Genomic DNA, 125,156 nt, shown 5'->3' on the forward strand with positions numbered 1-125,156 from the left:
AGAGAGAGGAGGAAGCAGGCTCCCTGCTGAGCAAAGAGCCTGATGCAGGGCTCGATCCCAGAACCCTGGGATCATGACCCGAGCCGAAGGCAGAGGATTAACCCACCGAGCCACCCAGGTGCCCCAAGGAAGTAAAATTTCTTAATAGGAGAATAGATATTGAAGTTGGTACAGTCATGATGGAATACTACATAGCAATCAATAAAAATAGAGTAGATCTTTACGTCCTGACTTGGAAAGACAGTTTGGATATATTACTAATTTTAAAAAACGAATGTAAGAACAAAACATACAGTGTGAAGACTTGTTGTATTAAGCATGCTTTCCTTGGAGGTTTGAAATGATCTCAAATCCTTTACACGTGTCTGTCTTTTTTTTTTTTTTCACTTCATTACAATTTAGTAATTTTTTTAACATTCTAAAGCCAAAAGAGTAAGTTTGGTCTTCACAATGGAGAACTCTTGGCCCTCGGTTTTGGGGGAAGGGGGTAGAAGCCGGCTGTGGTCAAAGTTAACACCAGATGGGGCCCCTCACCAGTGTCCTTTTGAAAAACACACACTGAGGTCTGATAAAATAGCAACTGTACACAATGGCTAAAATAGATCTTAGAATCCTATAGTATGTGTCTCGGTTCATCTGCAAAATCAGACAGATCTTTGAGACGAATGGAACTGAATTGAAACAGTTTTTAATCAAAGCTGGCTTTCTAGGAAGAGCACAATGTATGCACCACTGTTTTAAACCAATCGGTGTGAGTGTGTGTCTCTGTGTTTGTATGATTAAACCCATCATCAAAAATCTAAATTCATGAGGGCTGACGTACCCAGGCAGAGGAGCTAAATAGTATGTAAATGTGATCTCCGTTGTAAATAGAAAAATCTAATTCCATAAACTCTGTATTACCCCTCAAAAAAAAGAAAAGAAGAAAAAAGGGAAGTGAGGAAAGAGGAGAATAAGAGACATCAAGAACCCCAAGATAGCAAAGGACATTATCTTATCAAAGGAGCAACAGGTCTCAAAACGTCTGTTTCAGCTGTGGTGCCCTGCAGGGGGTGTGGGTGGGGCAGCCCGGGGCCCCAGGCGCTGTCCAGAGGAGATAGGAGATCTGCTCCCCCAAACCCAGCTGACTCGGAGAAACCACAGATATCTGGCCTGTGCATTCTTTGCAGGAGAGTCTTGAGCAGGAATTGTAAATTGTACAATGGAGCCTCATGGGAATGGCGGTGTCAAAGGCAGAAAACGCCTGCTTGATCAGCTGCAGGGTGAGAGGAGAACCCCAGTTCCCCATTTACATTCATTCATTCAATCACTCATTCCGTCATTCATTCATTCAACATACATCCATTGACAGTTGACAGGCAGACACCGGAGTATTTGGATAATAATCTGGCCACTCCCAAGTTGTGTGATCACACACAGGTTAGCCAAACCCTTTAATCCTTCTTATGGGACACCTTCACAGCGGTGACAGTGGTGGTGACGGCCGTGGCACGCGAGTATTTCCGATGAATGCCTGCAAATAACCTTAGGCATGTGCAGGTCTTCTAATCACCATATTTAAGAGGTTCTTTTTTTTTTTTTTTTAATAGTCCTATGAGGCAAGGAAATAAAACGAAGCAAAATGAGAAAGTGCATTTGATTTGTGTCCTAAAATAAGCCAGTCATGGAGGCAGACAGATACAGAGAGACTCACCCAAAATAGCTCAATTTTAAGATCACAGACTCTTTGCCAGGAACTTGTATGATATCATTATTTCATTTTCGCAACATCCCAGCCATAGGTACCCTACCTCCTGCAGAAGACGTGAGGGTTACGGATGTTCCACGAGATGAAGGAACTTGCTCTGGATGAAACCGCTTCTAAGGAGCCTTTTAACCAGGATGTAAACGCTCACAGCCTGCTTCATTAAAATGTACAAATATACTAAGTATGGAAAATATAGGAAAGAGACAAAGACCGCTTGACTTCTGGAAATTGACTCTTAGAGCTCAGCCCTGGTGTTGTTGGGACCGCCTCGCTACCCGCAGCTCAGCCAGGGTGTCGTGCTGTGGGACACAGCCTCTCGGAAAACCAGCAGCAGACACACCACACCAGCTGTGGTGAGCAGTGAGTAATGTCCAGGTTTGCCCAATTTCTACATTGTACACCAAAACGAATATGATACTGCAGGTCAACTACACTTCCATAATGAGAAAAAGAAAGAAAGGTGGCGGGGGGAAGACAAGAGGTCACTGGGTGCTCTTGTCTAAGTACTTGTCTAAGTAAGATCAAAACAAAAGAACACTCAGCTAAGCACAAAATACCAGACCCGCCCCCCCATCCTGCCTACTGTGAGTGACTGGGGCTTTTTTAACAATTAAAACGTGAGCCTTGCTTTCTTGCTTCCACTTCGTAGATAGGATTTGTTAAGATACCCACTCATATAGAGAACAGACTGGCGGTTGCCGGAGACAGAGGTTTGGGGATGGACAACACAGGTGGAAGGGGTCAAAAGGGACAAATGTCCAGTCATAAATAAATGAGTCCTGGGGATCTAAGGTCCGACACAGTGAGTGTAGTTAATAATACCATCGTGCATATTTGAAGGTTAGTAAAAGAGTAGATCTTCTAAGTTCTCATCACAAGAAAAAAAAATTTGTAATTATGTGTGGTGACTGATGATAACTAAATTTACGGTGATCATTTTGTAATATATACAAATATTAAGTCTTTATGTCCTATACCTGAAGCTAATATAACATTGTATAGCAATTTTACTTCAATTTTTTTTAATGAGAGCAGGTTTTTTTTTTTTAAGATTTTATTTATTTGTCAGAGAGAGAGACAGAGCACAAGCAAGGGGAGTGGCAGACAGAGGGAGAAGCAGGCTCCCTGCTGATCAGGGATCCTGATGTGAGGCTCGAAACTAGGACTCTGGGATCAAGACCTGAGCTCAAGGCAAATGCTTAACCAACTGAGCCACCCAGATGCCCCTATTTCAATTTTTTTTTTTAAGACCCAGTCATGGAATTGATCCCTTTGGGATAATGCTGGCAACATTCCACCCACGACAAAACCCCATTTCCATGAATCTTCCCCCGAATCACCTAACGCAAACCCAAAGTCTATCCTAAACCAAAGTCCATCTGATGAACAGACCCTTGGGGCACGGTTCCCCAGGGCCTGCAGTCTCCCATCTGCACGGTGCGTGAAGCCCCACTTGTTCAGCCACAGGCTTGACCCCAGTGGTCTCTGGCCGGGGATCAAGGACAGAAGGGCATGTCCAGCCAGGTTCACTGGAAGCCCTCACTGCCTCTGACCAGAATCTGGGACCCACTGATCCCTCGGCAATCACATGCTGTTGAAGGTGTCACCTTGTCCAAGAATTAAGGTCCTTTGGTACTGAGCCCTGGTGTTACAATGAAGCCCTTCAGCATTGGATATATTTTATTCTTCCCTGGGAAGAAGATGTCTGGGATCTTCGGTCATGTGACCAGCTCTGTACTGTTTCCTGGCGATGTCGTACAATGTGACCTCTACCTTCAAGGCATTTTAAATCTAACCAGGTTGATCTATGCTCTACATTTTTGGCATTTCCATTGCGAGTTGTAAGTTAAAATAAGAATAAATCTGCTTGGGGCACCTGGGTGGCTCAGTCTTTAAGCATCTGCCTTCAGCTCAGGTCATGAACACAGGGCCCTGGGATCGAGCCCCACATCGGGCTCCTGCTCGGTGGGAAGCCTGCTTCTCCCTCTCCCACTCCCCCTGCTTGTGTTTCCTCTCTCGATGTGTCTCTTTCTGTCAAATAAATCAATAAAATCTTAAAGAAGAAGAAGAAGAAGAAATCTGCTTGGCCGGACGCCTGGGTAGCTCAGTCTGTCAAGCACTTGCCTTTGGCTCAGATCATGATCACAGCAACCCATGATCAAGTCGGCATCTGGCTCCTTGCTCCTGCTTCTCCCTCTGCCTGCTGCTCCACCTGCTTGTGCTCTCTCCCTCTCTCCGACAAATAAATAAATAAAAGCTTTAAAGGGGGGAATAATTCTACTTGAATTCTTACCTCTTAAAGTGGGGTTTTAAGATCTAGTATTCTCCCCCTGTGCTGAGACCCACAGGGGCGATCTCCTATCACCCCAACAACAATGTCAAGAGGCAAGAATTCTAATTTTCTCCCATTTGACAGATGGAAAAACTGAAGCCTGGAGAACTTTTTTTATTCACAGACGCTATTCTTCCTGAAGTCAAGCAGCTCATGGGATAACGGCAGGCCAGTTTGGAAGCCAGAATGCTCAAACTTGAAGTTCTACTCCACAATATATGTTAATTCATGTGATAGAATCTCTCGGTAAAGCACTTTTCTGTAATGTAGCTTTGGTGGTACAATGAGCCAAAATCATCTCTCCCCACTTAGGAAGCACCGTGCAGGGAAAGTTTAAACCACAGAAAGCAAGAGCTATAAAGCAAGCATCAAACCTCGCTCTTTCCAAAGTGTCCTATTAGTGTTTTTCTGAATACCTCTGAACATCAGATTATAGCCACAAACTCACGGTAGTCTGCACGATTTGCTTTAGGTTCCAGCTTTCTGAAGCAGATAGGAGCCCTGGTGATTATCAGGCCCACCGCAAGCTGGTATCAATGGGGCCACTCTGAGAATTCGTTCCCTTCTCTCCCCGCTCCCTCCCTGGAGAAAATGCAGGCAAAATACCCACCCCCAGCCCTTGGTTGTAAATCCCATGCCAATTTCTTCTTGCATCTCCAAGCCTGAAAGAATCAATGTGGCACGCCAAATGTTTGTGCTCTATATTGGTGCTCGATGTTAGGATCCCGGGGTGAAAATACGAGGTGACAATGTCCGCCCTCTGCCCAGGAGGAGATCATGGCTCTGCTTCTGGGCACAGAATACATCCCTTTCCGGTTGCCTTCCTGAATCAGGACACCAGGCATGTGAGTCTGTCATCCACAGGAATGGGGCCACGAGACACACTAACTTAGAAAAGGAAGAAAGTGGCCCAAAAAGAGAAACCAGAAAGGAAGTAACTAAGTGAATGTAATCCAGAACTGGAAAAAGTGAAAATGACTTCTGAGCGTAAAAGGAACAGGTATGATATTCACTTCCCGACTCACGCAACATTCTATTTACCAGTCGTCCTCACCCGCTCTGCTCTTCCAGATTCCCTGGGGATCTATGTGCTTCTCGTCTGCGGCAGAAGATAAGGCTGGGGGCCAGGTGAGAGAAGGAGCTTCTGGGACAGGCTGGCTTTGCCCTTCCCCCCAGAACAGAGAGAAGCAGGAAAGCTGACCAGGAGTTTGGAGGTGGACAGGAGGCTGCTTGGGAGGCTTCTGCTACAGCACGGATGCGAGGTGATCAAGCTGAACCGGAGAGACAGGGACAAGATTTGAGAAGCAGGGACTGACATCGAGTCCTTGATGAAAACAGTAATGGGGCTCAATGACCAGACATAGGATGGGAGTAAAGGCAGCATTACACGCGGCAGCAAGGTTGGAGCAGAAATGCACCGAGGAACATTGATCTTAGAAGTGAGAGAAACTCCCTGGGAATTTGGAGGGGTGTGTGCAGACTGCTCGAGGACGTGTCCACTGGGCTCAGCCACAGCTGGTGGAGCTCAGATGCTGGCAGGACAGGAGGGGAGAGATGGCAGAGGCCCCCAACACTGGGCAACAAGGCAGCACCGGGTGTGTGCAGTGGGGAAGGCGCCTGGAAAAAGCCGCCCTGCCCCTCCACCACGGTGAAGAGTCTAGCGCCTGATCTCCCCAATCTGCAGCCCCCTCCCCACAAAAGCTTTGGGGCCCACTGCTTAAAGAATGAAGTCTAAGCTTTCAGCCTGGCTTGTCCTTCCCCCCTTTCTCCACCCACTGAACTACGCCAAGGCCAATTTCAAATGCCCAGTCGTCCATGAAGCCTTTCCTCTTCACCTTCACACACATTGATTGTAGCATTATTTAATGCCAATTCGCGTGTAATGATATTTCATTGACAACATTGGAGTTACAGAGAGGGGAGGAGGCAGGATAAGAACAGGAAAATCGTGAATGCCAGGTTAACATGTAAGATAACAAAATCACTTGACATTTAACTCTGCTCTCCTGTCTCCTAGGACTCCTCCAACAACCCCACAAGGAAGGGAACACAGGCCTTCATCACTGGAAAAAAAAAAAAGAGAGAGAGAGAGAAAACAAAAAACCCTGAAGCTCTATGAAGTTAACGGATTTGTCCAAATCCTAGAGCTGGTAACACCAGAAGTTGAGCCCAGTCATTCATTCATGTGTTTAGTCATTCACTCATTCAGCATTTATTGGTGTCAGGTCCTGCAACAATGTTCCAAGCACGGGAGAGGGGCTGAAGAACAGCTGTGGGTCATCTATAGCTTTACTCTAGTGGGAGACACAGGAAATAAATGAGTAAATGTATGATTTAATGTTACAAAGTGGCAATGCTATGAAGAAGACAGAGGAGACAGGGCTCCCCACTAGATGGAGTCCTCAGGCATCCTGTACTCTGAGCCCTGAGCCCAGGCCTCTGTTCCAGCCTGCAGACTCATTGTGGAGGGACGCTCATGGTGGTGAAGTGTGTAGCACTCTTCTTTGGCAGGTGCTGCCCAGGGCTTGGGATGTGTACATCTGAGGACCAAAACCCATTCAGCGCAAGATCCTCCACACCCCACCCCCCAGGCTATGAGTCGGTCTCCTTAAACTCCCACAAAGCTGGACTGTCTTACTTAACTTCCAGGGTAGACTGTAATCTCCCTGGAGGCCAGAACCACTGGCACATTTTCCAGTCAGTGCCCGCGGTTATCAGTCGATGGGCTGATCAGATTAAAAACAATTGGAAGCACCAAGGACTGGTGCTCTTAAAGTCTATAGGACTTCTCCAAAATAAGCCTCGCCTCTCCACCATTCCCTCCATCCCAGGAGCTCCCCTCCTGCCCAAACCCCACTGGGCAGCCCTGCATCGCACGAGGCCCCCTAGGAAACCAGGTAAGTCCAGGCTATGGTAAGTAGTCCGGTGCGTCAATCTGGGACATTTTTTGCTAAAACGGGCCCTGTGACATTGCAGGTGGTGGAGAGTGGCAGAGGGATACGGAGAAGACAGCAGCAAAACACAGATGGAGACTTAGTCCCATATTAGCATAAAACTGATCTGAAGGGTTCCTGAGTGATAACCGGACTAGAGTAAGCAGCAATGACAAAGTGAGTTCAACTACTTTGAGTTGTCGTCTGACTTCCAGAAACATCTCAGTCAGGCGTAGTGTGTGTGGTTCTTTTTTAATTTCTCTTACAGCACCATTGAACATCTTTCACTGTTACAGGTGGGCATGTTCATACATTACTGGGGGATTTCACATGAATGCGCAATGAGTTATTTAAACCTTGTATCTTCAAGTTTGAATAGTTCCCACAAAGGCGACAATGACACTTCGGCAAAATCGCCTGTGAGGACAACAGGAAGACTTGAAGCAACAAAACTCCATAATACTGTAACATTAACTTCGGACCTGCTGGAAGGGGTCACCCTTCTCCAAATATCATCGTCCTTCCTGGAAGATTCCCACTAGAATTCACAGCGGGTTCGTTGTCTCTGGCCAGGCTTTGTACCAAGAACAGACAGGTGATCCATGCAGCAATATTCAAGAAAGTTCCATGTAAACGAAAAGGTCCAGAATAAAACACCTGAAAAGAGAAGCTCCAAACATGACAATCCACATTTGCTTATCTCCAAGGTCATGAGGGCATTTAGATCACGGTGAGGATTAGGGTCTGATGCAATTTCCACTGGAGCAGCCACTTTCCTGATTCAACACTTTCATTCCTACTTGCGGCGGCGACTCATGTGCAAATACACTCAGAAGTACAAATGGGTAAAAACTTAACAGGTGAAGGGCAAAGCTAGGCAATAGGCATGGAGCCATCATTCAGTCTAAATTCAAAACCCAAATCAGGATGCATTTTCCCCTAACACAGTCCTTTTTTGCAGTCTTTAATTGCAAGAGTGTAAAGATATATTTAAAAGCAGGAAATGTATCTGGCCCTCCAGGGAAAAATGTGATATGTGTTGGCAAAGGATTAAGCAAACCACAGACAATACAGAATTTTTTTTAGGATCTAAACTTGTCCTTGGCACCAAGATGAGCTGCTTGTCTGGAACCAATAGAAGAAACCTCATCAAGCTTAAAACCAGTGATGAATTAAACAACTTAGACACCCACAAGCAATCGTACTGGTATTTTCTGGTCTCATTTTATAAGGAGTTCATCAAACTGAGGACATTCATGAGTTGAAGGGGTCATGACAGAACAGTGAGAACAAATGCTTTTTTCTTCATTTCATTCACTGTTACATCAACTGATCTGCCTAATTGGATTTGTAAGGCACCCCCCCCCCCAATTACATCTTTCCTTTAAATGTCCAAAGTTCCTAGGTACAGATGACTGTCATTTCGGTGAACTGTTTGATCTCTCCTGGAAAAACATTTTTTAAAGAGTGAATTCTGCAGAACTGATCCCATTAAAATGATTACAGGGCTCTGGAGGGACTTTTATCAACAATAATTCTCAACTATCGTTAGGTTAACTCGGTGGGCTCAGGACTAGAGACCAATTTGCCCAGAGAGTGGTGATGTCCTGAGATATTTTTTATTGTCACTATTCGTGGGTGTGGATCTGAGAGGGCAGGAGCCCGACATGCTGCGCGACATCGTACAATGCAGAGGACTGCCCCACACAGCAAGGAATTATCCAGTTGAAAATGTCCCTAATGCTAAGACAGCATAGCAGAAGTTCTTACTTACAGGGCAGCTACCTTTATTATAATCCCAAATCCACTCCCGTGATTTCTTTCATCTTGAAAGCACGCTTTCCTACAGAACTTGGCATTCCTGATTTATCCCCCACTAGAGTTTGACCAGCTAGTGGCAAAAAGAGAAAAAAAAGTAACCAATATAAAGAATATTTTTCATTCTTCCTCAAACAATGTCTCCCTATTTTATTGATGCTTTATCAGTCATTAGAGGGATCATACTTTTTTTTTTTTTCTTGGCTGTCCACAGTGGAGCCTGAGAGCTCTCGTGGATATTCATAATGGCCAGGGGTCATGAAGACAATTGACCTCTCTCTTCCAAGCCAAAGTTGAAATTGGGACGATAAAAGCAAACACAGGACCTCCCACAGCCAATGCTGCAATAGAGAGGAATGGACTCTTTCTATGGAGACAGAAGGACAGACGGCAGAAGAAGCAAGCACCATCCCTTGAGTCATCTAGGTTAGTGTGCAGGATGGCTGTCCCTGACCAGGCACGCAGAGGATGCCCTAGACTTTTCAAAAATTATTTTCATCTCCTTAAAAAAAGAGAAAGATCTCTGGAACTGCCCTACGCACTCAGGGATGCTAACATAACGATCGCATTTTTCTAATCTCAGAAAAAAAATTTTTCTGAGATTAGAAATGCCACTGTTCATCAGTGGCGTTTCATCAGTAACACCCCTGTTCATCAGACCTGCTGCCACCAGGCAAGGCTGCCTCAAAGAGGAACAGAAAAATCCCGCCTTTCCCTGAGAGAGCAAAACCCAAGTAAAGAGACCAGACAGACTGCAGGCATCACAGTGCTGGAGAAGACGAAGAAAAGCACCGAACCCCACACAAAAATATTGCACTGAATTATCTTGCTCAAACACTTTAAATGTACTTGAACTGCCTTAAAAGGGATTATTTCACATTAACCCTTTGTAAGTGTCCATAAAGCTACTTTTCTGAGGTAAATTTAGTTCTATTCGAATTAAGTGACTTTACCTTAAAGAACATTATCTGGGTATAAACCAGTAGGCATTTCTTTAGCCAGCTGCAAAGAAACTGTAAAATTATAATCTTTTGATAAAAGCAGAAGGAGGTAAAATCACATTAGACCTTCAAATTTGGAAATGAGGGACACAGTTCTTCTTTGGTTCTAGTCAAGACATCTCAACCAACACTCGTCTAGAATTTCATCCACTCATCACCGTGGTGAGCATCAAAGAGAATCCCCTGGTTTTGGTTTTTGTTTTTGTTTTTGTTTGTGAGTACGTGCTGGACCTTTAGTATCAAAAATAAAAACACTGTCCTTTTTTTTTTTTAACCCTTCTTTTGGCTATACAGACTAGTCCAATAAACAGCTAGGGATAAAAATGCATTTACTTAATTCATGGCCAATTTAAACTCAGATCATAAATTTTCAAGGGAAGAGAAAAGATTCCTATCCTCCTGATCACAGCTGCTTATTTATTTCAGCCTTAGAATGAACACGAAGGCCCTTTTTAAAGACGGTATTAGTGCTGAAAAATGCGGGCGCCTTTTCTGTGACCAAGCCAGCATTTCTGTTGACTACTGTGCAGATATGAAACAGGACTCAGTGCCTGGAGCCTAAGAGACAATCATTGCCAGTCAATTTTGCAACCCATCGGGTAAGACTCTAGTTTTCTATGAGGGTATCTTCCACCTTCTCAGACCTATCTTGAAACTCCTCTGATTAAAATACTGCTGCCTCAACAATGTGTTCAATACAGGACAGACGCTTCTCCAATGCTAATGTAAGTCGATTATAGATCCAAATTAGAGTCTAATAAATTTATTTGAAATTGGTAATATGGATCAGAGTCAGAAAAGGAAAGAAGGGAAACTCTAAGCTCCCCAAGACACATTTAAAGGCAGCAATGTTTCCCTACACACATGCTTTTCCATCAAGTCACTTGTTGGCAACTGTAATAAATACTTCAAAATATGCCTAGTGAAAGAAAAGTCAATCTAGCTTGTTTTTTTTTTTGTTTTTTGTTTTTTGTTTTTTTTGGCAGGAATGAATACTCAGTGTCATATAGTCTTCTATCTCAGGAATACCCATGTTCTCCTGGTAAATGCTATACTAAAAGTGTGATCCTATTAAAAAAAAAAAAAAGACCCAAAGGAAAAGTGAGCCATTATGCAATAAATGAGAACAGTCCCAGTGGACTGATTCTGCAAGACAAGATACATGTATTGTGTTGTACCTTAGAAAGTGGAAATATTCCCACACTTCCAAGTGGAAAAAAAGGTATTTTATGCATTAAACATCTCAAGCACCCTGCAGCTATAATTCATTTCACAGCGGAAAGTAAACATTAGTTCTCCCTCCATCTCACAAAATGAAGAGGTAGTCAATGGATTTTCTTTCTGTCTTCCCCTAATAAACTCCACTTCCTCTAATATTCTGAGAATATTTTTTAGTCTAATAGACATTCACTTCTCATTTATTCAAAAATGAGTCAAAGAAAAAAATTTCTGCAGTGATAGGACTATCCAACTTTCCTCTTTTTGTGATCTTCTAGTGGAATGAAAAAAAAAATAGCTATCACGATTCTTAAGCTTTTTCGGTGTACTTGGCTATGAGCTCACCTGAGAGTCAGCTACAAGTTACATGTATTGTGTTGTACCTTAGAAAGTGGAAATAAACCAGGAACTGCTTTGAATCCCGCGTCCACAGCCATAGAGTCCCAGCCTTCAACGTCCCTGACACAGATACGAGCATAGCTTGCTTCTTAAAATAAATGTTCACACTAAAACAGTGAGTTTGTTGAAGAGCAGCCTGAGACACCGGGGACAACGTAAAGTTCTCAGTCACATAGAAATTAACAGATACATGCAATTAACATCCCAAACAACCAGCCCCTCGTTGAACACAGAGCGAGGACACCGCAGATTTGATACAGCCCACACGGGTCTTTCCACCAGCCAGAATACCTCGTTTGCACAGTCTGTTTATGTGGGGACCAGATTAAAAATGTGTGCTGTTGACATCATGTTGGTCCTCCTGAGTTTTGCTAAAAGCTTGTCCATGGTCACTCAGACAGTTGTCCGAAGATACTTCAATAACCACTTCTGTTGTTTCTTGCCTAGCGAAGCTATCATTCAGAGTTGTGTCAAGAGGGGGACAGCCATTGTGTTCTGTGCAGCCGTTGACGTGGGCCAGGGGTAGGGCCCCTGGAGGGCAGCACAGCTGCTTCTCACAGCCTTTAGAGATGCAGGGGGAGCTGCAGAGCAACAGCAGGTCCTTCTGTTCCACGGGGTCCTTCAAGTCCACCTGCTCAAACTGGATGGTCACATTGTGGATTCCCGCACTGTGAAAGATCTCTCGAATTTTCCTACTGGCGTCCTGATAGCCCCTGTCCTTCTGATACTTGATGTGCAGTGTGGCAATGATCTTTCCACTTATAAGTTCCCAGATGTGCACTTCATGTATGCTGCTAATCCCCGGCACAGCTGAGAGCTGGCTCACTACAAGAAGGAAGAGGAGACAGTTAGCGGGGGCTACTGGAAACAAGATACCTCTACGGAAGGGACACGGTCCCTGAAGGCATTCTCACCAAAATGATGTATTTATAACAATGGGAAGAAAAAGAGCTGTATCTATATGGGTACTTTTTTTTTTAAAGATTTTATTTATTTATTTGAGATAGAGAGATCACAAGTAGGCAGAGGCAGGCAGAGAGAGAGGGGGAAGCAGGCTCCCTGCCGAGCAGAGAGCATGATGTGGGGCTCGATCCCAGGACCCTGAGATCATGACCTGAGCCAAAGGCAGAGGCTTTAACCCACTGAGCCACCCAGGCGCCCCAATATATGGGTACATTTTCCCATAATCTTCTCCATCCTCTCTGAGTCCCTATACATCTATCATGAACCCATAAAAGGCAATTCAAGAAAGGAAATTTAACAACATACCAAAAAATTCCCAGGGTTGGTGAGTTTACAAGGGAATGGACACCCTGACGGGCTGTACCTGGAGTATGAAATAGGGTGTCTTTTTGAAAGAGGAGAACTTGGCAATATGAATGGAAAACTTTTACCAGCATATCTAGTACTCAGAATTTAACCTATAGGGAAACACCCAAACATTCATTTATAAAAATGGTTTGGGCAGTGTTTTTTGTTTTAATGAAAAAACAGAAATAAGGAAATAGTTAAATCAATTATATATAAAAGAATATGATTACAGCCATTAATAAGTAAGTTGCATATTTAAGGATATGAGAAGTATATAAGATATCTATAAGTGAAAAAATCAAGTAGTTTTACTATATATACAGCACAATCTTTTTTTTTTAAGCGAACATCAGTGTATATACACACACAAAAATTTTGTGCAGCTAAAAGCTTGTTTCATTGAATGATTCAAAAATATTAAAAGAGGGGGTGCCTGGGTGGCTCAGTGGGTTAAGGCCTCTGCCTTCAGCTCAGGTCATGATCTCAGGGTCCTGGGATGGAGCCCCGAGTCGGGCTCTCTGCTCAGCAGGGGGCCTGCTTCCCCCTCTCTCTCTGCCTTCGTCTCTGCCTACTTGTGATCTATGTCTGTCAAAATGAATAAATAAAATCTTTTAAAAAAATATTAAAAGAGGTAATTTGTGGGTGGCAAGATTACAAGACTTCTGTTTTTTTATTTAAGTCTTCTATATTTTCCATACTTTCCCGAACAAACATGTCTTTAGAGAGATGATGTGGAATAGTGATTAGGAGCAAAGACCCTGTAAGATAGCCAGAGTCTGAATCCCAGTTTAGACACGGCCTTGGGTAATTTAGCTAGCCCCCAGGGCCTCAGTCTCCGTATCTGTAAGTCGGGAATAATAATGATAGTACCCCACAGGTTTACTTGCAGAATTAAAACGAGTGAATATAAGTAAAGCACTTAGAACATTGCCAGCATATAGTATAATAGTCCCATAGAAGGGTTGCTCCTGTTCTTACCATCTATTTTTTAAACGTTTTTAAATATAGATAACTTGGTTAAAAGGCAATATAAGCCATTATCTATCACAAATTGCTTTGATATGCTTATCTTGTTTCTTCAACTGGAAAACAAGTTCCTGGAAGGGAGAGACAATGCTGCGTGTCTGCTCCTAGGTATCTCCTTCCCCACCGTCCTCCTCCTCTGCCTGCCGGACTGGGTGGATAGCAGGTTGCAGGAAATGAAGGCTGGTTGTTGGGACTCGGCACGGTAAAGCAGCTGGAGAGCTGACCACCTCAGTGGCCCTGAGACTATAAAGCAGTGCTGCCCAAGAGGAGGCTCCAAAAGGCAAAAAGAACATCCAGGGGGAAAGACTAGGAGAAGCACGGGCTGTTGGCAGTGGCCCGAGAAGGGTCCCAATGCATGCCCCTAAACAGGGGGCTGGCGGGGCTCAAACCAACAGTGACCATCATAAATCACGCCCTCCCAGGGGAAGGCCTAGCCATGGCCATACAACGAATTAAGACCCATTCAAACCTCCTGTCGGGGATCTGTCATGAAGTTAAGGTCTTCCAACTTTAAGCCCCACAGTGGGCCCGGCTCTACCTCATGGTAGAAACACTAGAAATAAAGAAGCACATTCAGCTTCTCACCAGCATTGGGATCGTCCCCAGTTAGCAGCTCAGCCAAGTCTCTACCCTACGTATGCTCAGAGGCACATAACTAAGGTGGGAGATTGACCTTCTCTTTGAGCCCAGCAAAGAGGTTTCATTACCGAAGAAGGCCATGAATGATCTGAATTTAAAACACGGTCCTGTTTTAATTTCATGTTTAAATTTAAACAGGGTGTCACAAGAGACACGGTGACTTACATGCCCATATAAAACCAGCTCACTAGAAAGCAGGATCCCAAATGCAAATGAATGATTCCTGTTTTCAGAATAAGGAGAATAAAAATCAAGTTCTTGGCAGGGTAACTTACCGGACTTAAAATCAATCTCTGACGTGAAGGTAGGACCCAAGGAGCAGGTTCTGCCCAACACTCTAGTCTCAAAAATCTGTGGCCGAGTCAGAGAGTCATGGGTTGCAAAGGACCTTTGGTTCTTGGAGCTGTGAGTCATCTTACTAGGCTACCAAACATATGATAGATGTCTCTGTGGCCAGGTGATTTACAGTATTTCAAGATACATAAACACTGCTGTGAAATAACACCAGCCCTTTGAACCCGGGGAGCATTAGACATGCATGTTTCTAGATAAGGACCACGTGACTCACTCAGCTCTTCCATGTTCAGGCCTTTGGGGACCATCTGCAGCAGAATGGCAGCAGTCTCCTTGATGAGTGGGAAGGCAGATGACAAAATGATAATGACCATGAAGATAGTCAGGCTGGGGTCGATGTAGCACTGCCAGTTACACGGGTCCTCAGGGGGCAGGGGACGCACATAGAATATGATGGCCGCGACCACCACGACCACTGACCCCAGGGCATCGCCCATCACGTGCAAAAGCACACCTGTTGGGAAGGAAGAAAGACCTCTCAAGCACAGATCCACATTTGGGAGCCATGGGGCGCTCCGTGACCTGGGTTGCCAAGTCTAAGAAGACCAGTTGCTATTTGTTTTCTTTTTGGTTAGAAGAACAGGATGGATTCAAATGGGGGAAAAAAAAAAAAGTCCGCTACTTTGCAGAAAACAAATCCCTAGGCCAGCGTCCCAGGACCCAGAGAATGCATAATAGCCTAGGAAGATTCGGAGCTGCGGACCCCCTTGGGGAAAGCCACTGTCTGTTCACGGTACCTCACCACGTCTGCCTGCCACTCGTCAGAAGGCACCGAACTGCTAAACAGAGGTTGTGCAAATGGCTTCTTATTCTTTCAGACACGTATCTGTGATTTAAATGGTTTTAAGCATTTTGAAGAGGAGAAGGAACTAAGACTTATCAAGAGAGAGGTTCTTGGGGCATCCGGATGGCTCAGTCCATTAAGCGTTTGACTTTGGCTCAGGTCATGATCCCAGAGTCCTGGGATCGAGCCCCACATCGGGCTCCCTGCTCAGCAGGGAGCCTGCTTCTCCCCCTCTCTCTGTCTGCTGTTCCCCCTGCTTGTGCTCACTCTCTCTCTGTCAAATAAATAAACACAATCTTAAAAAAAAAAAAATGAGAGAGAGAGTGGTTCTTGTTATTTCTTGTCTTCCCTCTTCCTTGATCCATTTCCCCCTTTCCTAGGTGCCTTTGCCTTTTCCTCACTTAGCCCCAGTCATTTAAACTGAATCTCGTTTGAAAGGTCCTTAAGAAGGGTCTCCAGGGGTGCCCGGGTGGCTCAGTCAGTTAAGCATCTGCCTTCAGCTCAGGTCCTGATCCTAGCATCCTTAGATCAAGCCCCACATCGGGCTCCCTGCTCAGCGGAGAGTCTGCTTCTCCCTCTCCCTCTGCCTGCTGCTCTGCTTACTTGTGCTCTCTGTCAAATAAATAAATAAATAAAAGTCTTAAAAAAAAAAAAAAAAAGAAGGGTCTCCAGCAACACTGCCGCTGAATTAAGAGCCATTTGTCAAAATAAAATTAAATTAAAATTTAAGAGATAATAACATCACAATTATTTAGCTGAGGGAACCAACCTTCAATGTTTTGATTATGATACAAAAAATACGCCATCTAACACAGAAGATCTGGGTGTCCAGTTGTATGCGACACACAGACCAAACTGGGATTTAGGTGAAAACTTTGTCAGAAGAATTCTTAAAAATATAAATACTAGGTTTTTTTTGGTTGGTTGGTTTGGTTTGGTTTTTTTGTGGTTTTTTTTGTTTTTTTTTTTGGTTTTTTTTTCTGCAGAAGACATCAGACCCCTGCTAGTCAGTCTGGTGCGTGGACTGGCAGCATCAGCAACCTCAGAAGCTGGTGAGAGATGCAGAATCTCAGGCCCCATGTCTGAGGCTATGGAATCCGAGTCTACACTTTTAACAAGACCACAGGGGCCCGAAACTCACATGAAAGTTCCAGAACACTGCTCTAGAAGAAAACGTATAGATTAAGAAAGGCTTGTTTTGTCTCTCCAGGGATCCCACAGATGGACTGGGTTGAATCCTAAATCCTCGTAACTCACTTGTGGCTACAACCAAACAGTCTCACTTGGAAGATGGTTTAATTGGACGAATGCTTCTTTTTGGCAATACTTTTAGGATTCTGCGTAGCTGAGTAGCATCAGAGGTGAAAAGGCATTCTGTAAACATACTAAATGCAATTTGTGGCAAACTTCCTCCCATCCCCAAATAATACAGAAATACAAAGTATCTTTCCTTTCCCTTCTGGCAGAGTGTTTAGTTGTTAGAACAGGATCCTGATTCAATAAATAGATTAAACAATTCCATTTTCTAATTCTGTGCCCCCTTTCCCACACCCCACCTCTGGAAAAGCTTTTTACTCCCCAGTCCTTGTTCTGAGCCACAAAGAGAAATTCCCAAGAGCTGGTCTATATTCCTTGTTCCTCCAGGGAAACCTGAAGATCAAAGCTTGGACCCTCTCCAGGGAAGTACCCGGTAGTACTATAAAAATACAAAAACCAAGTATTCCCTATTTGCACTTGACATCAGTTTTACCACCTGAGACCACTTTCATCCTCTGTTTCCTGCATGACAGCCTGGTTTCCTCCATTAGTCGCTAAGTGACGTGAAGACAAGGGCCATGTTCTGCATTTCTTGTGTTTATATTTTAGCACCAGAAGCACACAATGCAGGCACTCAACGAAACAGTATTTTCTGGTTGGTCAGCCATAACTCCCATGACATAGAGTGACTTCTGTTTTTTACTTAATAATAATAATTGTGTTGCCAGTTAACAAACATGCATCAGACGTTGCTGTAAGTGTGTCCCATGTCCTTACATATTAAGACTCTCTGAAGCGGTTACCCTCTCCATTTTACAAATGAGGGAACCGAGGCATGGAGTAGCTGAGTAACTTATCCAAGATCACAGAACCAGAAAGGGTTCGAGTGGGGATACAAGTCTGCGTAGAAAACCACTGTGCACCCTGCCTCATAGACACCCTAGATTCCCATTTCATGTTTTCCTCCTAAGAAAGCTCCCTGCTAGCCCCTCATAATTACATAAAATAGCTTTCAAACTTCTTTTTCCCATAATCCACAGTAAGAATCACATTTTGCCTCCTAGCACACCCAGAGACACGCCCTGAAACAAACATGAAAAAACAAAGCCTATCCTAACACATGACTTATTACTATTTTCTATTCTTTTTCATTCAATTCTGGTTAATTTTTTAAATGCTCATCATATTCTACTAAATTGGTTTTATGAGTCAACCTATCATGACCTTCAGTTTGAAAATCCTCTTAAAGCCTGATTCCTTCAAATTCCAGAGACTGGATATTATAGTGTGTTTTCTGGCCTCCCGTGCAAAGACGAAGAAGGCCTGGTCATCATCCTCCAGAGACCAGAGTCCACTGGCAGGATTCTCAGAAAAGGGCACCAGGAACCTCAGGATGGGTGGGGGGGGTGATTCCCTGTGACAGACAATCTCAGGGACGGCATCTCGAGAGATGAGGCAATTGGGCAGGACTCTGAAGCAGGGACGGACCTCAACAGGCAGCGGGGTTCCAAGCAGACAGAGCTCAGAAAGAAAGTATTCCAGGCAGGAAGGTCAAGGGAGGCTGCAGGTGAGGATGTGCGCATCAGGCAGCATGCGAGACAAGTACACTCAGTGTGACGTCATAGACCCTGAGAGTCTCTGTGCACCATGGACCTTGAGGAAGTCAACCTCTCTGAACACCAGCACCGTCCTCTGTACCATGGGGATGAGAATAGCGTCTGTCTCACCTCTCTCGGAGGCTAGTTCTGAAGAGGCTGTTGTAACAATGTCTGAAAGCCTACTGAAACGTAAGTGCATAGAAATGATTGCGCCGATGATAATTTGCATGATTTGTGGACTGTGTCCTCTGCGCTCTTCTAACCCTTCATGCAACGCTTGCAACCCCACAGCGATGTTGTGGTGATCTCTACTACGTCGGTAGGGAGACTGAAGCTCAAAAGGGTCAAGTTACTTGCCCAAGATCACGTAGCTGGTAAAAGGCAGAGGCTGGCCTTGAACCAGATCTGCCTGGCTGAGCTCTTCTTCGCCTCACTGTGAGTGTGCATTAGATGGGGATGGGGACAGGAGAGATGGCTCGGGTCTAGGAGAGGAGGTGGGACAGCGAAGGGGTGAAGAACAGGGCAGAAACGTCTAGAAAGGAGTGCTGACATGGGAACAGCAAGCCCTTGACTGCCGGCAGTGTTAGGACCTTATTCCGGAAGTGGCAAAGATTTCTGAGCAGGTTCTGATGGGATCACATCTGTGATTCAGAAAGGTAAGTGAGGCAGCATTATCTGAGAGACGAAGATCAGCCCTTGGTAGACAGCTCAGTGATCTGATTAGTCATCATTCTCACAAGGTAGAATTGCAATGACAGGACACCTCAACAGTTGGACCTCACTTCCTGTCTTGAGATGTTTTTCAAAAAACTCAGAAAAACTGGCAATTTGACATCAGCTGAAATTTGATGGGTCCCAGCCCTTGGAAAAGCCATCGGTGTTACTGAATTTGCTGATAACCAGGAATACAGTACACCAGCCCTGGGCATTAACAAGTGGTTAGGGAAGGATGAAAGAGCTTTCTTACTGGAAAAAAAAAAAAAAAAAAAAAAAAAGATTAGAAAGAAACATCTCATCAAAGGAGACTTATTTTCAAATGATGTCCGGATTGTGGTTTATCTATTTCCATGTATCCTGAAATACAAAACGTTAATTATCTTTCTGACCCTCTGTCGCAACATTTTTTGATGTATCGCATTTGATCTTATTAAATAAAATCAATCACCACAACTGGCGAGAATTTTAAAGGATTGTGCTTTCACTGCGCTTTGCAGAAGATGGACTGTGTTTCTCAGAAGGCATTTATTTGTTTTATTCCACTGAAATGAGAAACACCAATGTATATCCAGAAATGATTTTTATTCACAAGAATCCCCGCCAGTCATTTGCTCCCCTGCAGATCTGGGGGAATAGTCCTGAGTCCTGCTTCTCAAACAGTGACTTAAAGGTCAAAAGTGTAACCACTCAGTGGACTGTCTACACTGGAGAAGCAAGCCATTCTGCATGGGGTGTACAGGCAGTGTGCAAGACTGGAAAGAGGTGGAGGAGGAGCCCAGCTCTGCTTGTGCAGTTGCCTGGGTGACTTGGGAAGTCACCAGACTCTCAGGACCCTGCTTCCTTATCTGCAAAATGAGGGGACGTGGAGTTTATTCCCACTAAGTCCTTTTCTGCTGTAACATTCTGTGCACCTTCTCTGAATCATGCGTCCAAGATGAGGACACAAGACCTAAGGGCAGGTCAGCCTCCCATTTGGCCTGAAAGATGGAGAGGCTGGGGGGGGGGGGGGGCAGCAGGGCCCGGAGCACTCAACTTCATTTACACAGTGGGGCTGAGCCCAGCGATTCTGCTCACTACCTGAGAGAAAATAGCTCCCACCTGGTGAGATTCTTACAAGTGCAAGTGACTTGTGCCCACAGGGTGCCTGGCACAAAAGCACATTTTCCCTCTGCATTGCCCAAGAACTTGACATGCTTTATCTAACAGCGACCCCCTCAAGGAGATACTATTTAAAAGATGGGGGAATGGGAGGCTTAGAGGAGTCCAAAAACTTGCCCAAAGTCAGAGTCTTAAATGGTAGAGCCAAAACCTCAAACCCAGGCATCTTGAGCACAAATCCCAAACTTTTAGCTGCTGCATTATTCACCTCTGTCGGAAGCTACAGAGCACACTGGTCAGCGGAGCTCAGGGCTGAGCCAGGTACAGCAAGGCTTTACCCCGACATTGTTCCACCGAGGAGCTCCAACTTTAGAGCAAAGATCGGCCAGATCGTACAAGTTTCATGATCATGCTGCAGGTTCATATATCATGCTTCCCAAACAAGGTCACAATATCTACTGGTCCCACTATTTAGTCCTCTTAGCAAATTTTCGCTTACCTGTTCTCCTTCTGTGCAGCATGAGAATGAATAATTAACAAAATGTGCCTTGAAAAATTAAAGTGCTGTGGAAAAGTCTGTGATATATATACTCTATAGTATGTATTTGATAACAAAATGTGTATAGTATATATTATATATACACTTTTTTAACTGAACCCAAAGAAAAACAAAGGATAATGGTTTTTCAATACAGATTCTCTCTTTTCAAAAAGATTCGCCAGCTAGCACTTTAGAAATTCTCCTATTGCAGTTCAATATTTAAAAAGTGACTCACATAGAAATTTTTAGGAGCTCATGCATGATTGTTGTCATTGTTGTTTTTTTCTTTCTGACTTTCCCTGTAGATGCATAGCAGGTATCACTTTGTAAAACAGATGGGAGATTCTTAAAAATGAAAATGTCTCCCAGATGATTACTTCTTCTTTATATTATTTCCATTTAAGCCCTATCACAGGCTTCCCCCAAATCATCTGAAAGTAAAGGGTTAAATAATCTTTGTTGAAATCCTCCAAGTTGAGATGGGGGGACTGACCCTTCTGGAATCACTCAGAAGCCAAGTCTCTGCCCAAGAAGTTGGAAGAGAGAAGTGCTGTATACAATGTTGGTATCTGGTGAGAAATGCACCTCTGAACAACCTGGACTAACCTTTGCCCCGTGCTTGTGACCTTGAGCACATGGCAGGGAGAATGCTAGTAACGTGCCTTCCACGTGCCTCACCAGAACCCTCTGCTTTGGGCCCGGAAGTAGAGATTCAAGAGAGCCAAGAGACCCAGCTGAGCTGCAGGGTCCTGGCAGAAATAAGTGAGGCGTGAGGGTCAATCAGCAGTGCCACGATGGACAGAAGCCAGCAACTAACTCTCTTCTCTCCTTCATCAGAATTACATTCAATTAAAATAGACCTCATTTGCATTAGCCATACCCACGAATGGGGAAAATCGAGTAAAGTAATAACACGTTACTCCTGATCTGCGAGTGTCTAGAGCAGGCAGCGTGAGCCCGGCTCTAAGCGGAGCAAGGATAAATCATTAGCAGCTCGTGTGTCACTCCGAATCAATGCAGCCATTAGGCAAGAGACTAGGGTCATAGTCTATTGGTGCAACTGGCCTACTTTCTAACACACCTTATTAAAAGGCAAACAGAAACGCAGAGTACAGCACAGCCCATATGCATTACAGACAAGGGTTTCAAATCCACCCGAAGTCAATCCTACCTCTGATATTCAGGGCTTCAGATTTTTTCTCCTTTTTCACAGTCTCCTCTGGTTCATTCTGGGTGTTCAGAGAATCACCTGCATTCAAAGAAGAAACCTTGTGTTGTGTATAAGTTCTACAAACAAAAAGAACCAATGGACTCAAAAAAAGGTTTTGTTATCTTAAACTCCTCCTGGCTCATCAGAACCCCTCTACCTCTCCACACACACAACCCAGAATAGTACATTGAGGCCTAGACATAAGCCTTGTGACCCACCTCTGGATTTCATTCACACTTCCATTGACGTTTAAAAAACAAAAAACAGAGGCAAGTGGAATCCCACCCCCATCTCCAAACCCATACCTCCCAGGAGGATAGAAGGGTGGGCGAGGCGGGAAGGAGAAAACAAAGTTCAGACCGTACCTCATGAAGGGGCCCGGGGTAGGGGGTGCTATCTGTTGCCCAATAATAACTATACTTAAGAAAATCAAGGCTGTGAAGCAGACAGAATAAGGGGGAGGGAAGAGGTGGAGAGGCCTGAAGCTCCAGGAGAAAAGCAGAGACACTGTGGGGAATACAATAAATTAGGAGCAGAGAATTAAAGCCGAGCTACAGAGGACGTGGTTTTTTTTTTTTTTTTTTCCTTTTCTTTTCTTTTCTTTTTTTTTTTTTTTTTTTTTTTTTAACAAAATAGAAGCAGCCACAGCAGCCACAGCCCGGAAGAAAGAGGGCGTGGATGAGGAGGAAAGGACGGGCGGGAGGAGGGAAAGGCAGAGCGAGGTCCGGAGGATGCAACCGAAAGGCACCTGCTACGTTGGAGAACACCGTCGCCCCCTGCTCGTCCTGCCTTGCAGCGGCCGCCACGCCGCGGGCGGCGGCCGAGGGCCGGCGGGGGCCCCCGAGGGCGCTCGGGGCGCGGCCCCGGGCCGGCGGCTGGGGCTGCTCGCGCGGCGGCGGCGGCGGCGGCGGCGGCGGGCGGCGGCGGGGGCCCCAGCAGGCGAGCCAGGCGGCGCAGTCCTGGAAGATGAGCAGCCCCAGCACGTTGACGGCCAGCCCCAGCGCGCCCACGACGAGCACCAGCCCGGGGTCGTCGATGCGCTCGGGCCGCGCCAGGCGCAGCACGGCCTCCACGGCGATGGTGAAGCAGAGCGCGGTGAGGAAGACGGCGTTGCTCAGCGCGCCCAGCACCTCGGCGCGCGCGTAGCCGTAGGTGGCCCCCAGGCCCCCGCGGGGTCGCCGCGCCACGTAGCCGGCGCCCAGCCCCACGCACAGCGAGATCAGGTCGGACAGCATGTTGAAGGAGTCGGACAGCAGCGCGATGGAGTTGCCCACGTAGCCCGAGACCAGCTCGGCCACGAAGAAGGCGGCGGTGAGCACCAGCATGAAGAGCAGCCGGCACGTCTTGCCCGAGTAGCGGCCCATGTCGCCGAGCCGCCGCGGGTGGGGGCGCCCCTGCGCGGCCCGAGCCCCTGCCCGCCTCCGGCCTCGCCGCGGGCCCCGCGCCGGGCTTCTTATAAGGCGGAGGCAGAGCGCCCCCGGTCCCCGCACGGCCAGAGTCTAAGGGAGTGGCCGCGGCGGCAGGCTCTGAGGGCCCTCGGGCCGCCGCCGAGGCCCTTTCCCCCGGTCCCGGCTCCCGGCCCCACTTGGCAGGTGGCCACGGGCCAATGTCTGGCCTTCTAGGACAGCGCCGGGCAGCGGGGGGAGCCTGCTGGGGACAGGGGGCGTGTCCGGAGCGCCCTCCTCCCCGACACCCTGAGCCTTGGGCGGGGGGGGGGGGGGGATTCACCGGCCCACCCCGACCCGCTTCCCCAGCCTCTCCCCTCCCCGCGCCCTGTGGACTCCTGGCGATCAGGACCTTGACTGCCGCGGGGCGTGTTCGCCGCGGTGGACGCGGACGCCTTCACGGGAGTGCCGGGACGCCGCGGGCATTATAGACTCCGCATTCACCCCGGGAGGCCCCGGCCCACCCTGCCCAGCCTTCAGGGTGCTTCCTGCAACGCGTTTCGTGAAGTTGGAGCTGAGCCCTCGGCCTTCCCCCTCCACGAGGGCCCGTGGTCTCGCTGTTTTATCCGCTCTCCTTGCGCGTAGCCTTTGCGCGACGAGCGCATTGTCGTTTCGGTCACCCCCGTCAAGGCACAATGTGTCCCCCATTCTCTTCTCCCAGCGTCTTCACGCACAAGGCCTCCCTCCCCAGGCGAGCTGCAGACAGCCCCGGAGGGGAGCACAGACCATACGCACTTTTCGGAAGCGTGGCCCTCCCACGCAAAACTCAGAAATCAGTTTCCCCGGAGTGGACACAAGTCCCTGGACCACCAAAGACCTCGGGACAGGCCTCCTCTCTGTCCTTGTCTCATTTTTCCATGGCCGAGAATATTCTCTTCGACCCCCTGTGTCCCTCACAGCATGACCTGATACTCAAAGTTCAATCGACTGACCTCCATGAAGGTTTATTCCAAACAGAGCCTTTCCTGTTGACAACAGGCTCTGTTCCAAGTAAAAGTTATCCAGAAGAGAACTGTCCCCAGGACTCTGGGAGAGGCCGAGCCCTGGAATCCTTGAAAAAGGAATGGTGTTTGCTGTTGTGTGCTCAGGGAAGGGGGTTGGGGGAAGCCCTTGCAATTTTCTTTCTTGGTTTGTGTTTGTTCTATATTCTTTCCTTATTCTCAAAAAGGCTCTGTGAAGTCTGGTCATCTCTATTCCCCACCTCCTGTCTCTAACCCCTGAACTTTAACCATTCCTGAAACACATGTGGTTTGGGCTTAGAAATAACTGCACCGATCAGTAGCATGCTGATTCTCCCCCATTCATTGTCTTAGCCTTATAAATCATGATCTTGTCTTCTAGCACTAAGGGACCCTAACAAGCATGCTAAAATGTCCTTGACCTGATGGTCCCACCTTCCACAGGATGAGTATCCAAACTTGAGAAGCCCATTAAACATTCCCTCCCCGCCTCCAGGAAAATATCCCAACACCGAGAATTTCAGAAAACTGATCATTTCAAGAATCTCTAAACACGAGTATTAAAATGGTCAATAACTTAAAAGAAATGAAGAGATATTGATAAGTGGATGAAAGCTTTGAGCTTTTTTGGTTTTAGACGAGTTCTTTAGTGGTCTGGTCTGGATTTCATTCCTCTATAAAGGGAATAGTAATAGTGTCTCCTCATATGTTTGTGAGGATTAAGGGGTTTTAAAAAAAAAAAACAGGAAGAAAAAGTAGGCATGGGATGAGGAGGAAGAGAGTGGGCGGGAGGAGGAGGGGAGGTAAAGTGGGGGGGGCACCCACTATCATTGGCATGCTTCTATTAACATTAGCATGACGGCACATGTGTCCCAGAGTTACTCTTGAACCACAGATGTCACACTCAGTTGCAGAGAAAGCTACCCCAGTTCCTGGCTTATCCTGTCTTCAAACTATAAAGGCTCTGCGACACGTAACATAGGACAGCAGGCCAAGTAGTCAAGACGAGACAGGGGCTGGTGGAAATCACTTGACAGAGCTCAGTCCCTGCTGACTGCATTTCTGTGTCATTCACAACTGAAAGAAAAACTCCAGGTCAGCAGAAATCTATCAGGTGTGCCTGTTACCCAGTCATCCTCCTGACGGAAGGCAGCGAACAAGAATTATGTCACTGCCCCGGGAAGGTAGTTGATGGAACTGGAAAGCTGGCCCGCTGCTGGGGAGGCAGAGGAGGGAGCTGTGTGTGAGGGGCCCTGCCCAGGGCCTGGTTTCTGACTTCAAGATAGGCAGAGGGTGTCAACACAATGTGCTCAAGAGAAATGCGTTAACTAGCTAACTATGATTAGAGGGAGAGAGAGCTGTATATAGTTTATATATATAGAGAGAGGATCTTTATAATCTAAGATCATTGACAAAAATTCAGACTGCCTCCTACACGTTCCTGTAGATGATGAGGGTTCAATAGCTTCTGTTTATTGGGCTTTGATGACCCAGCCCTGTGCTGAGTACTCTATAGGCAGCATCTCATTTCATCCCCACAACTGACTCATAAAGGTGAAGACCTGGACCCCAGAGACTATAAGGAACTCACCCAAGATCACACAATACATAAGTGATACAATGAAGATGCGATCCAGGCATCACACTCCAGAGAGGACCTTCTCCGCCCCCACATTACACTAAGTCAATCACTCCTAATACACCTTTTGTTCTAAACTAATGAAAGGTTATTTTAAGTTCACCTTTTATTGGCATAGAACTTGATGTGCTACAGTTTATAAAGTAGAGATTATAGCACTAAAAGTTCTTCCTACACTGGTATTGACCCAGAAACTAACCAACTTTTTTTTTTTAATTGAAAAAGTAGCTGGTTTTCTTTTAATTTGTTTTGTTGACCAGAGATGGCGTTCCCTTCAAGGAAGAGAGTGGACATCTCATGGAAGGCACCAAGCTATTATTGCAAAGAGGCTGTACCTCTTTTTCCCCATAGCTCCCTCCTCCAGATTTTAAAGATTTTATTTATTTATTTATTTATTTATTTGAGAGAGAGGGAGAGAGACAGCATGAGAGGGGAGAGGGGAGAGGCCAGAGGGAGAAGCAGACTCCCTGCCAAGCAGGGAGCCCGATGTGGGACTCAATCCTAGGACTCCAGGATCATGACCTGAGCCGAAGGCAGTCAGTCGCTTAACCAACTGAGCCACCCAGGCGCCCCTTCCTCCAGATTTTAAATACATCATCAGAAGCTGGATACTTCTCACCATTAGCCCAGCTCCAAGCCCGCAGAGCATGGTAATAAGTGAGGACTTTCCAAAAGGAAAGTGCTTCTCCAGAGGATGCTCCCTTACAGGTCTGCTCCTTGTTGGGGAATTTATATAATGTGTATATTTGTAACACTTTGTAACACAGATCCTTTCTGTACCCCAAAAGTATGCACCTTGTCCTTGAAAGTTTTTAGAATACATTAAATTCAAGAGATCCTTTACAGGAGGTGACCACACTTTTTTTTTAATGATAGAGGCAGGAGGTGTAAAGAAGATAAGAAGTAGGTCTGGTCAACGCCACTTTGAATGGGCTGTTCAGGGAGAAATGCTCAGCAATGATGTGAGTTGCAGCCCACTCAAAGGAGGCGGGTCCCACATGAATTTAGAGCTCCGCCCTCTCATCCTGCCAAGTGGCCCCTCCATGGTTTCTTCAAAATGCCTCTTTATTATATAAAAGTGGTATATCTGGTACTAGCACTAGGCAGTGGTCAAATGGAAACCTCATCACACCATCAATGAATACAACTTTCTTTTTGAAAAAAAAAAATAGACTCTAGATAATTTTAATTTTGCACTCACTTAAGAAAACTTAAAAGGTTGAGGAGGGTAACAGTTAATAATTTGACCTTTGGGGTCAGACAGACTTAGAACCAAATCCCAGCTCTGCTACTTACTTGCATGACCTTGGGCAAGTTCCTTAAAACCTTCTTTTTATTGGTGTGTGTGAACTAAGGATCATAACAGTATCTATCTCATGGGTTGTTGCGAGGCTTAAGTGAGAAAATGCATGTAAATCGCTTAGTGGAATGCCCGGCTTCTAAGAAGGGTTCAGTGAGTATTAACTGATTTCTATTTTTTTCTTAACTACCCAGGTCGTGGTATTTTGTTAGAGCTTAAATGGACTATGACAAAGTATCAGAAAGCAAGTTATCAACTGCTGAGTGCCCAGTATGAACAAATGGCCGTGATTTGTATATCCCACCGGGGATGATGAGATTGGGCTATCTGATATATTTGGCAATAACAATGCCATTTTATTTGGGGCCAGCTTTCTCTCTGGGCACGGCACCTCTGGTCTGTGTGCTTCTCACCGTCTGCAGACCTGAAGGGCCTGCCAAGATACTCACGGGAAAGCGCTCTGCATGACATTTGGAGAGGGAGGGAAGGGTAAGTGAGCAAGCAAGTGGATAGGGACATGGCTATTGGGAGGAAAGGGGAAAGGATCAGGGGCAGAACTGGGAATTCGAGAAAAACATCATCCAAAACTTGTCCTTTACTGACAACATTTGGGTGTGACTCCTCCTGCTTGGTGAATAGAAGGGGAAAAAAATCAGCTTTTGGACCATTTCCAATTCAAATGGAAGCAAAAAAACAAACCCAAAACAGTCAGAGGTGCAAGAAACAGGGGAGAAACGCCCCCCTCTCCGATACTGATTCTAAATCCAGTAATAGTTTGAGCTATTTAGCTATAAATTAAGTCTCGTGTCACTTAATAATTTACAGAAAGCTTTTACAGGTGTTATTGAATGCCATCGGAAACATTCCCATGGAAACAGCAGATGTCTTCACCGCTAGATTCACCTCAATATTCAGACTGTGTTAGTTCCCTCTAGCCTTCTTCTACAGTTGCCCTTTCTGAAGTTTTAGTCCCCGCAGTCAGATGTGATCCGGAAGGTGAGGCTTCTCATGTAACCGCAGAAGGTCAGTAGGAGCCCAGCATGACGTCACGATGCCTACGTCATCCACAAGCCCCATCTATCTTATCATCTCGCATCATCACAAGAAGGGAAGTACCTACAGTGAGATATCTTGAGAGCGACCACGTTCATATAATTTTTATTACAGTTCATTTTTATAATTATTCTATTTTATTATTGGTTATCTCTTACCGTGTCCAATTCATAAATTAGACTTTATCACAGATATGTATGTATAGGAAAAAAACATGGTATATATAGGGTTTGGTACTCTATGTGGTTTCAGACATTCATTGGAGGTCTTGGAATGTTCCCCATGCGACTACTGTATATGAAAATGAGAGAGTCCTTTTGCCCAAAAAATTGTGGGAATAATTGTGCATGGGTTAAAATAAAACCTATAAATATATACCTTTACCTTTATCTGCCAAATGCACTAATTGAACAGTCCAGGTGATGTAGTGGAGAGACATACACTTTCGAGCCACTCAAATATAGGATACGATCTTGGCTCTATCCGTTATTAACAACTGGACAAATCCCTTAACTTCTCTGAGGTCTGTGTTTTCATTTATGATCTGGAGATAGAGATGTCATCTTCTCACACAGTGGTTGTGAGAGTCAAAGCCTAGTGGAGAGCCTACATCATACTCTCATAATAAACAGCTGACAAAGGGTGGCTCCTTTCTTGACCTTCTGGCTGTCACCATTCCCAAAAGCACTGTTGACTTCTGATAAGTAATAATGGGGCATTCACTTCTTTAGATTATCCTATTTTTTATAAGATCACCTATTTCCCCTTGGTTCAAATAATCTATTTGGCTTAGAACTACTTAGCTGTTGATTAATACAATGAATTATGAATCAAATATTGGTTAATGAGATATTTTGAGGTATAAAAACACTTAAAATAACTATTTTACAAATCTAAAACTCTGAACTTCTCAGCCATCATTACTATACTTCCTTGTCCATCATGAGTCTCTCTTCTGTGTCAGAAGAGCAGAGAGTATCAGGTGACTGGACGGAGAAACCTAATTTTATTGCTTTCACAAAATAAGAAGCTGTGTTAAGTATGAAAATGAGATCTGGAAAACGAAGATTCTTGACCTCTGGTGCTAAATTACTCACAACTTAGACCAGTCACTTAATTTCTGAGCCTTAGTTTCCTCATCTGTAGAATGCAAATACTACTACATACTACTTAGTGCACGTCGCTGTTTTCAACATCAAATAAGACAATGAAGGTACAAATACACAAAAGGCATTGCTGTTGTTTCCATGAGAAGCCGCAATTAACATGAACTATAGAAAGCAAGCAGGGTTATTGGTAACCACGCTAATGTAAACGGTTCAGCCAAGGTTTTCGGCTGCCTGTAACCCTTCCCTGCCTCCTTCTGGTAAGACGTCTTGTCCCATTGGACACGACAGGGGCGTATAGCCAAGATTGAGCCAAACATAGTTTCTCAGCCCCTGGCCACAATGCTTGAGTCAAAGGATGGCCACCTGACCCAACATGGGCCAGAGTCCTTCTCTGGAAGTTTCCAAAATATATCACAGAGAGAGAAAAGTTCCCTTTCTTGTTTGGTCACTAAAGTAGTGAGGAGGTGACCCAGAGCCCCTAATCATTACATCTCCCCTTGCTTTGTTCCCCAAACCTTTCACTCTGCAGTAGGGAAGGAAGCAGAAAGAGAAGAGAGACAGTGAAAAAGAACGTCTGATGGAGTTTCAGTCTCTGGTTCCAAGTTAATTATGTGAACCAATGAAAGTTCCCTTTTTGCTGAAGTAAGCGTAAGGAGGGTTTCCATCACTTGCAGCCAGACGCTCCTGGTCCGGAGATGACCAAGAAACCACACCTACTATCAGTTGCTCAGAGTGGTTTTCTCCTCTTCTCCACATCCATGACTCAGGAGAAATATAAATTTAATAATTAGAAAAATAAAATGGCTGACAAAATAGGACCTTTCCTTACTTCGATTCCTCGCCAATGCGGGAGAACTTATTCCTTCTCCATTTTTGTGCTCCCTCTGAAAGAAAAACTCCAGAAAACACTGTCTCACACAGCCTTTACTTCCTCAGATTCCAGTCTCTCTGTCACCCACCCAGTACCACCTCTATTTCCACGACACCATGGACAAGGTTTGGGGAAAGTTACTCATGACCTCCTCATGCCGGGATCTCCCACTTTTCTACGCTCTTCTTGGCATTCTCAGCAACATTTGTTCCTGAAAACCTGCTTTTCCTTTTTTGAAGACTCTCTCCACTTGACCCGCGAATAAGGTAGCCTCCTGGTTTTCCATGTGTCATGGATAGTTCCTCCCCCTCCTCTTCATTTCTAAATGTCGGTGAGCCCCAGGACTCAGTCTTAGCCCACTACTCCTCTCTAGCCAAGCTCATCCCTCTGCTTCTCTCTCAGCCTCCCATTCTCCAGGACGTGGCTTATGCTCTTCTCACCTCCTGGAACCTTCTCTACCCCCACTCAACTCCTCCTCCCCATGCCTTCGGTCTCAAAAAAGACAGTTCTTCAGGGAGACTTCCTTGACACTCCCCCCCTGTGCAGCCTGCAGGATGACAGGAGATAAAAGAAGGAACAGACAAAAAATAAAAGAAAGCGGGTGGGAGGAAGAGACAGAGGAGGGATGGAGGGAACGAACGCACGTGGCTCACACTGGAGCTCACAGCTTTTTGTTTGTGTTCAGGAGCCTCTCCATTCCCCAAGCTTTGCATTTCCCCAGGGACACCTGGGGTGGGCACGGGGGATGGGGGGACAACAACACTCTTCACCTCTTTCTCTGCTTCCGTTTTCGCAGCTTTTCTCAGAAGCAGGGTAACTACCTCAGTTGTTAGGTGTGGGGGAAGGCGTGGCGCATGCGCAGCTGACCTCTTCTCACCTTTCCTTTCCAGATGTGCCAGATGAATTCTTTTTCTTTCTTTCTTTTTTATTTTTATTTTTTATTTTTTATAAACATATATTTTTATTCCCAGGGGTACAGGTCTGTGAATCACCAGGTTTACACACTTCACAGCACTCACCAAAGCACATACCCTCCCCAATGTCCATAACCCCATCCCCATCTCCCAAACCCCTCCCCCCAGCAACCCTCAGTTTGCTTTGTGAGATTAAGAGTCACTTATGGTTTGTCTTCCTCCCATTCCCATCTTGTTTCATTGATTCTTCTCCTACCCACTTAAGCCCCCATGTTGCATCACCACTTCCTCCTATCAGGGAGATCATATGATAGTTGTCTTTCTCCGCTTGACTTATTTCGCTAAGCATGATACGCTCTAGTTCCATCCATGTTGTCGCAAATGGCAAGATTTCATTTCTTTTGATGGCTGCATAGTATTCCACTGTGTATATATACCACATCTTCTTGATCCATTCATCTGTTGATGGACATCTAGGTTCTTTCCATAGTTTGGCTATTGTGGACATTGCTGCTATAAACATTCGGGTGCACGTGCCCCTTCAGTGCCAGATGAATTCTTAACAAGCTCTCTGCAGCTCCACATCTCAGTCCTATCCCGGGCTGTGTCATATCTACAGTAAAGTTGGCATTATGTTCAAACGCCATCTGTATCTTATCTAGCAGTTGTTTCCAAGCCTAGGAGAGTAAGAAAGGAGTAGGATTTACTAGTCCCTAAGCCCTACCATCCTGGTGAGTTGCCAGGAGCCTGGAGAAGGAGTAGGCTAAGACTCTGCAGGCCAAAGTAGCACGTGGGGGCTGAGGCTCCTGGCGGGACCAGAGTGGGTGCTGTGAGGCGTGAAGGCTCCTGCGTGAACCTGGCCATATTAGGAGCTCGACGTGTCACAGCAGCTTCCTGCCTCACAGAAAAAAGTGGCTCTTGTCACCGAGGCAGGGCTGTTTCAGTAGGCGCTCATGAGCATGAGTATTTGTTTTTTTCTAAAACATATTTAGCTTTAAAAAAAAATGTTTTAATTTATTTATTTGACAGACAGAGATCACAAGTAGGCAGAGAGGCAGGCAGAGAGAGAGAGAGAGAGGAGGAAGCAGGTCCTGTGCCAGAAGAGAGCCCAATGCAGGGCTCAATCCCAGGACCCAGAGATCATGACCTGAGCCGAAGGCAGAGGCTTAACCCACTGAACTACCCAGGCGCCCCTTGTGAGCAAGAGTTTTAAAACTGGTTTCACTCCGTGCTCCAGTCTTACTGTGTAGAAAGGGAAAGGGAGAGAAATTTGCTCTCAGAAAGCAGAAGATTGCATCAGACGAAGGGTGTTTTCCTGAAGCGAGACAGACAAAAAAAGAAAAGGGAATGCACCCATCTCTAAATGTTCTTAAGGAGGGGGTTAGATCAGATCAGACTAGGGACTGGGAACCAAAGACGTCCTTCAGGTCAGAGGCAGAAAGTCGAGATTTCAGGGAGCAGACTGGGCTCTGGAATGCTTCCACCATCGCCAGAGAGAATCAGGTCCAGGGAACTACTAAAAGTCATCCTTCTAAAGCTGCCGGTATTGTCTGAAGTAAAAGCAACTGCGGGACACGGCAGCTCTGTGAAGTCCGTCCTACAAACTGCTCCCCACCACACACACAATTGTATGCTGGGTGTGCAGAGAGCAGGGCATTTGTGTCTCTAGTTCACAGATCTTCAGACGGGGGGGAAGACACTCGAGGAACTGCCCCTGAGGAACCTCATTCGGCCTGGCCCTGACCGAGATGACCAAGAGCCTGGGCCGGAAGACAGTGGCCCATGGGAGGAGACTTCAGGAGTCCTGGGAAGTGGATTTTGTATGTGGAAGGGATGTGCACTGTTAGCCTGAGGGTGGGCTGTGCAGGTTTCTTCTTCCAAATATGGGCACAACATATCTTTTATTCTATGTGTTTTTCCACAGGGTGACTTTAATGTTCCTTCCATCAGAAGCGGGTCCATAGGGGTGCCTGGGTGGCTCAGTCAGTTAGGCCTCTGCCTTCAGCTCAGTCAGGCCTCTGCCTTCAGCTCAGTCAGGATCTCAGGGTCCTGGGATGGAGTCCCACATCGGGCTCCCTGCTCTGTGGGAGTCTGCTTCTTCCTCTCCCTCTGTCTCTCCCCTCACTTAGATGTGCTTGCTCTCTAACTCTCTCTCTCTCTTTCTCTCATTCTCAAATAAATAAATAATTAATAAAATCTTAAAAAAAAAAAAAAGTGGGTTCATGGGCTTGACACTCCTGTGATGTCACTTGTTTGTAATCTGCAGAATCTGAAGTTGGACCCAAAGAGCAATTGAGGCATCTATCTTGTCTGATGGAGCACTCACATTTGAGACCCCAAGACACCATGTACGATGTCCCAAGGCCACTCCAGGGTGAGGAAGCCACGCTACACTGAGACATCCTTGCTCACGGTCCAGTCAGCAGTCCTAGATGTCGAGCCCTTCCAGCCCAGGAACCAGATGGACGATGATGCTTCCACCTGCCATCAAGTCACCGTCGCATCCGCGGAGCCTTCCCAGCTGAGGCCCCACCCCTCATGGGACAGATGGGCTGTTCCTGCTGGTTCCTTTCCAAATTCCAGACCACAGAATCCCAAGTATCATGAAATGCTTGTTGTTTTATGCCATTAAATCTGTGGTGGTTCATTACACAGCAACCAGAACAAGGAACCACTGTGGAAAGATTGGCACGTCTATACAAACCAAGCTTCCACAAAATCCAGAGCTATTTGAGAGGAGAAGCCTAGGAAGATTAGCATAGAATATTTAAAGCACTGTTAGATGGGCTTCAAATCAAAACAGTTACTGCGCATGTAGGGTTTGCCTGTGTCCTATGGGCACAGGTCCAGAAACGGACACTTAGGACTCCAGGACTGGCTCAGGGAGAATGGAACACACTGAAGGGAACGGAGGCCAGAATAGGATAGCTTGAGTCCAGGCCTGCATTAAACTGTTTTATTTAAGTGGAAAATGCTTTTCACATGAGGTGATCCAACTCTAAGAGGTGAGAGTTGACAAGACTTGTTTGGACAACAGTTGCTTTTGGCAGACCCTGAAAACACTGACTTCACTTTTCTCACGGTGATAAGAATTAAAAAAAAAAAAAAAAAATCCATGTGGGAAAAACAAATGTCTGACCCAAAAAACAATGACAAAGTGGAAAGAAAAAAGTCCAACAAAAATGCCAGCCTCGTGCATGGATGGTAGAGAAGGAAAGGGAACAATTTTAATAACTTGATTAAACCATTAAATCATCAACAACAACACTGAGTGTTTCTGAGAAAAGAACACGAAGCAAAACACTAGAAGCACCTCCCAAACTTCAGAACGAGAGATTCAGCAGGTTGATATACACCCCTCCACCCCAAGGCCTGAAACATGCCGAAGCTGTGGAAAGCTGGGTGTCTGCGGGAGCATAAAGGAGGAGCGGGAGTCCCCACACACGGTCAGAATGGCTTCAGCTCGGACATTGCTAAGCACGACACTCAGCCTGAATCAAATGTGGAGTTCGGGAGATGCGTCTGCGGGAAGCGGGGTTCCCAGACCTAAGTGGTTCTGAAGCTAAAAGCAGGGTCAGCTGTCCCTGAGGTATAAATAAAGCCCATCCACAGGAGAGTGACTGTCAACAGAGCCGGGAACAGGAGCTCAAGATGGAAATGGACATTAGAATGTTCCTTCCAGGCCTCCTGGGGGGCTGCTTTTGGCTCGGGTCATGATCTCAGGGTTCCTGGGATCGATCCCTGCATTGGCTCTTTGCTCAGCAGGGAGCCTGCTTCCTCCTCTCTCTCTGCCAGCCTCTCTGCCTGCTTGTGATCTCTGTCTGTCAAATAAATAAATAAACTCTTTAAAAATAAATAAATAAAACATTCTTCCTTCCTCCCTCCTCCCTTTCGCCCCCTCCTCTCTTTCTCTCTCTCGTACACACACACACTCACACACATGCACGCGCGCACACACACTGATTGGGAAAGAAAAATGCCTCAAATAAAATATGGAGCCAAGGATGTTGTTGCTGCAAATTTCTAAACTCTGTGAGCAGGCAGCAATATTTTACATGTCACCCTTTGGGAAAGGATGTGGTGTGTTTACCAGATGTGGAAAACTTGGTACATAATTAACCTCTTGTTACCACTGGAGCTAAGGGTGCAGGTCCAGGCCCTGGCCAGTCTGGGTCCATCTCGCTGGCATTGCAGAGGCAGAAAACCAGAGGACGCCCTCTGTCTGCAGACCTGTCCCCTGACAGCGTTGCCTCTGCTAGTCCTGGCAAGTGGTGCTGAGGGCCTGGCTTATTCTAAGTGCTGAGCGTTTTGTTTTTGGTTTTGTTTTTTTGGTTTGTTCTTTTGGATTTTATTTTTATTTTAAGGAGAGAGAGAGAGTGTGTGTGCATGCGTAGGGGAGCGGCAGAGGGAGAGAGACAATCTAAGACTCCCTGCTGTATGTGGAGCCCAATGCGACCCTCAGATCACGACCTGAGCTGAAATCCAGTCAGACACTTAACCATGACTGAGCCGCCCAGGCTGTCCTAGGTGCTGAGCTCTGAGAACCTAAGACTATCTATATTAAGGGCTCTAGCTCTGGGATAACATTATATGGTTCTGTCGTAGTTTTTGAACTCTTCAAAAAGTGTGACAGGAAATTAAGAACACACTCAGGGACCAAAAATGAAGTGAAAGTCAAAAGCCAACAAGATGAGTTGAAGCCAGGATCTGACTGAAGGCTATCTTTCCAATAAAGACAAATGTTCCAGTCTTTGACTTTAATAGCCATGTAGACACGGATGGCATAAGGGACAAAACTTAGATCCATACAAAGGGGAGCACTAGATCAGAGATCCCCTCAAAGAGAAATCCCTTGGTGAATGTTTGAAATGAAACGAAGCCATCAAACAAACACTCACTGCCGCAAAGGAGACAGCAAAGAAAGTGCAACGTTTCAGCCTTGGTTATGGGTGAAGAGGAAAAACTCTCTCACAGGAAGCTGAAACTATACTATGGCCTTCATGTGGGAACACTGTCTAAATGTACGTTACTTATGTTGTAATGATAATAGGAACAACAACAACAGCTTTCAAGCAAAGAATTTTTTAGGTGCTCACAAGCTGGTCAAACCCTTAGGGACCTGATAGAAATAAAATGCATATCTTGTGTGGAAGAACGTGCTTAAATATTTCTCAAAGAATTCCCTCAGAGAGAGTTCCATTGAACATGAGTGAGTTCTAGGTAAAAAATTATGAAACACATTAAACAAGACAAAGGAAGCCACCTTGAGAGAAGCAGCAAAAATAATTAAACAGCAGGGCACCTGGGTGGCTCAGTGAGTTGAGCGTCCAAATCCTCACTTCAGTTCAGGTCATGATCGCAAGGTCGTGAGACTGAGCCCCTTGTCAGGCTCTGTGCTCAGGCAGGAGTTTGCTTGAGGTTCTCTCTCCCCCTCTCCCTTTGCCCCTCTCCCACTCTGCTCTCTCTCTCCCTCTAAAATAAATAAATCTTTTTAAAAAAAATTTTAAAAGATAATAAACAGCAAGATCAGACATGTAAAAGTTGCTGATGTTGAAACCACAACGATAGCACATAAACTAAGTGTATTTAATATACAGGAATAAAGGAAAAGTATGGACAGTGTGACTGAAGATCAAAGCAACATAACTGAAAAGTAGCTAATATTAAGAACTCAGTAGAAGGTGCCCCTGCTCCTCCTAGTCAGAGTGTTATCCGTGAAAGCCCAAGGGGGAGCCTGACCTCTCATGCCTGCTGGGTGCCAACAGAGGCCAAGTGGGAATGTGAACTTCTAATCCCATCTTATAATGACAAGCAGCACCCCTTCCCCCAGCACAGTGTCAGAGAAGACCTGCTCAAACAGAAAATGTAAATAAGATCCACAGTCTCCTATAACCCCACATGTCCAGGACTCAACCGAAAATATTTTGTCATGCCAAAAAACAGGGAAACCTCTGCTTGAATGAAAAATAATGCCAATGCTTGGGTGACACAGATGTTAAGAGGCGCTGACAGGATTTTAAAGTAGTTGTCATAAAAATACTCCAACAAGCAATTACAAATATACTTGAAATAAATGAAAAAATAGAGAGTCTCAACAAACAGAGAAGAACTAAATGGAAATTTTAAAACTGAAAAATACAATAAACAAACAAACAATAAAACCACCAAAAAATCCTCAGTTGATGGGCTTGACAGCAGAGTGGAAAAGACAAAGGAAAAATCCACAAACCTGAAGACAGGATAATAGAAAGTATCCTGTCTGAACAACAGAGAGAAAGGAGGGGGACGTTGAACAAGAGCTTCTGGGTTGGACTGGGAAAATGGTGCGCCCAGGGAGGGCATGGAAGCTTGTCATGCATTCCTCCTACCTTGCCCGGGTATTTCTTCTATTTGACTGTCCCTAAGTTGTATCCTTTATAATGAATGGGTCATTGACCAAGAAAACAAAAGACAAAGCACAACGACTCCAGTCCCTGTGCATCTACTGAAAAGTATGGTCGCTGGCTGGTTGAAAACGTGAGATCAAAGTTTGATGACACTGGTGTGAGGGCCAACGGCTCACAGAGGTAACGCCGGGCTCTAACAGCTCAGATGAGGGGCTCCCTGTGAACAGCCGCTGCACCACGGAGATGTGAGAAGTACTAAGAAAAAGAAACACTTCAAAAAGAAGAAGCTGAAAGCCACTCAGAAAACTAAAAAAGCAAAGAAACTGAATGTTTCCAAAGCAAGTTAAGGATTAACATTCTACTGGCTCCTAAAAAAGGGATGAGCAGGATCTTAGGGACGAGTGTGACTGTAACAACTCTAAATGGGGGAAGATACGGGAGCCTGGGTAGCTCAGTTGGTTAAGCTCAGGTGATGATCTCGGGGTTGTGAGATCGAGCCCTGTGTTGGGTTCTGTGCTGGGAGTGGAGCCTGTTTAAAATTCTCTCTTTCCCTTTCCTTCTGTCTCTCCTCCCTCCTCTAAAAATAATAATAATAATAAGTAAATGGGGGAAAGATAATGGGGCATAAAGGGAGGTAAGGCTTCTTCACTTCAAACTGGAAAATACTGACACCAGTACTGACACACTCGGGTAGATTCGTATGTGAAATGTAATGATTAGAGCAACCACACACAGAGACATGCCAAGATATACTCAAAAACTCAAAAAATATGGGACCATCAAAACTGAATCCTAAAAGATATTCAAGGAAGACAGGAAAAGGAAAAGAGAGAAATAAAAACAGAAAGAACAAACAGGAAATAAAAATGAAATGGTTAAGCCCGAACTCCAGTAATTGCATTGAATGTAGATGATATAAATAGAACAATTAAAATAGAACAAAAAATTGTTCTATTAAAAAATAGAACAATTGGCAGAATGGCTTTAAAAAATCCGACTATATCCAAGCCTTGGAATATTTCTCAGCAATATGAGGAAACCAACTACTGACACACACAACAACTTGGCTGATCTTAAGGGCATTATACCAAAAGATAAAAGTCAATTTTAAAGGTTATATATGTATGATTCTATTTTTACATAACTTTTTTGAAATTATAATAACAATGGAAACAGATGAGTGGCTTCAAGGTCATAGAGAATAGGGAGTGAGGGGCGGGATGGTGGGTATAATTATAAAAACATGGCAGGAGGGATAGCTTTGTGGTGAGGTAATAGCTCTGTATCTTGATTTTGGTGGGGATTACACAAATGTACACATGTGGCAAAATGGCAGAGGACTACCCACGCCCATTGCAGCAGAATCAGTTTCTGAAAAAGGGAAGGCAAATCTGAAGATCTCCCCACACTACCTAGAGCGCAACACAGAACAACATAAAGTGGAAAAGATGAAAAACGGTGTACAAAATACGGAGGACAGAATGAGAAGATCTGATATTATCTAACTGGTGTGATGGGAGGGGAAACTAGAAGGAACAGGGGAGAGGCAAAGCTAGAAGAAACGGTATCTGAAAATCTTCTGGAATTTATAAAAGATACAAATGCTTAGATTTCGGAAGCACAATGATTCCCAGGTGGGATAAATAAAAAGAAATTCATGTCAGGAAATACTGTAGCAAAACTGAAGAGAACCAAAGATAAAGAGATTTTTTTTTTTAAGATTTATTTATTTATTTTAGAGAAAGAGTATGTGTGGTGATGGGGAAGGGGCAGAGGAGAAGCAGACTCCACGCTCAGCAGGGAGCCGGACACCCAACTGACTGAGCCACCCAAGCCCCCCTCCAAAGACAAAGAGATCTTTGAAAGGTGGAGCACATCCAAGTCTTGGTGTCCAACTTATCCAACTTGGATGTCCTGAAGAATGACATCCATCCCAGTGGAAAACAATTCAGGCTAAAGCTACTGGCTCCATCAGGCAGAGACGACACTCCAACTGAGATGGGGCTCCAAGTGAACGAGACTGGGGGCTCTGTGGTTTCATTGTGCTGCGCCTTTGGGCTGTCCTTCAAATCAATAATGAGAGGCTTTGATTTCTCTGGACGGGAACTCATCAGGTCAAACATATCTACTTTGGATTTTGATTTTTCTCTCCTAATTTGATATGGTGAAGGGATTCACATTTAAATTGGGGGCATTTTGGGGAGCCTGGGTGGCTCAGTGGGTTAAACCACTGCCTTCAGCTCAGGTCATGATCTCAGGGTCCTGGGATCGAGTCCCGCATGGGGCTCTCTGCTCAGCGGGGAGCCTGCTTCCCTCTCTCTCTCTGCCTGCCTCTCTGTCTACTTGTGATCTCTCTCTGTCAAACAAATAAATTTTTAAAAATCTTAAAAATAAATAAATAAATTGGGCGCATTTTATACTGCTGACATTGAATTATTAAAATGTCTTGATGCTATCATTTCATGTCAGCACGTAATTTCTAGTGAGCAGTACTGACCACCCTTGGGTCCTCGGGGTCGATGTCACTGATACACTTACTGTTCTCCTCCATGTCAGTCGCTAGGGGTTTTTAAATGGCCGAGCACTGGTCCCAAGAAGAATGCGGAAAGGAAACAGTGGTTGGCACTGGGAGCCCAAGCCTTCAGAAAGTGGGCACCCCTGTCCTGATAACTTCTCTCAGCCCTTCAAGGAGAGCTAGGAGTGAATACTTGAAGCAGCACAGGGTAGGGGAGAGATCTCCATTCCTCTTGTCTCGTGGGTCCATGAGAGGCCCTTCAGGGTGGCCGATGTCTGACCGCCTTCATTCCCACTCCAACTTTCAGGTAAGAAGTCACTCCTGGAGTGGAAAGGTCTTCTCTCACTGGTGGGTTTAGGTGAAGGAATGGAAGAAGCCCAGCTCAGCGCCTCCTGAGCTTTACCCTTCCAACGGCCTGCCCTCAGACAACACACACTGTCTCTGTTTTGGGGTCCACCTCTGCTTCCCCAGTTGTTGAGCTCTGCTTGTCAGAGGAAGGGTAAGTTTACTGCTGGGCCTCTGGTGACATTCAAGGTACATTCTCCAGTCGAGCTTTTATCAAGATCTAGACTTCTGTTTCTATTGCTGTCTATCTTTGATCCCTTAGTTCTCACTTAGCTCTAGACTCAAGGTGGAAGTTATTTATTGGTCCCATAATGTCCCGACAATGTCCTCAGTTGACTTTAGGCATCAGCTATCACGCTGGTTGTTGGTTCCATTCCATCTGGTCCTACAAAATCTCCAGGCAGTTTCTTCATGTAAAGAATTCTCCAGAAAACAGGCGGCTCATCCCGACAGTGTCTCCTTCAACCTGACTTCTCTGCGGCTCTCCTCTAAGGAACCAACCTTGAGTTTTCATTGGCCTGAGTTAAGGATCATCTTTTTCCTATGGCCTATTGGGATGAAGTATTTTTAGTGTTGTCCCAGCAAATAAAGAACAAGAACACAGGGACACTGAGGTGGCTCAGTCGGTTCAGCCTCTGCCTTTTTTCAGGGTCCTGGGATCTAGCCCCGTATCAGGCTCCTTGCTCAGCAGAAGCCTGCTTCTCCCTCTGCCTGCTGCTCCCCCTGCTTGTGCTCTCTCTCTCTCTCTCTGACAAATAAATAAATAAATAAATAAAATCTTAAAAAAAAAAAAAAAAAAAAAACGAAGAACAAGAGCACGGATATACTTTATTAAAAATTACTTCCTTCAAAATCCTCTCAACACCTTAGACGTCGATAATAAATATCAGGACATGGACTTTGGAAGATGATTTCTAAGAAAATGGAATCACCGGATTTATTGCCGCTTATAAAAAACTCTATAGTCATCAGAAACAGTGATACATAATGTTTTATAAAAACCATGTTAACTACTGTCTCTTTCAGAAGACTGAGGCAGAGGAGAAAAGTAATAAGTATACTTTTTACATTCTGTAAGCATCTGACCAAAAGAAAACCAAAATAATAAGCTTACTTTCAGCCCACCTTCTCGGAAAATGAAGGCTTTTGATAAAGAAAATGGGAATGTCACTATTCGCAAGACAGAACAGTAGGGAAACGTTTAAAAGGCAAATCGCCTTATGGTAGGATAGACATATGAAAATGCAAAGTCCTGGTTCTAAGCATCAACTTTGGGTTAACCTCAAAACCTTTGGTGCCTTGGTTTCTTCATTTGCAACTTGGAAATACAAGCTACATTTGCATTATTTTCTTGAGTGTCCTATTCTGATGTTAATGCCACTACAACGGTTTAAAATATATAATTTTTAACAGTTGAAAAATATAAGCAGTGGCCTTCTACAAAGTGTTATCTTGAGCACTGAAAGCAAGGAAGGTAACATAAGAACCCTTTGAAAAATCATGCATTGTGAAAGTATTCGTATTTATCAAAAGAAAAGCGTATCGATTCTTGAAAACTGGTATCATGATACATGAGATGAGGCTCAAAGTGGTTAAGTATCTTCTCCATTGTCAGACCCAGAGCAGGAGGGGAGAAGTTCCAGAGCCTGTATTTTCCAGAACCTGCCAGTTGACCCCACTAAGGATGCCACCCATCATCGACAATACACGTGTATTGTGTGGTTTTCCAGGACTAGCGATGGACCTGTATTACCAAATGTATAAGTAACAGCAAACAATGATGAGTGCTGACCAGGGACAGGGCGGGCTGCCAGCCGTGGTTGTGGAGCAGAACAAGGGACTTGTCCGCAAAGGGGTGTTCCTAATATTTCATTCATTCCTTGTCCCTTCAGCCTTTGGACAATCACTACGAACCACCACCACCAGGTGCTACGGTGAGTAGTTCACACACCATGTAATATCATCCTCGCAACACCCTTAGGAGCTAGATACTACCTACCCATTTTACAGATCGAGAGACTGGGGTTTAGAAAGTTTGAGTGACTTTCTGGAGATCACTCAGCTACTGGAATTGGGATTCACTTTACAGTGTATTCATTGCCACTTTTTGACCTGCTATTTTATGAATATTGCCAAGCGATTTTTCACTGTTTTTCTTTTCTTGGTGAAGCAGAATAAGACCTTTAATTAAGGGCCTAGAATGAATTTTGTAATTTCTTTGTCACTCTTCCATGAACTCGACCTGTTTCCTTGTCTGCAAATGAAAAGAGCAAATATTGTCTCATAATACACACAATTCTCGAATTCAGTGCAATACATTCTAATTTTTTCATAAAACATACAGTTCTCCAAATGTATGCCATACGGTGCTGGGACTATTATTTGTATGCTTTCCAAGTGCCTGACATCCCACAGACGTCAATAAGCACTTGGTTTTCATTAAAATTTAACCCAGATATCAGTCAGAGCAGCCTCTGTATGTTAGAAGAAAATGGCTTAGAAAAAGGAGCTGCTTTATCCTCTTTTTTCTTCAGTTGAATTTGACTTTGCAAATGTGAAATAGTTCCTATGTTTCAATCTTCAGTTAATCTTTCTTATTCACTCCCTAGAACTGACCCAGAGCCCTGTCACTGGGCAACCAGAGAAGGGAGGGGCTCCCCACGGCGCCGTGAGCGGACGGAAAGAGGTGTATGGGAGTATATGAAGCGTCTACAGTGGGACAATATGTGAGCTGTGACAGGAGTGTGTGTACTTATCACTGAACCCTCATGTGGAACTTCATTGTTCAGAAGCCGACAAGGTGCTTGGAAAACAATGGTGTCAGATACGGACAAATGGCGAAGTACCAGCTTCTGGGAATTAAGCATGATTCTTACAATTACATAATCATTATTGCAAATTCCAAATCATTCCAATCCTGCCTCTGAACGAGATGGGGAACTCATCCCTAGAAAACCTTCCCCCTTCTCGTGTGAAAAGCTGTGCTCGGATGTGTGCTGCCCTCTTAGGGACTGCGCAGTATTGGCTACTAGGAGAGTGGAAGCAGGTGCCCTCTGGCTCCTCCTGAAACTCGCAGAGCCTTGCTTCCTTTGCTTGTCTCTGGGTAGAATTTGCTCTACAAGGAAAGGAAAGCAGATCTGCTTTCAGAGTCTACAGGACTGTCTAAGGCTTCAGAGTCTACAGGACTGCCTAAGGACTGTGAAAGGCTTCCATCAGGCTGGAGTCCCGAGTCCTAACTAGGACTGACTAGTAAAGACGAGGAGCGGATGAGGGCAGCCAGTCAGCTGTGTGCTAAAACCTTCTGCAACCAGGAATTTTGGGGACTACTTTGCTGTCACTGCCTCTAGTGATTTGGTTGGAGAAACATAGAGTCAGGGAGGTGGTGAGAAAGAGAGGGAGGGGGGCGGGCAGAGTAGAAGGAGAGAGGGGGAGACAAAAGGAGAGAGAGAAAATCAACACAGTTCGGACTCAAAAACACTTCAAGTAAATTTAAAGGAAAGGCATTTGGTAAAATTAGTTAAATAAATAAATAAATAAATAAAAGCTATTTCCAATATAAATTTGCCACGTATATATTATATAAATGGCAAACCTAATCTAGCCCAAACAGAGCTGCACAAAATTGCTTCTGGTTTAAAATAAAGGCCAGTGTACAGGGGCACCTGGGTGGCTCAGTCTGTTGAGCGTCTGCCATCGGCTGAGGTCGTGATCCCAGGACCCTGGGATGCATGGAGCCCCACATCCGGCTCCCTGCTCAGCAGCAAGTCTACTGCTCCTTCCCTCCACCCTGCTTGTGCCTCTTTCTCTCTCTCTCAAATAAGTAAATAAAATCTTTAAAAAAAAAACAAACAGTATACATAAAGGTATTTATCTGTTCAAGTGTCAGGTAAGGGTATAGAGAGTTGTATTCATTTTATTCTAAAGAAAACTCAATGCTGAGAAATAATCAAAAATAAAATCTAGACCTAAAAGACAAAGTGAAAATCAAGTAAACAAAGAGTAGGGAGCAATGTAAACAAAGCAGAGTTAGTCCGGAAGTCTAGAGAAAGAAAATCCTTGGTGTCCTCCCTCTCCAGGGTTCCGAATCCACATGTCCTTTTAACCCCCGACCGCTTCTGCAAATACACACGAAGCCATCCACATTTCAATCCTTCCCTCTTGTTTGTTTTTTCTTTCATGCTTGAGATTTTTACTTTTTTCATTTGGCCTTTTACTTTAGCCAAAACCCCCTGCCTCCCCGATCACTTTTCACGTCAAGGACGGACTCACGCCGGCCAAGGACTGACCCAGAGCTTCGAGGTTCCTTCATCTCAGCCAAATCGTCTACACGTTCCTTTTCTCCCAGAGCTTTTTTGGTTTTCTCCTGTTTGTCTGTTTGTTTGTTTGTTTAATTTCTGGCTCCATCTGTCTCATCCTCCAACTTCTCTCACTCCATGAATCCCAGGGATGTTTTAAGTCTTAGCTGTACAGACTATCTAGTCTGTTCATATTTAATTAAAAGTGAGTAGTCTTATTTTTTACTTTCCTATGATGTCAAACAACAATTCCCACCTCAGACAGATCAAGCAGAACGAGTTAGAGATCCACAGAACCGGGAGACACTGAAGGCTTGCTAACTAAGTAAACACTCTGGCCACAGATCCCACAGAAACCATCATGGATTATCTTGGTTTTGGTCACTAACCCAGGAAGTACCACAGAGCTACAAGTCAGGGCTCTAGACATACAGAAATTCTTTATCTTAGTAAATTAGGATATAATAATTATCTGTTAGGTCAAATCTTCTAAAGTCTAGAGTCATTTTCTTTCATATTGTACACCTCCTGGTATAAATTAATAGTATGGACTAATCACATTTCTTCTTGAAATGAAAGATAATTAAGATTGGGTTAGTGTCAGTGTATGAGATTCATCCAAAAGTTTGCTTTAAACTTATTAAGGTGATGGGAAAGATATCAAAATGTATGTTTTAGTAAAAGTGCTAAATACCTAACTCAAGATATAATGTCAAGAAGTGAAATAGCTATGCTAAAATCACTTGGAGGGCTTAAACAGTCTGAAACTAATAATAGAATAATGCAATACGAAAAGCTACCAAAATAAAGTGAACATAGAACATGATTCTTTTTTTTTTTTTAAGATTTTTATTTATTTATTTGACAGACAGAGATCACAAGCACACAGAGAGGGCAGGCAGAGAGAGAAGGAGGGGAAACAGGTTCTCCGCTGAGTAGAGAGCCCAGTGTGGGGCTCGATCCCAGGACCCTGAGATCAAGACCTGAGCTGAAGACCTGAGCCACCCAGGCGCCCCTAGAACATGATTCTTAAAACATTAGCTGTAGGTGTGCCTGGGTGGGTCAGTCAGTTAAGCGTCCGCCTTCAGCTCAGGTCATGATCCCAGGGTCCTGGGATTGAGCCCCACATTGGGCTCCCTGCTCAGCGAGGAGCCTGCTTCTCCCTCTCCCTCTCCCTCTGCCAGCTGTTCTGCCTACCTGTGCTCTCTCTGTGTCAAATAAATTTAAAAACATTTAAAAAATTAGCTGTATGTGTATATCTAACACTATAGTTGAGTAAAGTAGCAAACTATATAGCATTTGACTCTTTAAGAGAAGATGGAGATTCTGGAATTCAGGCAATAGAAACTGATAGAGTCAGGGTGAAATATTTGTCTTAAGCCTCTTTTTGTCATTTTAGCATGGTCATAGACATTGGAAAGCACCACTTTCCAAACAACAGCTGAACTAAGACCTGATAATAATTCAACTTATAAAAATAAAATTACAGTTGTCTATCAATTTTCACACTGGTCAAAGAGTCACACCCTTTGCCTAAACTGCCTTTGCTATATGCAGGTCTATATCACATCTGAAACAATATGGCAAGTTCAGTAATGGCAACAGCTCCACGGCCAATACGAATCATTTGCTTGAAATCTCCTTCCTTGCCTTAAAATCATACCTAGCACTAAGAAATAAATATTAATATGTGAATTTTATAATCTGGAATCTCAAGTAATAATTTCTATGTAATGATAGATGGAAACAAAGTTTAGGGTCCCAAGTTAACCATTATTGTCTTTTTTTTTTTTAAGATTTTATTTATTTATTTGACAGAGAGAGAGAGATCACAATAGGCAGAGAGGCAGGCAGAGAGAGGAAGGGAAGCAGTCTCCCTGCTGAGCAGAGAGTCCGATGCAGGGCTCGATCCCAGGACCCCAGAATCATGACCTGAGCCGAAGGCAGAGGCTTAACCCACTGAGCCACCCAGGTACCCCTCTCATTATTGTCTTTTTAAAAGATGAGGCTTTAGTTGATTCATTAAATTGAATACAGATATAGGTTCTAGTTTCTTTGTTCCCTTTTATAGTTAATACATACTATAGGCGAGCTCATAACATACATTCTACCGGTAGGAAAATGTAGATGGAGATCGGATCAAGGACTGGACCCAGCTGACACAATTTACACTGGTAGCAAGGACAGGAGGAACACTCTGAAAAACGCAAACTTAGAACTAAGGCTCCCCAGGCTTCATAGTAGAACACCCCGACAAATGAGATGAAACAGATTCGCATCAAATAAGAAATACACTGAAATTTCTTAGAATCCAGATGAGCAATTAGAATTCAATGCTACTGGATTATTACATCATTCAAAGTCCTGCATTTTGGTGTTTTAAAAAACAAGAGTTACTCTTTACCAAGCACCTGTTCAAGGGCTGAACGCGTAGGATCTCCCTTAGTCCTTCCTACGTCTGCATTACCTGTGGGCAGCCAGGCTAGGCGGGCTAACACTAATGCTACCCCCTGGTAGAGAACCATGATTTGAACCTGGTCTGTTCATGCGATGGGGCTGGAAATTCCTCTCTTCTGCAAGAAGATTGTTATGTATATGTAATTCCTATTGTGGCAATAAAGAAACATGTTTCCATCTCCTACTTGATTATGAATGTATTGCTTTAGATGTCTTGTTCTCTTCCAAGATTCAACTCCCTCTCTTGACAGATAACCCAGAACATTTGATACCCACCATAAGTCCCATCTAAAGGTTCACGTGTCAATAGTTTTCCTTTTTCTCAAATAGGTTGGATGCATATAATCAATAAATATAAATATTTCCATCTAAAAAAAAAGTAAGGACTAGATCATCTCCTTTATTTTTCCTCTGTTTTACATAAATTCTTCCAATATCCATTCCTAAGAATTTATCAGCCTAGCCAGTTGATTTCTAGCTGCTTGTTTGACACTTTGCTTGATATCTGCTGGTTAGGTAGTCTAGTGTTTTTTGAACAAATCTTACGGGAACACTAAAATATTATTTTTAAATTCAAACACAGCTACGTTGCATCTGGCCCCTGATTAAATGAGGCTGTTCTCAGCGCCGCATCGGCTTCCTTCCAAACGGCTCCCTCTGTGCCCTGCTCGGTCCCTTTCCAACCTCTCCACTTCTCTGAACACCTTCCACTCCTAGTGACTAAAAATTAAAGAAGGACCCCCCCCCCCCCATACACTCACCCCCTCCACGGCTCACAAGGAACCTGGGACTGCAGGCAATTCCCTTGAGGAAGAGCTTCTGGAAAGTCAGGGACACGAGCAGACCCACTCTGCTAGGACAGCTGAGGACGGCTTACCTGTCTCGGGGTCCCCCGGGGGCCCGTGGGCCGAGCAGTAGCAGCAGTCCAAGATGACATAGTTGAGGACGTTGAAGAACAGCCCGACGATGCCAGCGCTGAGAACCAGCAGCGGCTCCTCCGTCTTCTGGGGATGAATAAACCTTTTGACAGCTTCCAGCAGGATGCTGAGCATCAGGGCCACGGCGAAGATGGAGTTGCCAAACGCTCCCACCACGTCGGCCCGCAGGAGGCCGAACGTGCCCTTCCTGTGCCGCTGTACGCTGCTGGCCCGCACGCCGAACACAGCGATGACCATGGACACCAAGTGGGAGAGGACGGCGAAGGCATCGGAGGCCAAGGACAGGGAGTTGCCGATGTGCGCGATCACGAGCTCCGCCACGAAGAGCAGGACGCTCACCGCGCACATGAAGATTAATCGGAAGCTCCGGCCCGAGTATCGCCCCATCGCGCGGGGCTCCTCCGGGGCTCCTCGCCCTCTCCCCGCGGAAGGCTGAGCTACAGGTTTAGCTGTTAGGACTCCTGGAGAAGTCTCCCCTTCAGCCTTTCAGCACCTGTCATATTTGGAAATCACCTTTTATAGGCTGCTATAAAGCTATAAAACAGTTTAAAGGGCAATTAACCAAGAGATGTCACGTGAGCTGGCACTCAGGGAGATTGAAGACACCGGCTCCGGCCGCAGACTTGAGGGGGTTTTGTTTGTCCGTTGGTTTGTTGTGTGCTTCGTTACAAAAGCCAAGGGTCTCTGCGTCTTGGAACCATGCAGAAGTCCATCCTTGGGGTCGGGCTTTCCCGCCTTGGTGTGTGCGGTAACGACTCAGGTGAGACAAGCCATTGGAAGTGACCGTCATGTCTTGTCCAGGTAAATATTTTGAATTCGGTTAAGTGCACGGAACAGGGAACATGTCTAGGAGTCACTAATCCACAGGTCAGAGCGATGATAAGTAAAAGCTAAAGATGAAGCTCGGGTGATTTTTCTACCACCTTGTCTGTTCTTTGGAATCAACGAACACCTGACATCCAAACATTCTCCATAAAGAAGGCGAGGAAAACATTCCTCATGTTCAGAAAAGATGAAGTGCCTTTAAGCTGAAGGCGCTACTGACAGAACCCCATTGGTTTCAGGAAGAAAGCCGAATTATAGTAAGTGGATTCAGCTGATGCAAGGAAATTTTTTTGGTTTTAATCTTATCACCTGTCACTTATAAACCATAAAGATTGACCAGGTCTGGAATATGTAAAACAGCAGCGGCCTCTATTGTTTTGAGCAGACTGCCTACCGTCAACCAACCCTTCACAGAAATGTAGACTGAAACAACTACACCCAATCTCTTCTGAATTTAAAGTGTGTGATGGTTAATTTTATGTGTCAAGTTGACTGGGCCGCCAGGTGCTCAAGACATTTGGTCAGATATCATTCTGAGTGCTGCTGTGAAGGTGTCTTTTTGGAAGAGACTGGTGTTCGAGTCTGTAGACCAGGTAGAGCGGGCTGCCCTCCCCGATGTGGTTGAGCCTCACCTTTCCGCCGAAGGCCTGAACAGAACAAAATGGCTGACCCTCCTGTGAGGAGGAGAGAATCCCTCCTGCTGACTGACGGCCTGAATTCAAGTCAGGGCGCTGGCTTTCTCCTGCCTTCAGGCTTAAGCCAAAACATCAGTTCTTCCTGGGTCGCCACGCTGTGGTCTTTCTACACCACTGAGGCCCCTGGTTCTCAAGCTTGCTGACTCACTCTGCAGATCTTGGCCTTGTCAGTCTTTGTGATGGCATGAGCCAATTCCTTACGATAAAGCTCTCTGTTTGTACAGGCACCCTATTGGTTTTATTCATCTGGAGAACAGAACCTTCACTAGTATACTGACTTTGACTAAAACCTGACAACCTTCATGCGGCCTTTATAATTTCCTCAGCAGCTCAGAAATGAACTCCAATTCAGCTGATGCTGTAACAGTGAGACTTCTGATACCACCAGATGGTGCACATCCCTGCACACAGACTGTCCCACTCATACATTCATGCAACAAACGCTAAGTTCCTACGTGTCAGACACGGTCTTGGACTCGGGGTGATGGCAGTGAACAAAACCGAGGAAAGTCTCTGCCCTTGTGAAGCTTACTTATACCTTATGGGGGAGAGAGACAATTAACAAATTAGTCATGAAATGTATGGACTGTCCAATGGTAGTAAGAATTATGGACACAAATGAAGCAGAGAAGAGGGGTACAGTGCTGACATAGGCGTTGGGGTGTTATTTTAAATAAAGTAGTCAAGGGGCGCCTGGGTGGTTCAGTGGGTTAAGCCTCTGCCTTCGGCTCAGGTCATGATCTTAGGGTCCTGGGATCGAGCCCCGCATCCCCCACCCCCCCACCGCCTGCCTACTTGTGATCTCTCTGTTAAATAAATAAATAAAATCTTAAAAATAAATTAATAAGTAAATAAAGTAGTCAGGGAAAAATTGACAGAGATGTTCTTGAGTACAGATCTGAAGGAGGTAAGGAAATGAGCCACGGAGACGCCCGAAAGGAAGTTTCTGGGCAGAGGAAGCCTTGAGCATGGGAAGTTCAAGGAGCATCAAAGGAGCTCAGTCTGGTTGCAGAGGAGTGACTGAGAGAGAGAAGCAGGTTATCAGGCCTGAGAGGAGACGGCGGGAGGGGGACGATCCCGTGGGGTCCTGAGCCAGGAGAGCAGTAGAATGACAAGAACTAATTTAGATCTTAGAAGACTCTTTGAATCCTGGGTTGAGCTGACAAGAGAGCAGAGGCACCGTCTGGAGGCGATTGCACTGATCCAAACAAAGGCTGGTGACTTAGAGCAGGCGGGAAGAGGGAGCATCTAGACAGAAACTCTGTGTAACGCACGGGGCTTCGGCAGGAAATGAAAGTTGCAAGGCTTTTTGTTGAAAAAGTCAAATTTTAAATGGTGTAGTCTCTGTGAGAAATGGTATGCCAGTTCCTCGAAAAATTAAAAAGATGTTTACTGTTTGATCCAGTAATTCTACTTTCTGGCAAATATCCAAAAGAACCAATTGGAGGGTCTCCAGGAGGTATTTGCACACCCATGTTCATAGCAGCACTATCCCCAAGAGCCAAGAGGGGAACACACCCAAGTGTCCACTGAGAGATGGAAGGAGAAACAAAATGTGGAACATATGTGTGTATATGTGCGTATGTATACATGTTATACGTGCATACATGGTCCATACGAAGGAAGGGAGTTCTGACACATGCTACTACAGGAACTTGAGGACAGTCTACTAGGTGAAATAAGCAAGTACAAGAAGACACATACAGTATGATTCCACTTCCATGAGCTACTTATCTAAAGTAGTCAAATTCATAGAAGCAGGAAGACTGGTAGTTTGGGAGGGGACAGTGTTTAAAAATGAGTATAGTTTCAATGTGGCAAGATGAAAACGTTCTGCTCATTGGTTACCCAAAAATGCGAATATCCTTAATACTGAAGCGTATACTTAAAAACGGTTAGTGTGATCCATTTTGTCATTGATAAATGACAAGTTAAAGATTTTTCTTCATTATTAAGAATTTCAAGACGGGGAGCCTGGGTGGCTCAGGCGGCTGAGACTCTGACCCTTGATGTCGGCCCAGGTCAGGATCTCAGGGTTGTGAGACAGAACCCCGCCCAGTGCGGAGTCGGCTTCTCCCTCTCCTGTTCCTCCCCCCATGCTCTCTAAAATAAATAACATCTCAAAAAAAAAAAAAAAAGTTTCAAGACAGTAACCGCAGAGCCTTCAACCAAGCACACGGCCCTGTGTGGCTATACGGGTGCACAGGCCGCCATGGGTATATCCGGAATTTGTTTTGAGGTTAGAGTCAGTAGCATTTGCTGGGCAACTGGCTGGGAGATATGAGACAGAACAGGCACGGGGACATGAGGCACCGAACCTGATGTTGCAACTGAGAGGAAGGGAAGACCGAGATGAGAGCTGTAGGGCCAGGGTGGGAGCAAGGAGCAGGGACGCTGTCCGGTGTACCTGTCAGACAGCCAGCTCGAACGGAGTCTGGAGCTCAGGGGTGGCGGACAAGCTGGGAATATATGAACTTGCATGCGGACAGGAAACTACAGGAGGTCACCCAGGAAACTTGAGAGAATTGGAAGGATCAGAAAATACAAAGAGATGAGAGAAAAGGACCCAAGAGATGGAAGGGAAACCAGGAGGCCGAGGAAGAATGTGTTGCAGAGAGGCGGGGAATCGGTCGGTAAATGCGGAGAGCAAGCAGGAGGCGGCGCGGGAACGGTGGCTCCGTGTACCGCTGTCGGAGCCGCGGGAAGCTTAGCAAGAGGCTTCAGAGAACGGACAAGAGAAGTAGCAGCTGCAAGCAGACAAAAGCTTCAAGGCTAAAGGGATATAGAATCAAGAAAGGGTTATTTTAAAACATTTTATTTATTTGAGAGAGAGAGAGAGAAAGAGAGAGAGTGAGCACACGGTGGGGCAGTGGGGTAGGGGGAAAGAATCTGAAACAGACTCCACACTGAGGACAGAGCCTGACATGGGCCTTGATCTCGTGACCCTGAGACCATGACCCCGAGATCACGACCTGAGCTGAAACCAAGACTCAACACTTAGCCGACTAAGCCACCCAGTGAGTGCCAAAATTTGGCTCTGGCTATTTTGAAATAGCCCCATTATGTGAGACTTAATGAATAAAACATTTTTGTTCATATTTTTAAATACTTTAAATCACTTCAGTACTACTGACATTCCAAACTCTTAAATCTTCCGGTGAAGTTGATCAGACTCTGGTTTCACGTCCCCTACTGAGCCACAGAAACGCGTCTGTATCTGTCATTTTAAGCCTGGCGGTGTGGCAGAAAAGGGTTTTCCAGCTATTGTCATCGCGACGACAGGAGAGCGGTCAGCACGCTGCTGTCGGCCGGGACCACCTCCCCGGGGCTTCGCCTCCTTCTAACAAGCCTCAGGCCCAGCTCATCGCTCCACCTCCCTGTGCACTTATTCCCTTATTCTTTGCACCAGTGATCGCCAACTCTTCCAAAATGGACAGGGGCTAGGGACAAAATGTGGTTATTGGTCTCTGATCTGCTTTTCAGCCTTTTGTCATGGACCCACTGAAAAAACCTTGTCCTTTAGAGCATGTATGCTTGCAGAAAAAAAAAATAAATAAAATAGAAGCTAAAGTAACTATTGTTAATTAAAGCTAAAATTCAGGGCGCCTGGGTGGCTAGCCGCTGCCTTCGGCTCAGGTCATGATCTCAGGGTCCTGGGATCGAGTCCCGAATCGGGCTCTCTGCTCAGCGGGGAGCGTTTCCTCCTCTCTCTCTCTCTGCCTGCCTCTCTGCCTACTTGTGATCTCTGTCAAATAAATAAAAAATCTTAAAAAAAAAAATAAATAAAAATAAAGCTAAAATTCAGAGCGACTGGACTCTGCGTGGTCCTAACAACACTAGGTGTTATTTAGTATGTGCTAGGCATTGTTCTAAGTCCTTTATAAGGGAGAGTAACTACGATACAGGTATTAGACTTCTTCCATTTTACAATTGAATAGGCACTTTACACAGCTACTAAGGGTGGAAAGACAAGATAGAACATTCTGAACTAACACAGTTCATTAAGATATTGAGTCCAGTACAGAAATGTGGCTCATTAATTATCCCTTTAAGTTAGGTATACGAATATAAATACTGAAAACATCAGTCTTGAAGGCATGCTGTATTTAATCTGCTTTCACAATTTCCTAACCACTTAAGAACAGTTTTGTTGTGTTCTCACACACAGCATATACTTTCATGGTTTGCATATGCTGTTGCCTCTGCCTGGAATGTCCTTCCTTTTCTATTTATTAAAATTCCACTGGTCTTTGAAGCATGACTCTAAATTCCAAGTCATTTCTGAAGCTTTTCCCTTTATTGGTATGTATTTATCACTACCAAGTGGGAAAGTGCTGTTAGGACAGGGTCCCAAATAAAGAGATGTAGCCAGTAGACTAGGAATTAGTAAAAGGCATTCCAGGCAAAGGGACACCCACAGAGAGGTGGGAAATGGTACATGGGAAATTGCCCAAGAAACCCCAAATGGTTAGGTTGCAAAGGACTTTGCTGGATTGGTTGAGGAGCCTGGACAGGTAGGCTGAACCAGACTAGGCTAAAGGGTTCACATTTTCTCCCGTTAGTGATGGTGAGCCAAGAAAAGATTTTAAGGGGAAGATGAACATCTTAATACATTGTACATGAAGGAAAAAAACCCTATGAAAATATGGGGACTGCTTCAGATGAATCTCTGGAGGCCATTATAGTAACTGACATCAGAGGCAGTCAAGTCATCTGTAAAAGGGGAGACCCAGGACCCGTCAGCGGTAAGGGCGGGATGTCATGCTAGGCCAGTGAAGACAGCAGACCGCGTGCTGGAGGGGCTGACTAGCACAGCTCTCGGGCTCTGGTTCTGGTGACCGGTGTATTTTGCTCATGCTAATCCTTTAGGCAGGAAGTACTGTAGGAAGGCCAGGTCTGGGAGTGGGCAGTGAAATGTGGACTTGGGGACTGAGGACCAGATACTCTGATGGAACACTCGAGAGACCCGACGACGCAGCTGGAACAGAGGTCTAGAGGTGAAAATGTTGGATGCTCATCCCATTCGTGTTCTCTGAATCCAGCAGATTAGACAAGACGAGCGCCAAGTACGGAAGCTTGGGCTTGGGATGTCTGTGAAGGAAGCCGAGGAGGAATGCTGGTGAAAGACCCGTAACTAAGAGAAAGAACCAGAGAGCGGGAGGGCGAATCAGAGGAGAAATTTTAGTAAAAAGAGGAAGTTTTATAGCAGCAGAAATGCACAGTGACACGGTAAGACACGACCCTGAGAAGTTAGTTTTGGCCGGAAGAGGCAGCAGTGTATCAGGGAAATGGTGGTAGTGTGGGGGGCAGGGGGGCAGGGGTTGCTCCCTCCTTCAGAAATCATGACTTTTTGGGGCGCCTGGGTGGCTCAGTGGGTTGGGCCGCTGCCTTCAGCTCAGGTCATGATCTCGGGGTCCTGGGATCGAGTCCCACATCGGGCTCTCTGCTTGGCAGGGAGCCTGCTTCCCTCTCTCTCTCTGCCTGCCTCTCCATCTACTTGTGATTTCTGTCAAATACATAAATAAAATCTTTAAAAAAAAAAAAAGAAATCATGACTTTTTTCTAAGACCCCACAGTAACTAGTAGTAATGAGAGGGAGCGAGCTCCTCAAGGGAAAGGTGGGGGCTGTTCTGGCTTTTTGTCTATTTGTGGCTTTTTTAAACAGAGAGATGGAGGACCATCTGAGATATGGCAGAAGGAGTGAAGAAAGGGGAGTACTCTGACATACAGGAAACAGGATAGTTGCACGTTCAAGGTCTGAACCATGAGGGATGCTCAGACCAAGGGCAGGGACCTAAGGGTCCGGTTTCCTCCAGCTCTCTGTGAGAATGTCCCTAGCACACGCAGTGCTTCAGGTATCCCAGAAACAAATGAATACATAAGACAGTATCAGTTCATGGTATTTATTACTGGGGTTGTTTACTGAAAAGTCGTCTTTCCCACCGTTAATTTAGGCATAAGAATAAGGTGTTTGTGTCTCATGTGACCTCCTATTTGAACTTTTATTTAAAAAAATCATAAAACTGTCTATATCTGGGAAGATATTAATATCAGTTTTTTAAAAAGTGAGGCGGGTTGGAGATAGCAGTTTTGTTTCGTCCCTCAGTAACTGCGACCAAACAAGGTATAGTACTTGGCAGGGTTCCTGCCACAGATGCATCTGGCGCCCGGCTGCAGCTCACAGAGCGGTTGGAAGGGGATGCAAAGGCTTTTAGCTCCCATGGATGGAGCACCAGGTTCAAGATCTTGATCCCTGCAATCAAAAACAGGAAAGAATTCAATTTGTTTATGCTGTATATTCCCATCCGTCGCCACTGTCCCCAGAGCGGTCTGGCACCCGTATTTACCTGGCAGTGGTCTTTTTGATCCAGTCTTCACAGTCAATTTCCCCACAGAATGGGATCTGAGCAATCTAGCAGAAAAGGGAAAATATTCAGGATTTTCAACTCCTGTTCTACAGAAGGAACACCTGAATGGTCTATTAAACTGACAAGGCCCCAGGACCTTCAAGGAACACTGCTCAGAGCTGCAAGCTGTTTTTCCCGGATCCCAAACCCACACACCAGAAGACATCAAGACAAAACAAAAACATCTTTGTAGTCTACTTCAGTGTCCGAACACACGAGCTACAACACAGTGCCTGAAGAGAAGGAAGGAAGAGTAAGTAGCCTGAGTCCAGCCTCTAGCTGTACCTCCCCCTCGTTTCAAACCTGACCACCACCTGCTCGGCCTCGGTAAATGGTTATGAGGAGGACAGAGAGGAGACGACAAATAGTGAACTGATTTTTACAGTTGTTAACAATAACCATCAACAAAAGGTCAGCCTCACTTTACGCCACACTGTTATAGGTAAGTGAATCATTTTTAAAGTCCACACAGTATGTGAAAGTCAAATATCATTCTGTATTAGAAAACACAACTTCTCAAATTTTCTTTCATGGGCCATATACAATAACGGGCAAAATCAAGATAGCCGGGACTTTACCTTAATTTTTAAATTCAATGCCTGTTTGAAAATCCCTAGTTTTGAGTTTTCTTCTGTAAAATGTGTGTTGGACTAGACAAGAATTAAGATTTCTTTCAATTGTAAATCCTAAACTTTCATATCATGTCTACTTCAAAATGAGATCTGTATGCAGTAACAATTATGTTAACGGTCCTACAGAAAACTCTGGAAATCAAGGTTAGCAGTGGGGAGATCAAAAGCGTGGATAACGTGGATAATCCCGGCCATGCGTTAGAAATGCCAGTGTCGACGCTATCCCGCTTCCTCATCAACTTCTGACCAATCTCTTCGAGCCACACATTCCGTCCTCAAACTGAGACGTTCCTGCAAACACTAAGGCAGGCACTCAGAATTTAGCTAAATAAAGTCTTCACTAAGAAGTAAGGTGCAAGTACACTGACATTAGGAAATTACAAAAAGAACAAGTAATTGATCAAATGAACATTCTTCCAGGGCGAGGAAGAATTAGTTATCTGTCTCTTATGTTTATTCAGTAAATGTGTCAGCCAAACTCCCCAAACTGATAAACTGTAACTTTGATAATCTGCCTTAAGACAATAAAGAAGTAATAAATTGGCAGGAAAATCCCTGGGGGATGGGAGTGGTAGATGAGAGAAGGTGGAAGGTTTGTTAGTAATACGTATCTTGAAAAATTTTAATAAAAACTGTAAGAAAACAGAAGCAAAAATAAACCTAAAAAGATACAAGAGCTGAAATAACCCAAAGTTACCCCTGTGTATTGAAACTTGGTAAATCATTAGCATCAGTACCAACAGAAAGCATGGAAAGAATGTACATTCATAAAGTATTGTTTAAAATTCATTACAAAAGAATGGGAGGAAAACTTTAAGCACGGTCACTGTGAAATAATAAAAATATTAAGACTTAATTACAAAGACTGTCTTTGGGTAATAAATTTAAATTTGGTTTCTTAGAAAATTTTACTTTTATTTTTAACTCACACACAGCTTTACTTTCCTAACTTTAACAAATTTTACAGGGAATGGTTTTATTTTTCCCTAAGAAAAAAATTACTGAGCCTTGAGAAGGTATTTATAAAATAATAATTTTTATTTTTTAAATTTTTTTACAATATTTTGATATATTTGAGAGAGAGAGAGACAGAGCATGGGTGGGAGCAAGGGCAGAAAGAGAAACAGGTTGCCTGCTGAGCAGAGAGCCTGATGTGGGGTTCAATCCCAGGACCCTGAGATCATGACCTGAGCTGAAGGTAGATGCTTCACTGACTGAGCCACCCAGGCGTCCCTAAAATAATTTTTAAAACTTAAAATGGAATAGTGTGAAAAAGTTCAACTGAAGTTATTTAGACTCATAAACAACAATTTTTGTAAAACCCATGTTTTAATTCCTTGTAGCTTCAAAGTAAAACGTAGGTGATAAAATGTCTGACTATTTACGCATGTAATTCATTAATATGAAAAAATAATACCCAGTTTAAGGTTGTTTGTTCAACCACGGAAAAGTCTTTAATTTTTGTTATTATCTCTCTATATATATGCTACAAAAAGATATAATTTTTTGCAATATATAGTATTTTGAATTCTGTAGCAGAAAATGCTAATGATGACAAATGCCAAGAATCCTATCAATCAAAAATAGTGCTCAATAGGTTAGTAATATATGTCAACAGTAAAAAAAAAAAAAATATATATATATATATATATATATATATATAAATAACATCTATTTTTCATTTAATTAACATAGTCCCTTTGGAAAAATTTACTCAAGTTCTGTGAATCTGATACTTTTTTTTTTTTTTAATTTTACCAACAAAGAAGAGTAGAAAACCAAACTTTCACCTACATTCAAGTTCCAAAGATCCCTTTCTCCTTCTCTCCACCTAGTAAACACAGTTTTGTTTGCAAGAGCCTCAAAGGTTGCTTGCTGGTCAGTCACCACACTGAAGTGAGACAGGGGTGGAGCTGGCGCTGGCTCCGGGATCCAAGAGACACAACCTCCTCTAATCTCACGCGCTCTTTGGACATATACAGCGAATATACTATCTACTGGCTGCTCTGGAATAGATGTTGAAATCTCTGACCTAATATCAGAATAAAAGATGCGACTCTACTGAGACCTGCTGAGGTTCATTTCTTTGAAAGCAATGGATTATCTCATAGTTACTCCATTGATTTATTAACTCTTATGTAAATATCTTTACCAGTCTGTACTGCAAAAGTGACTACCATACTTCTGTAATAAATGAAATTTTAAAATTCAGTAATAGAAAAATAAAATAATCATAAATTACAGTGAAAGGAAAAAAAAAATCAAACCACTGCATCAGATAGGTGGCTATCCACTTCTCTAGACTTGTACAGGAAGTCCGTAGTCTAAGTGACAAATACGGAAACCAGAAAGATGGAAGATGACAAACGCAGTACCCCAAGAACAGAAAGCTAAATACTGAAGAATTAGGGATCTGAAGGAGATTTTAAGATTATCTTGTACTCATTTTACACATTAGTAGTTTACTAGATTAACCAGATTAACACTGTCTCAGCTGACGCAGTAAGAGACCTATTAAGAGGTTATGACCCTGACCAATTAAAATTTTGCCTTACACTCTCAGCATGGCTTAAAAATAAAGAGGGGTGCCGGCAGGCTCTGTCACTGAAGCATGCAACTCTTAATCTTGGGGGTGTGATGAGTCTGAGCCCCACACTAGGGGTAGAGATTACTTAAAAATAAAATCTTTAAAAAAAAATAAAATTAAAAAATTAAAGCAAGTGAACAAAAAAAGGAAAATGCATTAAAATGAGTCAGGAGAGAGATCTAAATGATAGGACCAAGTCCGCCCCTGTAGAGGTCAGGGGAATTCATTTAGACTCTGGCCCGTGGTTTCCTCATTTATAACCTGAGAACACAGGACTGGTTGTATAATCAAGCATGGATACCAGAATACTAAAGTTCATAAGTGATTCATTCCAGTAATTAATAATTTGGCAAATCAGGACCTCTTTACTATGAAAATTAAAAGTTTCGACTAGAATATCTGCATACTCACAACACATAAAACTGATAAAAATCTTATAGAACCACTAAAGTACCTAATTAGAAAGACATGGGTCTTTTAAAGGAGAGTGAAGTACCCACACATTCAAAAAAACACGAGCAGTGCTCTCCCTCTTATTATTCAGAAAAGTTCAGTCAATTAAGATCAGGGGAAATACACACACACACACACACACACACAGGTCAAAGAACTGAAATTTCTGACATGGACTTCTAACCTTATCTTAGGAATATACACATTACATTACAACAATGCTTACTTTAGGAATCTAATTCAAGCTGAAAAACAAAATGAAAAATTTCAGAAATTAAAATAGAATTAATGTTGTTTAGTCTGTATTTCAAGTGTGAGAAAAAGCTTTTATAATTAGTTCATGGTGTAATCCAAAAATGATAAAATGCTGTAATGCTTTAGGAAAGCCAGTGGAAAACAGAGGATAGAATGTGGAGTAATATATAATCCTGTCACATGACTGGCCTTAAAAAATGGATTAATATCATGCATGAGTCTTAAAATACCACAGTTGAAACATTTTTATATTCAAAACTTTTCAGAAGTCTCTTACCTTCCCAGAATCTAGCATCTTCTGAAAGTCTTCCATTGTATTAGCCACAACCATATGAGTCTTAAGGTCTTCGGAAGCCCTATCACAATATAATTGCAAAAGAATACATATTTTTTCTTACTAATATGACAAAGTTTGTTTTTTTTTTGTTTTTTTTTTTAAGAAAATAAGTAAAATTTAACAGAAGAACAATAACATGGAAGTGAGACCACCTCAGTTTGAACCTACACTGTGTGGCAATCTCAGCACATCACTGGATTAACACTAGATGAAGGGGAATTTGCCAAGCACACAATAGGCAATAATTGTTATTGCCATTAAAACTCTCCAGAACACTCTATGCCTGGCTATACCACTTAGCACATATGAGAGTCTGCGTTATTTTTAAAACCTCTTTGGTCCTAGTTTTCCTTTCTACAAAACTGGAAAAATACTCAAGTAAGTCTAACAGCCGTACAGATTGTTGAGAATCAAACGGAAAGGCATGGAAATGTTATAAAAAAGGAAAAACCACAAATACACATTATTCAAGCTATTTTCATATACAACATAACTCTTTTCTAAGAACTTCGGGTTTTAGAAATGGAAGTATCACTCCCTTTTACATTCAAAGTCGCACATTACATACAGGAGGATGGTTCATGGGTGGTAACCAAGAAAGAGAAGGCATATTTTTCTTCTCTGAATCTGAGGACTAAGACCTCGTAACTTCTCGGCCAGTAACTGCTAGCTCTCCACCAAACCCCTCTTCTGACCTTTTCATAGTCTGACAGGCCCATGTGAGTAAGTCACAGCCAGTGAGATCCAGGAAAATATGTAAGGGTTAAGCCTAAGGATGGGCAAAAATGCACCTTTATGAAACCAACATTATTAACACATTTACTGAATAAAAATGTCAATGATAAAACTGCTTTTTAGCCACAAAAGCAGTGGTTTTCCAATCAGAGGATGCATGTGAACCATACACAGAACAGTTTTACACCACAGTTGACCGGAACCGATCTTAAAACCAATGGATCAGAAACTCTAGGTGTGATGTCCCGGTTTCCCAAACCTCCCAAGTGACTTTGAAGAGAAATCCCCAGAAAAGAACCCCTACTAAATGCACTATTTAAATGGCAGCAATAAGGACAGGCAGCTTTCTAATCTTTCACCTCTGACAATATATATGACCTGCTCTCAGCTCAGATGGACTTCAAATGCACTATTCATTAGTAGGCTAGGCAAATCCTTGAAGTCAAGTGACTCGTTCTCATTCTCATTTTAGGGCAAGCGAGCCAAGATAAGCAAAATCACTTGCCCAAAACCATGTAATGCCAAGACTAAAATCAGTTCATTCCTTAAATGCAAGATATCCTGAGGCCTAATATGAGCTGGGCACAGGTCCTAGAAGACACATGAACACATAAGAAGATGGGGGCACCACCTTCCCCCAAACAGGCAGTGAACCTTCCTCTTTGGTCTCAGGTGGACAGGAAAGTAAGTAAGGTGCCACACATATGCACCAATCTTTTAGTGCCTCTGCCCTGAGAACTCGGATTCTAGAAGAACACTCTCCACAGATCAGGGCTGTCCTGAAGCTTCCTTTCACCCCAGATCTCCAATCCCAGTCAAACGGTTCTTTGCCTTGACTACACATCCTAATCACATGGGGAGCTCTTAATACTACAGCTGCCACACGCGCCCTAGACTAACTAAATTAACATCTCTGGGGAGGGGTCTAGGTACTGCTATTTTTAAAGCTTCCTAGGTGCTACTAATGTGTACTCACAGGTGAGAATCAATGCCTTAATCCCTCATATTTACACATCTTAAAAGTCAATTTAAAGTCAACCCAAATTAGTCCATGGGACAGCCAGGCCAGCACTGCAAACCTAGCACAGGATGGAGAAAGCCCTCGGAAAAATCATGATGCTACAAGTCAAAAACACAAGAGAGGCAAATTAAGAACTCTGGGAGCTCAGAGGGAAAGACGACTTCCAATCTGGACACTCACAAAATTCCTCAGTACAGCTCTCAGAAGCTGAACAGGGTGTCAAGATCAGAGACAAAAGTAATCCTAAGGAACTAACCTTGTAAAAAGGTTCACGTGGATGTCTTCCAAAAGAGCGTGAAGTTTAGTCTCAGCCTCATTATCAGCCACTGTCAGCTTTTCTCCAGTATCTCGTCTGACAGCTACAAACTGGCAGCTCTTCATGTCACGTGGCCCAACTTCAAGTCTGATGGGAACTCCCTAGAAAACAAAACAGGCAGTTAAAATGATACATGCCTGTCTCTTCTTGAAGACACAGAGTATTTCATGGCTTTATCTCCTACAAATCATAAAAACTCCAAAATCAAAGGCATAAAGCAAACAATAAAAACAGCAGGCAATATTCCTGAGACACTACAGAAATCTCTTCCGATAAGAACGTATGAACCTATGGAAAAAAATGTACTCCCCAACCAGTTTTGAGCTAAGAGTTCAGAAACATGAAGGTTGTGCTGTGTAGATCAATATTCCTACCTCTTCTCCCATAAAAGCACGCACAGAAAGTTGCATCTGTAGGGCACACAAAGTGGTAAACAGAGAGGACTTCTTTAACTTAAGGCTGCCCCAAGTCACTGCTCGGTACACCTGGCACGTCTGCGACTCACACCGCACAATGGTGTGGTCACGTCTTAACTCCGGATACTGCAGCATGCAGCGTGAAGGGCTTGTTCAAGCAAGGATTGCTGGGCTCCGCCCCCTGAATTTCGTATTACAGGAGGTCCAGGAATGGGGCCTAAAGATTCATGTTTCTAACAAGTTCTCAAGTGAGGCTGCGACCGCACTCTGGGAACCATCCCCCCCTTCCCTTTGGATTTGACAAGGAGCTTAAGGACTAGATGCAAGTTTAAGCCTGTGAATGTTCAATCCTTATGAATGCTCCAGGAGGGGAATTAAGACCCAGCGAGACCTTATTTTTAGGATAAACAGTAAATTCTCTAAACATTAAAACCGTAGGTCTTTTAAACATTTTTTTTCTGGGCAAATGATCCTCTAAAACTAATCTGGGTTTTGAATTTAAGTTAGTTTAGCCAATGGCAGTCTCCTAAATCAAAGTCAAAGGAAATTTTTAAATGTTATTCTAAAAAAAAAAAAAGATTTATCTTTAAAGAAGACTTATTTTATAAAATAATGAATACCATAAAACAAATTACTGTATGCTAAGTACTGTTTTATTGTCTTCCTTTATTCACCTAATGTATGCACGTGTAACAAGGTTAAGTGCAATGAGATTTACAAGAGGAATAAGAAGAAACAGATCCTGTCCTCAAGGAGCTTCATGTTCTGCCAGGTAAATATGGCATGCACACAAATAATCAGTACAGAAAATCACAAGTGGGAGAATATCCTCAGCTGAAAGAGAAGGAAAGTTACTAGAAGGTAAAAATTAATGAGGAATTTCATCAAAACTGAGGACCATTCTATAAAATAATTAACCTCTATCCACAAAAATGCCCATGTCGTGAATGACAGAGAAAGGCTAAGGAACTTCTCCTCAGTAACAGAAACTAAACTGACATAACAACTAACAGGACTAGATCCTGTGCTGGATGAGAAGAGTGGCTCAGAGCAGGGCGTCAAAGCCTGAGTTGGGCGAGAGGGCATCTCGGCGTGAAAATAAGCTGGCACAGAGTGACAGAGGCCATGGGGAATAAGCAGGGCACTCACGCAGGGGAGTGGGAGGCAATGGCCAGAAAGATCATCTGAGGCCAAATCACAGAGGAGACATATATTCTGCTGACTATTTTTTCTAAGTAAAATGTTGTGAATTTACTCATAATGGATTATTTTGGTTTGCTTCTTTTTCTTTTCAATAGCAACACAAAATTATCTTAGTCATCCAACACAGTAAAAAGAAAAGTAGTTAACTCACTCATTATTTTCCCCTTTCAACTTTCATAATACGGGAAGAGGTATGAAGAAGTTGTGGCAGTCCCTGGGTTCTAGTCTGGTAACTGCACCGTATACCCCAGTAGTGAAACTGAGTCTCCCAATACATACACACCCCATCCCACCCCCAAACTGCCTCACTGTACAAAGTTCATCACTGTCGAACGAATACAAATCTAGATCTTCCAAAACTATTTTCTTTTCTCAGGAATTCTTGGATTGAATGGAGAGAAAATGGTATTAAGAAATGCCATGAGTGGGGCGCCTGGGTGGCTCAGTTGGTTGGACGACTGCCTTCGGCTCAGGTCATGATCCTGGAGTCCCGGGATCGAGTCCCGCATCGGACTCCCAGCTCCATGGGGAGTCTGCTTCTCCCTCTGACCTTCTCCTCACTCATGCTCTCTCTCACTGTCTCTCTCTCAAATAATAAATAAAAATAAAAATCTTAAAAAAAAAAAAAAAAAAGAAATGCCATGAGTACTTTTCACTAACTAGTCACCCCTCTCACTGTTCTTTAGTCTTGGGCATCAAGTTTAGAATTTAGATGTTCTGTACTCTTTGCTGAGAACTACAGACAAGGAAGCTGTAGCAAAGCCTATTCACACCCAGAATCTCCTTCACAGTATAGGCTCATCATGGTACTAAAAAGAAGAGTGACAGTGACAAAGTCAAGGCAGTCCTAGAGGGAGAAGTGAAAAGGAAGAGGAGGAAGACAGAAGGGAGAATTGTATATGGATGCCTTTTTCTCTTTCAATCTAGCCGGTAACAAAGAATATGTTTCTCCTTTAACATCTGGAACCTCAGGCAAGGACACAGGGGCTCAGACAAGCTGCTGCTGGCATCACACACTACTACTCTTTCTAAGTAAGCACAAAGTACTGTAATTGAAGGGCAAGTATGTAAGAAAACATTTATGTTTAAAGTCTTCATTAAAGGTAGGTGAGTAAGTAAACGAAAAATGTATTATACAGAAGAGAAACAAAATCAGTACAACTAATTTTTAGCACTGAGGATTTACCTTAGGGGCCAATTAAAATAAACAGTGTATAAGTACCAGCAACTGTGGAAAGCCTGTCTGTGTTCATACTGAATGATCCCAACGCTGCTGAGCCTCCATACTTGGAATCAGCTTGGAGCTGCAGTATCACTACAACTTCTCCTCTATCTCCTATAATGTGAGATATTTCTATAATGTAGAAATTCTGCTACTCTAGTAAGATTCCCTTGGTAAAGCTTATGAAAAAAATTACATTCCAGAGGTTTGAAAAATGTTATTAAAAATATAGATTATATACCAATGATGATATGCAGTTAATGAAATTTATATTAAAAACATTAAGGGGCGCCTGGGTGGCTCAGTGGGTTAAGGTCTCTGCTTTCGGCTCAGGTCATGATCCCAGGGTCCTGGGATGGAGCCCCACATTGGGCTCTCTGCTCAGCGGGAAGCCTGCTTCCTCCTCTCTCTCTGCCTGCCTCTCTGCCTACTTGTGATCTCTGCCTGTCAAATAAATAAATAAATAAATTACAAAATCTTAAAAAAAAAAACCACATTAAACCAGAATTTAGCCTTGAATATACGAAATAAAGATCAACAAATGGATGTGAGACAGAGTGGTGTAAAAAACCAAATATGGTATTACTTTCTGATGTTTTACTGATCAGCTGTTAACAATGACAGCTAGGTGATGACCATGCACCAGTACTCTGATAGTCTTACTGTTTAAACAGCTTACTTATTATATGAAGTCCTGGTATAAACATTTTAGTGTAACAACCCTATGAGGTTTATTAATCATATACAAGGTCTTCAAGATCATTTTAATTTTAACATAATAAAAATAAGCTTCCAGAAAAAAAGATTTTAAATTTAGCAAATATATAAACTTTATATATATATACACATATATACTATATATACAGAGTATATATAGTACATATAGTATATATGTACTCTGTATATATAGTATATATGTGTATATATATATAAAGTTTGTATACAGAGTATATATAGTATATATGTATATATATATATAAAACACTATTATAAGATCTGGACTTTATGAAAATTAAGTGAAAAAGAAAAAAATTCACAATTACCCACGTAGAGAAAAGCAATGAGAAAACCTTACACTTCATAGAAACATAAGTTAAAAAAAATCTAATCCCAAATTGGGAGTATGGAAGTAAAAGATGTAACCGAAGAATTTACCTTGAGCTCCCAGTGATTGAATTTCCAACCTGGAGAGTAGTTATCTCGCAAGTCAACTCTGACTCTAATATTAACACTGAGTAACCGCCTTCGATAATCATTGCATTTTGCAATCAGAGCCTCTCTGTCTTCTTCAGAAAGCGCATTTGTAATGCCACAAGGAATAACCATCACCTAGAACCAGAGCAAGAGCACAAATTTATACGAAGAAGCAGCATACAAAGTAATGTGGTCAGGCTGCTGCATGATACCCAGGAATCAAAACCTACTGGGGACTATGTAATTTTTAACACAGATCAACTTGTGTGATTTTTGATCTCCATGGAATGTCTACCAACCAGTGCACATTACTTGTCTATGCTAAATGCATCTTATTTGACCTACTATATCTCATTAAGCTTATGAATCATTTCAAAAAAGAGATTTCTAAGAAAGTTTTGTATAAAAAGCAGCTAAAAATTAAAAAAGCAAAAAAACAGTAAGAGAAATGATACACACAGTTACACAATACAAGGTCCAGACTGTATTTTATAGAAAGAGTGATAAACAGAAATACTTTCCTTACCTGAACAGAAGCAACACGGGGTGGTAATACTAAGCCCATGTTGTCTCCATGAACCATGGTCATAACACCAATAGTTCGAGTGGTCAGGCCCCAGGAGTTCTGATAAGCAAACTGCTTCTCTCCTGGTGTCTTTGGATCTTCAAAAACAATTTCAAACATTCTGGAAAAATTCTGCCCTAAATGATGTGATGTTGCTCCCTAAAACAGAGAAATAGAAGCGTTAATTTTAGTAATTAATTATGCCTTTGAAAATGATTTCTGTAAGATCATACACCTTAAAATGTCACTAGACATGTTTTACGTTCCTTGACTTTTTTATGTTAAGTTTTCACAGCATAAAACATACAAAAAAAGACCAGGATTAGTCAAAAAGGGGAAAAAATGTACAGAAGTGTACTGCTGTAAGCAGCCCCTTTTGTAGGAATAACTTCAACTACAAACGTTAACAAAGAATCCATGCTTTGGGTAATTCAAAATACAAGCCTTCAATTAATTGACCTTAGAGGTTTTTAAGAATGGAATTGATAAGCCTGAAATTATAACATGGTCTGGAAAGTGCACAAGATACACAGGTATTTTTTTTTTGGAAAGAGTCTCCTTCTCTGGTGACAGAAGTCTACTGGATCACCCACAGGCTATGCTTCCAGTCACCCACGAACCCCACGCAGCATTTTGCTGGTACCTGGATAGCTCTTCCACTAGCAGATATAAACACTTCCAAGGTAGTTGTATAATCTCCTCCTGCAAATTTCTCCTTTTCAGTCTTTCTGCCTTTTACGACAGGAATTGCCAGGAGTTCTTCGTATACCTGAGCATATAAGTCAAGTATCTGCAAGACCTGTAACAACATTTTAAACATGAAAGTGTTCCAATTTATGGTGTATTTGTTTCTTACAGATCTATAAAGCTATACTATTTAAAACTACCTGCGGTAAAAAAATACATGAAACAATGAAAACCTTTTCTTATGGAAAGGTTAAAGCAGCTAGTGTGTATTTACTAAGGAAGACATTCAACAAAGTAACATGGAAGAAGTTTAGTAACTTTTTAAAAATGTTCATAAATTTAGAATATAATTTAAAAAATGTTCATGAAAGATATAAATATATTTGGGTGTAGCCAGGTATATGTGTGTGCATGAGAGAGAGAAAGAGAACCAGGATGAAAGTCTTCTGAAGAAGAATTATAATTCCAGGATTATAATTTCCTCTATACAGGGAAGTCCAAAAATATTTTTATCTGAAAATTTAAAGCAGCACATTTTTTTTTTTTTTTAAACAGCACATTTTCTAATAAAATTTCATTAAAGCAGTTTCTCAGGTCTGTGTACATCTGTATTAACTTGTGTCTTTTTCTTTTAACAGGTGGTACACAAATTTTAAGTAACAAAATAATTATATCAGGAAATTATCTTATTTTCAGATCAGATTAAATTTCAATTTAGAATTATTTATTAAATGATTATTATGTAAGCAGGAACACTGTATTACTTAGAATTAGGGGAATAAAGCACAGCTTGGAGAAAGAAATGGAACATAATTAATAGGGAAAACAACTTTTTATACCTCTTCTGCTGCTTCTTCAAAGGTAGCAAATGCACTGTGCCCTTCCTGCCAAAGGAATTCACGAGTGCGTAGGAAAGGCTGAGGATGTTTGAATTCCCAACGCTGAAAGAGGCAAGAACACAATTTGATCATTATGGAAAGATTTTCCATTTTTATTAACAATTTAATGTGGCAAGTAACCAGAAATCATAATTGTAATGCATAACTGTGATTAAAAAATGCTTCCATTCTCCCAATCCTTTGAATATAAAAATAAGGAAAAATAAAATGTGCTTAATAAACACAACAAGACAAAACTGAGCACGAAGAACAATGAAAGAAGGTGGGAAGAGCGTGCACCTACCACCACATTACACCACTGATTGAGTCGGATGGGCAGGTCTCTGTGTGACTGCACCCACTTCGCATACGCAGGATACATGACTGAAAAGATACAAGAAAATATAGGTGGTTAGTCATTGAAGGCTTTTTTTCTCTTTGAAGGCTGGTAAGAGCTACACCAGTTAACACAGTGAACAGAAGTTAAAATGCTCTTTTGTGTAAATGCGTTTCCAATGTTTGTAATGGTAAGTGAACAGTTACGTTATTTCATAAAGTGGATTAGTCAAGGAAATAAATCTACCTAAACCTGACCTTATTTTATGTTTTTCACATTGAAATTTACACTTCACATTTAATTTCACTGCTTTTCAGCGGTTTTATTTTCAAAAACACTAAGTGAAGCTTACAGCATACATCATGCTGTCTGTGAAGTTCTTCGCACCTATGACGCTGCTCAGTTCCTGCGCTCAATCCACAAAGTCGGTATCGTGATCTTAGTACCCAAGATGCGAGATCTGAGCACAGAGAGGTTAAATAACTTGCTGAATCCAACAAAATTATCTGTTAGAATTAGAATTCAGATTAAATTAATCCACTGCATCTATGCAGAGCATGACAGCTCTTGCCAAGAACTGTTAATTCAAGTGAGGGCATCTGTCTTCTCATGGCCTGCTCATGCCTAGAATTACTAAACACTCTGCCAACCAGAAAACAGCTGGTGTCATTATTTCAATAATGCATCCTTACAATATTATTCAAGAGTATCGCCAGAAGTATGAAGTAAAGAGCAAAGAATCCTTCATTCTAAAGATGGATAATCACTTTGGAAAACAATGATAAACCCAAAAACCTTGAACCTTTTGTTTAACCTGCAAATGGAGATGACGATCGCTACCTCAACTTTTCTCCCTCACCTAAAAATACAATATATAAATGAAATCACTTAGTAACCTATAAAAACCCTACACAAATATAAATGTCATATTAAAATAACTAACAAAATCTGTAAGAAAATATGGCATAAAACATCAGGGCTGGCAAACTTATAATCAATTCCAAGAATTAAAATTATCCCAAGAATAAGTCCTGTAAAGTTCTGAAAAATTACAGCATCAAATAAAAAATAAGTGTCTTTAAAACAACAACAAACTTTATTCTAGTAAAGAGCTCTGCGACATTTACTGCCCTGAGAATAAAATTCTACGCAACTGCACTATATACTCATCTTTATCAACATTTGTTAAACTGTGTTACTGTCAAGGAGGATCATATATATCACAAAATCAACACTGAGGCAACTCTAGGAGCCATCTCAGGTGTCCCAGTGAGCACTCTCCTATGCCCCAAGGCCCATCCTCACCTGTTTCACTAGTGGGACGAACAGCAATTGGTTCTGCCAGCTCCGTTTTGCCAGATCTGGTAACCCAAGCAACCTAGTAAGATAAAATCATTTTCTTTTTTTTTTTTTTTTTTGATAAAATCATTTTCCATACATTTTTTTAAACAGCACTTCAGAGAAACAACACAAATACAGGCAAGTCGCTTTCAACTTTTGCTACAGTAAGTTAGGGCAAGTTAAGTAATTGCTGCTATTCCTGGTAAGAAACGTAGATACATACTGTCCTTATAAATATTTAGCAAAAAGAAAGAGCCAGTTAGTTAATGTAACAAACAGAATCATAACTTGCCCTGAAGGTACAAATATATATATATATTTTTAATGGCTTTATAGTTCTCTAAATTGGTCTCGCCATCTAAATTCCTGTTCAAGTGTGAACTGAAAATATACTTTTCTAGTTTATGAGAGAAAAGTGCAAAAATAAAGCAAACTAACTTACCTCAGGGGCAAAGTCAGCAATATGAGTCTTCTCTTTCTCTAATGCACCTTGAGACACAAACATGGGGAAATAGCAGTTTTCAACACCAAGTTTCTTGATCTCAGCATCAAAAAAGTCCTTGATGGATTCCCAAATGGAATACGCCCAGGGACGAAGAATATAGCAGCCACTTACATCATAGTATTCAATCAGTTCTGACTTTGTGATGACCTTTTTAAAAGAAAAATATAGTCTTTGAAGCCTAAATTAAACCAAAATTATAATACAAGTGCCAAGTGAATGATAACCAAGCTTCAAATCTGGAGACTTCCACTATTGGTAGATTCCCTTAATGTGCATGTAAAATGGCCTTTTCTACAGTGAGAAACACCAACCCTAAAGCCCTTAAGACTTGAATTCTAATCTTGCTTCTGCTGTTTACTATCTTTGTGACTTTGGATTAACCCTTTCATCTTGCCATTTAAGAAAAAACAAACAAAAAAAAGAATAATGACTATCTCAAAGGGCTACTTCTTAATCCACTGCTTTATGTGAACATGCTCTATAAACTTGACAGGTTAAATGGTTATACTATATATATATATACATATAATTCCTGACTTCGTACATTACTTTGTGTCTGGACTTCAAGAATCTAAATACAAAGTAGTCTTTGAAAAATTTAAAATATGAAAACAAACTGAATGCATACTCACTTGAGAATACCAATCTGCAAGGTTTTCTTCTTTTTTTGCCTCTAGACCCAACCTGCAGATACGAAAAATAAAATATCAATCTCTTCATTCATCAACTGCTTTTAGGCTGAATGGAAACAAACTTCTGAAATTCAAAACAGAAAACGTTTTCTTCAATATGAGTTATTTCCATATTTATCTCTCTTGTATATTCATTCCTCTTAAAAGAGGTGGTAAGATACTGCCCACAAAGAACTAGGAAAGTTAGCTAGCAAAAGCTATGATTTTAACGCAGACATCTCTTTCCACAAAGTTCTTTATAAGGTAATGTAGTTGTAATAAAAATAGTATTCACATAGAATTCTCTCACTGAAAAGATTCTTTTGCCAAAATCGATCCAGGAAACATTGTAATTAGCATGATCACTGCCCACTGAGAGTAACACGTATAAAGTAATGAAAACAGCTTTGTGTATATGTGTGCATACATAGGTAGACATAATCCTTGAGAGTCTACAAATTTTACTTTTAATTGAAGTAAGTAAAAGCTGCAGAGATAGATGCAAAATAAGTTAGATCTGTAATAAAAAAAACTATTGTAGGTGATGATCCTTGTCTTGAAACCAGTAATTATTCAAGGACTGTGGTCTTATGATCCACATAGAAAAAAAATCACACCCCCCCCAAAATCACCCATTAGTCCTGTTTTAGAGTTTACAAACAAGGCTTTATGGGCTTAAAATTTTAATGTACTTAAAGCTGATTTCTCCACTGTTTCACTTTGACATGGCTCAACAAGATGCCTCCGTGAAACCTGGTCTTTTCACAAACAGAAGTAAAAAGTGAGAAGTTGGGACGCCTAGGTGGCTCAGTTGGTTAAGCAGCTGCCTTCGGTTCAGGTCATGATCCCAGCATCCTGGGATGGAGTCCCACATCGGGCTCCTTGCTTGGCAGGGAGTCTGCTTCTCTCTCTGCCTCTGTTGCCACTCGGCCTGCCTATGCTCGCTCTCTCTCTCTGGCAAATAAATAAATAAAATCTTAAAAAAAAAAAAAAGTGAGAAGTTCATGTTCTGTCCTCTATTATTCTAGGATCTCTAAGTCTGATCACTCAGTCAAATGCACGAAAAACAACTGTTACATTCTTTTTAAGGAGACATTGCTTGTATGACAGAAGAGTTAAGAGGAAGAATTTCAAAATCAGCTAAACAAATCTAAAACCAAAAGATCTTGTGAAAATTAAAAAAAAAAAAAAAAATCTGGGGCACCTGGGTGGCTCAGTGGGTTAAAGCCTCTGCCTTCAGCTCAGATCATGATCCCAAGGTTCTGGAATTGAGCCCCGCCCCGGGCTCTCTGCTCAGCAGGGAGCCTGCTTCCCTTCCTCTCTCTCTGCCTACCTCTCTACCTATGATCTCTGTCAAATAAATAAATAAAATTTAAAAAAAAAAAATCTCACAACAGCAGTTGCTAATGATAGCTTTTTCTTTTTTACTAAGCCACCAAAGGAAGCTAGAACGACATCTCCACTCTTATTCTGTCCTGGGGATTATGGACAGAGACATCATGTTATTCATCCAAACTGGAACATACTAAAACATCATCTATTCCACTGTTTTGTCTTTTAAACAGCTTTTTCCATACCTACCCTACCAAATTCAAAATCCTATCGAGAATGAAGTTGTCACTTAGTCACCATAAAAGATTTTCATCTGAAAAATTTGCTTAAGGTGTAAGACAATGAGTATTGTCAGGCTACCAACTGTGTTAAATGGGAGGAAAGAGGGAACATTTATACATATTTGTTCTCACTTGTGTAGCCAAATGAAGATCTCTCAGTGGTTACAGAAGAAACTAGCTGCGGTTACCAATTCAACATGGCACTAGGAGAAACTGGGAAGATGGGATATAAGCATAGGAGTGAGACTTCACCGAACTTCTGATGTTCTGAGAGTCCTGAACTAAGCAGACAAACTTGTTACCTAAATAAACAGCATCCTCCAACTTCACATGACAGGCAAACTAACCAAAATTGTTTTTTAAAAAAATAATTCTGGGGTTGAATTCCTTCACAACGGCTTCACTTGAAAAGCAGCTTCCACATTCCATTACCTGGTCTGTTTCTTAGGCCCCTGCCCTTCTCCTGCTCCACTGGACGACAGTCCACTTCCTTGGCTTTTAAAGGACTCTTTCTTTTGGCCATCACTTTGCTTCTGAGGCTTATTCTGCTTTTCAGACTTATTTTCTTTTTCTTTTTTTTTCTTATCTTTGTCCTCAGCCCCAGTGGCAGAGACAGGCTTATACTCAACTCCCGTCAGAGATTTGTATTGTGCTTTCAGCTGAAGGAGTTCTTGTACAGCTGAATCTACCTGATCCTTCAGTTTAACAAAAGAGGAAAAGAGAAGACAATATTTAGTTGAAATCATTGTCTAAAAACCAATGACCAAAGCTTCCTAAGCAGATTTGAAAACATAAGTGAAGGCAGAAGGGAAAGTAGTAAAAATAAAGAACATTAAATATACTAACGACTGGAAACAAAAAAAATACAACAAACAGGGAAAGAATTATACAAAAGAAGGACTGAAGAAAACAGTACTATAACCCTGCACTGTCTGAACGGGAGCCATTGGCAACATTTGGTTATTTAAATTCAAGAAAATAAAAGACTTAATCTCACAAAACAAACTGAGGGTTGCTGGGGTGTGTGGGGGGTTAGGGATAGGGTGGTTGGGGTATGGACATTGGGGAGGTTATGGTATGGTGAGTGCTGTGAAGTGTGTAAGCCTGATGATTCACAGACCTGTACCCCTGGGGCAAATAATACATTATATGTTAATAAAAATAATATAAAAAAATAAAATTAAATAAAATTAAAAACTCAGTTACTCAGTCACAACATTTTAAGTCTTCAGTGGTGACATGTAGCTAGTGACTACAGGACAGGACAGAACTGCTACAGAACACTTCCACTGTCACAGGAAGTTCTATCAGGAAGCTCTAGTATAACATGTATCCCACCGCAATTTAAGTTAGGAGCCATTATGCTACATTCGTTCAACATTTCATAATCACCAAGATGACAGCAATCAAGTTTCTACACTACTGGTTAAATTTTAAAATCTGTACTGACATACTGTTTTCCATTCACAAATCTGTACCCAAAAAATCCTACTCTTATGAAGAAAATATAATTAGCACAGACTACACCAGAGCTCAAAATAACACTTGGATTTGAAACTGACTCAGCTCCAGGAGAATGAGTAAAACAAAGAGCATGCACCAAGGGCCTACAGTGAGCCAGGCACTGTTGGAGTCTAAGTCCGTATCCTCTAGGGTCTAACAGAAGAGAAAGAAGCAGACTATTTAACCAACAGCTAATACACGGTGTTTAAGTACAATGTCAGAGAAAGCAGAGTCTTCTGAGAATGTCTGGTCAAACACAGACAAGAGAAAAGCAATCAGTGAAGGCTCCTCTAATCCCCAAGACAAAGGCTGAGAACTGAAACATAAGAGCAGAACTTAGATTCAACCGGCCAGAAAGTGTTCTGAGAAAGGAAAGTAGCCTGTAATGTGAAAAACAAAACCACAAAATACCACACTAACCTTAGAGGCCTTTTCAGCTTTAAGTTTTCGAACAACTTCTCCTTGAGAAGCTACTTTGTCAAAAAGTACTTTGGCTTCTGGTGTTTCTGGACTGCTATGCTCAGAGCTGTTGGTTGAGTCTGAACTTTGGGATAATGGAGGCTGACCCGGAATGTACTCCTTTCCAGTTTTTTCTTTATACTGAGCTTTCAGGGAGAGTAAGCATTCTACGGCTTCGTTTATTTTAGCCTGAGATAAAAGACAAAAAACAATTATTTAAAACTTCAAAATTTCTGAGAATTTCAATGATTATCAAAAATCATTAATTACCACCAAGGTATTTCTATAAATAATCATCATGGAGAATCCCAAGCAACAAAGGAGTTCAATTATAAAATAACAGATCAAAGTTTAAAAAAAAAAGTTAAAAGTATAAACCACATTATAATCCTATAAACAAACCATAAAAATAAACATAAACACATATACATATAGTACTGTAACTTCGCATTTTACATCTGTAAACAGACAAATAAATAATAGGATATCCAAGCAAACTGGCATTGTCCAAGCCCTGTGTCTATAAATAGGGGAGTCAGAAATTACAAAATCAGAATAAAGATCAGCTCAATGGCTTTGCTATACAAACCTTATTTTCATTAGCCTACTAAACAAACAACGAACACAGCACAAAACAAACAAACCAGTTTGGGCCTAACTAAAGAATAGTTACATTTTTCTTTTAAAAATTTAAAATAAAACGAGAAGGTATATTGAGTGTGTGTGTGTGTGTGTTTTTAAAGATTTATTTATTTGAGAGAGAGAGAGACTGTGCGTGAGCAGGGGGAGGGGCAGGAGAGAGGGTGGTAGAGAAGCAGACTCCCTGCTCAGCACAGTGCCCAAAAAGGGACGGATCTCATGACCCTGAGATCCTGACCCGAGCTGAAACCAAGTGTCATACACTTAACCAACTGAGCTACCCAGGCGCTCCAGTATGCTGTGGTTTTAATTAGACATTAATGTATACACATCATGCTCTGATACTTCAATGTAATCATAATGAAAAACAATGAAATGAGATGCTTGTGATTCTAGCAGAGAAGGACAACAAAGCAGGCGAAGGGCACAGGCTTGACACTTTACCTGAAGAGTACTACTATCGACACCACTGAAAAGCCATCTCACCAATCAGAGAGAGAAAAAGTACCTCTCAACTGCCCTAGTTTCCAAGTTTCATCACTACATTATAACCGCGCTCCAAACACCCACGGGCAAGCAACAGAGGCCAGGAAGAATACTACAGAGGGTCAGCGGAGTGCAGAAGCACTGGGCAGCCTTCTAAGAACTCGCATCTATGGATCAACAAGTAACATTTCCTTGTTCATAACTTATGATACAATGTGCTTTGCTGCCTACAGAAGTAGAGTCTGTCACCCCAGAAACCACACAGGAATAAATATAAGAGGAGAAATCACACAAAGAAAAGCAGGAAGCTTGTACCCCTGACCTGTCTCTTGTTTACACTGCCTTTAGAATTAAAAGCATTTTCACAACAACATATTCCTTTCAACTCCTAAGGAATAAGACACAATTAATCAGAATTATAAGAATCAAGGAAAAATAAACGTCCATCAGCCAAAAGAAAGAAAATGGGAAGAAAGTTAAGGGACTTTCCTGCAACTATTTCTACAAAAAGAGGCTTTTGAAAGGAGGTCCAGTTTAACCTACAAGCAAGTGCTGACCAGAGTCTGAAGTCAGGTGACACACAATTCAGGAAGAAAAAAACCTTTGGCAAGATTACAATTCAAGATATTATAAAGAAGAAAATTAAAATGGACAAATCACTTTACTACTAAATTATCATTTAAAATTATATATACCTGGGGCACCTAGGTGGCTCAGTGGGTTAAGCCTCTGCCTTCGGCTCAGGTCATGATCCAGGGTCCTGGAATTGAGACCCGCATCAGGCTCTCTGCTCAGCAGGGAGCCTGCTTCCCTTCCTCTCTCTCTGCCTGCCTCTCTGCCTACTTGTGATCTCTGTCAAATAAATAAATAAAATCTTAAATAAAATAAAATAAAATTATATATACTTATATTTTCTCCAACTGAGAAATGGAACAGTGTGATAACTAAGTTATCTACTCAGTTAGTTTTCAAAACAGTGACACAATACTGCTCTCTATGCAGTCTTCTCTGATGATTTAGAAGGTATCTAAAAACTCTTGAATTAGAATTAGCATTATCAATATAAAAAAACCTATCACTATTATTTTATGGCCCATTTATTTACACTGCCTTTAGAATTAAAAGCATTTTCACAACAACATATTCCTTTCAACTCCTAAGGAATAAGACACAATTAATCAGAATTATAAGAATCAAGGAAAAATAAACGTCCATCTGCCAAAAGAAAGAAAATGGGAAGAAAGTTAAGGGACTTTCCTGCAACTATTTCTACAAGAAGAGGCTTTTGAAAGGATACTATGCTAAGTGCTTTACATGGATCATTTTATTTTTCAAAACAACCCTGACTCACTGTATAGAAGAGGTATAGCTTGGACATAAGATGAAGCACATTACCCAAAGCTACACGATAAGCGGCAAGAGAGCCAGGATTTAATCTAGGGTTTATTCTAGAGTCTGTGATCGATTCCTGCTAACATGCCATGAAAACTACATTTTTAAAAGAGGTCTTTGATTCTTACTTAACAACGTCTTGTTGAACGAGGAAAAAATAATCTCTTTTAATACTCTAGTTCTCTGCAATAAAAGACATTCACAAAGAAAAACTGGATGGTAGTACTAGGTAAAAGATTAAACAGCAGAAGCCTACAAGTAGTTGCTGATAAATCTCAAGCTTCTTTTTTTTAAGATTTTATTTATTTGACAGATCACAAGTCGGCAGAGCAGCAGGCAGAGAGAGGGGGAGAAGCAGTCTCCCCACTGAGCAGAGAGCCCGATGTGGGGCTTGATCCCAGGACCCTGAGAGCATGACCTGAGCCGAAGGCAGAGGCTTAACCCACTGAGCCACCCAGGCACCAGCACCCCAAATCTTAAGTTCTTAATGGACAAAAAGGTTTTAAACATATCTAACATAGCCCATACAACATGAAAAGATTTCAATAAATAATTGTTGATGCAGATGAATGAGGAAAGAAACAGCCTATCAAAAAACCACTTTGGTGAGAGTTTAAGATGGGAATTTGAGCAAGTACACGTGACCTGGGAACGGGACTGAGGATGGCAGAGAACTCACCTGGTTCCACCTAGAACAAGGGCCCAACTGCTATTTATTTACGCCGCACACACTAGATGGAAACATTTTTCTGTGGGGAAGGAAAGAACTTTAAGAAGAAAAACCTGTTTAGGTTTTGTTTAGGTATTGTTTAATACCCTTTTAAATGTAGGAACAGAAAGGCCTGCGCACCTCAATTATCAATGAAAACAGCTTTTTAAAAAAATCTGTTTCCGACTTCATCTATTTTTCCCAGCTCTATGGATGTTCTCCCACCTTCTGCTCCTTTTTAACCCATCCCAGCGAGGGCCGCCTGCACACACGCGCGGTGACCACGCCCCATGAGCTTCCCACTCAGTGGGGATGGGAGAGGAGTAACAACCCAAAGAGGGAATTCTTCCAAGATGGGGACAGAGAGTAATATAAAAAAGCCGGCCAGAAGATTTAGTAAACTAAAAGTTCATGAGTTTTCAAAACAAGGTGTTTGGGGGTTTTATGAAGTCAACTGGTCAGAAATCTCTATTCAGCTTAAATGCCCAATCCTGTACGGCACAGCCCAATCCTGAAGCCCACTCAGTCCCAGAAGCCAGTCCAGGACACCAGAGCACCCGGACTCTGGAGTCATTCTGAGTTGGAACATCTGCTCTTCCATTTCTCAGTTCAGCTACGGGTTCATTTACCTAGATCACAATGTATCCGCTACTTTTCCCTGACACCAACGAATACAAACTCCTCAGATTTTCCTAGAAGATCCGTAAGCTGTAGTCAGCTTTGTGAAATAGCTTGTCTTACAAGACGGATGGATTTATACCTTCTTAGAGCAAAAGCAAGCTTGTGTTAAACACCAAATACAGATACAGCAGAAACTCGTTACACACAAATTCCAAACAAGAAGCTCAAAATCTATTAAAAGGAAAGGATCGGTTTGTGTCTTCTGATTTTCTCCCCCCTGCAATCTTTATTTTTTGGCCTTAGAATCAAGGGTATTTGGGGTGGGGGTGAGGGGCAGTGGTTTTCTAGAACAGCCTATTTACCAAAGAGGTGTAACAACGTGTTTCCTCTCCTGATAAGCTGTGATTTGGATTTTCAAAATCAAAAACAGTGGTGTAAAATATAAAAGGGCAAAGACTGGCAGAATATTTAAGTTGAATTATTGAGGGCATAAAACACAACATGCCACAAATCAAATGCTCCAACTGTAGAAGTACGGTGACCAGCACCCAGCCACACAGATGGGCTGTGACACAGAGAGGCTGCTAATGCCAGGACCGAACAACTGTGAATTACTGTTTCTGTTTAACATAATAAACAGCCATTTATTACTTCAATTTAAAAAGTCATTACTACAAAGGTCTTTAACTCTCTGTCCTATAGGGGATGGGTCAGCTGACTTCTCTAATAAAGGGCCAGGGCCACGTAAAAAATATTGTAGGCTTTATAAGTCTAATTACTCAACTCAGCAGTTACAGCACAAAAAGAGCCTTAGATAATACATAAACTATGAAGTGTGGTTGTATCCCAATAAAATTCACTTATATAACACCGGAGCAGACCACGGTTTGCCAAACCCGGTCCAAGAATTTGAAGTGTTATATTCCATAAAACCCTTAATTTACCATTTTTTGACTCCCATTTCAAGAAAGCAATACTAAAATTTCAAGTTAAACTGTACTCATTTAGATTTCAAATCAGAGAAATGTGTTCAAAATCAAAGTTTTGTTTTTTGAAGCCGTAACTTTCAAACTTAATATTTCAAATCTGAAAAGTGACTTCAATTTTTAAGGTAACTCAGCATTCAGAATTATTTTATCTTTGGTGTATTCTCAGATAAGCAACTCCCAACTCTATCTTCTTGATCCACTGTTTTGCAACAACCTACTGAGCAAGAGAAAAAGGAAAGAGCAGAAGAAGGTGGACTTGAAGGAGAAAATGAAGGCAGACCTCCAAGTTCTCCCTCCTTGCCCGTCTTTGCTTATACTCTGCCCTTATGCCCAGAAGTTCTCCACAGAGTTACTATCTGCTCCGGAAGCAGGAGGCAAGCAGGGAGAAGGGCAGAAGAATGGACAAAGAGAGAAGGAAAAATTCTAATCAAAGCCTGTAACTGTAAATTCTCAGCTGATCACCTTCTTTACAACTGAATATGACGTAAGAGAACTACTTTTGCAGGAAATACAACGGTTAAGAGGTTTAGATAAATTATTAATATAAAATAAGCATGGACTTGTTTAGTAAGTTAATGAACTAGTGAAAACATAACCCTCCGGTGTTCATAATGCAATGCCCCACTGCCATTATCTCCAGTGAGAAACAACTTGGGAATCTGACTGCAAAATTGGAATCTAGGTTTTGTAAACTTCAGAAAATTACTTTCATATTCAGTTTCTCACTGGTTACTAAAACCAACAAATATAAAAAGAAGTACTGAGTGCCTGGGTGGCTTATCAGAAAAGCGTCTGCCTTCAGCTTGCGTCATGACCTCAGGGTCTCGGGATCGAACCCCACTTTGGGCTCCATGCTCAGCGGGGAGGCAGCTTCTCCCCCTCACTCTCCCTCTGTGCTCTCTAATAAATAAATAAAATCTTTTAAAAAAGTATTATTTGAACATTATTGAACATGGCTATTGTGAGGATTAAATGCAAAAATAGTAATAGTGTATAGTAAACGATGCCAGATGTAGTTTAAAAAATACTTCTGTTCCTAGTCATTGGGTTGATTCTCTAGAACAGGAGAGAACATTATTTACTGCTCTTAGCATTCAGAGAAGAAACAAAATGTAAGCACTATTCTGAAACACAGATATGGTACACTGTAAGCATTCAGTAAATGTAGGTTAAAGTCAGATTCACTTCAGTATCACATTTACCATGTGAATGGTAATAAAAGTACCTAATAAAAGTAGCTGCCTAATGACCGAAGAAATGTAGATTTTTTAACCCACGGGCTGACTTTTCATAAGCTTGACCATGCTATTCCAGGGAAGTAGGATACAGTCCAGTAACCCAATGAGATGGGAAGTATAGCTGGCTGCCGCTCTGAGTGTAACGGCCACTGTTTTTAGTGGCCACACGTAATTTCTTGACCAAGAATTGGCACAGAATCTCAACGTACCCTACTCAGAATGAAGGAATTTAAAGACCAAAGCCCTGCCCCTCAAAAAGGGTCCATAGCTTGTGTCTGATCTACAGAGTGAAAAATACCCTTAACCTTGCCAAAGGACAGGAAATATCAAGGATTTACATCCCAAGCTGTAGGCTTTATTCCTAGAAGCAGAGCTATTTGAAGATCATAATAGCTCTGCAGGATTTCCAACAGGCTCACAAAAGAGAAAAAAGATTTCTCCACAGTTCACAAGGGAGAGAAAAATATTAACTTCTGGAATAAAACCCTAAAATCCCCCCAAAGCATGCTCTCTCTTCAACAGCGGTCAAATGTCCATGAAATAAAGAATCTGGGGGCACAGTTTCCAGTCAGATGCCTAGCAACTTGTTAATGAGATGAGGAAATTGTAACCTCTTACTCCATTCTTCTCCAACCAAAGCCCAGGATGCTGAAGGACAGTAGATCCCCTGACAAGAACAAATCTCCCCTCGTCACTGAAGTCAAGTCCAAGGGTTCACCGTACCTCTCTGTGTTCATGTCACAGTCCGGAGTCTGTAATTTCTGGAAGCTTATGAGTGACTGAATTATATCCAGTTACAGCATTATCCATTTGTTGACGTTTTAGAACTATACTACTGTTTGAACAGTACTGTATACCTTGATTACTAAATATGACCATATAGTAATCTGAAGCCTGGGTGGCTCAGATGGTGAAGGTCTGACTCTTGGTTCCAGGCTTAGGTTATGATTTCAGGGTTATGGGTTTGAGCCCCACACTAGGCTCCGATTCAGTGGGAATCTGCTTGTCCCTCTCCCTCCCCCACTGCCTCTGTCCCACCATGTGTGCTCGTTCTCTAAAATAAATAAATAAAATTTTAAAATTAAAAAAAAAATATATATATATATGACCTTTATCACAGAAACTATTCCTCTTGTCTCTTACAACAAACAATCCTGTTCCACACTCTGTGCTACCACCCACGTGGCTAAATGTTTGGCATAAAGACATAATTAAATCAAGAATAAAAAGTATACTTTAGTTAAAAATTCGTATCACTTGAGGGTTCCCCTACAAAGAGCTGGAAATGGTCACTGGTCAAAAATGTCCTGATGACCTATTATTCTTTTTTTTTTTTTTTTTTTTGAAGATTTTATTTATTTATTGACAGACAGAGATCACAAGTAGGAAGAAAGGCAGGCAGAGAGAAAGGAAGGGAAGCAGGCTCCCCGCTGAACAGAGTGCCCTGATGCTGGGCTCCATCCCAGGACCCTGGGATCATGATCTGGGCTGAAGGCAGAGGCTTTAACCCACTGAGCAACCCAGGTGCCCCTGACAAACTATTATTCTTTGAATATACCTTGAACCTTCATACCTCTCTGCCGCTGCTTGTCTTCCTTACTGGGCCCCAGGCCAGCAGCACCAGCTTCTCCTGGACAACTTTTTACAAATGCATATTCTCTCCATATTCCAGACTTACTGAAGAAGTTGTTCAAGAGGTAGGACCCTGAAATCTGTGTTTTAGCAAGCTCTCTAGTAATCCTGATGTGAGATGAAGCTGAGAGCCATGGATCTCCACTTACACTTTCTCTGAATTTTGTTCACACATAAAGGGCTTCCTCTATCTCAGGACTACTTTAAATGTCCTTTATGAACAGAGTCCTCCTTCCCTGCCACTTACAACCACAAGTGCTTCTGAGAACAATTTACACATCACACAGGACAGTATTTCAGTCCACCACGTGGATCCCAGTGTGCATCTTTCCTCCCTGACACTCACTCCCACACTAGACGGGGAGCTGCTTGTTAGTATTTGCAGAGCTTGGCACATAGCAGGTATCAGTAATGATGGACTGCTCTGCCAAAATATTCAAGCAGTCTAGAAACAGTATATGTTAAAAGATGAGACCACAGCCACTCTAAACTGGCTGAATTCACGAGCTCCCTCCCAGTGTTGTCTCGCCCGGTTCCAAAACACTGACCTTGGGGGCTTTTTCAGCTTTCAGTTTCCGAACCACCTCCCCTTGTGCAGCGACTTCATCGTAGAGAGATTTACTTTCCACAACACTCCTTGATGACCCAGAGGAAATATTCTGTACCACTGCAGGAGGGTTTCCAGGTTTATATTCCTGACCAGTTTTCTCCTTATATTCAGCTTTCAAAGCCAAAAGCTGTTTTACAGCTGCATCTATATCTTCCTTTGCTGCTTTCTTGGCTTTTAATTCACGAACCACATCCCCTTGAGCAGCCACTCTGTTGTAAAGGACCAAGGAATCCGCAGATGGAGCACAGGTATTATCCAAAGGACCTGGTCTTTCCTTACGAGGAGTACTCGGCTACAGAAGCAGAAAAACATTAATTCATGTTAAATGTCCTCTCACAAAATTGTATCAAACTGTCTGTTATACAACATTTCATGCTAAAAAAAAAATTAATTTTGATCCCTTAAAAAGTTTAAGTAAATAATCTCACTCCTAAAAATTTATCCTAATGAAAAATGACAGAAGTAAACAAACATAGAGGTACATGGTTATGTACTGAAGAATTTTTATCAGAATAAAAAACTGAAAATCAGCTAAATCCTTACCATTAATGGATTAAAGAAATTATGATACATCCAAAAGATCTGAGAATAAATCATTGTTTCACCACATACTAGCTGTGAAACCTTAAATTAGTTCCATAAGCTGTTTCTGGTTTTAACTATAAAAGAAAAGTAACTTTATTAAACCCATCAGTGCGATGGGAAAATAAAAGGTAATAAATCTGCTTAAAGCTTTTAGTTACAAATGCTGGGGAAAGTATCAATAAGTTTCAGGAATTACTAATTTTTTAAAAGATAACATCTAGATTGATGACAAAGCAAGACCTCCATAAAATACTGTGATACAATTTTAACTCCTTGCTATGGAACAATTCCATAGTATAAAATTATATATTTTGTATAAAATTATTTATTTCCAGGCATATGATTATATATAGATATATGCAATAAACCTAGAGATACGTAAACTAAAATGATGTCTGGGAGTGAGTAACTATGCTATTTTTTATTCTCAATGTCACGCTTTCCTTCTGCCTAGAAAGCTTTCCACCCTACAGAACTGCTTCCAAATTTAAAACCCAGCTCACATCATACCTTCCCCATGATTTTTTCTTTAATGGTCTTCTGCTTAATCCATATTCATGATTCATGTATATTAACTCCAGAATGTTTTATCTCTACTTGAACTGTCCCGATCCCAGACCCAGCACTCTGAACTGTCTTTCAGATATCTTTATCTGGATAGCTAAGGAGCACATCAAGCTACATCAGAGTTGCATTTTTACATCGGGATTAGGTTCTAAAGGAAACATGTAAGTCAAAAACCATATAGGGGACACCTGGGGGGCTCAGTTGGCTAAGCCTCTCAGGTCAGGATATCAGAATCCTGGGATTGGGCCTACACAGGGCTCTCTGCTCAGCAGGGAGCCTGTTTCCCCTTCTCTCTCTATGCCTACCTGCCTCTCTGCCTACTTGTGATCTCTGTCAAATAAATAAATAAAATATTAAAAAAAAACAAAAACCACATAGATTTGCTAGCTCACTTGGTAGAGCATGTGACCCTTAGTCTCAGAACTGTGAGTTTAAAACCCATATTGAGTGTAGAGATTAAAAAATAAGTAAATAAAATCTTAAAAAAAAAAACCCACATATACTCGAAATTACTCCTTAAAATATACAACCACCAATGTTAATATGCACATATAAACGCAAATATTATACAGTAAAGCAAGAATACAATAGTCATTCTGTATCAAAAATATATACATTCTGTTCTGCTATACTTATTTTTGATAACCTGAATAGACTCATTCATGCCTAGTAAACAGGGAAACACTATTAAAGGTATTAGGGTAACACTGAAAAATCACACCACCTTGTGGTGGTTTCTGCCAGTATGTTAATGTTTGATGTCAAAGAAGCATACGGGGAAAAGCTTTCTCACAATTAAAAGAGAAAGCTTTAGAAGTGTCCTCCTTGGGGTACCCAGGTGGCTCAGTCAGTTAAGCAGCTGCCTTCAGCTCAGCTCATGATCCCAGGATTCAGGGATCAAGGCCCATGCCAGGCTTCATGCTCTTGGGAAGTCTGCATTATCTGCGCCCCCACCCCCTATGCCTGCACTCTCTTCCTCAAATAAGTAAAATCTTAAAAAAAAAAAATGAGGAGCAGCTTCCTTGAGTGAAGGTGGTACTTTAAAAACACTGTTTACCATAACATTAAGCCATCTAATGAAGGTACAAATTCAGATGAAGGAATTTCAAAGAGCTAGCCTCCTGGGCTTTTAAAAAAAAAAAAAAAAGATGAGGTGGGATCCACACTGAGTCAGACTCTAGCTCGGATGGTACTGCTCTCTATTAGAGGAAAACACCCTCAAAGACCCACATATCAAAGTAAGGCTTAAGGCTGCCAGGCAGTGTTGGATACCAATGCTAGTCAAGTGCATTTGAACTTTTCTTAGGATTTGTGCAGGTTCCAAAATATATCCACAAACTTTCTAACACTCTGTCCATCAAGAGGTGGGGTCTATACCCCCCACTTGAATCTGGGCAAGATTATGAGTGCTTGGACCAAGAGCATGGCAGAAATGACACTATGTGAGATTTTTAAGGTTAAAACATAAAAGGTGGGGCACCTGGGTGGCTCAGTGGGTTAAAGCCTCTGCCTTCGGCTCAGGTCATGATCCCGGGGTCCTGGGATGAGCCCCGCATCGGGCTCTTCACTTGGTGGGGAGCCTGCTTCCCCGCCCCCTCTCTCTGCCTCTCTGCCTGCTTGTGATCGGTCAAATAAATAAATAAAATCTAAAAAAAACAAAAACAAAAACATAAAAGGCAATGCTGCTTCCACCATGTCTACCAGCCACTCACTTCTGGAGCCCTGAGTTGTCCTACGAAGTTTCACTACCCTGACACTATCACACTAAAGAGGTCACTTGTAGCTACTTTGTGCGACATTTCCCCTTTCCTAGCCAACAATCAGCATTAACTGCCACCCGTGAGAGTGAGCCACCATGGATGTCCAGCGAGGCCTCTGATGACTGCCAACTAGCCAACAGCTGACTGAAGCTATAGGAGACGCACAGGTTCTTAGCGTTTTGCCCCAAACCTATTTTTCCTAATAAACCAGCCCTGTCATTCTTAGTATGCTGCTTTACAGAACAAAGTTTCTCAAGAATACACAAATTTCTGAAACCAGTATTACACTATATGTTAACTAACTAGGATTTAAATAAAAATTTGAAAATAAATAAAGAAACTTACAGTGTTACACTAGCATCTTTACAGCATACGTAAAATTTTACTGGGGGACACTGGGACCAACAGGAGCCTCGGTAGCCACATTCCCCACGTCACTCTTATTTCATCACATATACTGGCAGTTCTCAAGGTGTGGCATATAGAACCCAGAGGATTTCTGAGATCCTTTCAAAGGAGGTCTGTAAGGCCACAGCTATTTTCTAATCCACTAAGACGTAATCTGTCATTTTGAGTCAGTCTTTCATGAGTACACAGTGCAATTTTTTTGAGGCGACTAAGTCAGATCTTAAAGAGATATTTAAAAGTGCAAAACCACAGCATTCTTCTAACTCAAACTTTTAAAAAATAGTTATTTTTCATAAAACATATTTATATAAATATAATTGGGTTCATTATTGCCATTTTAAAACAAATTGGTAAGGGTGTGGGGGTGGCTTAAGTTTTAAGTCTAAGTTGTTTAACTCTTGATTTTGGCTCAGGTTACGATCTCAGGGTTGTGAGATCAAGTCCTTCATCAGACTCCATGCCTGGCATGGAGCCTGCTAAAGACACTCTCCCTCTCCTGCCCCTGGCTTGTGTACGCGTATTTCTCTCTCTCACCCTCTCTCTTAAAAAGTAGATAGATAAATAAGTAAAATAAAACTTAATTCTTGGGCGCCTGGGTGGCTCAGTGGGTTAAGCCGCTGCCTTCGGCTCAGGTCATGATCTCAGGGTCCTGGGATCGAGTCCCGCATCGGGCTCTCTGCTCAGCAACGAGCCTGCTTCCCTCTCTCTCTCTCTCTCTGCCTGCCTCTCAGTATACTTGTGATTTCTCTCTGTCAAATAAATAAATAAAATCTTAAAAAAAAAAAAAAAAAGATTAAAAAAAAAAAAAAACAACTTAATTCTTAATCCTTAATTTAAAAACTTGTCAGTTTCAACTCTTAGTATACCAAGTACTGATAAATATAACCCACATAAACAAAAAGGGTCCTCAATCATGTTTAAGAGGATACAGGCTCTTGGGGCATCTGGGTGGTTCAGTGGGTTAAAGTACCTGTCTTCAGCCCGGATCCTGGCATAGAGCCCCAGGTCTGGCTCTCTGCTCAGCGGGGAGCCTGCTTTACCCCGCCTCCATGCCCTGCCTGCCTCTCTGCCTACTTGTGATCTCTGTCAAATTAATAAATAAAATCTTAAAAAAAAAAAAACAAAAAAGAGTATACAGGGCCTTGAGACTAAAAAGTTTAAGAACTGCTCTATTTAAATTCTTTTCTTCCTTTAATTTTCTTTTGTCAGAGATCACACAGTATTTAATGTGTGTAAATTAAAAGCTCAAGTTATGACATTCCCATTGTAAAAAGAGTTTTAAACTCGTATCTAATAAAGTTACGTGTTTCTATCTTCTCTAGCTCAGGTTATTTTTTATTTACCTATTCAATCACACAAAATTAGGACTTACTACATTACTTATTCTACTTCCTGAACTCATGTCCTACTTTGTACCTTCCCTTCCCTCATCCTCTGGATTCCTAATCACTTAACACATCTTCTAATCCTACTTCCCAGCCACCTGCCAAGATGTCCCTGCAGACCCAACACCCATGGATCCCAAACCATGCATCAAGGTGCTCCAGGGTGCCACAGGAAATTCACAGGGGCACTACAAAATATTTTAAGTATTTGAAGTAAACAGAGCAACATGTCCAACATCTGTCAAATACTACATGTACTACAAGCTCAAGTTGGCTCAATAACATCAGAGCATGTTACATTCCTTTCAGTGATGTCCTACCTTTGTAAAACTAAAATTTCCACAGCTGCTAAGTTAAAATCAAACACCACAGGAAAATCACTATGGAACAGGAAGTTAGCACTGTAGTATCCAAGGCGAATATAAGATTCAGGAAAGAAATAAAGTATTATTTTTTCTTTTAATCAGTGTATCACTTTTAGAATGAAATAATTAAAATATTTAAATTTGAGAACACAATCTTTTAAGAATAAAATTTCTCTTTTATTCCACTTACATCTATTATTTCTTCAAGTAACTACATAAGAAACATTTATCTCTTTGAACTTAACAAAGAGAACTATTAGAATTTCACTTAGCCTGTGGGTACCATGAAGAAAGATTCTAAATCCTGGGGTAAAAAGATGGTTGATTAGAGACATATCCACAGAAGTCAACGTTTACCTCATTTTTTGTTGTTTCTACCTTGGTCTTTTCCCTTGACCCAGATGTTGGCATTTCCTTTGTATGTCCATCAGGGATATAGATCAAAACACATGGGGCTTCTTTGCAGCTATATGGGCTAAAGAGAAAACGGAGGGCCAAAAAAGGTGTAGAACAAAATTATGTGATAGTAATTCAAACTGAATTCCTAGATTAAGTCACTGGCATCATGTTAATGCTTCTCGAAGTATAAACAGTCCATTCTCTTATTATTCAAATCAGAAGCTCTTCAGTGAAGTTTAAAAACAATGGATACATAAATAAAAATTCACAGTACTAATTATAACCTTCCAGTTTAAGATCTTTTATAGATATAAACAGGCTAACTCTAGGACAAAAGTTCAGCTCCTCTGCCTGCCAGCAGAAATGGCACTAGTGGGTGCTCATTCTTGACCGAAAGACAAATGCATCTCCACACAACACCTAATATGCTTGTGAACAGAAAAATTTCCGTAAAACATTTAAAAGAATTTCTCAATTTTTAAAAGTAATCAGCAAAATCCACTGCCACCAAGGCTACTGATAAGCATAGGACTTCTTCAAATTTTGTAGTAAAAGCTCAAGTGAAAATATAAAATTCAGTACATCTCATCAATATTTTTGATAGCTTTACTGAGATGACGATTTTCCTCTAAATGTATCTGCTATGTTATTTATATTCTATAATGCATCTAATGAAAATATACTATAAAAAGGTAATAGTAATAATTTTTACCCAACGATATGTTGGAATTTCTCTTTATACTTGAGACTACATGAAGATGAATTATAAGATGGTTTAATTTTAGAAATCAATAATTTGGGACGCCTGGGTGGCTCAGTTGGTTAAGCAGCTGCCTTCGGCTCAGGTCATGATCCCGGCGTCCTGGGATCGAGTCCCACATCGGGCTCCTTGCTTGGCAGGGAGCCTGCTTCTCCCTCTGCCTCTGCCTCTGCCTGCCATTCTGTCTGCCTGTGTTCGCTCTCTCCCCCTCTCTCTCTCTGATAAATAAATAAAATCTTTAAAAAAAAAAGAAATCAATAATTTGTTATTATTATGCTGTTTCAGAGTTACTGCTTGTTACCTTAAGGTCTGAAATATTAAATATAAAAGGCCAATATCAAACTGAATAGAGAATTATCAGGTAGAGTATTTTAGTAGAAATTCAATATTTAAAATCTTACTACTGTAAGAATGTTAAGCATTTTCATTTAAATGCTCATTGACATTTACTTACCTAATAGGCTCATATGGCTGATCACATATGAAGAATCCTCTTCTCTGGAGTTGTATAATGTCTCCTTTTTTCAAATCCTTAAGGCAGGGATCCCCCAGCATTAGTTCTTCATGCTATAAAGATGACAGAAAACCAAAATACAACTTCTTAGAAATCAGAGCACTGAAAACAACTCTAAAATAGAAGTTGTTTTTCCAGAAGGCGGACTATCCTTAATTTAAACAGATATGTTAAAAACTTTACTACTTAAGCAGATACAGTGAAACAATAAAGTAAACAATTACATATTGTATTTTTTTAAAACTTAAAACTGATGAACCGATGAATTAACTTAGGGAAACCTTTTAATCAACTTGATTGGTATCCCTGCATACTTAAGTAAGTTTCCCACCATAAATTCCACCATGAGCGGCAGTGAGGAAAGCACAGACAGACCTAGCTGTAAGGCACAGCAGCACGGCACTTAAGCATAAGCAAGTTCTTTAACCTCGCTGTGCTTCAACTCTTACCTTCCATAAAACAGAAACATCACTCTTTTACATCTTTTCATTTTAACAAAATTTTACAGATCTTTTCCATTTTACTTGAAAACCAAATACTCAAAAGTAATTTTAAAAATTCTAAAAAAAAGTTTATATAACAAGGAAAAAGAAACATGATGTCTTTCAGGAGACTACCTTACTGTTCTTGTTCACATACTGCTTAAAGTCCTCATCTTTCCCCAGCACCGGCTTGGTGATCAAGTGCTCGTAGGTGACACAGATTGCAGGAATAGGAAGGGCACGTGCAGTCTCTGCAAGCCACGTGATCTTCGTGGTTTTCTTGTAGTCTTTGTTCTCCAAATTCAACTTTGCATCAAGAGATACAATTTTTCCATCTGCACTTCTAGATATAAGATTGAAAAGTGTTAAAAGAAAACCATAACTGTCACAAATGCATTATTTTGTCCTGTACCTATAATAAATGGCTAGGAATTTTCTTTGGAAAAATGCCAAACCAAACATTTGAGCTTCTAGTATGTTCCAGACAAATACTGGTTAAGAGACGAATAAAATAAAATCTGCTAGAGAGCAGATGCATACTCGTCTGATGAAAAACATGAGCATATCTACAAATTTTAAAGTCATCTGCATTAAACATTAAAAAATATAAAGTACCATATTTTTAAACATTTAACAATTACTTGAAATCATACGTAATGACTGGACAATTCAGATTTCAGAGTTTACATAAATTTTATTAGCATACTATGTTCCATTTATGTAATCTTAAGAACAAGTGTAGCACACTGTAGTAACTAGAAAGCACGTATTCATCACAAAATAATTTTAAAACAGGTTTTAGGATAAAGAATGTTATGTATACAAAATCTGTCCAAAGGATCCCTTGCCCAGCAACTGTACAATGAGAATCAGATGACAAGACAACTGTAAGCATGAGAACTATTTTTTTTTACATCTAGACACAGTAATTTTCAGTATCACAAGCAAAACACCCCAATACCCAATTAGTAAACTGGACACACATGGAAAAGAAACCTGTTGTGCGTCCAGAATTAGCAGTTTCTATCCCTGAGCAGATTTACTGGTGGGAAAATAAATGAGACTAAATCTGGTAATTTTTAATAAGTGAATAAACTAAGAATTCCCTTCCATATTTATTAAAAAACAGACAAAAAGTTCTTACTTATTTATTTTAGTAATGTTGATGTTGCCCCAATTTATAAAGGTAACCATCTCCCCCTCCGACAAGGTCTCTGCATCAGCACCTTCAATGAAAACTTTAGGACTGTACCACACTGGCTTCAAGCCAACATCAGGATTCTGATTGATTAAAAAAGAAAAAAGAAGAAGAGTGTTGACTGAAACAACTTATTGAACCCAGCATGCAAATTTAATATTCATTCATTTAATTCTTTAATCAAACATGCTGAATCCCAGCCACATGGCAGTAATGCTAATGGGAGTCAGACAAAGTCCCTACAATTACTACCAGCCTAAAATTCTTTGTTTTCAGAGCTAAGACAGTTATCATTTGTTTTTGCTGTCCCTCCAACCAGAATCTACTTTGCAGTCCTCAGAATGTCACTAGTGCTTGGCAACAAAGGAGAAAATGGAGTCACTTCTGATCAGTGGCTACAGAACATTACAGGACAACAGATGTCACCACAGCAGGAAAATTTGTGGACCTTTCATATCTTAGATGACAAATTAAAAGAGTATCATATTTGTATAGATAGATAAATTTTCTGTCTTTTCAGTATGTATTATAAAAGAAGGAAAAAGATTTGGAGAATAAAAGGAATGGTGTTAACTCTCAGTTTTTGTTTAACAGACTTCAAAAGGAGAAAAGTCTAAGATTTTTTGAAATAAATATTACACAGCATGTATTTAGTAATTACTCAATAAATGTACCAATGTATTTGAGAAAAATCAGGATGCTGTATTGACTTACATTCTGCTGAGCTCAGAGAATGGTAACAGGCTAAGATTTAGTGAGGAAAATGATACCTAAGATTCCACAGATCGCACTGAGCACACCAGTCATCATTTAAAGAGTGTCTCCAAATGAATAATAAACTTATCCTTTATTATGTGTAACTATTAACTATGCTATCTGAACACAACTACCATTTTAACAAATAAGCGCCTTAGGACATTTTCTCACCACTCAAATTTCAAAGCATTCAGTAAGCTTCACAATTAAGCTAACTGTAGTCAGTGACATGATACACAGAGAGCACCATCGCCTGGTTGAACCAATCAGATGTAAGATAAAGGCAAAGTCAAATCTATCACAAACATCTACTCTTTCCAAATCTTATTAGGAGTCGCCCTAAAATAACTCAAATCTTTAAAGTTAAAAATAGCCACTGCCATGTAGAAAGACAATCATATAAGGCTCCAACTCAGATGCCTATTATTTTATATGTGAGTTAGCCTGTGTATATAACAGTTATGAGTAAGGTTATGAGTACATTAGGCTATTGTATGAGTGAGTCAGTCTATGCATCTCCATTATACAATGAAGGTATTTATAGACAACCCACAAAACTTGAATAAAAGGATCTATTTTTGCTGCAAGACTGTCAAGCAAGCAGTCATAACGAAGACAACAATCATGGTTTAACTAAGAGGAACTCCCTGCTACTTGTATCTAAGATTTATATTCTGAATTCAGATGGACAGAGTTCATTCTCACTTCACTGACATTCTCTAAAACAGACTAAATGCCAGTGTGATAGATTCTGAATGAAAACTGTGACTCAAAGGGCACCTGGCTGGCTCAACTGGTAGAGCACACGACTCTTGATCTCAGGGTCATGAGTCCGAGCCCCAAACTAGGCGTGGAGCCTACTTTAAAAAAAAGAAAAACTGTGATTCAATATTACTAGGTCTAATGTTTGAGCTTAAAGACAAAGGTACCAATGAATAACTAGTTAACAGAGAACACACCTCAGCTTCCCTATAAAGACAACAGCCTAAATTATGGTATGATCTTCCAGTAGGACTCCAAGAAAAGGTGAACTTTTATTATATACTTATATACTCTCTCTACAGAACAACAACAACAAAGGCACAGAGTGGAAAAGTTCTGAGATGTGTTTTGGATTATTACTAAAATAAATTTCCTCAGCAAAAAACCCACAAAAACATTTACTTCAGTTAGTATCAAATCGGACAAATAATAGTGAATAGAAAATGATCTCAAAACCATGCAACAGCTGCCCCCAAGCCACATTTTCCCTTTTCTTATCCTGCTCCTTCTGAGAATAACATTGGTGAAAGTGCAGGGTGACCTTTGGGTGTTTGGCTACTTCTTTCATCTCCTCCTGAGCCTCAGGGATATTCACAGGAACCACATCTTTCTTCAGTAATGCAACATATCGTGGCGCCACCGGGTCAATAACCTGCAACAAATGCAACCTCGTGTTAAAACATCCAGATATTTTTAAAACTTCATAAATAAAATAAATGATAGCACAGGAATACTAACTGGCTTTCTTTGTTACTGCATTTACTAATTTTTTGTTTTACCTGCTAAATCTCCTCTAATATTTAACTGTCCGGTGGAAAAAAAGGAAACAATCATAATTGAAAGCTACATAAAATTCAGAGTTCCTTCTCAAGAATAAGACCTGACAGGTGAAAAGAAACCAATTAGTTAAAGCAAAATATTACCTTTGAAAATAACTTATAATTCTGTTATTAGAAGATGAGGAAAAATCATCCTGCGGGGTCATGTATCAATCCTATGGGTAAGTGTTATATGTCCTTTTGTATTACTGGAAAAGTCCGTTTTCAAAGAATATAGGTATTGTATCTTAGTATCAGTTTTAATCAGTGTTAGGCAACACATCACAATCAAAAGCAAAACATTATTAGGTCACTATAATAAGGCAATTCTACAAACTCAATAGTATAAACAAGACATTTCTGCTGGTCTGCAAGCTACATATACAGGGACCACTGTGTTCCCAGTACTGAGCCAGGGCCGGGCACACACAGGTAATCAACAGACATTTGCGGATTCACTGGATGAATGATTCTACTCGCTATGCTCTGACCTAACTCCACCTCCAAAACAGCAATAGCATGCCCTTCTGGATTGGATGTATTTTCCTCACTTCACTGTTCAATTTAAAATTATCCATGGTGACCACACAAAACAGCAGTGTGTAGACACTAAATAAAGCATATGGAAGAAAAACGTAGATAGAGGCGTATGTACAGAGTGAGGCGCTAAGGAGGATGTAGGAAATAGAGAGTACGCTAACCGAACTTGGTCGTGTTTGTTTTGTATTATTCTGTTGTTGTTACCACTGGGGTTATTTTAAAAGAATAATATGAAAATTCTCAGTGACTCAGAGGGTCACTCATAAAAGCCTGAAAAGCTCTTTAACCCCTTGTCTGCTACTCCTCCTGGCTTCTGTTTCATGTTGGTAGTAAATCACGACCAGCCTCTCTCTATATCATCATTCCATTCCTTCCTTCCTTGAGTTAGCTTAAAGATCATCCTTACTAGTTAAAGATTCCTCCTTTTAGCTTCAACTGGGCTAAAATGATTGAAGACTTAATTTGCGATTCCTCGGTTCAGTACTTAAGCCAGGAAGATATTGTTTCTTTAAAGAAAGCTACAACTAGACAAGCCGACCTGGGAAACCTCTTCCAGGTCACTGCAGCTCAGCCTCCTCACCTGACAAGAGCCAGAAAAGATGGTTTCTCACACCTGACTATTTACAATCATCACTTACTGGGTGGCTAGCTCAGATTCTCAGGCCACTTAACCATACAGAACAATGAATGTGATAGTCTGAAGTAAAGGCTAAAGAAATCTATTTTTAACAAGCATTCCATAGGATAGTCAGGGACAGTGAAATCTAAGAAATCTTGGATTAAAAGATTTTAAGTTGTTCAGCTCTAAATTATACAATTCTAAAAATTTCTGGGTCAAATTACTCTGAAGTGTCCCAGGAGTTCCCCTGGCAGACACCACCAAGTGGGGGAAAGACAGGCCTGGGACTGTGGAGAAGAATCCAGAACCCTTAACACACTTCCACCAGAAAAGCTACCCTTTTATTTACTGGGGTTTACTTGAAAATTTTTCATTTGAAAACTTTCCTTTTTGGGGATCAAAGAGAGAAGTCTCTACCTACTTTAAATTTACTAGGTAGGGGCAGAGGCAAGGGAGTTGGGATGAGATACTACTGAAACACTAACATAGCTTTAAAAATTATAGCAATAAAAGAAGGTTGATGTAAGCAAGTATTACTGTAAAATGAACACCTTAAAGCCATGACTTTTCTGCCTTGGCTAAAGAGTTCAGATCCTAATATTTACACTTACATACAACCAAAAAAAAATTATGTTAATACAGAGTAAGCTAGTGAAATGTCTCCTATCAGTATTACGGTATATTATATGTAATAAACTAGGTAACTTTTATTTAATTATGATTCAGAAAAATTATGTATTAATTTCTCACCAATATGAAAAGCCAGGCTAAGAAAATATGGATTATAGAATTTTCAGGAGGATATTGAGATGATTACTCACCCCACATCTCACTGTCCCCTTCATCCATTTCTCCTCTTTTCTCAGCCATATACACTATGCTCTGCAAATAAAGCTCTTTCTCCAAAGGAACATGTACTTAAAGAGTTCCAGCTAATCCAGTTACCCCTCTAGTCCTTTAGCAGAAGATGCTTTAACAAAAATGCTAAGTTACTAAGAACGGGAGAGTGTCCACAGAATAACATTTTATCTCTGTCCTTAATGACTTGCCTCACCGAGCCATGGTGTTAAATTTAGTTCAGTGATGTCTCACTTACATTTTATTCACAGAGCTTGGAAAGAAAGAGTGAGCTACAAAATAACAAAGCAGTAATCAGACTGAATGGTACATGAACCCGAAATATGAGATCTGCACCTCAAGGGGCAGAAAGGGTGGCAAAGTGAAGGAAGTGGAGGAGGTGAGGAAAGCCGCAACAGAAACGCAAAGGTCCGTCACCAGAATAACATCATTTTTACTACCCAGCAAAATGTGTTAACTGGGGGCGCCTGGGTGGCTCAGTGGGTTAAGCCGCTGCCTCTCTCTGTCTGTGTGCCTCTCCATCTACTTGTGATTTCTCTCGTCAAATAAATACATAAAATCTTTAAAAAAAAAAATAGTTTTAACTGTGCTGTTTTCAACATGATGCTTACTGATTAGAGGTCCCACAGACGTATGGATAAACAAAGCAGCCTGAAGAATACTCATCTACTTTCATTCCCTCCTGTATCCCCATTAAAAAAACATAAAGGATTGGGGCACCTGGGTGGCTCAGTCAGTTAAGCATCCACCTTCAGCTCAGATCATGATCCCGGGCTCCTGGGATCGAGCCCTGCATTGGGCTCCTTGCTTGAAGGGAACCTGCTTCTCCCTCTCCTCCCCGCTCAGTGCTCGCGCGCGCGTTCTCTCTCTCTCTCTCTCAAATAAATGAAATCTTTAAAAAAGGGGAAAGATTTAAAGAAAAGGATTTTTTGGTGTTGCTGTTGAAAAGTACAAACCCCGAAAACTAGTGTAATCAAAGAGGAGGTAACAACAAAATTCTGTGATCTGAAAACCATACAGAAACATCCCCTCTCTGTTCATAAATGAGGCACTGCCACTTCCCACCCCCACTACAGAAGGAAGTCACTCTGCAAGGAGGAGGGTGCCTAGATCCTGGCAAGTACCAGGAGGAGTTGAAGGAGAGGGTACCGCACAAAATTAAGTGAATGCATGATACTACACAGAAAGGCCCTCGGTCCTCTTCCGTTCAGCTCCAAAGCTCTGACAGCTAAGCCTTCACACTGCAGGCAGGTAATTAAAAGAAACTTCCTTGGAAAAACTGCCAATTCCAAGAGATAAGAGATAAAGTTACTAACACAGAGATGCTCCAACTAACTGACTCAGCAAGGTCATCCTACAGTGAGGCTCAGCTGACAAGTCCAACTCTTTGTTTTGGGCCTGCTAACTGCTCCTTTAGTCCTCCATGTTAAACATGAGCAGATCTTCAAGATTATCCAGACCTCTGAGATGTCTTTAACATGCTTTTAATATGAAACAGAAAGCCAAAATAATCCGCAGGAAAGCGAGATCACAAGAAGAATTTCTACTAATGTCAGTATTCGAAGCATGAAACAGGAACAAGAACAAGAACTTTTTTTTAAATCAGAGAACAGAAACAAAACCTTGGAAACATGATATATAAATGAAAAACTCAACAGGAGATCGGGAAGATACAGCTGAGTCAATCCAGCACAAAGCAAAGCCAAAAGATGAGATAGAAAAAAAGAGAGAAGATAAACCTGGAGGACCAGTCCAGGAGGCCCAACATCTGCTCACGAGTTCCAGGGAGAACACAAGGCAGAGAACAAATAAAGGATTCAAGACAATTTCCCAGAACGAGTTTCCAGACTGGAAGCCACCTGTTTTTCTGACGGATAAAGATGAAAACAGAGCCCCGCCATACCTCCTCATGAAATTTCAGAATGAAAAAGGTCATATACAAGGTCTCAAAAATCTTCATCCCTTGCCCCCTTCTCAGGGAGCTACCAAAGGACAGAGCAGAGCAAAGCAAGAGGAACATAAAAAGATACAAGAGTTCCAAGAACCAGGCGATCGATCCATCACAGAACAAAAGCACAGGAAACCCCAGAATGATGGCTGAGCACGGAAGACTGCTGAGCCTCTAGCAGAGCGGTCTCCATGACGGAACTGAAAGAACGCTGAGGCACAAGAACACCTTGGTAGGAAACTCAGACAATTCAAAGAGGACAGACATAGAAAATGAAACAAACGAGGGAAAACAATAATTAACTACAAGAAAACCAAGAGGGTCTGAGAAAAAGTAAGAGACTCATGTCCCCTCTTTTCATTGTGTGAGTCAGAGGAGGATGCCTAAAACGTAAATAAAAAATAAGAAATAGCAACACACACATTATTTAGAGATACAGGCAATAAAAACACCAAAACACTGATCTAAAAGAGCTGAAAGTGTTTCTCTGGGGTGGGGGCGTGAAGGAAGAAGAGAGGGAACTGTGCTCCTCACCTTAACAGACCATACAGAACTGACCGTGGTGAAATAGAATTCATGTATTTGAACTAAGTGCACATGTATAACTTTATTAAAACTTAAAACCTTTAAAATTTGGGTTATTAATGAAAAGTACACCAAATTAACCTTGCCTGTAAATTCTACTTGTATTTATTATTAGTAACTGCAGCAACAGAAAGAGCCAATTAATTCCTTTATGTATCAAAAACACACGACACTAAATAAAACAAGTTCAAGACACATGCGAGACAAGCAAGTCTTTCTTGAAGCAAGGCATCAGCACAATCAAGCAGCAGTAAGAAAAAAGTACAGAACACAATCACAGAAACTATAGTTTAAAACATGGCATTTTGATGATTTGCCTTATTATAGTGTCTAAGCATCTGCTTCCAATTGGCAATTAACAATGTCAATATGCAGTATTCCTTATTTGACTTTCATTTAAGAACAGTTAAAAAAAAAAAAAACTAGATTCAATAAGACACAGGAATTACAATTAGTGAACCTTCAATACAACTCGAAACATACAACTTAAAAACTCCGTCCTCTCAGCACACAAGGGAACAGTGGAAATCAAGTTAGCCAGATCTTCCCTTTGCAACTAAGAAAACCAGAGGACATGATTTTTAAAACTAGGAATAATGCATTTTCAGTGGATTTGTATAAGCAAGTCTTTTATATAAATGTGATTGTGCTTCAAAGCTGTATAACATCTCAGGTTATAACATGTAATACGCTAAAAGCTATGTGCTAGGTAAGGCAAATAAAAGCGTTAAGTGATACCTTCTTACAGAGAGCTCGCAGCTTGAAAGCAGAAAAATGAAATGCAGTGTTCATAAGATATTTAAGGAAAAAACTGTTACCGCTCCCCACTAACTCCAAGTTCGTTTTAATCACTGGGACTTGTTTGGTATAGAAAATAGGCTTAATACTCTTTATAGGTTTAAGAAAGGAAAACATTCCATTTTCCTGAAGGTCTGCAAAATGGTAACATTCTTGACAAAGTTTTCTCTATGATGAACACACTAATGAATTCTACACATATCATATTATTCAGGACTTAGGCACAAGAAAGGAGGACCAAAAGTCAAAATGTGTACCTTTTTATTAAATGCCCAGATTTTGTCCCATTCCATGTTCACAATTGAACGTGAAGAACCCTAGAAAAGCAATAATAAAATGACTTAAAAGGCAAAAAGTATTCATTGGAGTACGTAAGCTAAGATGTTAGAAAAAAAATAAACCCCCCAAATACTTGCAAGTTTACTTCCATTGGAATATAAAACCTAGTACGCACAAACTATTTGGTTACCCTGAACAGCCAGAGTCAAGAGCTGGATATTTCACTATATGAAAATACTACAGGCCATCTCTGTCCCACTTCAGCTTACTAGAGTAGGACGCTCTCAATTTTCCACCATCATAAACATACACTTTGAAAAAAAAATTCTGCCTTTGCATTATAAGGAACAAGGAACAAAATGAACAGAAATTAATAGAGACTAAAGGGATATTAATAAGACACTTGAAAACTCAAACAGAGAAGATGGAAAACAAAGTGTGTGGGTCACCTGAGCGGCAATGAACTGTTTCAGCCCTTCAACAGTCATCCCTCTTCTCAGCACACCACGAACCGTAGGAAACCTCGGGTCATCCCTGGGAAACAGGGAAATTTGTAAGTACCAAGGAGATCTTTTTAATGTACAAACACAAGCAGCACAAAATACCTTAATGAGTAACAATTACAGTTAGCTTATGAAATAGTTGGACTGAGTTGTTTAAATAATAATTGAGTAACTCGTAATACCAATGAGCCCACAGACATGGAAGAGGAAAACTGCTTACTCGTCAAATACTGCTCAGTAAAATAAATGCATTACTACGAATAGTAAAAACACATTTCAAAAAAGACACAGTTGCATCTTCAAATAGGGAAAACCCATGTATTAAAACATTCTTATGTGCTTTTTATTTAACAAATATTCAAGCTCCCTATTCTACATACAACTGTGAGAATCAGGTAAGAAATGGTATCATGTCACCCATGTACGAACATACTTTACAAAGTCCCTTGGGTTATAAAAAATATATACACTGGTTATTAACATTCTGCAGAAATTTTATTTTATTTCCAATAAAAACTTTTGCCTGGAGTCCAAGATAAACTTGCCCTTTATCAAATTCAGCTCTAAAACCAGTATAAAATACATATTAACTATTATGCGATGCTAACAGAAACTAATACATACATTCCCGTTAATTCACATAAAGAACAGACTCATCAGCATGGTAACTCATTTGAACAAGTTTCCTTTACACAGATCTAAGGCTACAAGACGACTTGAATTTTTATATTCCTCTTTCTCGCAGAAATCCTATATAGGTTAACATGCTACAGAGATTTGTTAACTTGTCCTAGGAGCTGAGTACTCTGGGCCACCAATGGCTCCACAAGGTGGGTCTTCACAACCAAGGCAGAAACCGTTTATGTCTTCGCCTCAACTCAGTATTTTTGGCCTTCCTGGGACCTAGCTGAAAAGCCTCAGAGCCTCAGCACAGTGTGGAAAATGGTAACCAGATATACAAAGGAAAAGAGTCACAACTACTTTTCTACAAAATGCTAAGATCAACAGATTGTGTTGCATTTCCATGCACCAGGGTCCAAATGGGCACTCCGCATTTGTAGCATTAAAATAAAGGGGAGTGGTAGAGGGACTTGATGCACTGAATGAAATAAAGATAAGGACCAGAAACCCTAGAGGCCCACTCACTCTACCTCTTCCCATTCACCCTCCCACCCGCCCCTCAAAACAGTTTTAAAATCACTGACAGACCGTGTTCTCACTCCTTCCCCTAAATTCTAGGTCACAGTGAACGTACCATCCGTCCACCAGTCCTTCGTTGACAAACCACGTGAGTTTTCTTTTCGAGAGCACGGTGTTGTTGAGATTCAGTCGACTATATTCCCAAATATATGGCTTTCTTATGCCTAAGGCTTCAATAATCCAATAAAACTGTTCATCTCTGTCGTGGTATTCTGTTGTTCTCAGGGCGTGTGTAACGCCTTCAATACTGTCAACTATGGGACAGGCAAAATCGTATGTTGGATAAACACTGGAAAAAAAGGGAAGACATTGAAAAGTAAACTAAAGCATGTTACCCTTTCCATCTTAGACTATTGCATTGTAAGAAGCAAGAGTAATTTGAAACAGAATTCCTTACAAATTAGGAATTTCTTAAAAATCAACAGTTTTTATGACCCATAATATTCAAAGTATATCAAAATATTATCAGTCTTTGAGACCAACACATCAGTTAACCCACTCAATGTTCAAACAAAAAAGCAAATTTGAAACTTAACAGACAACTGGGTATTGGCACAGCAAATTCTACAATCCACACTTCATGTATAGCATAGGAGAAAGTAAAAAGCAAAATACTGCTGACCCTTGAACACCACAAATTAGAACTACATGTGTCCACTTATTCATGGATTTTTATAAACACAGTACAGTACTGCAAATGTATTCTTATGATTTTTCTAATATTTTATTTTCTCTGGTTTATTTTATGAATACAGTATATAATAAATATAACATAAAAATATGTTAATTGACTATGTTATCAGTAAGGCTTCTGTCAATAGGAGACTACTGGTAGCTAAGTTCTTGGGGAATCAGAAGTCATACATAGATTTTTTCACTGCACAGGGGGTCGGCATCTTAACTCCCTACACTGCTCAAGAGTCAACTGTACATAATAATTCAAAGGAATTTTTAGCTTTTCAGTATCTTAATAAATCCCACACTTGAATAAATACCTAAGCTTAATCTCCTGTAATTAAATGAATTTAAGAATACAGCATTTCCTTCTGACAAGTAAAAGAGAAGAAAAGTAGGTTAATTAAAATTCCATTTAAGATGAAATGGCCTTAAAAACAATTCCTGATTAAAATAATGTACACAATGTGAAAGCACTCTGAGTTTTAAGGAATGTATTATCGTATTATGCCTTCTAATTTTTTGGCTACGACTTTATTAAAATGCTACTGCATCATACTTGGCAATTATTTGATACTGAAAATGTGTATCCAAATTCACTTTTCCAAAGGTAGTCGAAGTATTTGCTTAATAAAATAAGGAGAAAGCACCCTGTTAAAAATGACTTATGTAGATACCTGTAACCACATGTGTAAGGTTTTGTCTACATATGGACACCATATCTACACCCACACATTTAAAGAAAGTTACATTAGCTAAAGAAGTTATTAGCATTTACATTCACTAATCTCAGACGTGCAGATTCAGCAATTATATGTAGTAGGTTTCTTCAAATTATTAAAAAAAAATTCTATAGTTACTTTATAAAAGTAAATAAATAGGGGAGGGGAACCCATTTGAAGAAAAAAATCATTAACTGAAAACCCACACAGAAAGCTAATCAAAACTAGAAAAAAGACGCATGATACTTTCTTATATTGTTCCTATTTCTATAAATTTTCAATTCCATCATTTTTGTGAATCAATTTATGCCCAGCAGAATCCAAGTTTATTAGAGAAAGAAAACTATCTTCATCTAAAGATACACACCAGGGCACCTGGGTGGCTCAGTGGGTTAAGCCTCTGCCTTCGACTCAAGTCATGATCCCAGGGTCCTGGGATCGAGCCCCAATCAGACTCTCTACTCAGTGGGGAGCCTGCTTCTCTCTCTGCCTGCCTCTCTGCCTACCTGTGATCTCTCTCTCTCTCAAATAAATGAATAAAATCTTTAAAAACTAAATAAAAAATAAAGATACACACCACAGTAAACCTAGTCAATACAAAAAGCAATTTTTGGGAGAGTATAGGACTTTTATAGATGGAAATTATCTTAGAAATAACCTAACATAACCTTAATCAATAGGTGAGTAAACCCCCAAGAGATTAGGTTACACATTCTTACCAATAGCAGTTACTAACCTGTGGATGAACAAAGATCCAAGTCTCTTGACTATTCTGAATGTACTCCACATTTACAGAGATCAACAAAAATCATACTAGGCTACCGAGCACAATGAAAGAGATACACTCACTTGTATTTATTTCCAGTTCTTGGATGTGGCTGAATTTTACAGCGATAAAGCGTCGGGTCTCTCATACATCCATTGTTACTACTCATGTCAATTTTTGCTCTCAGACAACAGGACTGGCCAAACTGGCTCCCTTTTTTCATTTCTTCCCACATTTGCAGATTCTTCTCAACAGCTATAAGATGATAACTGTATTAGTTTATCTCATATATTACTAATATAGTTGAATTCAAATTATTTTAATAGTCCCATAATTTGATACAAATTTCCACATTCTACTTATATAATAAAAGCACACTCCACTAGTTTAAAATATAAGTTCTAATATTTGGTATTAAGAGTAAATGCATCATTTTTTTATGAAGTCTCACAAAATGCTTAAAAAAATACACTCTATAAATATATTTTTAAAGGCAGTCAAATCAATACATTCCACTGATGTAATACTGATCTAAGAGTATGAAAGAAAGAGGCCAGAAGGTTTTTCTCATCTTGCATTTCCTCTTTTCCCATCAGAGCACAACCGGTCAGCCTGACCCCCTCAAATTTAACACTGCCTTTGAAGCAGAAGCATTCTGTCCCTTTACCACCTCACGCCCAGGGGACAGACCAGATTGGCCTGATCCACGGGGCCCACAGGGATCAGTGCTACTGCCCGGGCCCAGGAAAAGAACACAGCTCGGGCTGTGAGCCTGAGCCTGTGGGCTCCCTGAAAGCCCTGTCAGTCATTCCAGTGGAAAGCAGGAGACTCTTACACTGAAAAACATGAGAGCGCACGGAAAACAATGACACAAGTTTAATCCCAGATAAAAGAATTCTATGTCCTAAGTGGCTATGGTTCTATTTATGTGAGAACACTGAAAACCTGTCCCATGTAGGTAGGAAAGAACTATGACACAGTGATTGTCTGCGGAAGCTCCTGAAGGAAACGCACACATCTTACCTGCCCTCAAAAAAATCAAGTGAGGTCTACAAGTAAAGTTGTTAACAATCTCTGGAAATGTAGGGAAACTTAAAAAAGTGAGAGAAAAAAAGAAAGACTTCCGTAACAATCTAAATCCACTAGACACTTCCCAAGATTTAAATACAGTATACTGTGGAAATTACGGCAACATAATTACAGAGTGAAAATAGCCCTATTCAGTAACTCAGGGGACAAGTAATGAGTAAGAAAGGTTATTGCGTCAAGTGGTATTTCTGAGGTACAGAGGAGTACACCGAGCTTCAATATTATATTCAGTATTACATTCACATTTACCCACATGCTAAGATGATTTGGGTACTAATAACATGATCATTTTACAGAAAGACTCAGTATTTAAACTGGGAGAACTACAAAAACTTGCAGAAATAACCATTCAAACGGAATGAATATAATACCAAAGGCGGCACTTAGTAAGCGAGACACAAAGGGCAGGCACACGTGACATGCAGTTGTGATGGCAACAAGTGAAAACAGTTAAAGATGATAAAGAAAGAAAAAGAATTATGATGAATTAACGCGTGAATCATATTCCCAAATGTGTCTCAAACGAGCATCTTTCACAGAAATCTTATTCTACTAGAGAAATAGAACAGAAGCCCATCAATTAAAATACAATACACTAAATGTGCCTCACAGTTTTTTCTGTGCTTGGATTCGATCCTCTGTTCACGTTCTGCTTTCATCTGCTCTGCAGGAGTATCATCTACATACGCCTTCCCTTCCTGAATTAGCTTCTCTGCATATTTCATTATAGTCTCAAAATGATCCGAGGTATAAGTAAATTGATCTGGTTTGATATGCAACATTGCAACATCTTCCAAGATAACCTACAAAAAGAATCCAAAATAACCATCACTTTATCTTTTGCATTTTCTTGTGTATTTTCAATCCTTGATACTGCATTTGGGCAAATGTAATTATACACCATCAGTCAAAAAAAAAAAAAAAAAACAAACCTGAAAATGTCTGTGCAAGTTGTATATTAGGTAAGAAAAGAAAAAAAGATATTCATTATATTAGACTCCAAATTTTCAGCTGAGAAAGCTGATCTCATGAAAGAGCTTTCCATTTACTCTGGAAAACTGGTTATTATTGGTCATATACTGACAATCATTTGCCCTCTCTTTGAATAAATTGAAATGCTTCTGAATAAAGAGGATAAAAGAGGCTAGGAAACCTTCCCAATTTTCCAATACCTACTTAAGTGTCTGTTTCATTCATACACTTAAAATTATATGACAAAAAGGAAACCTGCCTCTAGTGACCAATTCATTTAAGAAATTAGTACTTAAAGGAAAATACAGCACACTTTGGTAAACTGTACAATTGTGGAAGAAAAAAATAAATTGAAGTTTTTTCGTACGGGAGCTCAAAATTGCTTAGGTCTCAGACACAGAATATACAGGTGAGGGATAAAAGCAGCTATGAGAACAAACTTATTTTCATACCATGAAGGTATCAGGTCACCCTCTAATTTTCATGAACTTTTCTGACAAAGGGTCATCACTACACCTTTAATTACCTTCTCAAAATCTTCCTTTTCTTTTTCAGGATTTGTGTCATCAAATCTCATGATCAGTTTCCCTTTAAAGTTAACCTGGTAGTGCTGGTTCAGAAGAGCAGCTTTTGCATGCCCAATGTGTAAGTAACTAAAACAAAAACATTTCACAAAGAAACTCATTAACATGTTTTAACTAAATACTTAAACTTAACCTTTTTGAGGAGATGAGAACTAAACAAAAATCCTTCTAGTTGGTACTCCAGTCATATTTTATTTTCTAATAAAAAAGTACTGTGATAGAAAATCTGACCCTCACAGGAAGAAAAAGGCTATAACATTTATAAAATAATCACAAGAAACAATTTCGTATGTAAAATCTCACAAAGGGATAAGTTATTTGTTAACATTACAACCTTCAAAAGAAAAAAACAAAATAAAGAACAAAATAAACAAAAAACCAACCTCAAGAAAAATCTTTTTTTTTTCCTTACAGAGGAAACAAGTGGTCATTTAGTTAGAGGAAAACTGCTTCCAAAACAGCTTTCAGTGCTACGTGGCAGTGGATCTTCTTCACTAAGACTTGACGCTACTGAGAACCGAGTGCCCACCTCATGCAGGCCAGCAAGAGGCACCTCTGAGATCACCACTGCCACAGGAAGATCCCATGAAAGGGCACATGGGGATCAGGAGGCTGCAGGAGAGCCACTTCTCAAGGTGTCAGTTTTCTCAGAAGCCAAAACAAGGGGATCTGAATTAAAGGACCTTCCAGGAACAATGCTCTGTGAATCACAATCTAGGAAAACACTATTCTGTTCTACAGGCAACTGGCAATTACAAGGAATAAAGTATGTCACAGGCACTGTCGATAATATTCTATATCAATGTTCTCTTCTATCAGCAATGTGGGTAAAAAGCAGTATCCAATACCACTACTGTTGAAAATACTCTTTCCCAGGCAGCAAGCATGGCATGAAGCAAGGACATTTGATCATTTCTACTAGTTTCCACTAATGGTAGCCATGGTCCCAACTGCGTTAGTTTCCTGGTTTCATGCCAACACGATCTCAGCTGGTGTCAAGAGGGAAGGGGAAAATACAACTCCTTGCAAGTCTTCACATCAGTTTTTAAATCAATCCCTGTTTTAGAAATTCAGGCAGCATTCTAGATCAATGATTAAGTGTTAAGAATAATTTAGGTTAATGTAGACAAATACAAAGCAATGCATTTAGAGTTATTCAAAACGTTCTGCATAACATAAAAGGCCATCACTGGTATCCCAGATGAGATTCTAAAACAGTTTGAGAAAGGACATTAGGAAAAAATTAATGAAATCCAAAAAAGGTATGGAGTTTAGGTGATGATAATAATATTGATATTGGTTCACCAGGTGTGATAAAGGTACAAGAGTAATGTTAAGATGGTAAACATTACAGATAACTGGGGGCAGTGTATGTGGGAACATTTTGTACTATCTTTGCTATGCTTCTGAAAATTACAACTACTTTAAAACAAAAGGTTAACCAAAAATAAAATAAAACAAAGGACAGTGAGTTCCAAGAAAGAAACAGAAACACTGTCTGTAGTCTTTGTTGAAAGTGTTATACCTATATCATCCTATACCCATCATTAGGAACGAAAAAACAACAACAAAAAACTAATAATCACTAACTATCCACACTATATGCTAGTTAATGTGTTAGGCTTTACATAAAGGAATTAATTTAAGAGAGGTGAGGAAATCAAACCATTATCTTACAGATGATGTTTCTGAATCTGAAATAATGTGTATGGTTCTAACAATTCTAAATGTCAAGAAACTTAAAAGGACTATAAAATATTCACAAGATAACTAAAATAACCAGCTCAAGAGACATCTAGCTAGATAAAGAAAGTAAGATTCACGCTTTTCAGTTAGTACTAATACCGAGTTGGGCTTCTGCCACATGTAACAGCATAGGCTGCAGAATTTTAAGTCAAATGGACTCTAGAGCCAGATAGCACAAGCTTGGCAAACTACCGAAAATGTTGTAGGAATCAGTTTCTGAAACCATTTGTAAAATGCAGCTATTAAAAGTGCTTTCCTCACAGGGCTATTAGGATTAAAACACTAAATGTACAATGCTTGGTAGTACCTGCATATAACAGGTTCTATATATGTTAGCTAAGAATAAGAAAAAGGGCAAAAGTCAAGCCTTCGGGGCATGTGGGTAGCTCAGTTGGTTAAGCATCTGCCTTCATCTCAGGTCACGATCCCAAAGTCCTGGGATCAAGCCCCGACACGTGAGGGCTCCCAGCTCAGTGGGAAGTCTGCTTCTGCTACTTCCTCTGCCTGCCACTCACCCTGCTTTTGTGCTCTCTCTGTCAAATAAATTAATAAAATCTTACACAAACAAAAAAGTCATGCCTTCTGGCATTTCATGAAAGACACAGAAAAATAAAATGACTAATAAGAAAAATTACAGGGGGATCCTAGCTGGCTGGCTCAGTTGGTAGACATGCAACTCTTGATCTCAAGGTTGTAATTTAAGGCCCCATGCTGGGTATAGAGATTACTTAAAAATAAAATCTTAAAAAAAAAAAAAAAGAAAAGAAAAAGAAAAATTAAGAATTCTTTAGCAGTATAAAGGGGTATGATAAAATTATGACTAGTAAAACAAAAAACAAAAAAGACGAAAAAAACACCTGAATACTGATTTATATTTCAAATCCTCAAGCTGTATTTGGCAAAGAGCATGTCTCTGAAATTGATATAATTTATGGCAGACAAATGTACTTCATATATTAAAAACATGAGGTACTCATTATTCTAAGAAATGACAGTGACAGAAAATATAAAAAGATTGTCAAAGAACTAATGTCCAAATGCCAGAGCTATAAACAGCCACTGCTCAGAAAGCGGCTATAGGAAACCCCTGAAGTCACTGCCCATGGGAAACCAGCTGTGATGAAGCACACAGGAGCAGAACACGGGGACCACAAAGGACCCGAGAGGTCTGTGGGAATTAAGGCACATATGCTAAGTCTGATTTATGCGATTCCCCCCATCAACTACCAAGCGACCATTTAATTAGTCTATGAATTTTCCGAATTCATTATTTCTCTTTCATCTCCTTCTATCTATCCTTTATTTTACCACCTTCATCAGCAAACTTAGAAAAGCAGAGAGAAAATGTGGAATTCTACAACAAATTTTCCTGTCAGTGGTGCTTATGAGAAGTCTGTGGAGAACTATTAAGAACAGCTAAAATAAAACAGTTTTTTGCTTACTCTGCTACTTTCTACTGTCTACACATTCCACTTACCACAAATGGGTAAGAATTTAGCTACAGAATACACAATCTGAAATTAAACAAATTTGGGGGGAAAAAATCATCTCATTTATCAAATGTGGCACAATTCTTTCCTAATGGCTAAGTTCCTGAGACTAATGGTTTTAATAAGACACACTTTACATTATCATCACTGGAGGGGCGCTATTACAAAGCTTGTCCAGCGCAAAGAGGCCAACGCATGCGCAAAGGTGGACTCCCCACAGCCCTGGACAATGCTGGGCAAGGCCTGGGAAGGCCGCAGGCTGGTGGCCGCCAGCCAAAACAAGTCTTTTCCTCCAAAGAGCTATTCAAATGTTATTTTCTTTTGCTACCACAAACGAAAGGGGCTGGGAAGTCTGCTGACAATAGAAAGAACTGAAAAGGAATAGGCTTTTTTCAGGATGCCTCTTTATTTCAGAAAAAAAGGAACCTAAAAATAATTCTACCATAACTTTTACTGCTAACCGAAAGGACCGCGCCGGGTACAACTACAAATCCTTGTTAAATGGGAGCGGAAGATTCTCAAAATGTAAATAAGACTTAAGGCTTTCTATTTATGGATATTTTTGTATTAAAATTCTGTGTGGGGCAAAATAACAATACTGTCTGATTAGTAAGCTAAAACTATAAATTTGATACATTAACATTACTTGTCAATAATAAATAGACTATGAAAACGTTTAGAATTTTGATTCCCACAATTAAAATCTTACTTATTTTCTTCTATATTAGTAATCTAGTAGTATCATAAGTACTCAACTATCCTAAAGCTTTTCCACTAAATATATTCCACTGTAATTACAAGTTACATTTCCTTACCCACTAGCCTCTGGAGGAAATCTGACGGTAACTTTTCCCATCTCAGCACCTGGAAGCTCAACAAATTTCCCAACATCTTGTTTTTTCTCAGGTATCTGAAAAGCAGAACAAAAACAACAAATACAGTTACATCATTAAATGTTAAAGAACACATTCATTCAACAAATACTTAACTCAGTGCCCACTATGGACGAGGCATGATTACAAGACATATGAGGACCAGAACGCTGTCCTTGCACTTGAGCACCCAAAATCTTATGAAGGATGTAAATACACCCAAAATCTTATGAAGGATGGGAACAGAGATATACACATGTATTCACAGAGTGCTGCCAGAGCAGTCAGCGGACATTAACCAACAGCTTCTAGGGTCATCAGGAAAAGCTTAAAAGGAGATAAAAACCAAAGCTGGACCTTAAAAAAATAAGTAGAAATACATTAGATGTAGAATGTGTAAGTGCCTTCATTCTAAGAAAAGGAACAACAGCACATGTAAGACACAAAGACAGGGCACCATCCACGAAAAGGTAAAATATGCACATGGGACGGGTGACAGGGAAGGTGAAACTGTTGATGAGGTCCAGAATGTGAAGCTCCTCATACACGTGCTTTTCGGTTTTAGGCAACAAGGAAATCCCAGGAGTAACAGGACCATTTATTTGTATTTTCTAAAATGATACCATGGACAATGCGGAGACTAAAGTATAAAAGACAGAGACCTTGGGTGAGATTATGGTATTAAATCAACCAAGAGGTAATGAAGCTCCAATAAAACTGAGTAATAGTGGAGACAGAAAACATATCAACAAATAGGAGAAGAACAGAACTTAGTAACTGATTTCATGGAAAAAATGGTGAAGGACGAGTGACGATTTTTAGCCAAAACCACTGAGCAGACTGTTGTGTCTTAACTCAAGCAGGCAGTAGTTTTCTAATTTTACTGCAGTGGAAAACCTTTAAGTTGAGACTTTACTACACATGCCTAATGTGTGAAACAGATCGAAGTAGAGAGGCTCTGCCTGGGGAAGAGAATCTTTCCTACTGGACTCGGCATCACATCCTCTTAGAGGACCAACAAAAAGGCTCCGCAGAAGCCCACGACTCAACGGTCAAAAATGAGCAAACAGGGGAGGCGGGAGGAAGGAAAACTCATATAGCCGTAAAGAATGAGATTTTAATTACGTGGACTTTGGATTTCCTAAGAGACATCATACACTGCACGATCATAAGATTTTAGACATGTAATGAAGGCTTCATGGAGTTAAACAGTTAAAGGCAAGAACACACTTAACAGACTCAGCAGATTTTTCCAAGAAGATCCTTTTTCACATATGAAAAGAAAAACTCCAAGTAAGAATAATTTTCTTTTCAGATCTACGGTCTCAAACAGAGACCATAGATCTGAATGCTGAGGTACTAATTTAGTACTGATACTAAGGTATCAGCATTAAAAAATGCTTACCGCTTTAGCTTTGGTCGCTGAAACATTCCACTTGGTACCTACAGACTGGAAGGCCTGCTGGGCTTCGAGAAAGCCAAACCAGCGTTTTAAGTGCACTGGAGCTTTGTTCTGTTTCAACTGTTCCTGCCATGCAGCACTGCCTATTAGCAAAAATAATTTTTTTTTAACATTTTATTTATTTATTTCACAGAGAGGGAGAGGGAAGGGGAGGAAAGAGAGCAGAAGCAGGGGGAGCAGCAGGCAGAGGGAGAAGCAGGCTACCTGCTGAGTAGGGAGCCTTACACGGGGCTCAATCCCACGACCCCAGGATCATGACCTGAGCTGAAGGCAACCGCTTAACTGACTGAGCCACCCAAGTGCCCCTAGCAAAAATTATTTTAAAACCATTCGATAAATCCACAACTTTAAAAGCAAAGTTCTAGTTGTGGTTAATTTAAGTAAATGAGATAGCTTAAAGTTGTGCTTTTAGAGGTGTCCCTGGCTGGCTCAGGTCATAGAGCCTGTAACTCTTAATCCCAGGGTCTTGAGTTCATGCCCCATGTTGGGCGTGAAGCCTACTTTAAAAAAAAAAAAAAAATGTGCTTCTATAATGAAAAATTTACATCTAGGTATGCATTGTAACGTTTTCTAATGTTTTAATACACTTTACAGAATTCACGGAAGTTAAAAATATTTTTGCAGTTCAACTCACTGAAGTGCAAATCCTAATCACTAAATCCTGCCCTTGACACCACCCCCATTATAAGGCCAATGTCTTATTTCATAATTAAGGAAATGCTTTAAGTAGATCAACTAGAAAACAAAATAGGAAACTAAGATCAAGAAGTAGCTCATTTCTTCAAATGTAGTATCAAACGTAGGCAGTGAAGGAAAATTTAATTCTGTAATATCACAAAGCTACATCCTCAAGATAGTATCTTCCTTCCATGAGTATTAAGTCAAAAATCGAAAAAGATGAAAATGTCAAAACTATACATGAAAACATCTAATTAGAAAAGGCCTTCATTTTATGTTGGTTATTATTATGACAATTTGGAAAAAAGTTTTAGCCACAAAAATAGTAAACAAATTTTTAAAACCCCACATGATACAACTTTAAAGAATGATAAAACTTTCTGGCATATTTGCTTTTTTTCTCTCTCTCCAAGAAAATGGAGAGAGAATTTCTTCTCTCCAAGAAAATTCAAGTCCTCTTTATACCTCTCATCAATCCCATAATCTTACCCTATTGCCAACTAGTCAGAGAATCCATGACCTCCAAAAGGAACAACTCCAGCTCACCCCCTCCAACACACAAACACCCTCCTACTAAGTAATCAGAGACAATAATGCCTGGAGTAAAAGAATGGCTGAGACAGGAGAGGTGCTGACATAAATGGGATGAGGGCTTCTTCGGCAGGACCAAGGTCAGCCTTCCAAGCAGAAGGGAGCTGGGTTAGTGAGAGACAGAAGACGTCTCGGGACAGCAAAGTATTAGGAATTCCTACGTGTGGATAGGAATGAAACAGCCAAGACAGTCATTCCTTTGCAAGAAGTCCTAAGTGACTCTCGTTCTACACAAACACACGCTCACATGTCTGAGTTTATTCATATATAAATAAATATGTGTGTGTGTGTGTGTGTGTGTGTGTGTGTGTATTTAGAGACCTATATGTAGAGAGAGATATGGACACTTCTTACCCAGCAAAATATCAAGCAATAAAAATACAGCACTCTTCAGGAAGAATAAATTGTACCTTTTAGGGTGGCCCAAACACATAAATCTGCTAAGCTCAAGGAATTTCCAACTAAATATGTTCTCAGAGACAGGCAATGATTGAGCTCGTTGATTGCAGAAGTAAACAAACTACATGAAGACAATTTTGTAGCACTGAACTCCAACCAGTGATCAATCTGTGGACATAAAAGATCGAAAAGAAATGTACCTTGGCGTTTAGACTTAAACAAACAAATGAACTCAGAACCATGCCTATCTTACCTCAAATTACTGGGATTTGCCACTGTGTGGATTTAATTCTGGTTGCCTGAGATCTAAAGTGGCATCTACATAAACAAACTTCATTGTTATATTTCTGTGCTTCCCTCACTCCTGCAGAAGTGCAGAGGAGCACTTCGGAGAAGAAAAAGATTGGAGAACTAGCAGCAGGAATAACCCTCTTGATCAAAACCAGTAGGTGATACCTAGCCAAACAGATTCATCCACCTGCAAAATTTAAAAGTAAATACCGAGGAAACTATCCTTTGTATACTGACTTTTATAAAACTGAGGAGACTGAATACAAACAAAAAGCATCTAAATAGCAGTACTGGAAGTTAATCTACAATTGCTGTGATTAATTAAAGTATCACCATGCTTGCTTCGGCAGCACCTATGATAATTAAAGTATATACCGAGAAAGGAGAAGGGCGTCCAAACTGTGTGTGTGACCCTGGGAAAACCTCTTTAACTTTTCTAGGCCTGCTGTGCCTCATCTGTAAAGTTAAGGGATTTGTATGCTATGATCTATACAGTCACATCCAGCCTGAAATTCTAGGAATCTAGGAAGACAACAGCACTCATGGACCCAACAGGACAGCTGGTATGGGATTAAAAGTTCAAACTTGGGAAATATGAGGTTGTTTTTTGGTTTCCTAAAAATAAAAACAGGAGGAGAATTCCTTAACTAGGTCCATCACTAAACTCCATTACTACCCTTAAATAGAATAATAGTATATAAACCAACAATAAAATGAAGTGCTCGAAAGAACAGAGCATAAATCAAAATAAACCCAAGGAAATGTTCATCCCTTACCTCAGTATGTTCCAGCAAGTTTGAGCCATAGAGCCCAGCTGTAGTTGCAACTCGAGCCAAGTAGCGAAGTATGGAATTTACATCCGTGAATACCACATTTCTAGAACATAAGCATGCGATAAAATATTACCACAGCTCTAGCAAATCAGGAGGAGTCATGAGCCTTACAAAGGCTTTTATTTACCATGTATTTTTAACTACAGTTTAAAAAAATCTGCCTAATTTATTCCCTACTGTTTCTATCAAACTCCAATTTGTTCTGGATGTTCGGCTAAACCAAACAATTCAGGTCAGAGTAAACTATCTATAATGCTTTGTCCTTCTAAGTATTGTCTATCTGTGGTGTAACTACGAAAATATAACTGGGATGGCAAGAAAACAGTGATTTAAATAAATCAAGGCAGAGAAGTCAAGGATACTCAGTCATGAAGAGGCTAGTTTTATATACTTCCAAGTAAGAGGACAGCTCAAACCCCACCAAAATTGTTCTGTAGAAATTATTTTTTTAAGAGACACACAAGCAGGGGCGCCTGGGTGGCTCAGTGGTTTGGGCTGCTGCCTTTGGCTCGGGTCATGATCTCAGGGTCCTGGGATCGAGCCCCGCATCGGGCTCCCTGCTCCGCAGGAAGCCTGCTTCCCTCTCTCTCTCTCTCTCTGCCTGCCTCTCTGCCTACTTGTGATCTCTGTCTGTCAAATAAATAAATAAAATCTTTAGGAAAAAAAAAAAAAAAAAGAGAGAGACACACAACCATAAGGAAAAAGAAACTAAGGAGAAGAAACAGTCACAATAAAGTTTACAAAGCTAGACAGCAGATGGATTCAACAGGTCTGAAGAAACTGAATTTTAAGTGGGTAGTGGACAAAGCTGAAAACCAACCCAACCTAAATTTTAGAATCCACAAAAGAGTCATGAATCAATGGAAGCAAAAGTGAACTGGGGCTAAAATAAAAAGGGATGATAGAAAGTTTATTTACTAAGTGGTGGGAAACAGACACCATCAAGCCCTGTTCTGCTCAGCTGAACCACTGCTTTTACTCAATCGTGGCCAAAACTGAAGCCTTATTCTCTAAGGGTTTTTTCAAGAAGGATTTCACGTTTTCACATTGAAAGGAGACCAAGCACCTAGTGGAAGAGATTAAAAAGAGACCCACAGAGGGCACCAGCTTGGCTCAGTCAATATAACATGTGACTCTTGATCTTGCGGTTCAGAGTTCAAGCCCCACATTGGGTGTATAGATCACTTAAAAATAAAATCTTAGGGCGCCTGGGTGGCTCAGTGGGTTAAAGCCTCTGCCTTCGGCTCGGGTTATGATCCCGGGGTCCTGGGATCGAGCCCCGCATCGGGCTCTCTGCTCAGCGGGGAGCCTGCTTCCTCCTCTCTCTCTCTGCCTGCCTCTCTGCCTACTTGTGATCTCTGTCTGTCAAATGAATAAATAAAATCTTAAAAAATAAAATAAAATAAAATCTTAAAAAAAGAAGGAGGGTGGGGTTATGGACATTGGGGAGGGTATGTGCTATGGTGAGTGCTGTGAAGTGTGTAAACCTGGCGATTCACAGACCTGTACCCCTGGGGATAAAAATTTATTATATGTTTATAAAAAATTTTAAAAATAAATAAATTTTTAAAAATGACCCACATCAGAGCATATTACTGTGAAATTTCAGAATACTGAATCAAAAGAAAATATTCCTACCAACCCCTTAAGTCACACAGAAAAGATCAGGAATCAGAGAAGCTTCCAAAGAAAGAGAACAAAACAAACAATTATTCCATGGAAAAGTAAGAGTTTTACACAAAAAAATAATCATAATATGTGGCTTAGCAGTGAATAAAACGTGCTAGGCCATTACAGTGTAAACACAGAATGGAAACCTAACCAACATGATGATACTGGGAGGAAGGAGGAGATGGGAATAGGAGAGTGTGTGCGAGTATCTGTTTTTATGTATCTTGCTCTTTTCCCAATACAAGTCTGTCAGTTTATTATGGACCTTTTAAACACATTTCAAATCTGTATCCTGCTTGAGAATACCCTGGAAAATTTCTTTCAGTTTAGTCCATATTTTATTATGTGGTGAAGTATTTTTTAAAAACTCTGAAACCAGATTATATCTATTCCTCAGTTTCATTAAACTAAAATTAAGGATAATAATATCTTCCTTTCCAGTTCTTTTTATTCTTCTCAGTGGGTTCGTGAAAAACAAGTTCAATCTTCCATAAATCCTGAGATGCAAATGATTCACTTTAATCAGGAACATACACTATATGCTCATTGTAGAAAGCTGTGAAAACCGAGAAGTAAAAAGGAAAAAAAAACTTTCTATATGTTTCTTTTAGATTATAAGTGGGATCAGATAGCTTGCTGACAAATCTAAGTCTCTGAATATACTTTTTTTAAGAATGAGGAAGAAAAGCACATTCTTTCTAATCTACCAACAAGCAAATAAAACAAGCACAGAACACTGAATTCTGAATATTTAAAAAATCCCGTTCAGTACTGAAAAAAGATACAAAAGTACTTACTCAGACACATGAAGAATATTCTCTTTCCCTTCTTCAACAGAAATGCTGACATTGTCTTTCACATGTTCTACGGCCAGCAAAGCTCCTAGGTGGAATGAGATGAAAAGATGTTTCTTTATTAACAATGTAGTATTTAAAACCTGAATCATAAAGCAGTAAGAATGACTCAACAAACCAATACTGAGTCCTACAAGGAGTAAACTTCTTTCCCAGAAGTCTATAAAAAGAAAGGATCCTCTTCCAGTCTTGGGAAAATAACATATCAGAAACTATTCACTGGCATAGTCCAACTGCTTTTGCATATGTTCAGCTTCCAGTTAAGGGCAGCGAAATACATCCTATTCCTCCCTCAGGAGACAAGAAATGAGAACAGTGCCTTGTATAAAAACTACTGTTAATAGCATCTGAGTAATTACTATGTGGTAGGCACTGTGCTAAAATGCTTTACAGTCATTAAAATTTTTCATCTTTGTAGTGATCTTATAGAGGGAGTCATCTTTATCTTCCTTTTACAGAAGAGGAAGCTTGAAAAGATTAAATACTGAACCCCAAGTCCTTAACTAAATATGTGGCACTCAGGAACTGAATGCAAGCCTAAGACGATCCAGAAGTTAAACTCTAAAACACAGTATAATCTGCCTCGCAACACCTATTAAATATCCTAAATTGATTCATTAATCTTTTGTCCTGGAAAAGGACATGAACCACCAGCACCCAGATATTGATTTCTTTTTTTTTTTTAATTTATTTGACAGACAGAGATCACAAGTAGGCAGAGAGGCAGGCAGAGAGGAGGAAGCAGGCTTCCTGCTGAGCAGAGAGCCCGATGCGGGGCTCGATCCCAGGACCCTGGGATCATGACCTGAGCTGAAAGCAGAGGCTTTAACCCACTGAGCCACCCAGGCGCCCCCAGATATTGATTTCTAAAATGAAGCTCCACCAGAAACAGGGCTGTGGCAGGGAAGGTACAAGACAGATCTGGAAAACCTTGCACTAGAAAGCAAGAGGTAATCAAACAGATAAACCAAAAGGACACAGAGGCCAGCTTAGAGGGGCTCCCACTAGCTAACAGTAGCAATTTAACCACTAATATAAATGATACAAGTTTTAGTGTATCCGTACAACAAAATCCTACAGGGCAAATAAAAACCATGAAGTGCTGTCACAGGTAGTAAGACAGATGAATGCCAAAGCATTATCCTAGGTACAAAAAGAATATATACGATATGATTCAGTGTACATGAAATTCTAGAAAAAAAAGAACAATAATGACAGAAAGCAGATCAGTGGCTATCAGGGACCAGAGATGGGGAAAGGGAATTGACTGCAAAGGAACATAAGGAAACTTTCTGAAATGAGAGAAATATTCTCTATCATTACTGCGGTGGTTACTGTACATATTTGTCAATCTTAAATTGGTGAAGTATAGTAAATGCACATTATAGCTTAATAAAACTAATTTTAAAAAATAAAAGTTTTAAATTAAAAGAATAAAAGTAAATAATACACATTATAACCTGAGTAGATTTTGTTATGAAAATTTTTTAAAGGAAAAGAAAAAAGATCCTCTGACAGAAAAATGCCAACTAATACATGTAGAAGGAATGGAACTGGAAGGTGACCTTTTGGCATGTTAATGATCATCAAGTTGGGCAGGAAGCATCAGTGGATGCTGAAACCAGTAAACGAAGGTTTGAGTGGCATGTTTACATGGTCCTAAAGCATCTCCCCACAAAATGCCTGTCAAATGCAAAGAGAAGGGGTGCCTGGCTGGCTCAGTGGCTTAAGCCTCTGCCTTCACCTCAGGTCATGATCCGAGGGTCCTGGGATAGAGTCCCATGTCGGGCTTTCTGTTCAGCAGGGAGCCTGCTTCCCCCTCTCTCTCTGCCTCCCTCTCTGCCTACTTGTGATCTCTCTCTGTCAAATAAATAAATTTTTTTTTTTTAATGCAAAGAGAAAATTTTGCAGTCCATAAAGCTGGCTGGCACCATCTTAAATAATCAAGGTTAGACCATCAGTAATGGAAAAATCAAATTCATGCACCAATTAATGGGCTGTAGTGAAGAAAAACAAATCACTTGTGTGCTACTCTTGCCAAAGATGTGTAGCTGAATACAGCCACAAGGAAACCTCAAACAATCTGATGGGGACATTCTTCAAGTAACTGGTCTTTAGTCTTCAGAGAGGTCAAAGCTAAGAGAGCCAAGAGAAGACTGAAAAAACATTCCAGACTGAAAGAAACTGGAGAGACATGACAAGGAGGTGCAGCGCTTGATTCTGGATTTTGATCCCTGTACTGTTAAGAGTGTTGCTGAAACAATTAGTGTTGGAATATGAACAGGGGCTATGCGTTAAATGGAAGAATGGTATGAATGTGTACTTGCTGATTTTGATGGTCCTGTCAGGTCATGTGAAGAGCTTCCTTGCTTGAGAGAGCTGTAGGTTGGTGTATTCCTGATGCTGAAGCTGTCCAGTGGTTCGGGGGGGAAAAAAGTACTCAATTCTATTCTTGTACCTTTTTAAGTTTGAAATTATTTTAACATTAAAATAAAAAAAAAAAAAGCTTCACGTGCTGAATGCATGTCAAACAGGGAAATTCCAGCAATGCAATCTGTTTTTCTAAATGTTTCGTTCAATCTTTAGAGATGTGCTTTAATCAAACAGTGGAAAGAATTAAAAAACAAAAAAAGAGGGGAAAAGCAAACATACATACACTCTATCACTGGTCTACACTTCAAAATGACAATAAATTTCTTGAAGATCCTCTGTTCTTCCAGAACAGTCAGAATGTGGTAACCAAGGAAACAGGGTGATTCGCTAAGTAACATTAGTAAACACTATAGCTATGGAGTATCTCAAATGCGACAGGAATTTTACCTACATCTCATTTAATTCTGGCAACCAACCCTATGTAGAAAAGACGATTCCTCCTTTCTTAACCAAAGGAACTGTGGGAGAAGCCAAACATGCAACCTGCCAAGGTTCCACAACTGGTAAATGGCAGCCAGGATTGGACCCAAGTCTCCAGGAACCAAATGTTTCTGCTCTTAACCATGAGACCACACTGTCTAGTACTTTCCAGCCCCAAGAGGAAACCCATTTATTTTTTTAAGTTTATTGATTTGTGTGAGCTTAGCCCATAATTACTGGAACCAATATGCTAAATCATCAACATTTTAAAAATACGTAAAATGGCTATTAAGTTGTGGGTTGTATGCCAAAAGACTGGCTGGCTTAGACTGTAGAGCGGGTGACCTCGCTGTTGAGTTCCAGCCCCATGTTTGGTGTAGAAATTACCTAAAATAAAACCTTAAAAAAAAAAAAAAAAAAAAGGACTTATGAGTCTATACTACGCATACACATTAATAGGAGATTAATAAACTACTCAAATTCTTTTGTGCAATTTCCCAAAGTAATAAAAAAGGAGAAATTCTAAGCGATCCATCGACAACAACGTCGGCCCCACAGAAAAGGCAAATCTAAATAGAACTTAACACGTACTAGCAAGGGAACAGGTCCGACGTTTACTCTGGCGCTGACCACATCCACAAGGGTGTGCAGGAAAGGAACCCGATCAGTCCGCAGTGTACTCGGGTGTTCTAGCAATTACCCTGCCACCATTAATTAAAAATAAATGCAACCTCGGTGGTAATGCAGCCTCAGCTACTACACTGCCTTGTTCCCCCTGAACCCGACGAAACATAAGGTAGTCAAGGGGATTAAAGACCTTTTCGGAGAAGAGGGAGGAAGGGAGAGCTCAGGGAAGGGGGGTGTGCTGACAGAGGGGGACGCGGAGACGTTGGGATTGTAACTTTCCAAACGGCATTTCTACCGGCAGCTCGAGGTCTCCAGGGAAAGCCATTCCCAAAAACAGGGAGAGGGGAGCTGGGGAGTCATCCCTCTTAGAGAAAAGGTCCGAAGCTGAGCGACGTGTCGCCCTGCCTGGGCTCACACCACGCCTCCCTCCACGCCCGAGGAAACTGTCTTCGGGAGCAGATCCGCATGCCAGGAGGGTGCAGAGCTTACTCCGCGCACAGTTCCGAGGAGCCGGCAGGCCTCATCTCCCAGACCGTGACCGCCGCTGCGCAACGCCGGGCGCGGCGACCTTCCCTGCCCCGCACCCTCCCCGGCTGATGCAACCCCCGCAGGTCGGCGGCCTCGGCCCCTTACCCAGCGGAGGGTCTCCTGCATTCACGGTCAGACAGAGCGTCGCCATCTCCGCCGGTCTGCGGCTACCTCTAGCGCGCCTGCCTGGCCGTCAGAACCTCGCCGAACCCCGCCGACAGCAAGAAGCTGCAACGTGTGCGCGCGCCGGACGCTGCCGCAGCCTTCGCCCCTCCCCTGCGTCGTGGCCGCCGCCGTCTTCGCGCACCCCGCGGTGCGTCATCGCCGTGCGCCGTCTCGGCGCGGTCACTGGAGTCCGCGGCTTCCGACCCCGCCCCTCTGCATCAGGGAACGGGAGGGCCTGCGTGGCGACTCGCGCGGAGGGGGGGGAGACGCTGCCGCGAACGAGACTTTACGACACTTCGTAAAGCGAGAACAAGTTACGACACCGCTCCTACGGTGTGCGAGCCGTGCACGTGAGTCCCGGAACAGAACACGGCCGTGGAGCAGAGTGTTGTTGGTGGCGCTGCGTGTTTGTGTACACGGAAGAATCGTGGAAGCGTGCAGAGCACGCCGACAGCCCCGGTTCCGCTGGGGATCGGGGAGCTTTTCTAATGTTTCGTATTTTTCAAAAGAAGAATGTAATTCCAAGAGTTATTTTCGTACGTGAAAATAGTGCTTATTTATAAAAGACATTACTAAAAGCCGGTGCCCGAATTGGTGTTAGCTTTGCCTGGACTCTGCAAGTGTGCCTTTCACAGGGTCATCGGATTTCTTTTTCCGTGTGTGTGTGCATGTGTGTTCTCTCCAAAGGCTGGTATTCGAGTCGAGGGGCAAAGCATTAATTACAGAACAGCTCAACCTCATCACTCCACTACCACCATCAGATGCCCCACGGCATTAGGTGGGGTCGCTTGGTGTTGCTTAACTGGAAGCTAGGGTGGAGGAAGATGTAGAAGGCTTCACTCACCTGATGCCTGCGGTGGGAAGTCTGGAAACCTAGACTCAGCTGGACCCCACTCCCTGTCCATAGTTTCTTAGATCTGCTCCGTGCGAACCTCCCAACAGGGTAGTAAGACTTCTTACAGGGTGTCTGGGTACCGTGAGAGTGAAGGTTCCAAAAGACCAAGTTGGAAAGCTTCCACGTTCCTGCCGATCTAGCTTTGGAAATAACACAGCATCACTTTTTCGACACTTGACTGGTGACCAGTGAGTCCCACAGGGCCCACCCAGATACAAAAGAGGGGACTGCACAAAGGCTTGAATACCAGGCAGTTTGGTTCACTGGGGTAAATAGTAGATTAAATTGTGTCTCCCGAGAAAAGATACGTCCAAGTCTGATCCCTCAGTCCCTGTAATGTGACTATTGGGAAATAGAGTTTTTGCATATGTAGTGAAGTTAAGGATCTAGAGATTAAATCATCCTAGAAGGAGAGGGGAATTTGACACACAATAATGAAGTCATAGAGACACAAAAGGAAGTACTTAACAACAGGTCAGGTTGAAAGTCAGGATGTCTGCATCATCCATTTCAAAAGTTTTTTACTGAATTAAACCTACTGATACACGTGAACTGAACATCACGGCCAACAGGCTCTAGGGAAAAATGATGCATCCGTTTCTTCAGGACTTGGGTAATGTTAACAAACTTAACCTAGCCAATAATTCAGTAAACACTGAAGAAAGTAACGAGGGTTAATTCCTAGGTGGAAAGCCAAGCAGGAGGAACAGTAAGGATTACTTCCCAGTCGCGCTCCTAGCAGCTCTGTTGTACTGGTTCCAATGAACACAGTCTATTTCAAAGGGCAGTGGGACCAGGAATTTGATAAAGAACATACTGAAGGGGCGCCTGGGTGGCTCAGTGGGTTAAGCCGCTGCCTTCGGCTCAGGTCATGATCTCAGGGTCTTGGGATCGAGTCCCGCATCGGGCTCTCTGCTCAGCGGGGAGCCTGCTTCCTCCTCTCTCTGCCTTCCTCTCTGCCTACTTGTGATCTCTCTCTGTCAAATAAATAAATAAAATCTTTAAAAAAAAATAAAGAACATACTGAAGAAGGAGAATTTGGGCTGAACAAAAATATGAACAAATCTAAGCAGATGATGAAGCAAAGCAAGGTCTTTAGTTTTGCCTTCCTGAAGGATGTACAAGCCAAGATCCTGGAATACTGTAAAAAGGCAAGCATGACTGCGCTGATCTAAGCAGGACTGATCATGCAGATCTACGCAGGATTTTGCTGCTGCCAAGTGAAGTACGTGATCTGCAGAAGCTTAAAGATAAACTCACAGCTAAAACCTTGATAACCTGGGCAACTCGTAGAATACGAGCAAGAGAGGTGTCGATTTGTACTTCCCTCTGTTCAAAGTGGAAGAGAGCTCTGATGACAAGGCCATGCTGGGAGCCACGGGCCTAGTGGCTGCCTTCAGTCAATAGGGCATGACCAGGAGCCAGGGGTCTGAAGCATCTAAAATCCTAAAACAAGTCCCTTGTGGAGGTGATAGCAGGGCACAGAGTCTGCAGCTGACACTGGCATGGAAACTTACAACATCATTGCCAATTCATGAAAATTTCCATTGTGATCACCCTTCTGTTCTTCAGTCACATTCAAACCAACGGTACTTTTTTCTTTGGCAAAGCCTCTTCTCCCTAGATGCTATCAGCCAGTCACTACTTTTGGTGAAAGCTCACAGAGTTGTTCCAGTAAATTGACTGCTAGAAATAATTTTGTTTTTCCTTTCTAATACCACATATAACCAAGAATTTAATAGTCAAAATAGCATGTCCACCTATTTCTCCACATACATGTAAACCTGCACTATCTCTAAAAAAAAAAAAAAAACCCTTGGACAAAACATGCAGCTTCAAGATTGGACAAAAGGATATTTCAATACTGCATCTTCTGAAGTCAAAATATTGTTTGTGAACTGTTTTATATTTAACAAAATTACAACTGCTCTTCAAACTTACTAATCCAAACTCCTCCATTTCTTTGAATTCAAGTGATATCTGGGACCTTTATGTAACTATTTTCCTTTATTTTATAAAACATTATCAGTAAACCAATTCAAAAAAGAATACTAGCACATCTTTTATCTGTTTGCGCCACTTTCCTTTTGCCTGAAATTATTAACCCCCCAGATTTTTTTTTAAGATTTTATTTATTTATTTGACAGAGAGAGATCACAAGTAGGCAGAGAGGCAGGCAGAGAGAGAGAGAGGAGGAAGCAGACTCCCGCTGAGCAGAGAGCCCGATGCGGGACTCGATCCCAAGACCCTGAGATCATGACCTGAGCCGAAGGCAGCGGCTTAACCCACTGAGCCACCCAGGCGCCCAAACCCCCCGGATTTTTATATGACAGACTTCTTACTCAAATCTCAGACCTGAATATACCTGCATATATCCCTTTTGCTTTAAGCTTTTAATTATTGCTAATCTCGCATTTCTTATCTATAGCCTTTCAGACATAATACTTACAGATTCATGTCTTTTAAACATATAAACACAATAGTGAGAAATGGACCTGTTACCTGTTTGGCCTTGTTAAGATGGTCCCATAACCTGTTTAACCTCATATTCTCCATTGATGGTCTATCTCTACTAGTAAATTAGATAAAATGCTCTACTTGAAAACAGAGTAGTTTTGGATCTTTTGTTACTTTTCCTGTTTTAAATTTCTCCTTCTAAAATCACTTGGCAGAAACCTCCTTATGCTGCTGCCCCTTCAGTTCCTATGTTCTGGCCATTTTATTACGTATCAGTTTTATTTATAATTAGAGACTCATAATTTCATTTAAACATACAACAATGAAAGAGCCTTTTATTTTTCCTGGTCATAGGATCATAAATGGCCACGAGATACTCTTTTCTAATTGTATGGAAACACTTCAATAAAGTTAAATGAGGCAATGGTTAGAGGGGGTGGGGAAAGAGATTTATAAATTGCTTTA

General features: G+C 41.4%; 2 protein-coding genes across 4 annotated transcripts; both read right to left on the bottom strand.

The window, feature by feature from the left end:
• Positions 1-7,248: 7,248 nt before the first annotated feature.
• On the bottom strand, positions 7,249-48,596 carry SLC30A10 (solute carrier family 30 member 10; the record flags this gene model as incomplete). 2 transcript variants are annotated; one of them, XM_082703013.1, is made up of 4 exons in its annotated part: positions 7,249-12,273; positions 14,993-15,232; positions 21,945-22,022; positions 48,149-48,596. In XM_082703013.1, 4 exons carry the CDS (start codon positions 48,594-48,596, stop codon positions 11,774-11,776), a joined length of 1,266 nt encoding a protein of 421 aa, XP_082559139.1. In that variant the 3' UTR covers positions 7,249-11,773. The 2 variants fall into 2 exon arrangements, with proteins under 2 accessions (XP_082559139.1, XP_082559138.1); XM_082703012.1 differs by lacking the exon at positions 48,149-48,596 and adding an exon at positions 22,732-23,498.
• A 7,022-nt stretch (positions 48,597-55,618) lies between these two features.
• On the bottom strand, positions 55,619-121,489 carry EPRS1 (glutamyl-prolyl-tRNA synthetase 1). Of its 2 annotated transcripts, XM_082703014.1 has the most exons (33): positions 121,280-121,487; positions 117,110-117,194; positions 114,585-114,684; positions 113,529-113,685; positions 111,793-111,932; positions 110,331-110,425; positions 106,222-106,348; positions 105,334-105,526; positions 103,718-103,889; positions 101,527-101,760; positions 100,218-100,302; positions 99,747-99,806; positions 99,430-99,450; positions 93,865-93,975; positions 91,752-91,888; positions 90,743-90,950; positions 90,066-90,178; positions 88,810-88,927; positions 83,321-83,674; positions 75,028-75,255; positions 73,537-73,799; positions 71,453-71,504; positions 70,758-70,967; positions 70,280-70,352; positions 68,942-69,021; positions 68,599-68,700; positions 67,716-67,871; positions 67,034-67,231; positions 66,469-66,642; positions 62,413-62,573; positions 60,341-60,419; positions 56,077-56,141; positions 55,619-55,982 (listed from the first exon to the last, which is right to left on the bottom strand). In XM_082703014.1, the coding sequence occupies exons 1-33, from the start codon at positions 121,323-121,325 to the stop codon at positions 55,832-55,834; spliced, it is 4,548 nt and encodes a 1,515-aa protein (XP_082559140.1). In that variant the 5' UTR covers positions 121,326-121,487; the 3' UTR covers positions 55,619-55,831. The 2 variants fall into 2 exon arrangements, with proteins under 2 accessions (XP_082559140.1, XP_082559141.1); XM_082703015.1 differs by lacking the exon at positions 99,430-99,450 and having other exon boundaries at positions 121,280-121,489.
• Positions 121,490-125,156: the final 3,667 nt, after the last annotated feature.

The sequence above is a fragment of the Mustela nivalis genome (genome assembly GCF_964662115.1).
Source record: "Mustela nivalis genome assembly, chromosome: 16".
Classification (NCBI taxonomy): domain Eukaryota; kingdom Metazoa; phylum Chordata; class Mammalia; order Carnivora; family Mustelidae; genus Mustela; species Mustela nivalis.

What these genes read in the sequence shown, in the direction of transcription:
- EPRS1 (XM_082703014.1), bottom strand. Translation starts at nt 121,325, where the DNA reads ATGGCGACGCTCTGTCTGACCGTGAATGCAGGAGACCCTCCGCTGG. An exon ending in TGCAGGAGACCCTCCGCTGG is followed by an intron (nt 117,195 to 121,279) that starts GTAAGGGGCCGA and finishes CATTCCACCTAG; the next exon opens with GAGCTTTGCTGGCCGTAGAA. An exon ending in TTGCAGATTGGTATTCTCAA is followed by an intron (nt 70,968 to 71,452) that starts GTGAGTATGCAT and finishes TCTTTTAAAAAG; the next exon opens with GTCATCACAAAGTCAGAACT.